This window comes from Oryctolagus cuniculus, chromosome 8 (genome assembly GCF_964237555.1).
Source record: "Oryctolagus cuniculus chromosome 8, mOryCun1.1, whole genome shotgun sequence".
NCBI classification, from domain to species: Eukaryota; Metazoa; Chordata; class Mammalia; order Lagomorpha; family Leporidae; genus Oryctolagus; species Oryctolagus cuniculus.
In genome coordinates, this window is record NC_091439.1 from 66,543,906 (window position 1) to 66,688,084 (window position 144,179).

Here is a 144,179-nt window from a genome sequence, read left to right on the forward strand (position 1 = left end):
TCAAGACAGAGCCTTCTAAAACAAATGTTTGAAGGTGATACAGCTGCTGGTAATGACCATATCTAGTGATGATCATGAGTGGAGTCAGGATGGCAAAAGGGGAAGGATTCTGTGAGTGCTTGGTTTACAGAGGACAGGTAATGATGACAACTCAACAACACTGCTTTGGTGATAGCTAGCTGCCTATTTTAATGACTAATTTCATTTATGTACTGACTCTATGGGAGTCCCAGACTGACATGGAACCCTGCTGTAAGTAAGGTGGCCGAAGAGAAAAAAAGCAAACCACCTAAATATATGTCACTCTAAGTAACAGAAGCCACTAAATATCTTTAGAGGATGCATCAACAGATAACTGGTGAATAAAATGTGGCATATCCATAAAATGGACTTAATAGCCATAAAATAGAATAAAGTGCTAATGCATGCTACAGTAAAGATGAACCTTGAAAACATTATGCTAAGTGAGAGGAGCCAGTTATAAAAGGCCACACAATGTTTAATTTCACTGATACCCAAGGTCTAGAAAAAGCAAGTCTATAGAGACCATACAGGTTGGTGATTTTCTAGGGCTGAGAGGTTGGGTAGAAATGTAGAATGACTACTAATGGGTATAGTTAATGAAAATATTCTAAAATTGATTGTGGTGGAGAGCTGTGTGCCAATGGTAGAAACCCTTTAACTGTACACATTCAATCAGTGAATTGTATGGTATATGAGTTATGTTTCAATAAGATGCCTAATTTGAAATAATCCCAGTTGAGTAAGATCTCTGAGAAGACTGAGGTTTAAAGGGGGTCAAGATTTGCTTAGGCTCCACTACTATAGTCAAGATTTAAACTGAGTTTTATGGGGTCTGGGTCAAAATCACGAACTTGACAATGTGCTGCTATACTGGCACTATTATTGTAATCTTTCATCTACTTTTCCTATTTACTGTCTTTTCCTATGTTATGAATAGATTCTTTCAAGGGTCGTGGGAGGATAAGTTTATGAGGCAAATTGACTCTCATTAGCAGTAATACACTGGCACAATGTTGAGGGGGAGTTGGCAGTGGGACAAGAGGAGCAGTTCTGTAAATATGGACCAGTCTCTTCTCATTTGTAATTGCAATGAATGCTTTGTGGGTTTGAGGTCATCGTGTTCACTGTATTGTATCCTTTCCCTTATAAATTGAGCAAAAAAGTTTTGGGCACTTACAATGTGTCAGCTGCTTTTGAGACATTACAAGTGTCTATCTAATCCTTCCTCCTAAAGGTTCTGAGAGAACAGAGCCTGAACTTCTGAGAGAACAGAGCCTGAACCTGTGGATTACTGTGCTTGAATAAGCAGTTCATGGTCTTGAGCTTTATTCATTATGATCAATTCTCTAAGCCTGTAAGGAATGTCTTCTCTAATATTCTTTTTTTTTTTTTGACAGGCAGAGTGGACAGTGAGAGAGAGAGACAGAGAGAAAGGTCTTCCTTTGCCGTTGGTTCACCCTCCAATGGCCGCTGCGGCCAGCGGGCTGCGGCCGGCGCACCGCGCTGATCCCATGGCAGGAGCCAGGAGCCAGGTGCTTCTCCTGGTCTCCCATGGGGTGCAGGGCCCAAGCACTTGGGCCATCCTCCACTGCACTCCCTGGCCACAGCAGAGAGCTGGCCTGGAAGAGGGGCAACCGGGACAGCATCTGGCGCCCCGACCAGGACTAGAACCTGGTGTGCTGGCGCCGCAAGGTGGAGGATTAGCCTAGTGAGCTGCGGCGCCAGCCGTCTTCTCTAATATTCTTTTCAAAAAAGTTTCTAACATGCCAGGAAATTCCAATTCAATCCCATCAAGGTGGCATGTACCAATGCCATCTCACTAGTCCAAGTGATCAGTTTCAGTTCACAATTGATCATAATAAAAGGATTAAGAGTCAAAGGGGCTGGCACCGCGGCTCACTAGGCTAATCCTCTGCCTTGCAGCACCGGCACACCGGATTCTAGTCCCGGTCGGGGCACTGGATTCTGTCCCCTCTTCCAGGCCAGCTCTCTGCTGTGGCCAGGGAGTGCAGTGGAGGATGGCCCAAGTCCTTGGGCCCTGCACCCCATGGGAGACCAGGATAAGTACCTGGCTCCTGCCATCGGATCAGCGTGGTGCGCCGGCCACATCGGCCATTGGAGAGTGAACCAACAGCAAAGGAAGACCTTTCTCTCTGTCTCTCTCTCTCACTGTCCACTCTGCCTGTCAAAAAATAAAATAAAATAAAATAAAAACATAAAAAAACAGTCAAAGGGATCATATAAAGAAGACTAGTGTCTGCTAATACTAACTGATAGAATCAAAAGGGAGAGAAGGATCCAACATGGGAAGCGAGATACACAGCAGACTCATAGAATGACAGATGTCCTAAACAGCACTCTGGCCTCAGAATCAGCCATTAAGGCATTTGGATCTGGCTGAAGAGCCCATGAAAGTATTATAGGCATGGAAAGCCAAGACACTCTGGCAAAAAAAAAAAAAAAAAAAAAACCCTAAATGAAAGATCCCAGTAGAAAGAATGGGCCATCAAAGAAGGAGGTACGTTTCTCTGAAGGGAGGAGAGAACTTCCACTTTGACTATGACCTTGTCTAAATAAGATCAGAGTCAGTGAACTCAAAAGGCTTCCATAGCCTTGGCAACCCATGGCAAGAGCCTAGTGATTACCCATGCCATAAACAAAAGTGTCAATTGTTAAGTCAACAACAGGAGTCATTGTGCACTTACTCCTCATGTAGGATCTCTGTCATTAATGTTTTGTACTATGTGAATCAATGGTATAACTAGTACTCAAACAGTACTTTACACTTTGTGTTTCTGTGTGGGTGCAAACTGTTGAAATCTTTACTTAATATATGCTACATTGATCTTCTGTATTTAAAGATAATTGAAAATGAATGTTGATCTGAATGGAATGGGAGAGGGAGTCGGAGATGGGAGGGTTGTGGGTGGGAGGGAAGTTTTGGGGGGGAAAGCCACTGTAATCCAAAAGCTGTGCTTTGGAAATTTATATTTATTGAATAAAAGTTAAAAAAAAATTTCTAGTAAACAGGATATTTTAAACGTTAGATTTTTTTATTGTAGTCAGTTGGTTATTTCAGTATTTTGGATGATTTTTATGGAAACGCTATGAGTTTTAACATCCAGTAGCATTGTTAAATATAATACAATCTACTTGTGTATCTGTGTAAAAGACATAGGAATATCTATCTCTTTTTTTAAAAAAATTTTTTAAGCTTTTATCCAGTGAGAGAAATGCGCAGGAGAGTGAGGGCTTTATTTAGGGGCAGAAGAGAAGTCTAGAAGCTAAGTTGGTCCATACCTGCCAAGCAGAGAGCAGGCCCCGTGCCACATGGAGCAAGCAAAAAGGCAGGAAAGCAGAGAGCGGGTGGCCCAAAGGCGCAAGGCAACAAGGGCAACAAGCACAGAAGGGCAATAAGCAAGTGGCTCACCGTGTCCAGGCCTTTCATCCACCTGCAAAGGGGAGTGGTTATGTAGTCTGATTGGCAGGTGGGTGTCCAGATCACCCACCTCTTTTCTTAAAAAAATTTTTTATTGAGACACAGTATACATGCTAAGTATACATGTAAGTGTACAGATATATGAGATTTTGGTCTTCCAATCACACTCATAATCAACAACCAAATTAACCATAAAACACTACTAGTAACCTCACTATTTCCCCCTGCCTTGTTTTTTTTTTTTTTAATGTGGGAAAGAAGGGTATGATTTGGTGAAGCAATATTTATACTACGTACCAAATGAAATAACATCCACACAATTTTTATACCCTCTCTCTATTAACTACCACAAATAATAGAAAACATGATATTTGTTTTGTTGGTTATGATTTATTTCACTTAGCATAATGATTTCTAGTTGCATCCATTTTGTTGCAAATGTCAGGATCTTATTCTTGCTTATGGCTAATATTCCATCATGTGCATAGTACATTTTCTTTGTCCAGTCATCAGCTGAAGAAGATCTTAGTTGATTCCATGTCTTAGCTATTGTGAATTGAGATGCTATAAACATGGGAGTACAGGTATCTCTTTTATATGTTGATTTCATTTACTTTGGATATATTCTCAGGAATGGAAATTTCAATTGTCATTCAATTTCACTTATGTTTTCCTGAAGTGATTTTATGGTTTCAGGTCTTGAGTTTAGACCCATGATCTTCTGTGAGTTGATTTTTTTTTTTTTTTTTTGACAGGCAGAGTTAGACAGTGAGAGAGAGAGACAGAAAGGTCTTCCTTCCGTTGATTCACCCCCCAAATGGCTGCCACAGCCAGGGCCCTGCGCTGATCTGAAGCCAGGAGCCAGGTGCTTCTCCTGGTTTCCCATGCGGGTGCAGGGCCCAAGCACTTGGGCCATCCTCCACTGCCTTTCCGGGCCACAGCAGAGAGCTGGCCTGGAAGAGGAGCAACTGGGACAGAATCTGGCACCCCAACCGGGACTAGAACCCAGGGTGTTGGCGCTGCAGGAGGAGGATTAGCTTAGTGAGCCGTGGCACCGGCGTGAGTTGGTTTTTGTATAGGGTTTAAAGTAGGGGTCTTGCTTCAAACTTCAGCACGTGGAAGTCCAATTTTTCCAATACCACTTGTTGAAGAGACTGTCCTTTCTCTAAGGAATGATTTTAATTCATTTGTCAAGGATTCGTTGGTTGTAGATGTGTGGGTTAATTTTAGGGGTTTCTATTCTGTTCCATTGGTCTACATGTCTATTTTTGTCAGTACCCAGCTGTTTGGATTATAACAGCCCTGTAGTGTGTCTTGAAATCTGGCATTGTGATGCCTCCTGCTTTATCTTTATTGTTTAGGATTGCTTTGGCTATTCCAGCTCTTTTGTGTTTTCATATGAATTTTAGGATTGATTTTTTCTAGATCCATAAAAAATATCCTTCGTGGTTTTTTTTTTAAATTGGGATAGCATTGAATCTGTGAATTGTTTGGAGATAGCATTGGTATTTTGATGATATTAATTCTTCCAACCCATGAACGTGGAGATTTTTTCCATTTTTTTGTGTCACCTATTTCTTTCTTTCTCTCTCTCTCTCTCTTTCTTTCTTTCTTTTCTTTCTTTTCTTTCTTTCTCTCTCTCTCTCTCTTTCATATTTATTTATTTATTTGAAAAGCATAATTACAAAGAGACAGAGGCAGAGAGCGAGAGAGCAGAGAGAGAGAGAGAGAGAGAGAGAGAGAGAGGGCTTCCATCTGCTGGGTCATTTCCCAAATGGCCATAACGGCCAGAGCTGCACCAGTCTGAAGCTGGGAGCTAGGGCCTTCTTCCTGGTCTCCCATGCTGGTGCAGGTGCCCAAGGACTTGGGCCATCTTCCACCACTTTCCCAGGCCACAGTAGAGAGCTGGATTGGCAGTGGAGCAGCTGGACTCGAACCTATGCCCATATGGGATGCCAGCACTGCAGGGGGCAGCCTCATCCGCTTCTTCACAGTACTGGCCCCTCTTCTATTTCTTTCACTAATGTTTTGTGATTTTCATTGTAGAGATCTTTCACATCCTTGGTTAAATTTATCCCAAAATATTCACATTCTTTTGTTTTTGTTGGGAATGAGACTGACCTTACAAGTTCTTAGTGAGAGCATTGTTGTATATATGAATGCAATTGATTTTTGTGTGTTGGTTTTACATGCAGCAAATTTGCCAAATTATCTTATGAGTTCTAATAGTTTTTTTCATGGTGTGTTTTGGTTCCTGTATATAATGGACCATGTCATCTGCAAATAGGGATGATCTGACTTTATTCTTTTAAATATGTATATTTTATTTCTTTTTCTTGCCTAATGGCTCTGGCTAAAACTTTCAGAACTATATTGAATAGCAGTGATGAGAGTAGACATCCTTGTCTGGTTCCAGATATTAGTGGAAGTGCTCGTAGCTTTTCCCAATTCAATATGATGCTGGCTGTGAGTTTATAATCTGTTGCCTTAATTGTGTTGAAAAATGTTCCTTGCATACCCAACTTTTAAAAGTTTTTTAAAATTTTACATCAATACAGAAATGGAAGTTTATTGAATCTTTTGAATTTATTTATATAAAGAAAACATTTCATATTTATAACTTAAAGTACATGATGATATTTCTCATCCTCCTTCTTTCCCTCCCTCTCCTTTCTATTTTTTTTTTTTTTAGTTTTTGTGATAACATGTTTTCAATTTACTTTATAATTACAAGCTTAATCCTGTGAAAGGACAAGTTACAGAGAGGAGAGAGAGAGAAAGAGATGGAGGGAGAGAGAGAGAGAGATTGATCTTCCATACACTGGTTCACTACCCAGATGGTCAAATGGCCAGGACTTAGCTAGACCAAAGTCAGGAACTGTGACTCCATCCAGTTCTCCCACATAGGATGGCAGGGGCCCAAGTATCTGGGTCATATTCTGCTGCTTTGCCAGGTACATTAGCAGGGAATTGGATTGAAAGTAGAGCAGCCAGGACTTGAACTGGAGCCCATATGGGATGTCAGCATTGTCGGTGGTAGCTTACTTCACTACTCTGGCTCTAGGATGTTTTAGTTTATAAAATTCTTTGCATCTGTTGAGGTAATCATATAGATTTTTATACTCCTTTTTGTTTGTGTGATATATCACATTTATTGATGTTGAACCATCCCTGCCTCCCTGGGATAAATCCCACTTAGTCAAGGTAGATGATATTTTTGATTTGTTGTTGGATTCTATTTGCTAGTATTTTATTGAGGATTTTGCATCTATGCTCATCAAGGTTATGGTCTATAGTTTTGTTTATATGGCTGTATCTTTCTCTAGTTTTGGAATGAAAATAATGCTGGCCTCATAGAATGAGTTTGGAAGAGTTCTCTCTCTTTCAATCGTTTTGAATAGTTAAGAGAAATTGCTATTAATTCTTCCTTAAACGTTTGGTGGAATTCAGCAGTGAAGCCATCCAGTCTGGGCTTTTTGTTGTTGTTTTTGGGAGGCACTTATTACTGATTCAATCTCAATCTTGATTATTGGTTTCTCAAGGCTTTATGTGTCTTCTTGCCTCAATGTTTGGTAAATTATATGTGTGCAAAAATCTATCCATTTCTTCTAGATTTTCCAATTTGTTGGCACATTGCTGTTTGTATTAATTCTTATGATTCTTTGTATTTCTGTGGTAACAGTTGTAACATCTCCTTTTTCATCTCTTATTTTATTAATTTGGGTTCTCACCCTCTTTTGATTACTTGGCCAATGGTTTATCAATTTTGTTTATTTTTCCTAAAAATCAACCCTTCCTTTTAATGATCTTTCATATATTTTTAAAATTTCTATCTTGTTTATTTCTTCCCTAATTTTTATTATTTCTTTCCTTCTACTAATTTTGGGTTTGGTTTATTCTTATTTTTCTAAGTTTTTGAGATGAATTGTTAGATCATTCCAATTTTTTGATATAGGCCTTTACTGCTATAAACCTTCCTGTTAACACTGCTTTTGCTGTGTCCTGTAAATTTTTATATGTTGTCTTTTCATTTTCACTCATTTCAGGGAATTTGTTGATTTCCCATTTGATTTCTCTTATATATGCTGTTCATTAGGAAGATGTTCAGGCTCCATGTGTTTGCATATTTTCTAGAGTTAATTTTCGGCTTCATTCCATCATGGACAGAAAAGATACAAAATGATTTCAATATTTTTAAATTGTTGAGAGTGATTTTATGGCCTGGATTATGGTCTATCCTAGAGATTTTTCCATGCGCTGATGGAAAAAATGTGTATTCTGCAGCTGTGGGATGGAATGTCCTGTAAATAACTATTAGGTTTATTGAGCTATGGTGTAGATTATCTCTGTTGTTGATATTTTTTGTCTAACCATATATGTCCATTGATGAAAGTGGAATGTTAAAGTCCTCCATTATTATGTGGTATTAGAACTGATGTTGCCTTTTAGATCCATTAACATTTGTCTTATAAAACTGGGTGCACTAGCACTGGGTGCATATACTTTTAGTATAGTCATATCTTCTTGTTGAATTGATCCCTTAATCATTATATGACCTTCTTTGTTTCTTTTAACAGCTCTTGTCTTAAAGTCTATAGTGTCTGATATGAGTATAGCTATTCCTGCTCACTTTTGATTTTCATTTGCATGAAATATCTTTTTCTATACTTTCACTTTCAGTCTAATATGTGTTTCTTGTAGGCAGCATATAGATAGGTCTTTTTTTTAATCCATTTAGCCAATCTGTATCTTCTTTTTTTTTAAGATTTATTTATTTATTTGAAAGTCAGAGTTACACAGAGAGAGAAGGAGAGGTAGAGGTAGAGGTAGACAGAGAGGGAGAGAAAGAGAGAGAGAGAGAGGCTCTCCATCTGCTGGTTCACTCCCCAGTTGGCCACGATGGCTGGAGCTAGGCCAATCCAAAGCCAGGAATCAGGAGCTTCCTCCAGGTCTCCCATGTGGGTGCAGGGACCCAAGGACCTGGGCCATCCTCCACTGCTTTCCCGGGCCACAGCAGAGAGCTGGATCGGAAGTGGAGCAGCCAGGACTCGAACCGGCACCCACATGGGACATGGTGGTGGCTTTACCTGCTACGCCACAGTGCCGCCAGCCCCAGTCTGTATCTTCTAATTGGAGAATATAGTCTATTTACATTCCAGGTTGTTATTGATAAGTAATGACTTGCTCCTGCCATTTTTCCATACATATCCATATTGTTTGTTTTGAATATCCTTTATTCTTTTACTAGGTGGTTTTCTGCCTTCACGTTCTTTCATGATTTTGCTTGTCTTTCTCTGTTCTGTGAGTAGTACATCCTTAAGTATCATTTGTGAGGCTGACTAGCCAGGTGGTGACAAATTCTTTCAATTTCTGCTTTTCTTGGAAGGTCTTTATTTTACCTTCATTTATACATGAGATCTTCATTCAGTCAAGTATTCTAGGTTGGCAGCTTTTTTTTCTTTTAGGACTTGGGCTGTATCTCTCCATTCTCTCCTGACCTGTAGGGTTTCTGTTGAGAAATCTGCTATCAATGTGATGGGATTTCCTTTAAGGGAGATTGGGAATCTCTCTTTTGCAAATTTTAGGATATTCTCTTTGTTTTGCTATTGAAAGTTTGACTCTAACGCAGTGGTGATATTTTCTGATCATACCTATTTGTGGTTCTGTGCACTTCTTATATTTGGACATCCATATCTTTCTCCAAATTGGGGAAAGTTTTTGATATTATTTCACTGAATAGATTTCCTAAGTCATTCTTTTTTTCCATACCTTCAAGAACTCTTAAGACTCATATACTTTGCTTGATGATATCCCGTAGATTCTGAACACCGTTTTCAGTGTTTCTGGTTTTTTTCTTCTATTTTGTTTTTGTCTGACTGAGATATTTCAAAGACTTGTCTTTCTGATTTAATATTCTTTCTTCTGCCTCCCCAATCTGTTGTTAAGGTTTTTCACTGTGTTTTTTTTTTTTTTTACTTTTATTTGACTTACTGAATGCTTCATTTCTAATATTTCTGTTTGACATTTTAAAATATGTTTATCTCTTTGCAGAATTTCTTAGCCATGTCATGTACTGACTTCCTATGTTTCTCTGTGTTTTTGTGTAACCTTACAATAATTCTTTTGAATTATTTTTTAGGCATTTTGTCAATCTTTCCTTCTTCACAGCCCAATGTTAATGTATTATTGTGTTCCTTTTGGGGAGTCAAATTCCCTTCCTTGTTCATGTTTTTTGATTTTTGTACATTTGGGATATCTCTTCTTACTATCTCCTCTGGAGGATTTTTTTTTTTTTTTAATTTGAAGGCTTTATTCCTGGGGCTCAGTGGAGTGCCTAAAGCTTTCATTTGAGTTCCAGGGCTGTGTGCTGGGTTGGGCCAGGGATCTCTGGCCACCATTTGTGGGTGGGGCAAGACTCTAGAGTGACATCCAAGATTGGCATGGTGGAGCACCTTTGGCTACAGTTGGTGGGGAAGGGATGTTGGAGCTGGTTAGCCTGTTCACAGTCCTAGACCGTCTCTGGGCCAGGGTGAACCAGCTGATTCACAGCCTAGAATGAGCGTATGGTGCCGGCATACCTCGCCCACCCAGATACACACACCACCCAGAGCACTGACCCACTCTGCAGTGTATCCCCTCACCCCTTCACAAGATCCATCCATAGCATGCAGGAAGCTCTCAGTCTCCACAGAGAGACTGGGCAGATACAGGGAACCCAACTGCAACCCACGAACCTCTCATCTATGTGGCCCATGCCCCAGACTCCCATAATTGCAGGGTACAGGTGATCTGCTCTTGACCCTGCAAGTTGCCCTGTTCCCTGTGGCCTCTGGCAGCAGTGGGACCACCCGCTGTTCTTCGAGTCATAACAGAGTTCACTTGTTACTGCACCATAGGAAACTGAGTTTGGCACTTTGGTGTGGGTAGGGGAGGGAAACAACCTCACATCCTTTCAAGGAACGGAGTAGTTACCTAGACCTCTTCCAGCTCAAAGCTGGACTTGAAGCCAGTGGCGACCATGGAATTCTCTGAGTCAAAGCTACCACTGGGGTCTGGGGTTGTGGCAAAGTAGGTTTTGCTGCCACCTATCATGGGCACTGGTTCGAGTCCCAGCAGCTCTGCCTCTGATCCAGTTCCTTGCTAATGTGGCTAGGAAAACAGGGGAAGATGGCCCAAGAGCTTGGGCCCCTGATACCTACTTGGGAGACCCAAAAAAGCTCCTGGCTCCTGGCTTTGGCCCAGTCCAGCCTTGGTCATTGCAGCCATTTAGGGGAGTGAACCAGCAGCTAGAAGATCTCTCCCTGTCTCTTCCTCTTTCTCTGTAACTCCGACTTTCAAACAAATAAATCTTAAAAAGCTACCAATGGCAGGGGCTATGGCAGCCTCCTCTTATTGTCAGCCAGGAACTGGCTATGTGGATGCAGGAGTGGCTGGCAGGGAACCAGGCAGTGACATGTCTATCTTTTTCCCTTGCTGCCATGTGGTGTCTGTTTTGTCCTGTCCATTCTCCACTGATAGTTTCTCCCCAGCAGTCCCTGGGAACGTGGTCCTTCCTTTGTTTTCCAGCATCTTTCTTTGGCTGAGGTCAGGGCAAGCTTCTCAATATTCAGCCACCTTGGATCCCCTCATCCATTGTTGATTCTATCGTCTTTTAACCCTTTTAATCTCCTCTAATTATTATACAGTTATCAGGATGATAGAATAATAGGCACTTGATAGTATGCTAGAGATGTTCTGGTCTAGTTCTTCCATATCTTAGTTGAGGAAACTCGACTTGGAGACGTTGGAATGTGCTGTGAACATCTGTTCTCTGTGAGTCTATTGTCCTCACCTATCTTTATTTTTCAACAGCATAGTATTTTAAGGGCTTTGTGGTGAGTGCTTCCAGATTTTCTACTAAGAGAAACTTAAGTGAGGAAACTAGGTGGCCATGGGAGATTGGAAGATGCATTTTTTCTCCACCTTTCTAGATTTTGATAAAATATTTGTAATAACTAGCAAAGAAAATGACTGAAGCTAAAGATATTTAAGCTTACTTCTTGGTGCAGCCTTTAGAATTTAGTATTGTTATTCATTTTTAAAGGTTTTGTTAATCATATGCACAATCTCTACATTTATTTTACTGTTTTCCTATTATAAAAGTAATAATATACATTATAGGAAAATTAGGCAAGCAAAAAAGAAAGAACTTTGAGAATCTCATACAATTAGAAAGATCCACTTTTAACCTGTTTCATATATTTTGGTATATAAATTTATGCATATACATTTTTTTCCAAAGATAGGATTATATTGTAAATTACTTTTTAAAAACTTTGAGAATATTTGTGTGCTATGTTCCTCTTGTTAATTTTTATCTTTTATTTTTTGTTTAGAAAATTACCTGTTGGGGCCGGCACCGCGGCTCACTAGGCTAATCCTCCGCCTAGCGGCGCCGGCACACCGGGTTCTAGTCCCGGTCGGGGCGCTGGATTCTGTCCCGGTTGCCCCTCTTCCAGGCCAGCCCTCTGCTGTGGCCAGGGAGTGCAGTGGAGGATGGCCCAGGTGCTTGGGCCCTGCACCCCATGGGAGACCAGGAAAAGCACCTGGCTCCTGGCTCCTGCCATCGGATCAGCGCGCCGGCCGCGGCGGCCATTGGAGGGTGAACCAACGGCAAAAGGAAGACCTTTCTCTCTGTCTCTCCCTCTCACTGTCCACTCTGCCTGTCAAAAAAAAAAAAAAAGAAAATTACCTGTTGGGGCTGGTGCCATGGGTAGTGGGTAAAGCTGCCACCTGTAGTGCCAGCCTCCCATTTGGGGAGCTGGTTCAAGTCCCATCTGCTCCACTTCTGATCCAGCTGTCTGCTGTGGCCTGGGAAAATTACCTGCAAAGGTGAAAACTGACCCATGAATAAATTGTATTCTTACATTCAGCAGATATTGATTAAGCACCTACTATGTGTTACCTGCTAATCTTGCTTGAGAAGAGTTCTAGATAAGTAGGCCAGATGTAGTCTTTTTTTTTTTTTAAGATTTATTTATTTATTTGAAATTCAGAGTTACACAGAGAGAGAAGGAGAGGCGGGGGGGGGGGGGTCTTCTATCCGAAGGTTCACTCCCCCAATTGGCTGCAATGGCCGGAGCTGTGCTGATCCGAAGCCAGGAGCCAGGAGCCAGGAGCTTCTTCCAGGTCTCCCACACAGATACAGGGACCCAAGGACTTGGGCCATCCTCTACTGCTTTCCCAGGCCATAGCAGAGAGCTGGATTGGAAGTGGAGCAGCTGGGACTCAAACCAGCACCCACCTGGGATTCCAGCACTGCAGGCAGCTGGCCCCAGATGTAGTCTTTATATTCTAGTGGGGGGACAAAGAACACATAAGTAAGCATGTAAAATGTGATGTTCATTTCTATAAAATAAGTGTACATATAATTATTAAACATAATTATATATGTACACATATAATTATATGTATAATTATTAAACATGTTACATTTTAATTTAACACATGTTAAATAAAACATTCATTTTATATAAATTATTTTATAGTAATTTTATAGTAATTATTATATTAATTTTTTTTGACAGGCAGAGTGGACAGTGAGAGAGAGAGACAGAGAGAAAGGTCTTCCTTTGCCGTTGGTTCACCCTCCAATGGCCGCCGCGGCCAGCGCGCTGCGGCCGGCGCACCGTGCTGATCCGATGGCAGGAGCCAGGAGCCAGGTGCTTTTCCTGGTCTCCCATGGGGTGCAGGGCCCAAGTAATTATTATATTAATTAACGTATATGAAATTATTAAAAAGGAAGCTTCAACAGAGAACCATAGGGCACAACTTGAGAAAGAGTGATTGGGAGAAATGTCACACTGAGGGGTGGAGGATGAGAAGTTTTCAGTTGTGTGATAAGCATTCTAGGAAGATATTTAATTTCCATGGCCACGAGTGGCAGAAAGAGCACCAAGTTCAATCATGGGAAAAGCATATGGATTGAAAGAATTGACAGAGAATCCTGTGCATTCATTTCATGGATCTCGGCAATATTATTTGGATAATTTCAACTGTGACAGTACAAGTTACACAGTAAGGAAGTGTCCTTTTAGGGCTAAGATGGGACAGAACCAGTGCTGGAACTTGGAACTCAGCCTGAGATGCTTCGTACTATGTTAGTTGGATTGTTGATACACTTATGGCCTTGGTCCCATGGATTTACCTTTACCTCTCATCAATGAAATACTCATAGAGTGGAGAGTGGATATGGTGGAATCTGGCCTGGATTCAGTTATTCACTCCATACCTGTGTCATTTGGACAAAAAAAATATATTTTGAATCTCAGCTCTCAAAAAGTTGCAAAATGCTCCCCGACTCCTGGGGCCTGTGTGAAGATTCAGGAAGATGAGGCAGGTGCACAATGCCTGGCCCGTGGCATACCCTCCAGACCTGGTGTCAAATTCATAAGAGAATTTAATCTCAGACTAAACATATTTATAATCTATTAAATAATTTTTATATGCATTCATTCTACCCCCAAGAGTATTGAGGTTGTAAGAAGGAAGTTAACATTCTCACATGATTATGCTTGGAGATACAGGGTATTCTAATTTTCATGGTGTTTGGAAGTTGAACAGTTGCCATGTTTTAGAAGTTGACTCCCTACTTCACAGGCAGCTCACAGAGAGCACCTGCTCCATGTTTTTTTTTTTTTTTTCTCTAGTGGATCCTCTGTTCTGTATTATCTTTAGCAAACAAAATATTTTGCCATAAAGAACCACAACCAAGGCACAACAGTATGAGGAGGAGAACAGACCTAGTCCTGGCGAGGTGGTAAGAGGACCTGACATGCCCTAAAAACCTGCGTCTTCTTGTGCCAGCTTCTGTGAAGATTACCAAGCAGCAGCTAACCCGACCAGCTTGCAATCTGGTTTGGCATGCAGTGCTGGGCCTTCTTCTTCCTCACTGCCTTTTTTCTTTTTTTTAAACAACAATATATACCCTGCTGGTTGTTTATTCTGGCCTAACATTAAAATGATTTACATTCTCTGAAAAAGGGTGAAATATGGCAACAGACAAGACAAAGCCTGTCTCATGTGAACAGCAATATCAGGCCAGATGCACACAGGCACAAGGAAGTGGGTTATCTGGCCATTTCTTGTACATACCACCCTCTTCTACCCTGTCTGCAGGGAGAGACAGGCTCCATTCACTTTCTTCCTTTCTGGCTTGGACACTCAGCCAGCTAACAAGGCTGACAACTTGGGAGCAGTCACTTGGTAATATTCTTTCAGGCCAGAGCTTTGGGCAGAAACCTTTGTGTTTTTTTCTAGCCCCTGACTCCTTTCCCAGGTCCTTTGGGTAGACAGTGGAAGGGTAGATGTGTCTTTCAGGCTCTCTTCCAACTTGCATCTGGAGAGGGGTGAGGGGAATGACTTCTTGGACACCCCCACCATACGGATGCCGGATGCCATCAGTAAGTCGGCTCTCCGGACAGCTGCTCCTTCTCCCTGCATTTCTTCTATGGGCAATCATCCTCACAATGGCAGCTTCACCCCAGGAACAGAAGACCAAAGACATTCCCCTGCCTTCCATTAGTCTTTAGAAGCATGGTTTTTAAAAGCCTCCTTCTCTGATCTTCCTTCTTACCTTCTTGATGCCCAGTCTCTGCCCTCAGAAAAACTCAACTTCTTGACTCATGAGAGCAACTGTCCATCTTTCTTCAATGTAGAGGCACATGGAGCTCTGTGGTTTTCCCTATGCTGGGTTGCAGAACCACTGGAAGGATACCCAGGAGCTTCTGTTCTTCCTGTAGTACGAGCAACTTGAAGTCTCCCACCGACTTTTGTTTCTGGAAAAGCCTCTCCTTCATTCCCACCCTGTCCCTGTGCAACAGAGAATCTGGTGGACTCTTTGTGAGATATCCCCTGGGAACCAGCTCTCCAGTCTGACAGTGAGAAGGGAGACACAGCTGTGCTGCCTTGCAGCTCCAGTCCTGCCTACTCCTGCATACAAACCATCTAGAAACCAAAATGTTTCTCTGAGATGATTGAGAACCGGAACCAGGCAGATGTGAAGATGTTCCCACAGGATGCCAGAAGGAAAGCCCATACTCTTGACCCCGCGTCACTCCAGTGATTCCCGCATCCCAGCCTGTCACTCCCATCTGTGGGAGCCTGGTGGTAAGTGGTGCAGCATTCTTTTGATCAGCTTGGATGCCTGGGTAGAAGAGGGGCCAAAGTTTCTATGTGAAAGCATCAGTGAAGGTGTAGATATGAAAACAGTCCTCATAGTCTAGGAATGTGCCCACCTGCTGGGGTTTCACCTCGATATGCAAAGAGGCAAAAAATGTGGTGCTGGCTCTACATTCGTCCTGGTTCCACAGATGTACCTGCCCAGTGGGTCTTGTTGCCCATCTCCCCTCCTGGTAGTGTCGACCTCAGATGAAACCTTCAGTAGCCGAGACAGGGGGCTGAAGGCGAAATGCTGTGGTGTATTAGGGAGATCCTGGAGTCTCACCTCCGTGTACCTGATGCTCTTAAGGATCTTATTATAGAACTAGGTTAGGGATGAGTGGTCTCAGACTCCAGGGTCACAGTTGCAATTGAAGGGCTTTCCTCAGGGCAAAGTACTGTTGGGAAAAATTGCTCTATAGAGACTGAAGTCACCTCCATAGTCACCACCTTCTCACATTTTTCCAGTTACATCCTTGTGCATCTTGAAGCCTGACTGCCATGACCTGCCCACCATCTTGGCAACGAAGTGGGCCAGGTCCTGGTGCTCCCAAGGTGAGCTCTATTTTTCTGCTTGGCTCAAAAGTATTTTTTTTTTTTTGTATCTTGTGCCTTTTCTAATTTCCCCTCCTGAACCTAATCTCTTTCTTTCCCAAAACAGTATATCTTAGAATTACAAAACAAAACAAATTGTAGTGCTGACCATATTTGAAAGGAGAGGAGTGCTTATCACATTTAGCATCGTGTCCTCTGAAGTCTTACCTTCCAGGGCCTTGGATTGTTGGAGATAATTGTCCCCAAGGGAGCAGTCAGAGCAGGGGAGCTGCATACACCTGTTGTCACTCTTTGAAAAACATAGATGTTTTTCTTTTTCTTTTGCAAAGTGAGCAAGCACATATGATCACGATGTGTTCCTTTGTTGGTCGTTCTTGTCTGCTTTCTCAATGTTTTGACTAAGGGAGTCGATCTTTGAATCTCCCACTTCTTGGAAAATCAATATAGTTATAGGAAATTTAGAACAACTAGCTCCCATTCAGAGAATGTCTTGAAATAGTAATAGGGACAAAGGAGATTTTTTTCTTCCCTGTAAAGAATGCTTCAGTAACTTCTTGCATTTTTTTCCCTCATTCACCCAAATCACCTGTGCTTTATTTTGGGTTGGGGAGGGGACTGATATTTAAGGGACACTTGTAGCTTCTGTTGTCTCCAGTCAACCAGAGAATCGTGTAGAACTAGCATTTGCTTTTGCTTTTTTTCTTTTCAGATACACATGCACACACACACACGGACAACATGGGCTTAGAAAACATCAATTTTGAGAGATGAGTTGTGAAGAGATTGGAGACGAATGTTTGAAATGGGAGTGTCAGGGAGAGACAGTGAGGTCTTAGTATTTTGGGGAGTGAAAGAGAGAGGGAAGGGGAGGAAAGAGGACAGTGGAGTGGGAATGGGAGAGAGAGTCATATCAAAGCAGGAGAAAATGCAGAGATGGAAGAATGCAGAAGAAGAGAAAATAGAAACACAGGGAGAGAAAATAGAAGAAAAGCACCTGACTTGATTTTGATTCACTGGCATGGCTCAGGAGACTCCTTTCTCATTCGGGGAGACTCCTAGCTTCAATACAGGTTATCTAAGGTCCTACATGCATGTCTGTGGTTAGCCATTTCTACTACTGTCCTAATTCTTAACTCTGTAAATCTGAACAGCTCCCTAGAATAGAAAATAACTTTCTTAAAAGATTTATTTTTTATTTGAAAGGCAGACTTAAGGTGGGGGCGGGGAGGGAGAGGGAGAGAGAGAATGAGAGAGAAATCTTCCGTTTGCCAGTTCACTCTTCAAATGGCCGCTACAACCAGAGTTAGGCTAATCCAAAGCCAGGAGCCAGGAGCTTTCTCCAGGTCTCCCACATGGGTGCAGGGGCCCAAGCACTTGGGGCATCTTCCGCTACTTTCCCAGGCACATTAGCAGGAAGCTGGATCAGAAGTGGAGGAGCCGGGACTCAAAATGGCTCCCATATGGGATGCCAGCGGTGCAGCTGGTGGCTTAATCTGCCTGCTATGCCACAGTGCTGGCCCCAGAAATTATCCTTTTTAAAAGATTTATTTATGGGGCTGATGCTGTGGCACAGTGGTTTAAAGCCCCAGTCTGCCACACCGATAGCCTATATTGGTGCCCATTTGAGTCCCAGCTGCTCCTCTTCCCACCCAGCTCTCTGCTGATGCACCTGGGAAAGCAGCAGAGAACGGTCCAAGTCCTTGGGCCCCTGCACCCACGTGGGAGACCCAGGAAGCCCACCTCTGGCTGTTGCAGCCATTTGGGGAGTGAACCAGATGATGGAAGACTCCTCTTTCTCTCTGTCTCTACCTCTCGCTTTAAATAAATCTTTAAAAAAATATTTATTTATATATTTGAAATGCAGAGTTATAAATGGAGGGGAAGAATTATATATACACACACACAAAGAGAGAGAGAGAGAGAGAGAGAGAGAGAGATCTGCTAGTTCATTTCCCAAATGGCCACGACATCTAGAGTTGAGTCAGGCCAAAGCCAAACGCCCAGTTTTGCCGTCAGAAGCCCCATCTGGGTTTCTCATATAGATGGTAGGGGCCCAAGTTGTCGGGCCATCTTCTGCTGCTTTCTTAAGCACATTAGCAGGGAGCTGGATTGGAAGTAGAGTAACCAGTCTAAAACTAATGCCCATATGGAACACTGGTATCACAGGCGGCCGCTTAACCTGCTGTGCCACAAGGCCAGCCCTGGAAATTATCTTTAGTCTACACCATTAGTATAGTGTTGTCTTGATCTGATCTTTTGTACTTTGAACTCCAAGGGTCTTGCTCCTTCTACTTAAGATGGAGGTCAATTTATCTCATCTGGACTCTCAGGCTGGCCTGATTTCTGCTCTTTCCCCACATCCCTGCAAAAGCCAGCTCCTTCAGTAAGGCCGGGCTGTTCTTTCTCCTCCCACCTCAGTGCCATGCTTTCTGAAATGTGCTTGCTCTCCACTTTCCTGCTCTTCTGGGGTCTTGTCCCAGACTCACCTCTTCAATGTTCTTCTTTGATCACTCCAGACTATGGCAATATTTTCTCCACTGAAGCCCTGAAATATTCATGATTTTTGCTATGAATTTGGCATATCACCACCTGTGACATTACCTTTTGTTGCTAGTGCTAATTGGTTTATAGCTCCTTCAAGGCAGAGTTGGGTCCTTTTTTTTTATTAGAATCTTGCAAAGTATTCTGTCAGAGGTTGAGACCATCCTAACCTCAATTCTTTCATCTGTGAAATGGGAATAGTAATAGTTCCCCTCCTAAGGTGAGATTTACATATAATTATGAATGCTAGAGAAACTCACACAGTACCAGCACATAATATCTGGTTCCTAAATACTGATTTTTAACATAATAAAATAGTATTTGTTAATACTACTAGTATAGTAGTAATGTCAATACTTCAACAATTGATTAACCTTTAATTTACTGAATTCCTACCAAAACCCCTGTCATTGATCAATTCAGAACAAACAAGAGCTTTTTCTCTTTTTAAATTCTAGCCCTTTGAGCCGGCGCCGTGGCTCAATAGGCTAATCCTCCACCTTGCGGCGCCGGCACACCGGGTTCTAGTCCCGGTCGGGGCGCCGGATTCTGTCCCGGTTGCCCCTCTTCCAGGCCAGCTCTCTGCTATGGCCAGGGAGTGCAGTGAAGGATGGCCCAGGTGCTTGGGCCCTGCACCTCATGGGAGACCAGGAAAAGCACCTGGATCCTGGCTCCTGCCATCGGATCAGCGCGGTGCGCCGGCTGCAGCGGCGGCCATTGGAGGGTGAACCAACGGCAAAGGAAGACCTTTCTCTCTCTGTCTCTCTCTCACTGTCCACTCTGCCTGTCCAAAAAAAAAAAAAAATTCTAGCCCTTAACTTCATCATTTTTTTAGATTTGAAATGCCTTCTCAAGGCCACTTGCTTGTCAGTCAATAGGCTTTGACAGGTTCATTTTGCATATTGGAGATGTCTATAACTAATCACCTGTCAAAAATTTTAGCAAGAATTGTGACCCAATCTATCCACTATGTTGATAAGCTCTTTTATTTCACAGAGACAGAAAATTAACTTAATCTTCTTTAAAAAAAAGTTATAGATTTTATACTTATTTGAAAAGCAGGGAGAGAAAGACAAAGAGAAAGACATCATCTTCTGCCCACTGATTGACTCCTCAGATGGCCTAAAGAGCTGGGGCTGGGCCAGGCTGAAGCCAGGAACCAGGAACTTGATCTGGGTGTCCAACATGGGTGGCAGGAACTCTAGTCCTTGAGCCATTAGGTGCATTAGCAGGGAGCTGAATCAGAAGTAGACTATACAGGACCTGAGCCAGCACTGGGATATGCAGCTGTGCCACAATGCCTGCCCCCCCCCCCCAGTTTGGTTTAAATAAACAACAATCTATAGTTTCTTGAACTGGGACACCTTCAGGCAACTGACTTCAGGTACAGGTGAATCAAGAGTCAAATGATGTCAGTACTTTCATATGTGTGTGTGTGTGTGTGTGTATACATGCATGCATACATATATTTGGCAAAGTGATAGGGTTTTATTAGGGACAGGGAATCCATCAGAATGGAAGGGATGGAGAGAGAGTGCCCAGTCACTCAGTCTGGGGGAGAGCGAAGTTGCATGGTTGAAAAGAGAGAATACACCTGGGCAGGCCAGCAGGCAGCTCAGCAGAGAGCAGAGAGCTAAGTGTGCACAGTCTTTGTTTAGACAGGGGCTTATAAAGGAAAAGGGGGCCAGGTTCCTCCTTCCCCTCCTCCTCCTCTATGTCAAAGGGTTTGTGGAGGGTAAATTAGCAAAGTCCTCCCCAGGTTTGTTGGCACCAGCTGAGCTGGGCAGAAGAGGTGTCTGTGAAAGTTTTATTGCCCCAGGTTATCAGGTCAGGTAACATATTTGGTTCTGAGGAGAGAGAATTCTCCTGGGAGCTTTCCTTGGAGGAAGGGCTGGGACCACCTGGAAGGTTACCAGGGTCTGGACAGGACTTTGAAGTACAAAATGCTGGACTTCTGGGGCTTCCACAGTAGGTGCTGGTCTTCAGGCCCCTCTCACACACACATAGGCTAATTTCTAACTTCCTCCCTAACGTTTCCCCTTCCCAAGAGAGAAACACCCATAAGCATATGAGGATAAATGGCCACAGGTCCATTTTCTGTAGCTACTTCAGAAGCTGACAAATGGGCAGAGAGGTGGATATGGGTATTTTTCTCTTGCTATCTGTCCTATGGTATTTGAGAGTGGCCCCAGGAAACATTGTCCTGTTTGGTCCAGAGGGCTGGTCATCTTGTTTGATGACGTAGGCTGGAGGTCTTGTCTTAGAAGCACCTAGAGCCAGTTGGCTTGTCTTCTGTTAGAGACAGAACAAATAAGGACATTAAAGCACAATAGTCCACAGAGAAGCAGAAAGAATGTGGATATCATGTCACCAAGGAAAAGAAATGGCCAGGATTCCCATGATCAGATGTGATGTTAGGCCAGATAATTCAGGCATGTCTGCCTGGTCCTGGAGTTGTCTGGCCTTGTCCAAGAAAGCAAGAACATGATTTTGTACCCCTTTAGTTTGATCCTAGTTTGGGGCACTTTCTTGGGCAGCAGGTAGCAGGTCTAGGGCCTGCCTGTTTGAAGGACTGAATTAGCAATCCCTTTGTGAGAGCCTTAGTCATGGCAGTTTTTCAATGGATGAAAGCTGTGCTTTGTTTATTTTTCTCAAAAGTGGGGGCTCTGCTTTGGCTCCCTGTTGAGAGCCTGGTTTAGGAACTGTGCTATTTCCCTGTATCTAGGAATCCATAACCTGTTAGGGAAATGCTGGGGCTGCCTGAAGTTTGCAGAAGCTGGAATTTGCTGCATGTCCCATATCCTCTCTGGGGCTGGCTTTCTCTCCGCAGGGGTGAGGACAAGGGTTAAATAATGAACTCTCCAGTGGACTAGCTATGTTTTTCCCCTCTGGATGCCTAGTAGCTACGTTTTGCTAGGAAGTTAAGCTAATGTACAAGACCAGAGTCCCAGGCCAGGAAAGGAAAAAGACTAATAAACCATTTACATTTAACCATCTACATTTTGGATTATTTGGCACCCCGCTCAAGAGATAGGCCCTTTAAGTCCTCAGTGAGGACTTGTCCAAATAGGCGTTAGCTGTTACTCTAAACCCTGTTTTAGGAACTGACAGGAAGGGCTTTTTAAACTTAATAATATTTGCATAGGCTTTAAGACCTGGCCAGTTATGTGTGAGGCCTAGATATATCCATGGGGTGCAGGAATAGAATTACAAGAGAGATGTGAATCTCCTTAAGGGAGGCACCCTGTTGACTCCCACTGCGTGGCTGGACTAGAAGAGCGGAATAGGAGGCTAGTACAAATAGGCAACTTACATTTCACTGACCCTAGGCCATCCCCTCAATAGCAGTGGTTAGAGTTGGAAGCTGGGCAGAGGTTTGGCAGAGCTAGAAGGGCCACAAGGTCTGTGGTTCTGAACCAGGAATCCTTTGACACCCAGGGCAGTTCTGTGTCCAGCGGCCTTGCTCTTGGCAGAGCTGACAGAAGCCGGTTTTTGTCACGATAGCTGCTTGCCCAATGCCCTAGCTCCTCATATCAGAAACAGGTGCCATCTGGGGTGGACTGGCCTTGTTGGGTCTCCTTGATGGCAAATCACCATGCAAAGTAGCCATTAATTGGCCTGCTGCCTATCCTTACATTGCTCCTTCTGCCTAGCTTGCTCCTCGTTCTCCTGGTCTCTAATAAAGTAGACCATGGAGGCAGCCTCTGTGATGTCAGTCAAGGGGGTGCTCAACCCAACTCTAATTTTTTGAAGATTTTTTTTAGTATCACTAGGGTCAGCTAGAAAGCTATGGTCATGGGCAAATTCTGACCCATAGTATTTCCCTGTGAGTTAAAACCGTGCCCATGAGGAGAACTATGATCTTTTAGGTAAGATCAACTGTGGTGACCTGTTTACATATTTTGAGGTCATTGGTATAACTTCCCATCACCCCTAAATTTGGTTTAAAAGGGGATTTTTGCCCATTCACTGTGCACACGGAAAGATCAATCTAGCTGCAAAATCATTTCATAGTTTAATCTCTCATTTAGCCCTCTAGACTATGGCTATGCATTAGTACAGAAAAGGTCAGTCATCCCTTTTATGAAGTTTGGGGATCAAACCATACATCACAGTGGAGAGTCCTGTGGAACAGTCAACTTCCCTTCTGGAAGAGAAAAGAGGAGAAATGAGTCAGAGAGCCGGGTCTCTGATTGCTTAGCCTGACTACCTGGGCTTTCAGATTTGACTGGCGTTTCACCAGTGTTTACTACATAGCCTGGCTTAGAGGAGAAGTAGCAGACATCTTTGCCATCCTTAGGCTTCCGGATTTTCACTGTGTAGCCAGTGGGTTGTCAGGTTTAACTACTATTATTGTGTAACCCGTAAGTTTAGACTAGAACTTACCATGTAATTCAAAATTGAGTTTTTGGATTTATGTAGTAAATTTTGGGCTTCTAGATTTTCACTGTGTAGCCTGTGGGTACTAGAGCTTTCCTGGACTCCTGGGACACAGTCCTATAGTATCTTCCCCATAGCTACCTCCAATCATCTCCAAGTCTCTTTTGGGACACTTTCTCCCTTTTGGCTGGACCTCCGTTTGATCCACATTTTGAACTAGCAATGCCTGCGTATTCAGTGTTAGCTGGATGGAGACTTTGTCAGTCCCCATTTAAGAATCTGGCTTTTGAGCCAGAAGTTGGAGCAGCTGGAAAGAAACATAATTGAAGTTTAGCATCATTTCACATCTTGGCAACACTTTTAATCCAAATAGCCCAATGGGCTACTTTCTCTGCAAGATGGGAGCTATATCCTTTGACATTTTCAGGGGCCTCTCTGGAAATATCAAAGTCCAGAGAATTAGAACTGATTTTCAGAAAGTCTGTGGAAGACGCCAAGAGAACTTAAAGTATCTGGTCAAAACAGAATTTCTTAACATTGTAAATGATATCCATACATTTAAGTCAGGGCGATTTTAACAACTTTAGACCAAATTTAATCATAATGATAAAGTGACCAAATATTTTTAAATAAATACATATTTAAAAATAATTTAAACTTTTAAAACTCAATGTTTTTTATCAATCGGAACTTATCAGAGACAGTAGAGAATACAATAGATTGCTTTAACCAGACACAAAATCTATGTCTCTTGTCATCAAATAAACCATAAATAAAAGCCTTGAATATATGAGTTAGCACATGAAATCACCACATAACTTGGAGCAATTTAAGAGTCAGAAAAGAGCTTACAGGACCTAACTAAAAAAAAAAGGTACAGAGTAACGAATTAAACAGGAACTGTTAAAAGGAGATGTTACAGTTTTTGTAAAAACAGATTTTAAGATTTATGATTGAGACCATTTCCAGATATTTACTAACATTAATATGCATTTTTCTGTTCTTTTTTTATTTAAAAAAATTTTTTTGACAGGCAGAGTAGACAGTGAGAGAGAGAGAGAGAGAGACAGAGAGAAAGGTCTTCCTTTTCCATTGGTTCACCCCCCAATGGCCACTGCGGCCGGTGCATCGCGCTGATCCAAAGCCAGGAGCCAGGTGCTTCTCCTGGTCTCCCATGCAGGTGCAGGGCCCAAGCACTTGGGCCATCCTCCACTGCACTCCCTGGCCACAGCAGAGAGCTGGCCTGGAAGAGGGGCAACCGGGACAGAGTCCGGCGCTCTGACCGGAACTAGAACCCGGTGTGCTGGTGCTGCAGGCAGAGGATTAGCCTAGTGAGCGTGGCACCGGCCAATATGCATTTTTCAAAAACCTTGTTGCTATAACAGAAGTTTGGACTTTAATCTTCGGTCAGTGCAACTGACTGAACACCAAAAAGGAAACCTGTTGAAGTGAAATGGACACTATGGGAAACGGTGACTTGATCAGCATAGCCCTGACTGTTAATGAACAACTTAATACATTATCCCTCTTAGTAGTTTTTTTGTCTGTTCTACTTAATATGACTGGTTTAATTCTGTAATTAATATACAGTTATTCTTAAGTGTTGAAATTTAACTGAAATGTGATCCCTGTTAAACATAAGAGTGGGAATAAGAGAGGGAAGAGATGTATAATTTGGGGCATGCTCGGGCTGACTTGCCCCAAATGGTAGAGTTAGAAACATACCAGGGGATTCCAATTCAATCCCATCAAGGTGGCATGTACCAATGCCATCTCACTATTCCAAATGATCAATTTCAGTTCATAATTGATCATAATGAAAGGACTAAGAGTCAAAGGGAGCACATAAACATGTCTAGTACCTGCTAACACTAACCGATAGAATAAATAAAGGGGAGAGTGATCCAACATGGGAAGTGAGATACTCAGCAGACTCATAGAATGGCAGATGTCCTAAATAGCACTCTGGCCTCAGAATCAGCCCTAAAGGCATTCGGATCTGGCTGAAAAGCCCATGAGAGTATTTCAGGCATGGAAAGCCAAGACACTCTGGCAAAAGATCTCTGCGAGTGAGATCCCAGTGGAAAGAACAGGTCTTCAAAGAAGGAGGTACCTTTCTCTGAAGGGAGGAGAGAACCTCCACTTTGACTTTGACCTTGTCTAAACAAGATAAGAGTCGGAGAACTCAGAGGGCTTCCATAGCCTTGGAAACTCATGACTGGAGCATAGGGAGATTACTGATGCCATAGACAGGAGTGTCAATTGGTAAAGTCAACAACTGGAGTCACTGTGCACTTACTCCTCATGTAGGATCTCTGTCCTTAATGTGCTGTGCATTGAGATTTAATGCTATAACGAGTACTCAAACAGTATATTTCACTTTGTGTTTCTATGGGGGTGCAAACTCTTGAAATCTTTACTTAATGCATACTAAACTGATCCTCTGTAAAAAAAAAAAATTATCAACTCCCAACTTGACTCTCACTGGGATTAAACATGACAATAGGTCTGATCTGATTTCATCATCATTTTAAAAAAATCATCTATTATTTTTCACTTTATGTTTCTGTGTGGGAGCAAACTGTTGAAATCCTTACTTAATGTATACTAAGCTGATCTTCTGTATATTAAGATAATCGAAAATGAATCTTGATGTGAATGGAAGGGGAGAGGGAGTGGGAAAGGGGAGGGTTGTGGGTGGGAGGGACGGTATGGGGGGGAAGCCATTGTAATCCATAAATCGTACTTTGGAAATTTATATTCATTAAATAAAAGTTTAAAAAAAAAATCTTCGGTCAGTGTAACATTGGCATTAACACTGAACTTGTATAAACTCTAAATAATATTGTAAAATCATAAACTTTTAAGATTTCTCTCAAACTTTATGTGACTTGCTCACACCTTATGAAACTTAAACCTTTAGTTACTTTTAAGTAGTCTGGAATTGTCATGTATGGACAGTCTATGAGAATACATGCTAACAAACCTGGACAGTCTCCCTTACAGAATTTGGGATGCTAAAAGTACACATAATACATTTTCCCAAGTTTTACTTAGCAACGATGCCCCATTCACTTAAGACACTGAGATACTAATGAATACCACGCCATTATCTGAATTATTTTTAAGGTCAAAATTACACTTCCATATTTTTATTTAACTGACAAGGATAACACCACCTGAACAGTAAACACAGATACTAGTGTGTGTTAACAACTTTGGAAATATCTTCATCATTTTAAGAGAACAAGTTTAAAGCATATCATCAAAGACAAAAGTAAACCAAGTGAATCAAGCGAACTGAAGGGCGTTTGGATTAACCCAATTTTTGAACCAATCTGTATTGGTTTGTTTTAGTTAACAACATAAAGGCTTGTATACATAGAATTTATTCTCATTTTTTATAAAACCACTCTAGCTGGAAAGCAGTAACATGAATACAGTATCATTTAAAACCTTTTAATATACTTTACATAATCTGAATTGACTCAAATAACTGTTATTTTAAGAAATTGAGGGTCTCATCCTTGAGAATTCTAGGGATCAGATTGGAAGCCTCAAAGTCATAAGACTCAGTTTAGAACTTAAATTGTCAGAGAGTCAAACTGTTTAGCCAAAATAGTGTGTTTAACCTGAGCATTTTTACCAAGGCCGTGGGCTAGATCTGATCAGAGTTACAGTAAACAGCTTGGAGACGCAGTACTGGCCACAAAAAAACCACGAAATCTTCAAGACACGTGAAAACTCTCATTAGCTAAGTCAGTACAGCAGCACAGAAAAAAACTGATCATCAGCATGTGAGCCCATTACTCAGGACAGTGAGACACATCACAAATCAGAGAGGCAGGGAATCAGAGACTCCTGCAGGGCTGAAGGGAAAAGTTTCCATGAACTGCAGAAAAGAGAAAAACCCATTCATGGGATTGGAAAGGGTTAATGGATTAAGGCTCCTCTCTTGCTTAGGTGGGGAAACCTGTAGGGCCAGCCATAGCCCCTTTCCTAGTGAGGAGGGGAATTGAATTGGAAACGGAGAGGAGAAAAAGCCCTGTGCCTATGTGGGTGTGGCAAGCCATTTTGACTGAAAGAGAGTGCAGGGAAAGGCCATGGTGCCCAGTCTAAAGGGAAGACTGGGCACGCTTGGGCCTAGCAGGACTGGCCATGGGGTTGGGTAGGCGCGCTGTTTCACTGAATGCTCGCAACCTCCTATCGGTCGTGATCGCCTGATATCTCTACTTGTCCGTGTTTACCTGGAGGGCCAATATTAGCCTCAACTGAAGGTAAGCCCCGCTCATGTAGCAGTAGGCAGCGTGACCAGACGTCCCTCCAGGAGAGAGGCAGGGTCCTCAGGTCGCAGTCCAGCTACCAGAAAGCCAGAGTGAACTGGGGGTGGGGGGGCTCCAAACACTCAGACAACTACCCTGCCTAGTTGCCCTCCCTGTTACAACCTCTAGAGTTGGGCCATGGATAAGCTGCAGCGGGGGGACTCCACATTCTTGGAGAGCTGTGGAATTCAGGGATATCAACAGTCGTTCCCACAGATCTGACCCCGCCTGAGGGAGGGTATACAGACTTGGATGGAGTTTTCTTTCAATCCCTTCCTGACCCCTTTGTGAATTCCCTCGTGGGTTTCTTCATGGGTCGGTCCCTTTGTGGTTATCAAATGTCACTGGAGAAAAGAGCTGTGGAAGCTGTGGGGTTCTTGTCCTCATGCAAGAAAGAATTCAGGTGTGAGACAGAGAACAAAGTGATCAGGTTTTATTGGGGATAGGGCATCCATCAGAATGGAGGGACAGATAGGGAGTGCCCAGTCACTTTGTTACACGAGTAGCCTTCTATATTTCTACCCCGTGGTAGCTTTCCCATATGGTTTGGAATATGGAAAGGGTCTCATTTAGGGTTTTTTGCAGAGGAGGGTTCTGGTTATTGTCTGGTATATTGTCAACAAAACCAGAAGCAAAAAGACCTTTTTCTTGAGTCTCTGTTTTCTACTGTCTCCTTACAGCAGCCAGGCAAAAGGAGACCGGAGAGTGTGGAGCCATGGGTGGAAAGGAGGTGCACCTGGCCTGGGCTTTAGCTGCAGGCCTCTGCTCCCCTCATTATTCTTCCCATCTCTGTGTTCTCAAAAGAAAGCAGCTGACAGTTTCCATGGCAAACACCAGCCTGGGTGACCTCATTAACCAGGTGTGGGATGCTGGGTCCTCTTCCCATATTCTGACACACACTCACAACTACGTCAGGAGTTCTTGCCTTGGTTGGATGTTGGTCAGATTTCTTCATCATTATTATGCACTCTGCAAGCTCTCTCCAGCCTGCACCCTATAGTCATCCCTTTTCACAAACAATGCTGTTGCCCTAGATGGAGCTCTTTCTCCTCCGGCACCTGCGAATGCAGGTTAACCACATACGGTCTCTTCCTGTGCTGCAAGAGGAGCTCCGTGCTGACAGCAGGTGCATCTTCATGGCGTTCTGATGCAGCTTTTATGTTTTCTGCCCCTGTTTTCTAATCATATTGCTTCCCACAAGATTGAGAAATCAGGTAGTCTCCTTTCTTTGCTCACAGAAAAAAAAAATGTAACCTTGAAGCTTTGGTTCTTTGTCCTTGACAAGACTAAAAGGAGTCACTTATAGTTGGTCTTTGTTGCTCCAGTCTGGCTTCTGGAAGCTATGGAAATGGCGAGCCTGGAGTAATCCAGTGTTTTCAGCTGTGTCCACGGCCGATGCTAACAAATCTGCAGTTTTCTAAATCAGTAATCAAAGTTAGCCCAACTTCCAAAGTTGCTTCAACAGAAATGACCTCTGTGGTCATCTTGGGTCTCCCACTGAAATCAAGGAGAGAAATGTTCTTAGCCTTTTTCTACATTACTCTCTGCAGGAACAAGGTTTGCACTTCACCTTCCTAAACCTGCAGCCCAACGATTGTCAATAAAGGTGATGGCAACTTGGTTGTTACCTGTGCCTTGCTTCTCTATAGATAGCCTAAGTGTGATATGGCCTGTGTCTGCTCCCTTTCTTTGGGAGAAAATGGTGAGATTTGTCACGTGAGTTGAATCTTATTAATTTTGAAGTGTAGAATTCAGTGGGTTTTGGTATTGTCATAAAGTTTCTCCACTAATTCCAGAAAGTTCTCATCACCACAAAACAATCTCTATACCTCTCTATTCTCCCTTCCTACTGTCTGTCTCTCTGGATTTGCCAACTCTGGGTATTTCATGTAAATGTGATCATGTAATATGTAGCTTTCCCCCTCTGATTTCTTTTATTTAGCTTTTGTTCAAGATTCATCCATATATTAACATGCATCAGTTCTTCATTCCTTTTTATGATTGAATAATATCCCATTTTATGGACATACTACATGTAAGCATTTTAAATGAACAATATTTATGCATATTTGTAGGGTATACTATTATATTTCATGTATACATGTATACAAGTTGTACTAATCAAAGCAGGGTACTCACCATTTCCCCTTGTTGACGTTACTTTGTAGTTGGAGGCTTGGAAAGTCCTTCTATTTGTTAATACTGTGTATATGAGGCTATTGTGAACTTCAGTCTCCCCACTGTTCTATGTAACACTGGGAACTTACTCCTTCCATCTGACTCTAGTTTGGTACTCATTACCCAGACTCCTTCTATCCCTCCTACAGAATGGCCATTCTGTGTTCAGGTTAAGTGAGTTTAGTTTTGTTTTGTTTTCTTTTTGTTTTTTAGCTCCCACATATGACAGAGGACTTGTGGTATTTGTCTTTATATGTGTCTGGTTTACTCCATTTAGCATAATTTCCTAAAGTTCCACCAATTTTTCATCAAATGACAGTATTTCATACTTCTTTATGGCTGAATAGTATTTCATTGTGTGTTCTTGGCACTTTTGTCAAATCACTTGGCTTTGTACATGTGAATCAATTTCTGTGCTCTCTATTCTGTTCCATTGATCTATGTGTAGCATTTAAAAAACATTTATTTCTTTGAAAGGCAGAATGATGGAGGGAATACTGGAGAGGGAAGTAGAGAGATAACGAGAGAGAGAGAGATGGGGAGAGAGAGAGATGGGGAGAGAGAGAGAGATGGGGAGAGAGAGAGAGATGGGGAGAGAGAGAGATGGGGAGAGAGAGAGAGATGGGGAGAGAGAGATGGGGGGAGAGAGATGGGGGGGAGAGATGGGGAGAGAGATGGGGAGAGAGAGAGATGGGGAGAGAGAGAGATGGGGAGAGAGAGAGATGGAGAGAGAGAGAGATGGAGAGAGAGAGAAAGAGATGGAGATGGGGGGAGAGAGAGAGAGAGAGAGAGAGAGAGAGAGATGGGGAGAGAGAGAGAGATGGAGAGAGTTCATCCTCTGGTTCACTCACCAGATGCCCTTACCACCATAACAGGCTAAAACCAGGAGCTTGTACCTCCACCTGGATCTTCCATGTGGGTGGCAGAAACCCAAGTTCAAGTTCTTAGGCCATCATCTGCAGCCTCCCAGGTGCATAAGGTGGAAGCTGGATCAGAATTATGGAATTGCTGGGATTCAAACCAGCACTCTGCTGTGGGGTGTTGGTATTCCAAGTGGTGGCTTAACATGCTGTGCCACAACTCTCACCTCCATGGGACAGTATTTATGCCAGTACCATGCTGTTTTTTTTTTTAATTTATTTTATTTATTTGAAAGACAGAGTTACAGAGAGAGGTATAGACACAGAGAGAGGTCTTCCATCCAATGGTTCACTCCCCAGATGGCCGCAACAGCCGGAGCTGTGCTGATCCGAAGCCAGGAGTCAGGAGCTTTTTCCGGGTCTCTCACGTGAGTACAGGGGCCAAAGGACCTGGGCCATCTTCCGCTGCTATCCCAGGCCATAGCAGAGAGCTAGATTGGAATTGGAGCAGCTGGGACTAGAACCGGTGCCCATATGGGATGCCGGTGCTTCAGGCCAGGGCGTTAACCCACTGTGCCACAGCACCGGTCCCTACCACACTGTTTTTAAATTACTACAACTAGGGGCCAGTTCTGTGGCATAGCAGGTAAAGCTGCTGCCTGCAGTGCCAGCATCCCATATGGGCACCGATTTGAGTCCTGGCTGCTCCACTTCTGAAACAGCTCTCTGCTGTGGTCTGGGAAAGCAGTAGAAGATAGCCTAAGTCCTTGGGCTCCTGTACCCACGTGGGAGACCGTGAAGAAGCTCCTGGCTCCTGGCTTTGGATCTGCGCAGCTCCAGCCATTGTGGCCAACTGGGGAGTGAACCAGCAGATGGAATACCTCTCTCTCTTTCTGCCTCTCCTTTTCTCTAACTATGACTTTCAAATAAATAAATGAATTTTTAAAATAAATAAATAAATTACTACAGCTTTGTAGTATGCTTTGAAATCAGGTTGTGGTGCCTACAACTTTATTATCAACAATATTACTATTTTTGCTCAGGATTGCTTTGGCTTTTCTCGGCCTTTTGGGGTTCCATATGATTTTAGGATTGTTTTCTTCTAATGCAGTAAAGAATGTCATTGATATTTTCATTGGTATTGCATTAATCTCTAGATTTCTTTAGGTGGAATGACACTTTTTTAAAGATGTATTTATTTATTTGACAGTCAGAGTTACAACACAGAGAAGGAGAGACAAAAAGAGAGAGAGAAAGAGAAAAAGAGAGCTCTTCCCTCCACAAGTTCACTCCCCAACTGGCCACAATAGCTGGAGTTGCACTGATTTGAAGCCAGGAGCCAGGAGCTTCTTCCAGGTTTCCCACACAGGTGCAGAGGACCAAGGACTTGGGCTGTCTTGTATTGCTTTCCCACGCTATAGCAGAGAGCTGGATTGGAAGTGGAGCATCCGGGACTCGAACTGGTGACCATATGGGATGCTGGCACTGCAGGCAGTGGCTTTAAACCCTACACCACAATGCCAGCCCCAAATGACATTTTAACAATAAACAAGGAGTATTTTTTCCATTTTTTGCTTCTTTGATTGGTTTCATCAGTGTTCTATAACTTTCACTTCTTTGATTCTATTTATTCCTAAATATTTAATTTTTTGGTAGCTATTGTGAATGTGATTTCTTTCTTGATTTACCTTTCTTTTTTTTTTGTCTTTTTTTTTTAACTTTTATTTAATGAATATAGATTTCCAAAGTACAGCTTATGGATTACATTGGCTTCCCCCCCAACCCCCGATGACTTCCCTCCCACCCGCAACCCTCCCCTTTCCCGCTCTCTCTCCCCTTCCATTCATATCACGATTCATTTTCAATTTTCTCTATATATACAGAAGATCAGTTTAGTACACATTAAGTAAAGATTTCAGCAGTTTGAACCCACATAGAAACACAAAGTGAAAAATATTGTTTGAGTACTCGTTATAGCATTAAATCTCTTGGTTTACCTTTCAACAAAATCATTAATGGTGTATAAAAATGCTGCTGTGTTTTACATGTTGATTTTTGCATGCTACAACTTTACTGAATTGATTTATCAGTTCTAACAGCTTTTTGGTGGAATGTATAACATCATGTCATCTACAAATATGGATAATTTGAATCCCTGTTTTTCAATTTTTATTACCTTTCTTTAAGATTTTTATTTATTTATTGAAAGTTAGAGATACATAGAGACAGAAGGATAGGCAGAAAGAGAGAGAGAGAGGGAAGGAGAGAGAGACATATCTTCTGTCTCCTGGTTCACTCTCCAATTGATCGCATCGGCTGGAGCTGCGCCAATCTGAAGCCAGGAGCCAGGAGCTTCTTCCCCTGGGAGTGCAGGGAGTGCAGGGGCCCAAGGACTTGGGCCATCTTCTACTGCTTTCCCAAGCCATAGCAGAGAGCTGAATCAGAAGTGGAGCAGCTGGGACTCGAACCAGCGCCCATATGGGATGCTGGCACTGCAGGCGGTGGCTTTACCCGCTACGCCACAGCGTCGGCCCCTATTCCCTTTCTTCTCTTTCCTAATTGCTATTGCTAATACTTCTAGTATTATATGGAATAACAGTGGCAAAAGTGGGCATTCTTGAATTTTCCCAGATCTAAGGGAAAATGCTTTCAGCTTCTCGCCATTCAGTATAATATTGGCTGTGGGTTTGCCACAGGTAGCTTTTATAATTTTGGGGTATGTTCCTTCTATACCTAAATTGTTGAGAGTTTCTAATCCCAAAACGGTGTTGAATTGTATTAAGTGCTTTATTTGCTTCTGTTGAGATGGTCATATGATTTTTATTCTTCATTCTATTAATGTGATTTATGGTGTTTATTGATTTGTAAGTGTTGAGCCACACTTGAATACCTGGGATAAATCCCACTTTTTGATGTAGTGTTGGATTTGATTTTCTAATATTTCATTGAGGATTTTGGCATCTATATTAATCAAGGATATTGATTTATAGTTTTCCTTTTGTTGTATCATTTGTTTCAATATCACAGTAATTCTGGTCTCAAAAAGAATTTGGCAGAGCTCTATCCTTTTCAATATTTTGGAGTAGTTGGAAAAGCATTAGAACTAGTTCCTCTTAAAGGGTTTTGTAGAATACTGTTGCAAAGCCATGGACTTTTTGATGAGAGACTTTTAAGTACTGCTTTGATCTTGTTATTTGTTATGGATCTGTTTAAATTTTCTATAACTTCTTGATTTAATCTTGGTAGGTTGAATGTATCCAGGAATTTATAGATTTCTTCAAGGTTTTCCAAGTTCTTGGCGTGTAGTAATTTTTAAAAAGATTTATTTATTTTTTATTTGAAAGGCAGAGTTACAGACAGGGAGTGAGAGAGAGAGAGGGGGATCTTTCGTCTGCTGATTCATTCCCCAAATGCCTGCAATGGCTGCAGCCGGGCTGATCAAGAGCCAGGAGCTTCTTCCAGGTCTCCTATGTAGATGCAGGGCTACAAGCACTTTAACCATCTTCTTTCCCAGACACATTAACAGGGAGCTGGACTGGAATTTGTACTCGAACTATATTGGATGCACCACAGCACTGACCCCGTTAATAGTAATTTCTTATGATCATTTGTATTTCTAAAATTTCTTAATTTTTTTTATTTTTTAAAAGATTTATTTATTTATATGAAAGTCAGAGTTAGAGAAGGAGAGGTAGAAAGAGAAAGAGGTCTTCCATCCACTGGTTCACTCCCCAATTGGCCACAATGGCTGGAGCTGTGCCGATCCAAAGCCAGGAGCCAGGAGCTTCTTCCAGGTTTCCCACATAGGTGTACTCTCCAAATGGCTGAAACTGGCCAAAGCCAGGTGGATGTAACTTCATCCAGGTTTCCCATGTGTATTCCAGGGCTCAAGCAGTTGGGCCATTTTCTGCTACTTTCCCAGATGTATTAGCAAGGAGCTAGATAAAAAATGGAGTAGTTGTGACATGACCTGGGAATCCAACATGGGTTGCTAGCATCATAGATGGTGGCTTAACCTGCTGTGCCACAATGTTGGTCCCACTTTCTGGCATTGTAAGATACTCCAGGGTCATCTGGTCATTCTTGCATCCATCCTAAATCTAGCCATTTCTCTAAGGAGCTCTGTTGTTTTTATTGATACTGTTACAGAATGGTATTATAAGCCAAGATCTGGTTTGCAGGGTTATTTTTATTTTGCTGAATTGTAAGACTTTTTTATATATCCAAGATTCAAGCTTATAATCATAAATATTGTTTAAAAATATTTTCTTCTATTTACTGTGTTATCTTTTCACTAGCTTGATAGTTTCTTTTGAAGTCCAAAAGCTTCAAATTTGAAATTCAATGATCTTTTCTTCTTTTGTTGCTTGTGCTTTTGTTTTCATATCTAAGAAACCATTGCTTAATTCAAGGTGATGGACATGTTTGCCTATATTTTCTTTTTAACCTTTTATAGTCTTAGTTTTTATCTTGAGGTACTTGGACGACTTTGTTTGAATTTTTTGTATGTAGTGTGAGATAATGGTCCCACCTCATTTTTTTACATGTGGATACACAGTTATCCCACCACCATTTATTAAAAAGTCTGTTCCTTCCCCATTGAATTGTCTTCAACAAAAATGTAAGGGTTTACTTCTGTATTCTCAGTTCTATTCCCATGATCTATATGTCTGTTATCAAGCTGGTATCTTACTGTCTGGATTGCTGCAGTTTTGTCATGGCTTGACTCTTACCATGTTATAATTCATATGATGCATTCGTATCGTCCTATTTGTGATGTGCAAGAGGCTGTCCATGTGACTTTACCGGAGCTGTCTAGATTGTGCTCCAAATCTGGACTGAACATTTATTCACTCATCACAGTAGGAAGGGAAAGGAATGTAGCGAGTGTGCAATTCCTTTGGGGCATTATGACCTGATGCAACATTGGCCAGACCTGGAAACTGAGCTTCTCTAACTAGATACACAGGCATCGGCCATATGAAGGGAGGATTCTTGGGTCAGAGACATAAGGTCCCTGCTGGTTTGTTGTTTGTGAGATGCTCTAAGCGTTGCTCTCCCTAGAGGCAAGGAGTAGAGGGACTCCAGGGAAGTCACCTTTCCTTCAGCCACTCTGCCTCCCAGATTACTTCTCCTTGGCGCTCTGCTCCCACCACTGGGTTCTGTGAGGTCTTCTGTAGGAGTAAAATGGCAGCATGCGCTTGGTGTCCATGGAAATAAATGCATCTTAAAGGGATACTTCATGGAAATTTCCTAGACAGGGTGCTTATGCCACAGTTATGTATCTGAAAAAAATTCTTTTAGATAGATGTGTTGATTCATAACTTGCTTGGCCAAGACTTCCACTGATATTGGTCAGTTTAAACATTGTGGAATTAAATAGTAATTTTGAATGAATTTCTGGGGTTTGAATGTGAGCTAGAGTGAGAGTGAGAAATCCTGGGGGCCGTTGTCTTAGTGGGGGGAGTTCCTACAGTATTGTGGTCTTTAGGAATCTAAGAAGTTTTCAGGGTGAAAGTCTGAAGGTGAATAGTATAAAGACACCAATAAAAGACAGAGGTTGTCAGTAGGTGTTACAAAGAAGCTATATGTTGCCTACAAAAACCATTTTATAAATAAAGATGTGGATAGATTTTAAGTAAAGGATGGAGAAGGGTATACTATTCCAATGTTAATCTAAAGAAAGCTGGAGTATCTATATTAATTTCAGACAAAGCCCACTTCTAAATAAAGAAGATTATCAGGAATAAAATGGGGCATTATGTGATGAATAAAGAGGTTAATTCTCCAAACACAGAAAAAATCTTAACAACCTGAAACGAATATGTTCCTAACAACAAGTTCAAAATACATGAGCAAAAATAAGTAAAGCTGAAAGGAACAGTAGGCAAATCCATCATTATGGTTGGAGAGTTCAACATACCTGTTAATAATTGATGTGTCAACCAGGCAGTTTATCAGTAAGGATATAGCTGACCTAACTAATACCGTCGATCAACTGGATCTAATTGACGTCTGCGGAATGTCCTATCTAATAACAGAATACACATTCTTTTCAAGCTTGTATGGGACATTCACCAGGATAGAGTATACTCTGGGCCATAAAACACAACTTAACAAATTTAAAAGTATAACAACATACAAATAATGTTCCTTAACACAGTGAAATTAAATGAAATCAACAATATAAGATAGCCAGAAAATCCCCTAATATTTGGATATTAATTCATATACTTCTTTTTTTTTTAAACTTTTATTTAATGAATATAAATTTCCAAAGTACGACTTATGGATTACAATGGCTTCCCCCCCATACCGTCCCTCCCACCCACAACCCTCCCCTTTCCCACTCCCTCTCCCCTTCCATTCACATCAAGATTCATTTTCGATTATCTTAATATACAGAATATCAGCTTAGTATACATTAGGTAAGGATTTCAACAGTTTGCTCCCACACATAAACATAAAGTGAAAAATAATAGATGATTTTTTTAAAATGATGATGAAATCAGATCAGACCTATTGTCATGTTTAATCCCAGTGAGAGTCAAGTTGGGAGTTGATAATTTCTTTTTTTTTTTTTTTAAACTTTTATTTAATGCATATAAATTTCCAAAGTACGACTTATGGATTACAATGTCTTCCCCCCCATACCGTCCCTCCCACCCACAACCCTCCCCTTTCCCACTCCCTCTCCCCTTCCATTCACATCAAGATTCATTTTCGATTATCTTAATATACAGAAGATCAGCTTAGTATATATTAAGTATGGATTTCAACAGTTTGCTCCCACACAGAAACATAAAGTGAAAAATAATAGATGATTTTTTTAAGTGATGATGAAATCAGATCAGACCTATTGTCATGTTTAATCCCAGTGAGAGTCAAGTTGGGAATTGATAATTTCTTTTTTTTTTTTTTTTTTTTTTTTTTTTTTTTTTTTTTTACAGAGGATCAGTTTAGCATGCATTAAGTAAGGATTTCAAGAGTTTGCACCCCCATAGAAACACAAAGTGAAATATATTGTTTGAGTACTCGTTATAGCATTAAATCTCAATGTACAGCACATTAAGGATAGAGATCCTACATGAGGAGTAAGTGCACAGTGACTCCTGTTGTTGACTTTACCAATTGACACTCCTGTCTATGGCATCAGTAATCTCCCTATGCTCCAGTCATGAGTTTCCAAGGCTATGGAAGCCCTCTGAGTTCTCCGATTCTTATCTTGTTTAGACAAGGTCATAGTCAAAGTGGAGGTTCTCTCCTCCCTTCAGAGAAAGGTACCTCCTTCTTTGAAGACCTGTTCTTTCCACTGGGATCTCACTCGCAGAGATCTTTTGCCAGAGTGTCTTGGCTTTCCATGCCTGAAATACTCTCATGAGCTTTTCAGCCAGCTCCGAATGCCTTTAGGGCTGATTCTGAGGCCAGAGTGCTATTTAGGACATCTGCCATTCTATGAGTCTGCTGAGTATCTCACTTCCCATGTTGGATCACTCTCCCCTTTATTTACTCCATCAGTTAGCGTTAGCAGGTACTAGACTTGTCTATGTGCTCCCTTTGACTCCCAGTCCCTTCACCATGACCAACTGTGAACTGAAACTGATCACCTGGAACAGTGAGATGGCATTGGTACATGCCACCTCGATGGGATTGAATTGGAATCCCCTGGTATGCTTCCAACTCCACCACTTGGGGCAAGTCAGCCTGAGCATGTCCCAAATTATACATCTCTTCCCTCTCCCATTCCCACCACCATGTTCAACAGGGATCACATTTCAGTTAATTTTTAACACTTAAGAATAACTGTGCATCAATTACAGATCTAAACCAGTCATATTAAGTAGAACAGATAAAAAAAACTACTAAGAGGGATAATGTATTTAGTTGTTCATTAACAGTCAGGGCTATGCTGATCAAGTCACCGTTTCCCATAGTGTCCATTTCACTTCAACAGGTTTCCTTTTTGGTGTTCAGTCAGTTGTCACCGATCAGGGAGAACATATGGTATTTGTCCCTTTGGGATTGGCTTATTTCACTCAGCATGATGTGTTCCAGATTCCTCCATTTTGTTGCAAATGACTGGATTTCGTTGTTTCTTACTGCAGTATAGTATTCTAAAGAGTACATATCCCATAATTTCTTTATCCAGTCTACTGTTTTTTTTTTTTTTTTTTTTTTTTTTTTTTTTTTTTTTTTTGACAGGCAGAGTGGACAGTGAGAGAGAGAGACAGAGAGAAAGGTCTTCCTTTGCCGTTGGTTCACCCTCCAATGGCCGCCGCGGCCGGCGCGCTGCGGCCGGCGCACCGCGCTGATCCGATGGCAGGAGCCAGGAGCCAGGTGCTTTTCCTGGTCTCCCATGGGGTGCAGGGCCCAAGCACCTGGGCCATCCTCCACTGCACTCCCTGGCCACAGCAGAGGGCTGGCCTGGAAGAGGGGCAACCGGGACAGAATCCGGCGCCCCAACCGGGACTAGAACCCGGTGTGCCGGCGCCGCTAGGCGGAGGATTAGCCTAGTGAGCCGCGGCGCCGGCCTATCCAGTCTACTGTTGATGGGCATTTAGGTCGGTTCCAGGTCTTAGCTATTGTGAATTGAGCTGCAATAAACATTAGGCTGCAGACCGCTTTTTTGTTTGCCAATTTAAATTCCTTTGGATAAATTCCAAGGAGTGGGATGGCTGGGTCGAACGGTAGGGTTATCTTCAGGTTTCTGAGGAATCTCCAGCCTGACTTCCATAGTGGCTTGACCAGTTTGCATTCCCACCAACAGTGGGTTAGTGTCCCTTTTTCCCCACATCCTCGCCAGCATCTGTTGTTGGTAGATTTCTGCATGTGAGCCATTCTAACAGGGGTGAGGTGAAACCTCATTGTGGTTTTGATTTGCATTTCCCTGATTGCTAATGACCTTGAACATTTTTTCATGTGCCTGTTGGCCATTTGGATTTCCTCTTTTGAAAAATGTCTATTGAGGTCCTTGGCCCATCTCTTAAGTGGGTTGTTGGTTTTGTTTTTGTGGAGTTTCTTGATCTCTTTGTAGATTCTGGTTATTAACCCTTTATCTGTTGCATAGTTTGCAAATATTTTTTCCCATTCTGTCGGTTGTCTCTTCACTCTCCTGACTGTTTCTTCTGCAGTACAGAAACTTCTCAATTTGATGCAATCCCAATAGTTGATTTTGGCTTTGACTGCCTGTGCCTCCTGGGTCTTTTCCAGAAACTCTTTGCCTGTGCCAATATCTTGAAGGGTTTCTCCAATGTTCTCTAGTAACTTGATGGTGTCAGGTCGTAGATTTAGGTCTTTAATCCATGTTGAGTGGATTTTTGTGTAAGGTGTAAGGTAGGGGTCTTGCTTCATGATTCTGCACGTGGAAATCCAATTTTCCCAGCACCATTTATTGAATAGACTGTCCTTGCTCCAGGAATTGGTTTTAGATCCTTGATCAAATATAAGTTGGCTGTAGATGTTTGGGTTGATTTCTGGTATTTCAATTCTGTTCCATTGGTCTATCCATCTGTTTCTGTACCAGTACCATGCTGTTTTGATTACAACTGCCCTGTAGTATGTCCTGAAATCTGGTATTGTGATGCCTCCGGCTTTGTTTTTGTTGTACAAGATTGCTTTAGCTATTCAAGGTCTCTTGTGCCTCCATATAAATTTCAGCACCATTTTTTCCAGATCTGAGAAGAAGGTCTTCGGTATCTTGATTGGTATTGCATTGAATCTATAAATTGCTTTTGGGAGAATGGACATTTTGACGATATTGATTCTTCCAATCCATGAGCATGGAAGATTTTTCCATTTCTTGGTATCCTCTTCTATTTGTTTCTTTAAGGTTTTGTAATTTTCATCGTAGAGATCTTTAACGTCCTTGGTTAAGTTTATTCCAAGGTATTTGATTGTTTTTGTAGCTATTGTGAATGGGATTGATCTTAGAAGTTCTTCTTCAGCCATGGCATTGTCTGTGTATACAAAGGCTGTTGATTTTTGTGCATTGATTTTATACCCTGCTACTTTGCCAAAATCTTCTATGAGTTCCAATAGTCTCTTAGTAGAGTTCTTTGGGTCCCCTAAAAAAAAAAATCATGTCATCTGCAAAGAGGGATAGTTTGAGTTCTTCCTTCCCAATTTGTATCCCTTTAATTTCTTTTTCTTGCCTAATAGCTCTGGCTAGAACCTCCAGAACTATATTGAATAGCAGTGGTGAGAGTGGACATCCCTGTCTGGTCCCAGATCTCAGTGGAAATGCTTCCAACTTTTCCCCATTCAATAGGATGTTGGCTGTGGGCTTTTCATAGATTGCTTTGATTGTATTGAGGAATGTTCCTTAGATACCCAGTTTGCTTAGAGTTTTCATCATGAAAGGGTGTTGTATTTTATCAAATGCTTTCTCGGCGTCTATTGAGATAATCATATGGTTTTTCTTCTGCAGTCTGTTAATGTGGTGTATCACATTGATTGTTTTGCGCACATTAAACCATCCCTGCATACCAGGGATAAATCCCACTTGGTCTGGGTGGATGATCTTTCTGATGTGTTGTTGCATTCTATTGGCGAGAATTTTATTGAGGATTTTTGCATCTATGTTCATCAGGGATATTGGTCTGTAATTCTCTTTCAGTGCTGCATCTTTTTCCGGCTTAGGAATTAAGGTGATGCTGGCTTCATAGAATTTGGGAGGATTCCCTCTTCTTCGATTGTTCTGAATAGTTTGAGAAGAATTGGAGTCAGTTCTTCTTTAAATGACTGGTAGAATTCCGCAGTGAATCCATCTGGTCCTGGGCTTTTCTTTGCTGGGAGGGCCTTTATTACTGTTTCAATTTCTGTCTCAGTTATGGGTCTGTTTAGGTTTTCTATGTCTTCCTGGTTCAATTTAGGTAGGTTGCATGTGTCCAGGAATCTATCCATTTCTGATAGGTTTCCCTGTTTGCTGGCATACAAGTCCTTGTAGTAATTTCTGATGATTCTTTTTATTTCTGTGGTGTCTGTTGTTACATTTCCTTTTTCATCTCTGATTTTATTGATTTGGGTCTTTTTTTAGTTAGTTGGGCCAATGGGGTGTCAATTTTGTTTATTTTTTCAAAAAACCAGCTCCTCGTTTGGCTGATTTTTTGTAATGTTTTTCTTGATTCAATCCTGTTGATTTCTTCTCTGATTTTAATTATTTCTCTTCTCCTACTAGATTTGTGTCTGGTTTGCTGCAGTTTTTCTAGATCCTTGAGGTGAATTGAAAGCTCATCTATTTGGTGCCTTTCCAATTTCTTGATGTAGGCACCTATTGATATAAACTTTCCTCTTAACACTGCTTTTGCTGCGTCCCATAAGTTTTGGTATGTTGTGCTGTTATCCTCATTTACTTCCAGAAAGTTTTTGATTTCTCTTTTGATTTCTTCTATGACCCATTGTTCATTCAGGAGCATGTTGTTTAATCTCCATGTGTTTGCGTATGCTCTAGGGATTCCTGAGTTGCTAATTTCCAACTTCATTCCTTTATGGTCTGAGAAGCTGCATGGTATGATTCTAATTCTTTTGAATTTGCTGAGACTTGCTTTATGGCCTAGTATGTGGTCAATCCTAGAGAAGGTTCCAAGTACTGCTGAGAAGAATGTAAAATCTTTAGCTGTAGGCTTGAAAGTTCTGTATATATCTGTTAGATCCATTTGGGCTATAGTGTCGTTTAAATCTACTGTATCTTTGTTGATCTTCTGTCCTGTTGATCTGTCTATTTCTGAGAGTGGAGTATTGAAGTCCCCCAGTACTATTTTATTGGGGTCTAAGTCTCCCTTTAAGTCCGTTAATAAATCTTTTAGATAAACTGGTGCCCTGTAGTTAGGTGTATATACATTGATAATTGTTATATCTTCTTGTTGTATTGATCCCTTAATCATTATATAGTGCCCCTCTTTGTCTCTCTTAACAGTTTATGTGGTAAAGTTTATGTTGTCCGATATTAAGATGGCCACGCCCGCTCTTTTTTCATTTCTGTTGGCATGGTATATCTTTTTCCAGCCTTTCACTTTCAGTCGGTATGGATCTTTGTTGGAAAGATGTGTTTCTTGTAAGCAGCAAATAGATGGGTTTTGTTCCTTAACCCAATCAGCCAATCGGTGTCTTTTAACTGGACAGTTCAGGCCATTCACGTTCAATGTGACTAATGATAAGTGGTAACTTTGCCCTGCCATTAGCCAAAGATAAGTTCTAATATATGCTTTGAATTCCCTGTGATCTTTTGCTGTGAGGTTTCCTTCCTTGGTTTCCTTTCTTTATCTTCTTTCATATTGATGACCGTGTTTCTTTGTTTCTGTGTGTAACACATCTTTAAGCATCTTTTGCAGGGCTGGACGAGTGGCAACAAATTCTTTCAATTTCTGTTTGCTATGAAAAGTCTTTATTTCACCTTCATTCACAAATGATAGCTTTGCAGGATATAATATTCTGGGCTGGCAGTTTTTCTCTCTTAGTACCTGGGCTATATCTCGCCATTCCCTCCTAGCTTGTAGAGTTTCTGATGAGAAGTCAGCTGTGAGTCTGATTGGAGATCCCCTGAGAGTAATCTGACGTTTCTCTCTTGCACATTTTAGGATCTTTTCTTTATGTTTCACTGTGGAGAGTTTGATTACAACGTGTCGTGGTGAGGATCTCTTTTGGTCGTGTTTATTAGGGGTTCTGTGAGCTTCCTGTACTAGGATGTCTCTGTCCTTCTCCAAACCTGGGAAATTTTCTGCTAATATCTCACTAAAAAGGCCTTCCAATCCTTTCTCCCTCTCCATGCCTTCAGGAACTCCTAGAACCCGAATGTTGGGTTTTTTAATAGTATCCTGAAGATTCCCGACAATATGTTTTAGATTTGTAATTTCCTCTTCTTTTCTTTGGTCTGACTGTATCCTTTCCTGTTCTCTGTCTTCTAAGTCCAATATTCTCTCTTCTGCTTCACCCATTCTGTTTGTAAGGCTCTCTATTGTGTTTTTCATTTGATCTATTGAATTCTTCACTTCAGTCACTATCACAGTTTCCTGTTGTACTAGTTGTTTCATTTCATTTTGATTCCTCCTTAATATTTCATTTTCACGAGAGAGATTTTCTATCTTGTCCATTAAGGATTTCTGTAGTTCAAGAATTTGTTTTTGAGAACTTCTTAATGTTCTTATCAATTTTTTGAGATCTGCTTCTTGCATTTCTTCTATGTCATCATCTTCATAATCTTGAATTGGGGTGTCTTTTTCATTTGGGGGCGTCATGGTGACTTCCTTGTTTTTATTACCTCGGTTTTTGCGTTTGTTATTTGGCATATTGGAAATATTTGGTTTCTTCACTGTGGTGCTTTTTCTTGTTATACTATGACTCTAGATTAAGTGGACTGTCTGTTTTTGATGGAGCCTTAGGGCTTGAGATGGGTGTGGCCTGAGAGCTCTGTTTGGTGTGCCAAAGGTGACACTCCCAGGTTAGGCGTGGTAGATCTCTCTCTCTCTCTCTCTTTCTTTCTTTGATTCAAAAGGAAGTAATTCCACACAGCTGAACGAAGTTGGAGGTAGTTAGCAGGCAAATGATATACCCACAGGAGCCAGAGATCAGAAGCTCTTTCCCAAGGACTACACAGGGAATCTGTTCTGCCCTCAGAGTGGGCTCAAATTCTCCTTCAGTCTTCCACTGGGTTGCCAAAGTTACGGAATTGTAGCATCTCTGGAGAGTGCTCACGTGAATTCTGTGAGTTCTCTCCCCCACCATCTCTTTTTTCACAGTCTCAGTTCAGTAGCACCACAAATTTACTAGGTCCTAATCTCCTGTTAATTCGCCCCACCCAGAGTCAGGTTTTTCTGCTATGCTCAGGGCCGGTGCAGACCTGAGGTCACTCTGCTTATGACGTATGTCCAAGATGGCGCCTGCTCTTTGTCTTGCTCGCCCTTGAGAGGTGAGCGGAGAGAGAGAAACCCGTGTCCGTACCAGTCACCTTTTTTTTTTTTTCTCTCTCTCTCTTCCAGTTAGCCTGGTGAACTTTCCCCCCCTGGGGGTCGTTCCCTCTAGTCTCCTCTCTCTGCTTGCCTGCCGGTGTCTCGGGCTATTGAGGTTCGGCTCACCTCGCATTCCAGCGCTGGTGTGTTGAGTCTGCTGCTGGTGTCCCGAACTGTGTGCTCCCACGCTCTCCACGCAGGTCCGCTGTGAATCACGCATTCTGGAAGAGTTTCTTCTGCTGTTTCCTCCCCTACTCTTCCTTGAACCTGCAGTGTCGCTCCCCCTCTTCGTGGAGGAACGACACAGGACCCTGCGCTGTTCTTTCGTCTGCTCGGCCCTCCCCGGGTTTGCTGCTGGTTCTTCCCGGGTTGGCTACTATCCCTTCCACCTCCGTGGAAGGGCAGTTCCCCCTGGCCGCATTCCCCACTTCCGCAGGGGAGCGGCACACCGCCGGCCGGTTCTCTCTGGGGGGCTGCACAGGTGTTCCTTCAGCTAGATGTTCCCCTTAGATGTTCCCCATAGATGTTCCCGGTGCATGCCGTCTCTCTCCTCCTTTATAGTCCTCCTCCGCCAATCCCAACTCGGCTGCCCACACGCCGAGTACGCTGCTCTCCTCCAATCAGGAGCAAGTCCTACAGTTTATTGGTTGAACTGGAGGCAGCTGTGTGGAAGCTGTTTACTTCTCTCCCAGCGCCATATTGCGGGAGAGCAGATGCATAGAATAAGTCTTAATTCCAGTAACTCAGTCTAGTCCGGGTTGCTCCCCACACTGCAGTATCTCCACTTTTATTAAACTATCTCTCCCCGGACTATCAGTGTGCTCCCTTCCTATTCCGCCATCTTGCCTCGATAGAACTAATTCATATACTTCTAAACAGTTTATAAATCGAAGAAGTCTGAAAACATTTAAAAATATTTTGAAACCTATTAGCCGGCGCCATGGCTCACTAGGCTAATCGTCCGCCTTGCGGCGCCAGCACACCGGGTTCTGTCCCGGTTGCCCCTCTTCCAGGCCAGCTCTCTGCTGTGGCCAGGGAGTGCAGTGGAGGATGGCCCAAGTGCTTGGGCCCTGCACCCCTTGGGAGACCAGGAGAAGTACCTGGCTCCTGCCATCGGATCAGTGCGGTGCGCCGGCCGCAGCGCGCCGGCCGCAGCAGCCATTGGAGGGTGAACCAACGGCAAAGGAAGACCTTTCTCTCTGTCTCTCTCTCTGTCACTGTCCACTCTGCCTGTCCAAAAAAAAAAAAAATCTGTTTTTAAAAATTCTATGCAGTGTTGATGAGGGGTTAGTTAAAAAGACACTAGGGATAATTTATGATAATTTAAATTACTGCAGCCTTTGTAGAAAGCAATTTGGATAGTATCAAAAGTGTTAATAATGTTCCTATACTATTAAGCCAGGATTTGGGCTTATAAAATATAACAAAAAAAAATTTACTCAGAAAGACATCCTTTATATAACCGAATGTTTGCAGCCAAAAAAATGCTAGCCAAAAAAATGCTAAAAAAGATTAATGTTTACATACATTATGATAAATTTATTTAATGAGGCATTGAGAAGCTATGAATATTGATTTACCAAGTTATGTAATAATAGAATATTTTTGAAAATAAATAATATGCAAAATTATAAATACAGTATAGATACAGTTCTTTATTAAAATATCTATAAAAAGAAAATAAGGACTTATGGCAAAATGTTAATTATTACTATAGTATTGCCCTTGTATATTGAGCTATGGGTCTTATGTATGTATGTATGTATTTATTGAGTGAATCATTGTTCTGTTGCTTTTTTTTTTTGGTAGTTTCCATTATTTTTAAAGTAAATATTACTACTTTAATAATTGGAAAAACAATAAGTGAATAAGCGAAAACAAGCTCCAAGTCTCTGGAGCCCTCCGCTCCCTGGTACTCCCTGTGCTCATAGGCATCTTCCAAGGTGCAGGTCAAATGTCACCTCTGTGAAACCCTCTCTGGTCCTCAGTGTTAGTCTCTCCTGTGTGTGTGTGTGGTTGACTGTGTCTGTCCCACTTTATGTATCACAATGACTCTTGCATTTGTCTGTCCCCCTAGCCAAGTACCAAGGGGCCATGTTTTACCTTTATATTCCTGGGGCCCAGGATAGCACCTGGTGCAAAGCAGTGTTTAATGCGTGATTATCATGGCATTGATGATTCAGTTTGTGGTTCTCCAATTCCCTGCTTGAGATGAGCAGATACTCCTCAGAAACCAAAGCACTAGGAAGCCAGGAGGTCAAAGACATTTCTCAACCCCAGCAAGTAGCTGGGGACACCTGGGTCACATCAAGATATGAGGGTTGTATCCCAGCAGAAGAAACAGCATCATTTTCTAAAACAGAGTAAGTTCTTTGTGATTGATATTTTTGCCACAACTGAACTCTCTTTTATAATGAATAGACTCACTGTCCTAAATAAACTTAGGTGAAAATATCCCCACAAACCCTAGGTCCCATCTCTAGCTCCCTTAAGATCTGGTCCTGACACTGGTGTTTCTTGAGTCAGGTCTGCAGAATCAGATGAGCCTGGGTTTTTGTTTGTTTGTTTTAAGATTTATTTATTTATGTGAGAGACAGAGTTACAGACAGAGATGGAGAGACAGAACAAGAGGTCTTCCATCCACAGGCTCATTCCCCAAATTGGTACAATGGCTGGAGTTTGGCCTATCTGAAGCCAGGAGCTTCTTCTGGGTCTCCCACATGGGCACAGGGGCCCAAGCACTTAGGCCATCCTCGACTGCTTTCCCAGGCCACCAGCAGACAGCTGGATGGGAAGAGGAACAGCCACGATGAGAACCGGCACACATATGGGATGCCAGCACTGCAGGCAGAGGCTTAACCTACTATGCCACAGCACTGGCCCTGAGCCTGGATTTTTTGCTACATGAAATTCCAGTAAGAAACTTCCTTGTGTTCCTTTAGCCTAATGTGGGTGTTACAAATACAGTAGCCATAGTGGTAAAATGAGCTCCAAATTTTGATGATGCTCAGGGCTGCCTTTCCTCCTGGAAATAAAAACTAGATTAAAAAGCATGAGAGTAAAAAGATACCTATCACTAAACGACATGGTACCAAAAGTGATTAAGGTTGAATCCAAAGATATGAACTCTAATTCTACCTGTACCCAATGACAGTGGTTCTCTTTCCCCTAACCGCAAATGAATTGTATGGTCAAGGTATGCCCCTATGGCATCTTACTACCGGGGAATCAATTAAATAAAGTTTTGTAAAATCCATTCAAGCTGCAGATGAAAGGTTAGTACAATCCTTACTTACTAATAAGGATACCCATCTCTTCAGGAATATTAAGTATTATACTGTTAACTTTCTTTTTGACGATGAAGCCACTTTAACTGAGAGTTAGGTCTGTGGTTTTCCTTGGACCTTCAAGCATAATGTCTTAGTCTGTACTTGGTAGTTTACAGTCAACAAAAATTTATTCTCACCATTTTGGAAGCTGGGATGGCCATGACGGTGGTGCTGGCAGATTTGGTGTCAGACAAGGACCTACTTTCTCACGGGTGGTGTTGTCTCCTTGCTGAGTCTCCTGTGGTAGAAGGGCTTTGGAATCTTCCCTTATGATCCAATTACCTTCCAAATGGCCCCACCTCTCATTACCATCAGCTTGGGAGTTCTAACTTTTCAACATATGAATTTTGGAGGGGATACAAGCATTCATACTGCAGCATATGGTTGTATAGCAACTGTTGAATACCCTCAACACTGCTTAAATTTGTTGATAATGAAAAGTAAAGCAGATTAAGTTTTTGGTAAGCCACCATCACATAACTTGAACCCAACAGAACAAAGTTCATTGTAATAGTCTCGCTTCTCTTATAGTGAGAAACATGGCTCCCAGTATCCACAGCACATTTATGTTTTGGTTATGTCTCATACTGCTCTGGGTCACCTCACTGCTTTTCAGATCTTCACCACACACCTGCCTTCCTTGATCCTCATGGTGGCTGCACTGAATTATTCAGAAAGAAAAAGGAAGGGAAAGGAAAGAGGAAGAGAAAACGTCTATGCAGTCAATTTTTTTATGGCTGTATATATTTCATTTTGAGCAAAACTGCTATTTGGAAAAAAAGGAGAGAAAAAGGAGATGCATTGGAGTGTATAGACCATGGCAGACGAGTCAGACCCTAGACTGGGCAAGGCTGTGTTGCAGTAACAAACGACGCCCAAATCTCAGAGGATTAGGGCCACAGGGGTTTATTTCTCACTCCCATTGACATTCTTCGTATCTTTGTTCAATGTTGTCTTTATGCCAGGACCCAGGCTGAAGGAACAAATTCCTTCTGGGATATGCTAGTCTTGGGAATGGTCTTGCAGCAGAGGAGAGAGCATGATGGTAGAAGCACATGATGGGTTTTGGAACTTATGATTGGAAGTGGCTCATGACACCTCACATTTCACTGACCCAAACATATTACCCAACCTAACTCGACACCATCAAGACGAAGAAGTATAGCCTTCCTACAAAAAGAGGAAGTGAATCTTGGGATCAAATGCCATCACACAGATCTGTGGAGGAAGTATGCTTAACTAACTGGTAGACAGTGTGATAGAGGAAAATGCGTTCTCCATTTGATCACTCCTACATTAAGATGGGAAGGAAAAACATGACAAATTGAAAGTGTGATCCTTATGCTAGCAGATATTTTGTGGTTCTGGAGAGAGGAAATTTTAGGAGAAAGGGAGGAGCATATTAAAGGAACAATGAGGACTCTTGCCTGGGCAGGACCAACAGAGGAAATAAGGAAAGTGCTGAGTTCTTTATGATCTAGAGAAGGAACATGGTATAAATCATAACACTCCTGAGGAGTGGGTGTCTAGGCTAATAATTAAGGTTTACTGATAGCTCTAAAGGATTTATCAAAGCTTTATCAGACTCATTTCCCAACTGTGGACTCCAATGGTGGCATTTCTCAGGTTAACAATTCATTTGTAACAGGTTTAAAAAAATAAACCCACCACTATCACTGGAGTGGATATGTAGATAGAACAAAAAATTGTATTTTGGATTTTCTGCAATATCATAGTTGAAAAATTGTATCTTAGCATAGTGTTAATTCTCATTTCACTTATTAGGAGTGAAGATGGGCATGTCTGTGCTTTCAGATGTCCTTATTTCTATTCCAGTGAGCTGGTTTTGATTATATCCTATGTCTATTTTTCCACTGGGGTTTTGACCTCTTTCTAATTGGTTTCCAGGAAAGGTTGAGAAAGATTTTGTCAGTCAGGGCTGAGATGAACTCTGCCAAAATGCTACCAGGCACTGGGAACAAATGAGATGTTGTCCTTAGACTGAGTATACCCCAGTGCATGGGGAAGACATCTGGTCTACCATATGGGAACGACCCATCCGCCTCAAGTATTTGGGAAATGGCAATCCACTTATTTGAAAGAACTTAGGGTTCACGGTGGGGCTTGGCTGGAGCACAGTCGCCCCCTAAGTATAGAGGAGTTCTTGCTGTCTTAGCTCAGGCTCCCTATAAGCAGACTCTGAGATGGGGATCATTTCTCAAGTGTTTTTTTTTTCCTTCTCAGGTGAAGGTGAAAGAACCGGGCAAGGCTGGAGGAAAGAACATGGACTCCCTGGGAGACTCCCTTCAGCCTGGGGGAAGCTCTGGAGCATGAGCTACACCACATTGCTCTGCTCATCTCTCCCTTGAGAGAGGGAGCCTGCGCTGTGTACTCCAAGTCAGTAAGTCTCTGGCTGAGGTTGAGGGACTTGTAGGGAGGGCATAGCTTCCAGGTCAAGATAACTCCCATTTGTCCAAGGGCATGTCTCTGGAGAAGGAGGCAGCTGAATAGTTAGGAGACAATCCTCAGCAGTTCAGGGCAGGTGCAACTACTTCAAAGAGAATCTGGAAGGGAGACCAATAACTTTCTTTTGTTACATTTAGTAGAAATCAAGGGCTCCCCGAGAATCCTGCAGAATCTTCCAATGTACAGATCCAACTGTGTACAGATTCTCCTTGACTTACAAATGGATTATGTCCTGATGAGCCCATGATAAATTGAACTATCTTAAGTTTAAACTGTTTAACATGAGAACTCCTAACATACCAAACATCATGGCTTTATGGTATTGGTGTTCCCTTCTCCCCACCTCCCTGCTCCATGATCATGTGGTTTTCTGGGGCACTGTAGCCCAATGCCACTGCCCAGCATCAGGAGAGAGGAGAGTAACACATATTGCTCACTCAGGAAAAAACCAGAACTCAGAATTTAAACTACAGTTTCTACTGAATGCATATTGCTTTTGCACCATTGTAAAGTCAAAAAGTTGTAAATTGAACTCTTGTATGTGAAGGACTGTCTGTATTTGTATTTGATTGCCCCTAAAAGTTTCCCAAAATAGCAATTGGAAAGGCTTTTAACAAAAGCTAATGGGTATAGCCCAGAAGCATCATTATGAAACTCATGAATCAGAGTTTGACTTGTAGTTGCATTGTGTAGGGTAATCATTAGTTATCTGGAGTAAGACACTCTGCTGGGACTCGAGTGTTAGTTTATGAACATTTTGATTATTCTTGGGTCCCAGCTGCAAAATGCCAGAGGCTTGACTCTTCAAATATATCACTCTGTTACAGGCAGTAATGGCTTCAATGATGGTGGCAGAGTTTAACCCAAGCAAATATTTATAATTGACAATGAATGTGTGAGCAGGATGCTAATGAGTGGATGTGCTGATTATTTTCTCCTGCCACAAACATTAGCTCTTGTTTGGTTTAACTGTCAAGCTGACACTAAAGATTAGAAATGACAGAATGCTGGTGAAGAGCCACAGTGGGGAGGAATATTAAGAAAGCTGGTGAATTGTGTAATTTTGATTCTTCCATTTCTAAGTATAAATGTTTGTGGGTGTTTGCAGGAGGTTATGGCTTAATTATAGGCCCAGATGAAGCAGATTTAGATTTACCAGCGTATTTGGATTTCTGAAGTCTTTCATTTTAGAGCAGGAAGCCCAGCTGATGACATTTTCTTGGATGCAGGTGGATGTCTTTGAGCCATGGACTTGGAGATTAGATGAGTACATGAAACAAACATTTTGTCCTTTCCAGTTTTTCTTGTGTGTTCAGAATTTTGTGATAACATATGATTTGCTTCTCTACATGAGGGTATTTCAAAGCATTTTTAGAAAAATGGAATGCATATTTTTCATAAGCTATCTTTTCAATGGATTTTTTGAAGACCCTTCATTCTTGCATATAATTATGTGGCTAATTGATAATACTGTTCTTTGTATTCCTGGAGATATTGGCTTGTGAATATCTATCCTTTCCAGCCCATTTTTCTTGGTGGTTTTACTTTGTCATGCCTTTTGTCCCTGAACCTGGCTGCTGCTGCTGAGGCAGCATTGCCATTCGATGTTACGCATTAACTTTTTAATGGTAAGGCCCCAAATACCCAAACGTGGTGTACTGTCCAAGCTGGGGTGTGCCCCACAGCTGTGGTGTGACAGACCCTGGGCTTAGCCTACACCTTGCAGATGTCCGGGTGGGCGCTTGGTCCTGCAGTGACTCAGCAACATCTTGACCTGCCTCTCCTGTGGGTTGTCTCTCTGTGTATCAGTAGGTCACAAAGCAGAGTGAAGCTGCTGGCGAAGCAGATGTGGTGACACTGTGTGCATGGAGTGGTCGGAAGGCGTGCCACTCTGTAGAGCATTGTTCCTCCCATGAATTGGCCCTGTCCCCACTTGGGTCTCAGCTCAGCAGCAAAGCTCTTCTTTAAGGCATTTTAAAGGCTCCCTTATCAAGGGTGGGAAGAGAGCCGAGGGAACCAGCAGCTGTGTTCATTGATGGAGTAAAGTAGGCTTTTGATGGCAGCTTTTCCTAGAAAAATCACTGTGCAGGGATGTGTGTACCTCTCTGTTTGTAACCTCTGACATAGTAGTGGGCTCTGCTTAGAGACCAAGAGCAACAGTGGAGCTGGAATTCCCACCTTGATCTTCCTGACATCGAAACCCATCGGTCTTAATCTCAAGGTTAACTTGCTTCCAGGACAGATGCTTGCATGCCTGGTGACAGCCTGTGGTGCATGATGAGTCCCTGTGCTTACAGTAATCTGGTGACCCATCCTGGAGACAGGAGCATGACAGAGTACAGCTTTCTAAGGATCTTTAACTCCTGCCCCTGGGAACACACTGTTTATTCCGATGAATTTTTCAGATTAACTTCAACCAAACAAAAGTGTTTCTGTCTTAACCTCTGTAGGATCCTGCTGTTGCCACATCCTGTCGCTTTCCCCTTCCAGGCATACTTGCATCGGCTTCTTAACTCCTGCCACGTGGTCGTAGCTTTGGCCCAGGCCAGGTCTTTCGCTCAGTCTTCTTGTCCTCACACCTTTCCATAGGAGCCAGCATCAAGATTTTTCTAGAGCCACCATCTGCATCCATGACTGCAAACAGTCCCACTGTGGGGCCCGCTGGTCAACTTACCCTGAGTGGGAACCAGGGCTGTGGTTTGTGCTTTCCTTCCCCAGGTCTCAAAGAGCAGGCCACTCCCTCCTCACCTCTGCCTGACCCACCCAGTCCACTTCTCACTGCTTCCACCATTCCTACCTATCCCAAGTCATTGCCTGCCGGTTAGCACACTGGTCTTTAATCTTTCTGCTTCTGCTCTTATTCCCTGTATTAGTTATTTATTGCTGGAGAACATATTATCCCAAAATAGAATGGCTGAAAAACAACATATTACACAGTGTCAGTGAGTCAGGAAACTTGGAGCTGCTTAGCTGGGGGCTTGGTGTCTCCCATGAAGCTGCTTGCAGCCCAGGCTGACATTATCTCAGGATCTGACAGGAGTGGATGGATCTGCTTCCAGCACCACTCATGTCCTATCCAGGCTTCAGCTCCTTGGAGGCTTTGGGAAGTGTCAGTTCCTTGTTGACTTCTGCACTGGGCAGCTCCAAATATGGCAGCAGCTGTCTTTACCCAGAGTAAGTGATGAGAGAGAGACAGGGAGGTAGAGAGACAGGGAGACAGGGAGAGGGGGAGACAGGGAGAGGGGCAGAGAGAGAGGGAGGGAAGAGGGGAGGGAGGAAGAGAGGAGAGAACAGCTGAGTTGGAAGCCACAGTTTTTTGTTGTTGTTTTGTTGTTGTTGCCCAACCTCAAAAGTGACCTCTTATTACTTCTGTCATACTTTATTCATTGTGAGTTGGTGAATCTACTATGTACGCAAGAGAAAGCAATCCAAAGAGCAGGTGCATCAGAAGCAGTGGTCATTGGGGGCATCTTAGAGTTTGCCTGCCATATCTATGACCTATACTCTGTACCCAGCAGCCAGTTGTTTTCTTTGAACTTTTTATTGTGAGGTTATCATAGATTCCAAAGATGTCATTTTACAGTGAGATCAGATCATGCCACTCATCTGCTCAAAACCTTTCAAGGGTTTCCCAGTGTCAGATTCTTTGTTATGACCCACAAGGTCTGCCAGGGATTGCAGCTACTTTGGCTGACCCCATGTTCTTCCATTTTCACTTTCACTTCCTTCACAGGTCTCTGCTATTTCTGCCAAACCCGATCCCTTCTTGGGGGCCTTGAACTTGGCTCTTCCCCTGCATGCATTCAGGCCTCTGGGGGGTGGTACCTCCTCAGGTATGCCTTCCCTGACCACCTTCACTGAAATGTACCCCTTATTAGTTCTATCTCTGTTTTTCATGTCACATACCACTTATCTAACAATTTACATGTAATTATATGTGCATTTCTTTTCTTTTTAAATATTTTATTTATTGGAAAGGCAGAATTTTATAGAGACAGAGAAAGAGAGGGAGAGGGAGAGACAGAGGAAGACAGAGATCTTCTATCTGTGGGTTCATTCCCCAGATGACCTCAACAGCCGGGGCTGGGGCACGCTGACCCATCCAGGTCTCCCACATGGGTGATTAGGCCCAAGTACTTGGGCATCTTCTACTACCTTCCCAGAAGCATTAGCAGGGAGTTGGAATGGATGTGGCCAGCTGGGACTGGAACCAGCACTCGTATAGGATGCCAATGCCACAGGCAACAGATTAACCCATTGGGCCATGATGCAGGTCCCTACATTATTCTGCATCACCAAGTAGACTATCAACCCTCTTGAGGACAGGCACTTAGTTCTGGTTTTGCCTGTATTCTCAGTGCCTAGAACAATGCCTTGCCATAAATAAGTAAAATCAGATTGTATGATGTTCCAGTGGATTGAATTGTATGGAAGCAATAAAGAAAATCATCCACTACAGCTGGAAGGAGAAATCAGTTTTGTGTTGTCTTCACCCTGTGCTCCATACACCACCTTCTGCCCTTGGTAGCGGTTTAGTGGCTCTCATTCTCCAATATCAACACTGAGGTTCTTTGGTTGTTTTTGTTCCATTGTATTTTTAATCAAATGGTCTGAATTCTATCACAAACCTCATGGCATTTAGAGCTAAAAGGAATTTAGAGCTAAAATGGCAATTTTTGGGAAAACTGTTGACTGTTGTCAGTCTCCTTCATTTTTGGAAGAGGGCACAGTAGCCCTTCTCTTGGGAGCTGCTCAGTGAGGTCAGACACACCTCTTTGTGGCAGAGAGAATGGGTGGAAAATTGGATTGATGAAGCTATGAGCTGGACAACAGGGAACTGAGGCCAGTTTGTTAGCACTTCTGGCAAGCACAATCACCTTCTTTTTTTGAAAAGATTTATTTATTTATTTGAAAGTCAGAGTTACACAAAGAGAGGAGAGGCAGAGAGAGAGAGAGAGAGAGAGAGAGAGAGAGGTCTTCCATCCGATGGTTCACTCCTCAATTGGCTGCAATGGACTGAGCTGTGCCAATCTGAAGCCAGGAGCCAGGAGCTTCTTCTGGGTCTCCCACACAGTTGCAGGGGCCCAAGGACTTGGGCCATCTTCCACAGCTTTCCCAGGCCATAGCAGAGAGCTGGATAGGAAGTGGAGCAGCTGGGGCTCGAACCGGCGCCCATATGGGATGCCAGCACTTCAGGCCAGGGCGTTAATCCACTGTGCCACAGTGCTAGCCCCAATCACTTCCTTCCTTCCTTCCTTCCTTCCTTCCTTCCTTCCTTCCTTCCTTCCTTCCTTCCTTCCTTCCTTTCTTTTTTTTTATCACTTCCTTTCAAGCCTCCTGAACAGTGACAGAAAGGAGGCGCGAGACAGAGCAGTTGGTTTTGTTGTCCTTGCTTCAGCACTAACATACAGAGGATATTGTAGTGGACAGGGCCTGCCAGGCCCTCCAGTGTGGAAGCAGGCTTGCACCCTGCACCCAGTCACTGCTGAGAAATGCTGAGGCTGTTGCGAGGACTGGGGAAGGGGGTTTACTACATGACTTTTATCATTTAAGGTAAGGAAAGGATTTCACACTCTTCGTAGTGAAAGCAGAGGACTTGCTTTGTATACACTGAGCTGGAGGAATGATGGAACAGGCAGAGGAGTGGGGGGGCCTTCTAGTTTGATGCAATTTTTTTCCTCCCTGAACATATTTGAATCTCATATCACCCAAGAGCTATTTTTTCTGAGTAAGACTTGAATGTGAGACAAGTCCTTTAGAATACTCTCTGTGGGGTAGATTTTGTGTCGACATCTTTATTTTCTGGGTTGACTGTGGGCTGTTAAAGACTTCCCCTCCTCTTTTTGTTTTTAAATTTCTCTTTCCTCTCAAAACCATCCATGTTAGGAAACAGTTGCTTCATACTATCTAGAAACCAATCAAAATAGAGAATACAAATTTCTATAAATCGCTCTTTTTTCACCTTTAAAATGGGTCTGTTGTTTCTACTGTATAACATCATTGTGTGGATTAAATGAGACAATAGAACCACAGCTCCAAGTGCACAGCGTACCGAATAGCAGACTTCCTATGCATAGTTGCCATCATTGTTATATATATTATGATGAGAAGGAAGAAAAGAGCTCAGTTCATAGCCCTAACAATGACTGAATGTGGAAGGAGTTCCAAAGACATGAATGACCAGAGAAGGCTGGCTGGTGGTAATTGCAATCAAGTTGCACAATGTTCAGTTTCACAGAAGAAGAGTATCATATCCTCTTTCTTGTTAAAAGACAGAATTGCAACAAATTTAGTTACAAATCTAATTAGCTTTTATTCACAACTCATGAATCAAAGCAATCTTCATTCTACAACATAGCATGAAAACTCTCACTGGGAAATAGCAGATTGGTAGATTTTGTAAGATGGGAACAAGGAAACACAATAGTAGGAAAACAACATTAATTATTTAGAAGCCATTTTTGTAAAGGCTGAAGCAGAGAGCACACTCAGGTAGACTGGAATCTTCATGTTTTCTGGGAAACCTGGTCTGTTTTGGGATCTACCTCTTCCTTAAAGGTTCAGCGATTTTATGGTGCTTAGCATGGGTAACTCCATTTTGTTTTGATCTGGTCTGTTGGAGCCTAGTGCAGTTCAGTCCAAAATAAGGGCTTCCCATAATTTTTAACATTCTATTGTTCAGTAGTTCAACATTGCGTTGTTAAATCCAGAGAATTGATTGGTATCTGTTTTAATTTCTACATTTAAAGATTAGATTATACATTTTCAAGACTCTAAATTCAAATGACACAAAGGTTATATGTGTGTATACACACATTCCTGCTTAGAGGCAACCAGGGTTAATAATTTCTAGTTACATGCAAACACTTGTGTGTATTTTTCCTTCATACAAAAGAAACACGTGACTATTGCTGTCCTGCATATTCCCTTTTTCACTTAAATGGTGATAATTCTTTTTAATGATTGTGCATGATTCTTTGTATAGGTGACCATCCATTTTAAGCATCCTAATGAACACCTTTGCTATTACAAACAGTGTTGCAATGAATAATCTTACACATTTATCATTTCTCACAAATGCAAGTATAGCTGAAGTATAAAACCATAGAAGGGTAATTTTGATAGAAATTGCCAAATTGCCCTGTGGACCAGTTGCATTAATCTTTACTCTAACCAGCAACCTATAAGAGCAAACCTGTGTTCCACACTCTCACCAACATAGTGTGGTACCAAATGTTCTTCATTTCTGCTATTTTGAGAGGTGAAGTTTTAATCTGCATTTGTCCTATTATGAGTATGATTAAATATCTAAAAATATGTTTAAGAACCATTTGTATTTCCTTTTCTGTGAACAGTCAGTTCTCTTGTATTAGTCAGCTTCTTCTAATTTTCACCAAAATACCCATGAGGAACAACTTAGGAGGGAAGAAGGCTTATTTTTGGCTTACAGTTTGGAAAGTCACCACGCAAGATCCGGCAGCCCCATTAGTCTGGCTTCTGGTGGAGACTGGCAGTAGTGAAGCGTGTTCAGAGGTGCCATCAGATGGTGAACCAGCAAGCTGAGAGGCATAGGAACAACACTCTTCCTTTACGCTCTATGTGGTCTCTCCTTATAAAGCCATCATAGTTTGATCCTGGGGCTGTACCCTACCAACCTAATATAATCCAATCACTCCCAAAGGCCCCATGTTTAGATGCTATATGAGTAAGCCTCCACCTGAATCCATCAACCTTTAAGGATTAATCCATTAATCATTAACATAAGACTCTGGGATTTGAACATCTGCATGATTTTGAGGGTGTCAAATACCATTCAATTAATCACCTTGCCCATTTCTCTGATGGTTCTTTGTAAATTGGGTTAGTAAGAGATAAAGAGCATTGGTTACTGGAAAGGTCTGGGTCTTATAGTTGGTGGGCCAATGTTCAAATTCTGGTTTAGCATTTTATGGGTTACAGAAATACTTGCAGGCTTTTGTTTCCTTATCTTTGAACTGATGATGGCAATACTTGTATCTATGTGGGGCTGTAAGGAAGATTAAAATTTATGTCGTATACCAAGTACAATACCTAGCCTTTAGCAGGGACTCAGTAAATTAGAATGTACTTTGTTTCTTCTCCCATGATCCATGGTTTTATAAAGATTACAGTATTTTCCATATTCCTAAGAAGTCATATATAATTTCTTAAAAAAAAGAAAAAACACACATGAAGAAGAAACAGAGGGTGGGAAAAGAAGTCGTGTTTTATCTTTAGAAGATCAGGGAATATTAATCTTATTGTATGATTCTCCACACTTGGCCATCTTAGTGCTTTTCTGAGTTCTTGCCTAGCATACGTCTACAGTCCGTCTTCCGTGGAAGTGATCAGGGAATACCAGCTGATTGTAATATTAGCATTAGCAAACATCATGCCGAAGTAAATCTGCTGTGCCCAGATGCACATTACTCATTACCAAGTCAATATGTGATGTGACTTTAATAAGTCATTTCCTGCTGGGCATTGTTTGAAGGTTTATCAGGGCTTTGCATAGGATCCTATAGTCAGCTCTCCAGAAAGTTGAACTGACTGGGTGCATCATTTCTTTTTGCTAGTAAGGCAGCAAAAATATCATCTGCTAGACTCTTCTCTGGGCAGACTTGTGCTACTCCTCTCTATAGCACCAGTGCCTGGCTAGGTGTGAGGCATGTTGAAAAGCCTGGATCAAAATGAATCATTGGCGGCCAGTGTTCCCATGCAGTGGGTTAAGCCACTGTTTGCAATGCTGCAATCCAATCTAAGAGAACTTGTTAGAGTCCCAGCTGCTCTGCTTCTGATCCAGCTTCCTGCTAATGCACTTGGGAAGGTAGTAGAAGATGGCTGAAGTGCTTGAGCTCCTGTTACTCACATGGTAGCCCGGAGTGTGGCAGGCATTTGGGGAATGAAACAATGGATGGTTCTCTGTCTCTTATTTCTCTCTGATGCTCTACCTTAAAAAAAAAAAAAGAATCATTGATTGAGATATGTACTTTTGAAATTGCATGTGAATCAAGGCTGAATCCTTGGAGAACTGGAAATACCACTGACTTTTCAAAAGAAGCTTAATGCACTCACTCTTGGCTCTGCACCCATTTATTTTGCTGGAGGTATCTATGGAGTTTTGGTTTCTAAGTTTCTTTTAGTTCCCAACATACTATTTTGATTTTTATTTCAAAGTTCCTTTTTCTTGACAGACCAAATGTGATATGCTGTATATCCATTTCAAATAAAAGTAAGTGTAAGTCTGTTTTTGAGTTCCTTACTATCTCGTGAGATGAATTGCTGAGAGACTGGAGAGCACTGTGAAACCGTGCTAGGCAAGCCACACTCTGGAGATTCCAGGATGTACTGTTTTAATAGTTTCCAGGACAGGTGAATGCTGAGGGAATGTCCTCATCTTTTTCCCTCTTTCTGACCTTGCAAATCTCAGTTGTGTTCTCCACAGGCCCAGGTTGCAGTTCACTGTGAGTCAACATGGCATATGCTTCAGCATGGAGTTCTTTCAGAATGAGAAATTCTCACAAGCCCTCACTTTGGCTTGCTGAAATCGGGGGGTCTCACCTTGGCAATTCACTTCAGAGAAAGCGTACAGATTACCAGCAGGGTCTGCATTTTGGCCTCTGGCCATTTGTCTCTTTGCCTATGGAGAAGCTCTCTCCCACTGCTTGGAAAGCCATTAAAAATCACTCCCACTTTGCTCACTCCCAGTGCCCTGCTGCCAAGCCTGTGTGAGCCCTGCCGTGTCTCCTCTTGGAGGCTGTCACCCTCAGCTTTCCCATGTCTGGGATGGCTATGAGAACAAACACTCCAGTATCCTCGTATGTGTGAACATATTTTAGCCTTAGGGATTTTCTTTCAAACATGGAAAAAAGGTCGACTATGTATAATACATCGCTGCGAGGGCTCGGAACCTGGAGAGGGGCCCTGAGGTGTCAGGTGAGACTGCAGACTGCGTGTTGCTCCTGAGACTCGCTATTCACTTGGCAGACCCACTCCCCCACCTTACTCCTGCACCATTTTTGTCCTGATGTCTTCTTCAGGGATTATGCAATGATGGGAGCAAAGGCAACCCATCCTGATTCGATCTGTCACTTGCTAATGGATCTGGTAAAGGCAGCAACCAGTTTGTGGTTCAGCAACAAGACTCACCTGTTCCTGAGACTTGTAAGCCTGGTGGTTGAGAGTTAACAATATGCAATGCTGCAAATTTAAACACCAAGGAGACACTTAGTATTGCTTCTGGGCTTGAACATACCCTTAGGGATGGGAACCAGCTAACATAGCAGAAACTCACACAGGTAAAAGCTTGCCAAGAATGGGGAGAGTGACTCAGCAGTGGCCCAGAAGCCAGATGCCAAACCACAGAGGCCTGGATTATTAGTCTCAGAGAGGATTATTTGAGGGGGTTCTGGAAGCTACAGAGACTGAGGTAAGGATGAGACGATTCAGGTTGACAACAAGCGCTCCACTATGTCCCTCCTGCTAACTGCAGTTTCAGAATCAGACACAGCTCCCTGACATGTGCACGTATTTGCATGTTGTATGTGTAGCACTCAACTGCTACACAGCTAAAACTGTTCTGTTCCTTTGTGGAACTTGTTGGCTGAATGATCTGAATTAGGTAGAATGCAATGAAGTAAGAGCTCCAGCTTTCCTGCTGCTGCCTATAAACTCTTGGGGAGACCTTGACGCAGAGCCTCTTGACTGCATCTAGGATAGACATAGTTCTTTGGTCTCTTGTCACCATACTGAAATCTCTCATTACTTACAGTAGCTTTTCAACATTTTCTCTTGTGTTTTCCAAATATTCCTCATATCAGTGAAAATAGAGGTTTATGTTTTTCCTGTGTAACTTTCATACTTTTAATCTCATTTTCTTTTCAAAGTGTCAACTTTGGGATGATGTAAAAATATGAATAGCAACAGTGGGTTTCCTTGTGATTTTTAAAAGCATGGCAGACACTATCATGAAGTTTTTTTTCTAAAGATTTTATTTTACTTGAGGGGTAGAATTACAGACAGTGAGAGGGAGAGAAAAAAAGGTTTTCTGTCCGTTGGTTCACTCCCCAGATGGCTGCAATGGCCAGAGCTATGCCCATCCAAAGCCAGGAGCCAGGTGCTTCTTCTCAGGCTACCATGCTGGTGCAGGGGCCCAACTTTTTGGGCCATCTTCTACTTTCCCAGGCCATAGCAGAGAATTGGATTGGAAGAGGAGCAGCTGGGACTAGAACTGATGCCCATATGGGATGCTGGCACCGCAGGCAGAGGATTAACCTACTGTGCCACAGTGCCGGCCCTTATCATGAGGTTTTGGTCAAGATGTTGGCCAGGGCTGTGGTCAACTGAAGGCTTTACTGGCCCTAGAGGATGGATCTGCTTCCAAAGTGGCTCACACCCCCGGCTCAGTGAGTTGGTGTTGGCTGTTGGCACGAAGTCTCATTCCTCACTGCACCGACCTCGTCACGGGACTGCTTGAGTGTCGTCTGGATTCAGCAACTGGCTTCTGCCATGGTGGGAATACAAGACAATGCAAAGTGGAAACTGCACTGTCTTTTATGAAGTCACACGTACTTTTACAGCATCCTTTCGGTGGCATGGATGAGGCCTAGTCATGGGTGGGGGCTAAATAGGGATGACTACCAGAAGGCAAGAATTATGGGGCGTGATCAGGGAGGCTGGTTACTGCAGTCTGTGCTCTGGTCCTCCGTGACTCACATCCCTCGCACTTGTGAAACAGACTTACTCATTCACAAAGCTGCCCCGAAATTTCATCTCATTACAGCATCAGCTTTAAGTCCAGGGTCTCCCCACCCAATTCAGATCCAGGGGCAGATGAGGCTCTTCAGGTATAGGTCCTTCAGTGTATCTTTTCAAGTACGGCTCCTCCCAATCTGCAGGCCCACTCAGTAAAGGGGAAATTTATCCGCCCTTCCCATACCTGACACATGATGATGGGAGAGGCATTAAATGACTGCTACAGATTTCCCAATTCAAAAGTGGGGGAAAGAGGAGGCATCACTTCACAGCAATTCTAAAACCCAGCCAGGTAAATGTCAGAATCTCCTTAATGAGGACTCAGATCTACTCTTTCCTAGAATGACTCTCCATGTGTTTTGGAAAAACCTGGTGTACAAGAACTGGCTGCCAAAGCTGGAAGAGATGCAGAGACCAAAAAAGGAGGACAAATGTAAGATTACAAAGAATGTGTTTTTTTGGAGGGACTCATGGGGGGAAGCTTGATCTTGGGTGAACCTCTGCATTGTGAGGCGAGAGCAGAAGAATTTTATAGACAAAAATGGCTAATCAGAATGCCCCTGGAATTTTTAAAGAAACATTAACATTTCAGGCACTAGATAAGGGATATTCCAGGGCTTGCTTGGCAAGACAAGCCTAGCAGGTTATCTTAATGGCATTGTTTACTCTTTCATAGGGATTGGAATGCTGTCAGGGTTACCTAATGGGCAAGATGGCTGCTGCATCCAAGATGGGTGCATTTGTGTTAAGCTGAATCCCATACACCATGCTTCTTGGATCCACCCTCTGAGGTTTTGATTTTACCTTCAGATCCTTCCTTCCTGTTGCATTAAAAGAAACTCATGTTTTACAGGTGATACAGCCTTTCTGCCTATGAAAATTTTGGTATCTGAAGGCGTCTTTCCATTTTGCACAGTTCCAATGCATTCAATCCAACCTGATAAGAGTTTCTGCCTATAATATATATTTTTATTTTAAACTTTGTAGGTTATATGAAAATGCATTGTAGGTGAGGTTTGCTTCAACAGACAAAAGCCGTGCTAATAAATTTCTCTAAAATAAACCATTTTCCACTTTGGGCTTTTGTTGAAACTGCTAAAGGACAATGCCCTTAAGCTTCTTATAAGCTGTGTAGTTTTATGAAATATTTTCTTAATCATGAAAATAGGATTTTGCAGTGATTACCACGGCTTACTTTAGACGGTATTTTCCTGGAAGAGCCCTGGATTCAGTCTTTGCCTGGAAGCCATTTTACAATTTCAGCATTGCCTGTCATCTGGAAAATTTCAGAACCAGAAAGTCTGGACTCTTTCTTTGTTTTACAGTCCTTCCCTGAGCTTATCTTTCCTCAAACATATTGCTATAAGCAGCAAGAACACAAGCAGCTCTTTCATCAGTGCCTGGAAATCCCCTTGGTCAGATTCCCCCAATTCATTATATATACACAGACCCTTTTTTCCATATTTGTTCCATGTGACCATGTTGCTAAATCCTCTATCACCATCTCACAAGGTCTCGTATCTTCTGGTTCCTGAAACTGTTTTCCAGATATTCCACTGAGCCCTCTCCAGCAGCATCCCTGAAGGTCATCAGGTTTCACTAACATTTTCTTCAGCACGGTTTGTATTTTTACATCTCAAAGTCATTCCTTTTCCAGGTTGTGAAATCCCTCCCACATATAAGGCTTATGCTAGGATAGCACCCCACTTCTGGTACCAAATTAATTATTAGTTTTCTACGTACAACAAGAAGTTTTGCACAGACTAAAATGTTTAAAGCAATATGCACGCATTCCTCCCACCCCTGCCATGGGCAAATAGTTTAGTGATTTTGTCAGTCTCTCTGAGGTTACAGTCAAGATGTTAGCTAAGGTTGTAGTCATCTAAAAAATTTGTCCAAGTTGAGAGGATTCACTTCCACAGTGACAAACTCAAACACCTGGCAAAGTAGTGCTCTTCATTGGCAAAAGGTCTCCATTCCTCACTGTGGCCCTCCCTGTAGGTTTGCTTGAGTCCTTGTGACAAACCAGCTGTCTTCTCTCATAATGAATATTCCAAAGAGCAAAGTAGACACTGCAATGTCTCTATGATGGACCTCTCCAAGCAAGTTCTACTCTATTATTTCTCATGCATCTTATTGGTTACACAGGTCAGCTCTGTTTATGGTGTGAGGGGACAGCACAGGGCCATGAATATCAAGAGGCAAATCACCGGGGGGGGGGGGTCATCCTAGAGGCTGGTTGCCACAATGACCAGAACCAGAAAGATAAATATGATAGCTCCCTGAACTAATGTGTTTGATCTTTAATGGTAAGCTGAATGAGAGAAAAGATTCAAAAACTGTTACTGCAATAAACTTTAGTTATTTTAAGATTTATTTTATTTATTTGAAAGAGTTCCAGAGAGAGGTAGACAGAGAGAAAGGTCTTCCATCTTCTGGTTCACTCCCCAGATGGCCTCAATGGCCATAACTGCACCACCACCTGTGACACCAGCATCTGGTTCGTTTCCCAGCTGCTCCACTTCTGATCCAGCTCCCTGTTAATGGTCTGGGAAAGCAGTGGAAGATGACCCAAATGCTTGGGCTCCTGCACTCACATGAAAGATCCAGATGAAGCTCCTGGCTCAGCCCTGGCCATTGTGGCCATCTGGGGAGTGAACCAGCAGATGGAACATCTCTCTTTCTCTGTCACTATCTCTCTATAACTCTGCCTTTCAAAGAAATAAATAGGGGCCAGTGCTGTTGTGCAGCGGGTTAAGCCATTGTTTATAGTGTTGGCCTCCCATATGGGTACAGTTTCAAGTCTTGGCTGCTCTACTTCTGATCCAGTTCCCTGTTAACTTGCCTGGGAAAGTATTGGAAGATAGTCCAAGTCCCTGGGCCCTGCCCCATCATGGGAGACCCTGAGGAAGCACCTCACTCCTGGCTTCTGCCTGGACTAGCCCCAGCTGTTGTGACAATTTGGGGAGTGAACCAGTGGATGGAAGATTTCTTTCTGTCTCTCCTTCTCTCTCTAACTCTCCTTTAAAACAAAGCAAACAACAAATAAATCCTTATTTTAAAAATATGTAGATCTTGTAATTTCCTCTTAGTTAAAAATTAAAGTGAAAGCATGGACATTTGTTGTGACAGTTAAGATGTGCCTTGGGACACCTGCATCCCATTTTTGGTGCCTGGGTTCAAGTCCTGGCTCTGCTTCAGATTCCAGTTTCCTGCTAATGTGCACCTGAGAGTCAACAAGTGATGGCTCAAATACTTGGTCCCTAAGACCTGGGTTAAGTTTCTGGCTCTTGGCTTTAGTCTGGCCCAGCCCTGGCTTCTGGGGAGTAAACTTGTAGATGAAAAATCTTTCTCTCTCTAATTTTCAAATTAAAAAGCAAAATGAATTCGTTAATTAAAAAATTGAAATGAGATTTCTATAGCCTTCAAACAATCTAATCAGAATTTTAAATCCAATTTGGCAACTGATGACTTATCTCACCTTTTAAGATAATCATATTGCCAAATTTTCTAAGAGTCGGAGAACTCAAGGGGCTTCCATAGCCTTGGAAACTCATGACTGGTGCATAGGGAGATTACTGATGCCATAAACAGGAGTGTCAATTTGTAAAGTCAACAACAGGAGTCACTGTGCACTTACTCCTCATGTAGGATCTCTGTCCTTAATGTGCTGTACACTGAGGCTTAATGCTATAACGAGTACTCAAACAGTATATTTCACTTTGTGTTTCTATGGGGGTGCAAACTGTTGAAATCTTTACTTAATGTACACTAAACTGATCTTCTGTTAAAAAAAAAAAAAAAAAAGAAACTATCAATTCCCAACTTGACTCTCACTGGGATTAAACATGACAATAGGTCTGATCTGATTTCATCATCATTTAAAAAAAATCATCTATTATTTTTCACTTTATGTTTCTGTGTGGGAACAAACTGTTGAAATCCTTACTTAAGGTATACTAAGCTGATCTTCTGTATACTAAGATAATCGAAAATGAATCTTGATGTGAATGGAAGGGGAGAGGGAGTGGGAAAGGGGAGGGTGGTGGGTGGGAGGGACGGTATGGGGGGGAAAGCCATTGTAACCCATGAGACGTACTTTGGAAATTTATATTCATTAAATAAAAGATAAAAAAAAAATAAAAAAAAAAAACAGTCTTGAATCTATGCAACAATTTGAGAAAAAAAAAAAAAGATAATCATATTGCCAAATTTTAAATTGTATAGCACAGATGGAATATGTGTGCGTGCATACATGAATGCATTTGATGGGAAAGGGAGAAAAGACTCCTTTTAAGATCCTTCTGGAGAATTATTACTTAGTAACATATTTGGGGCCATTCAATATTCAATACTAACAAGTACAAATTTTCTCTTTTATTCCAACATATGACTCCATAATTTTTTCTAAGAAGATGAAATTTAAAAAGAAATATAAGGTTGTTTGGAACAGAAAAACAAAGTTTAGTCAAGCTGGATATGAAAATTCCAAAAATGTACCAGTGTTAAAATACTTTGGAGTTCTTTCTGAAAATTAACTCAGAGGTTCATGATGAGGAAGTAGCTCCATGCATAACTGGAGGTCCTGGAAGTCTTTCCCAGCTACCTCTTCATCCACCAGATGGGAACTGCTGTGGATGTTCAGAGTCATTGCCAAGAAGGTCCCAGCTGAGGGCCAGTGGGGTTGAAATGCAGCTCTCACACACTTGTCCAGGCATCAACCATGAAAAGAAACCTGGTTTTTCCTCTCCTTGTGCATAAAGCATCTCCAGATGGGTGGGCATTGTCTTCTCTCACTGCTTTGCATTATGAACTCCAGGAAAAATTAGGCATTTTGTGTGTTCTCGTGATTTCCCACTCATTACTTTGCAATTCCTGCTAAGGAATTTCAGTGTTGTACATTTTTGCTTTCTTCTAAGCTCCTTTTAAGTTCTTTGAGGTCAAACATCATGCCTTTCATTGCTTCTGTTCTTTGGTTGGCCACTAACAGCAGATGGCAAACTTATGGAATGATAAAAAGTTCAATGTCAGCTCAAAGTGTTGGACACTAGAAATTGGAGTCTTTAAGAGGTGACATCTATTTCACTCTTATTTTTGTAGTGTATTTTAGCTGTATTTGGGGTACTTTAAAATGTTCATGGAAAATGGAATTAACAGTTATGTTTATTTTAGGACAAAAATTTCTGAGATCAATACACAGTTGTAAAATGGATGCAACTGGAAGCCATTATGCTTAGTGAAATAAGCCAGTCCCCAAAGCACAAATACCGTATGTTCTCCCTATCTGTGGGAACCAATAGAGCGCCTAAAAGGTACTCTATAGGAGTGAGGTTGATATTTTGAGACTCGATGATTGTTTATGGCCTTTGTCTTGAATGTTGAAGAACAGTGTTTTTTTTTTCTTCATACTCTGTTGAACTCCTTACTAAGGGCAGAGTTAATCTTCTGAGTATAAAGTAAACTGAAAATAGATCTTTGTAAAAAAAAAAAAAAAAAAGAATGGAAATAGGGGAGGGAGGAGGAAGAAGGGTGGGCAGGAAATATCACTATGTTCCTGAATCTGTATATGTTAAATACATGACATTTTTATACCTTAAATAAAATTAAAAAGAAAACAAAACAGATTTTTGCCACTTAAAATAGAATTAAAACATTTTTTAAAAAAGAGAAAAACAAATACAGTTTTTCCATATTAGGCATTTTCTATGAATTTTTTGAAGATGCCATATATGTAATTCAAGATTAACTTCCCCCTCTTTAGCACCTTAAAGATGTCTCTGACTTCCATGGTTTCTGATGAGAAGTCAGATATCATTTTTAAAGCTGCTTCTCTGTAATGTAAATTATTTTCCTGGCTGCTTTAAATTTTATCTTCAGTTTGTAGACAGTTTGGCTTTGTATTGATCCTGCTTGTGATTTGCTGAGCTTCTTGGAACTGTGAGTTGATATTTTCCTAAATTATGTATTTATTTTATTTGAGAGGCAGAGAGAGGGAGAAGGAGAGAGAGGAAGGGAGAGGGGAGAATGGGAGAGAGAGGGAAAGCAGAGAAAGCTCCTATCTGTTGGTTCAATTCTCAAATGTCCACAATGGCTGGGGCTGGGCTACAGCAAATTGAGGAGCTGAAACCTTAATCCAGATCTCCCCTGTAGGTGGCAGGGACCCAGCTACTTAAACTATCACCTGCTGCCTCCCAAAGAACACATTAGCAGGAAGCTGGAATTGGGAGTAGAGACAGGACTCTAACCCGGGCACTCTGATGTGGATGCGTGTGTCCCAAAGGGTGCATAACTACTACATCAAATGCCTGCTGGTTGATATTTCTCAGAAAATGTGGGAAATATGTGTCCATTACTTTTTTTTTTCCTATTGATTGTTTGTCAGGTGTTCATGGCTTCAAATAAAATACCTGAGAGGAGGTGCTCCTGAAGGAAGGTGTATTTGGCTCACAGTTTTAGGGATTCACCGTCTGAGATCAGGCGGCCCATTGGTTTAGGCACAACACGAGGCTGGAGGACATTGAGGGGTGGATCTCACTGAGGGCAGGAAGCAGAGAGGGACACAGGAAGTGCGTTCTTCCTCACATCAGCTGTCTCCTTATGTAGCCACAGTGATTTGATCATGGGGGTTCTACTGTAAGGACCCATTGCTATCTAATAACACACATCCTTAATCCACCAACAGAGACTCTGAGCACCAAGACTTTAACCCATGAGCCTTTAGGAATACACAACTTGTTTTCTTCCTCCTCCTCCTCTCTCCTCTCCTCCTCCCCCTCCTCTTTCTCCACCTCTGCCTCCTTCTTCTTCTTTTAAGAGTTTATTTAAGAGGTAGAGTTACAGACAGACAGGGAGAGACAGAGAGGTCTTCTGGTTCACTTAAATGGCTACAATGGCTGGAGCTGGGCTGATCCAAAGCCAGGAGCCAGGAGTGTTTTTCAGGTCTCCCACGTGGATGCAAGGGTCCAAGTACTTGGGCCATCTTCTACTGCTTTCCCAGGCCATAGCAGAGAGTTGGATCAGAAGAGCAGCAGGGATACAAACTGGCACCCATATGGGATGCCGCTGACATAGGTGGAGGCCTAGTCCACTACACCACAGGGTTGGCCCCTCTTCTTTCTAGAAAGCAAAGAGAGGCACCAGTGTTGCGGTGTAAAGAGTGGACCCACAACTTGCAGTGCCAGTATCCAGTGTGGTTGCTGGTTCAAGTCCCAGCTGCTCATTTACAATCTAGTTCCCTGCTGGTGGCCTGAGAAAAGCGGCAGGAGATGGCCAAGTGCTTGGGCTGCTGCTATCCTTGTGGGAGACCTGGAGGAGGCTCTGGGTTCCTAGGTTTGGACTGGCCCAGCATTGCCCGTTTGGGGAATGGATTAGCAGTTGCTTCTTTCTTTCTCTTGCTCTCGCTCTGGCTTTTATATGGATGGATAAATCTTAGAAAAAAAGAATAAGCATAAAGACCCTAGTTTAGTGGGACTATAGACAATGGCCGTAAACAATAATTGAATGGAAAAATGACCATTTCATCCATATACAGTAAACTTTTTTTTTTTACAAAGTTATTTTATTCAACTTGGAAAATGATACAAATCCCTGGATATTTTGCTCTGGGGACGGGGGAGAGGAGTGGGCAGGAAGGAGGAGGAGGGCGCAGAGGCAAAGAAAGAGGTCACAGTGGCTGCCTGAGTCCTTGCCCGGGGGTGGGGGGGTGGGGGGGTGGGGCTCAGGTCCAGAGAAACACCACGGTGAGGAGGCCCAGGACGTAGGCTGCCACCAGCTTCTGTCCCAGGGACACGTGCAGGACCTGGGGCAGCTGGCTGCCCACTTCGTCCTGGAGCGGGAGCAGCAAGAAGGCCACAGACACCATGCCGGTCAGCAAGAAGAGCAGGAAGGAGCTGGTGGCCAGCTGCTGGCGGGGGGTCTCTTGGAAGGGTCTGGCCGTGGGGGCTGCTGTCCCGGCAGGGGGCCCCAGGGTGGGCAGTGGGTTGGGCTGTCCCTGCAGCTCAAGGGGGTGTGCTGGGGCTCTGAGAACCGAGGTGATGTCCTTGCGGCCCACCACTCGGCCATTGGCTCCCTCCTCCGACAGTTCAATGCGGAATCGGTCCCGGACGTCGTAGTGGCTGGGGATGGGGGCCACATGGCGAATCACTATGTCAATGCAGGACTGCGCCTTCACATAGCCCTCGGCCTCAAACACCGTGTATTTCGCAGGTGCTGTACACAGGACTCGGAAGCAAAGCGCAGTTCCTGTGGGGTTGTAGAGGGTCAGCAGCTGTCGGAGGCCGCTCCGCTGGTCCGCTCTGAATACTAGATCCAGGGGTAAGACGAGGACCGGGACAACCGGTCCCGAGGGAGGAGGGGCGCTCCGGGACCCCCGCCCAGGGGCCCCCGGACCCATCAGCTCCTGGTCCTGGGGCGCCCCTCGGCGCATGCAGGCTCTGGGCGGTCGGACATCCGAGGGCAGAACTAGGACAGGGCCTGGAGTCTAGGGCTGGGGACAAGATGCGACCGTGGGGCAGGGCCTGGACTTATGATGCCACCGCCGCCGCCTCGGAGCCCCGCTCGAGGGGGCCCCCGCTGACCCAGGCCCAGGTCCCACACACCTGTCCCCTTCCCAGTTTTGCCCCAGGTCCCCCTTCAGATCCTGCCCCAAACCCAACCTCGATGGCCACGCCCACCCCACTAAACCTGCCCCTCGGTGCTCCCAATCCCGGCCTTCTCGTCAGGCTGGGTGCGCGGGCCCAACAAGTCCCGCCCACCTCAGAAGGTCCCGCCCCTTCCGGGCGTTCCGAGGCTCCCGCCCCCCTCCTTCCGGCCAGACTCAGCCCGCTGTACAACTCTCCGGAGCTGCCTTTCACGCTCCCTGCCTTCCGACTCGCCTGTGTGCTCCCGACCCCTCCTCCCTGAGCTCGGCCCGCGTCTCGTCGGGCTTCCGGCTCCGAACGGCCGTTGGTGTTATGAGGCTCATCTGGTGGTCAAAACCCCTGCCAATCAGCTGGTAGCCCGACCAAGGTGGCCATATTCCCGCGGGTCCCTGTGTCTGCACTTCCGCCGTCCATATACAGTAAACTTTAATCACAGATCATCAAAACTATCGTAATATAGTATTCTAACCATTGGTTTCACAAAAGTATAATACAGTTTCACAAAATCATATTTGCAGTGATACTGATACACACAGGTATTTCATCTTTCTTTTCTTTTTAGTTCCCACATATTATGGAGAACATGCGGTATTTGTTTTTCTGTGTCCAGCTTATTTCAATCAACATGATGTCCTCCAGTTGCATCTATTTTGCTGTAAGTGGTAGAAATTCATTCTTTTCTATAGCTGAATAATCTTCCATTGTGCATGTATATATACACCACATTGTCTTTATCCATTCATCAGATGATGGACAGCTTTGTTGATTACAATTTTTGGCTACTGTGAACAGTGCTGCTATAAACATGGTGGTTCAGGTATCTCTTTGATACATTGTGTCCAAGTCTTTTGAGTTTATACTCAGTAGTGGAATTGCTAGATCATATGGCAAGAATATTTTTAGATTTTTTTAAAGATTTATTTTATTTATTTGAAGGTCAGAGTTACACAGAGAGAGAGAAGGAGGGGCAGAGAGAGAGAGAGAGAGGTCTTCCATCTGCTGGTTCACTCACAATTGGCTGCAAAGGTCGGAGCTGCACTAATCTGTGTCTCCCACATGGGTACAGAGGCCCAAGCACTTGGGCCATCTTCTATTCCTTTCCTAGGCCATAGCAGAGAGCTGGATTGGAAATGGAACAGCTGGGTCTCGAACTGGTGCCCATATGGGATGCTGGCACTGTAGGCAGCGGCTTTACCCGCTATGCCACAGCGTCGGCCCCATCTCTCTAGATTTTTAAAAAATCTCTAAAATGTGGCTGCACAGTGTACAGTGGCTGCACTAATGTACATTCCCACCAACAGTGTATAAGTATCCCCTTTGTGCACATCCTCGTTGGCATTTGTTATTCTCTGTGTTTTGGATTTTAGCCATTCTGACTAAATGAATGAAGTGATAGCTCATTGTGGTTTTGATTTGCATTTCCCTGATGGCTAGTGATATTGCTACATTTTTTATCATACATTTGTTGGCCTTACTCTTTTTGAGAACTGTCTTTAAAGTCCTTTACTCATTTTTGAACTGGATTGATTTTTTTTGTTTTTGAGTTTTTTTAAGCTGCTGGTATACTCGGGATATTAATCTTATACCAGATAAGGGATTTGCAAATATTTTTTCCCATTCTGTTGGATGTCTCTTCACTCTATTGTTTCCTTTTCTGTGCAAAAGCTTCTGAGTTTGATGTAGTCCCATTTGTTTGTTTTGCTTTTGTTGCCTGTGCTTTGGGGGCCTTGTCTAAGAAGTCACCCACTACACCAATGTCTTGCAGTGTTCCTCCCAAGTTTTCTTGCAAAAACTTCATAGTCTTTGATCCATCTTGAGTTGATTTTTGTATATGATGAGAGGTGTGTATCTAATTTCATTCTACCTATATAAATCCAGTTTCGCCCATACCATTTCTTGAAGAAACTATCCTTACTCCACTGTACCATCTGAGCACTTTTGTCAAAAATCAGTTAGCTGCATGTATATGAATTACTTTCTGGGCTCTCTATTCTGTTCCATTGATCTATGTATCAGGTTTTATGCCAGCACCATGCTGTTTTAATCACTATAGCTTTGTAGTATGCTTTGAAGTCAGATATTGTGATGCCCACAGATTGATTTTTCTTGTTCAGGATTGCTTTGGCTATTTTGGGTCTTTTGTGATTCTACAGTGATTTTAAGATTGATTTTTCTAGTTTTGTAAAAAATGTCATTGGTATTGTGATAGGGATTGCATTGAATCTATAGATTGCTGTAGGTAGTATAGACATTTTAATGATATTGCTTCTTCTAATCCATGAGCAAAGACTATCTTTCCAATTTTTGCATGTGCTTAATGAGTTCTTTCATCAATGTTTGATAATTTTCATTATAGAGATCTTTTACTTCTTTGATTAAATTTGTTCCTAAATATTTGATTTTTTTGTGGCTATTGTAAATGGGATTTCTTTCTTGATTTCTCTTTCTATGAATTTGTCATTAGCCTACAAAAAAGTTACTGTTTTTTGCTTGTTTATTTTGTAACTGGCAACTTAACTGAATTGGTTTATCAATTCTAACAGCTCTTTGGAGGACTGTTTAGGTTTTTCGATTTACAAGATCATGTTTTCTGCAAACATGGTTAATCTGACTTTCTCTTTCCCAATTCTGTTGCCCTTTATTTCTTTCTCTTCCCTAATTGTTCTCACTAAAACTTCTAATACTATATGGGATAAGAGTGGAGAAAGTGGACATCTTTGTCTTTTTCCAGATCTAAATGGAAATGCTTTCAGTTTTTTCTCATTCAGTATGATATTGGATATTGGTTTGTGATATATAGCCTTTATAATTTTCAGTAATATTTCTTCTTTACCTAATTTGTGTAAAGTTTTTTTTATTATGAAGGTGTTTTGAATCTTATCAAATATTTTCTCTGCATCTATTCATATGACCATATGGCTTTTGTCTTTCAGTCTGTTGATGTGATTTACATTCATTGATTTATATTTATTGATCTATGAATGTTGAACCACCCTTGCACTTCTGGGATAAATTCCACTTAATTGTGCTATATGATCCTTTTGATATGATTTTCAGTTCAATTTGCTAGTATTTTGTTGATCTTTGTATCTACATTCACTAAGAATGTAGATATGTAGTTTTCTTTTGGTGCGGTGTCTTTGTTTGGTTTTGGTACCAAAGTAATGCTGGCTTCATAAAAAGTTTGGCAGAATTCTGTCCTGTTTGATATTTTGGAATAGTTTAAAGAGTATTGGAGAATTCAATAGTAAAACCTTTAGGCTCCAGACTTTTCATTGATGAAAGACTTTTGATTACTGCTTCAATCTCGTTGCTTGTTATGGGTCTATTTAGGTCATCTGTATCTTGTTTTTTACTTTTTAAAGTTTTTATTTAATGAATGCAAATTTCATAGGTACAACTTTAGGAATATAGTGTTTCTTCCCGCCCTACTTTTGTCCCACCTCCTACTCCCTCTCCCATCCCATTCTTCATTAAGATTAATTTTTAATTAACTTCATATACAGAAGAAGAACTCTATACCAAGTAATGATTTCAACAGTTCACACACACAAACACACACACACACAAAACGTAAAAAGTATTGTTCGAGAAAAAATTTTGCAGTTAATTCTCATAGTACAACTCATTAAGGATAGAGGTCCTACATGGGGAGTAAGTGCACAGTGACTTCTGTTATTAATTTAACAATTAACACTTATTTATTATGTCAGTGATCACCCAAGGCTCTTGCTATGAGCTGTCAAGGCTATGGAAGACTTTTGTGACCACAAAGTCTGTCAGTATTTAGACGAGGCCATAAGCAAAGTAGAAGTTCTCTCCTCCCTTCAGAGAAAAGTACATCTTTCTGTGATGGCCCCTTCTTTCCACTGGGGTCTCACTCAAAGAGACCCTTCATGTAGAATATTTTTTGCCACCATCTGTATCTTGATTTAATCTTGATAGGTTGTATGAATCCAGGAATTTATCCATTTCTTCAGGGTTGTCCAGTTTAATTAGCATTTAGTTCTTCATAGTAGTTTCTTATGATCCTTTCTATTTCAGTGGGGTCAGTTGTGATGTCTCCTTTTTCATCTCTAATTTTATTTATTCAAGGTTTTTCTCTTTTTTTTCTTTGTTAATTTGGCTAAAGGTTTACCTATATTGTTTGTCTTCTCAAAAAACCAATTTTTGGTTTTGCTGGGGTTTGTTTTTAGTTTTGATTTCACTTATATCTGCTCTGATCCTTATTATTTTCTCACCTCCTGCTGATTTTGGGCTTGGCTTTTTCTTGCCTGCTGTAGCTCATAGGGATAGAAGTGTGGTTTTGATATTAACAAGGGTTTCCTTAGGTGTGTATCTTTGGCCCACAGGGAGTTCGGTGTCATTCTTCCTGGTGAGTGTGTTAGAGAAGGCCTTATTCTCTTTGCTTATGGAGGTAAGGGTGGCTGCCCCCTTGTTCTGTCGACAAGCCTGAGTGATGCTGGGGCTGTGGCATCAATTAGTGTGGCTCCAGGGCTGTGTGATATGGATGGCCCCTTCCTCAGGTCCTGGTAGGAGTGTTCAGCCAATGTTGTGCTTTATAACATTGACAGTGCTAGTCCTAGAGACTAGAAGATGTGCACTAAGGCCTGTTCCAGCCTTACGGAGTGTCTGCAAGATACACAGGAGATTTTAACTCTGGAGGGTATGAGTCCAGAGAAGTCAAACTCAGGTAGGTCCTTTTCTATGTCCACCAGGTAGATTCCATGGGCCCCAAGGAATTTAGAATAGATTGTTACTGTCCTGGTGTTGCAGGATATATTGGGATCATTACCCAGATCTCCTAGGTGAGAGCAGATTTTTTTTATGGGCTGTTTTTGGTGTTAGGCTCCAGAGCTAAGGTGAATCCCCTTGTTTCACATGCAGTGCTTGAGTGTGGCTCTGGGGATAAAGCTCAGGAACTTCCACAGCTGCAGGACGCAGGAGATCTGTCCTTTGCCCCACATGTTGCCCTGAAACTGACTATGATGTTGATGGGAGAGCAGAGAGCTGGTGTGTGACTTTTTGCTGCATAGTACAGCCCTCAGAGAGTGGGGGAGGGAAAGGAAGAATTATGGCTTCCCTGCTCCAAACCTGGCAGTTGCTCAGACTCCAGTTAGCTTCCAGGCTGAAGTAAAAGTCAGTGGGTTAACTGTGGAATTCCCTCTCAGCTAAATCTGCAATTGGCAGGCTGTGTAGCAACTTTTTCGTACCTGCATGTTGTAAGATGGTGGCTCACAGCTGGTTGCCCCATGTGGCTGGCTGCAACATTGCCTCTGTCTTCTCTTGCCCCATGGTGTGTGTGTGTGTGTGTGTTTGTGTGTGTGTGTGTGTGTGTGTGTGTGTGACTTCTTCACCAAAGTTCCCACCAGCCAGATCTCTGGAAGCATAGTTATTAACTTTGTTCTTTTCATATCCCAGAGCAACTTAGATTAGTGTGGCTACACACTAATCCAACATCTTGGATGATTTTTTTGTCTTTCATGCTAGGAAAGTTCCCAAATTATTTTCTAAACTATAACATACTCTTATTTTCTCTTTCTTTTCTCCATTTGAAACTCCAAATACACGTACATTAAACCACTAGATATTGTCTAAGAAGTGACTAAGTTGCTATTCATTTTTTAAGCCTTTTCCTCTTTTTTTATTCAGTTGAAACAATTCCTATTGATTTGTCTTCAAATTCACTTACCTTTTTGATGTAGCATCTTCTATTGAACATATCCAGAGAATTTTTGTTATCACATTTTGTAAGTTCAAGAATTTGCAGTTATTTCCTTTTCTTTTGTAGTTTCATTTCTCTGTTGAGAATCCCATTTGTTTACTTATTGTTTATCTCTTCTTTGGATTCTTAAACATATCTGTAATGGTTGTTTTGAAGTCCTTATCTGACAAATCTAACTTCTGGGTCATCTTGTAGTTTCTGTTTGCTACCTTTTTTCTCCTCTCTTTCTGTCTCTCTCTTTAAGGTTTGTTTATTTATTTGAAAAGCAAAGCAACAGAGAGAGAGGGAGGGACACAGAGAAGAAAAGGAAGAGAGGAGAGGGAAAGGAAAAGGGGGAGGGGGGGAAGAGGGAGGGAATGAAAGCCATCATTTGATGGTATATACCCCACAAGTGGCTACAATAGCAGGTGTGGGCAAGGCCAAAGCCAGGAGAAAGGAATTCCACCTGTGTCTTCCATATGGCTAGAGGGGACCCAAGCATTTGGGCCATCATCTGATGCTGTCCCAGGTGTATTATCAGGATGCTGAATCAGAAGCAGAGCAGCTAGGAGGACTCCAAGCAGGCTCTGAAGTGGGCTGTGGTGTTGCAAGAGGCAGCCTCACTCACCGTGCCACAATGCTGCCCCTTGTCTTGTTGATGGACCACCTTTTCTTGCTTTTCTGTATCTCTAAAATTTTAGACTATATATTGAGCATTGTAGGGGAGTTTACATTTTACTTTCTCATTTGAAAGGATTTGAGTTTTGTTCTGTTAGGTAGGTGGATTATTGGAGGATCCTCTAAATCCTTTTAACCTTGATTTTAAGCTGGTTAAATGGCCTGTTTTGGTGCTCTCCTTATTCCCAAGGTGTGATCTTTCTGTAGTAGCAGCTGAATGGCTAAGGTGCTAGTATGGTTCTTTCCTCAATGCAGAAGCAGACTTCCAGTGTCTTCTAGGGCTGTCCAACCCCTGATATCCCTGTTCAGCTCTCAGTCCCCAGTATCACTTTCTGCCAGGCCTCTAAATCTCACACTGCCCATGCGCAGCAGGGACCTAGGGTGAATGCCCACGCAGATTTCCATGAACCCCTCTTTGTATGGCTTCTCTTGTTTAGTACCTTACTTGGCAAGTTATAGCCACACTGGCAGAATTGCCATTTTTAAAACTTTTTATTTATTTGAAAGGTAGAGTGACACAGAAATAAGGAGAGACAAACAGACACAGAGAAATCTTTCATCTACTAATTCACTCCCCAAATGCCTGCAACAGGGCTGGACCAAGGTGAAGCTAGGAGCCTGGAACTTCAACCAAGTATCCCACATGGGTAGCAGGGACCCAGGTACCTGAGCCATCATCTGCTGCCTCCCAGTGTGTACCTTAGAAGGGAAGCTGAATCAGAAGTGGACAAAAGGCACTCCGATATGGGATGCGGACAACCTATGTGGTGGCTTAACCTGCTGTGCCACAATGCCTGCCTCCAGATTTGTATTCTTATCTCTGCCTTCTCAGCTCCTCAAGGCTACCTGCTATGAGCAAGAGTGAACATGAGCCTTACTTCTTTATATGCACCCTTAATTCAAGGATATCCATCCCTTGCTGTTCTTTCCTCCTGTCTAAAACAGTTGTATCATACATTTTTTTTCTAGTGTTGTGGCTGATAACAATGGGAGATTAAATCTAATGTCAGTTTCTCCATCATTGCCAAAAGCAGAACACATCCAAGTCTAGAATAAAAGCTGTAATAAGTACTACTGTGTCATTTATTGAATGAGTGAAAGATGCAGTCCTTGCAGTTCATTATTAAAAACAATGTGAATGATTTTCGGGAAGGCGCAAGAAATTGTGCAACAGGAAGAGATGATTGTTTCAGGCTTGTTAAGCCTTTCTGCCAAATTTTGAACAATCTGGAGACAGGAATAACTCCCCAGTCTTCATTGTTAAAGCAAGCTTTACTATAAAAAAACAACTGAAACAAAACTTCACAAAGACAGAATATTCATAATCCTGTTACTCTTGTATCTCCTCTGTCATGAATAACCTTTTATAAACCCATTCTACTCTCAAAAGATGCATGTGGCTGGGGCCAGCGCCGTGGCTCACTTGGCTAATCCTCCGCCTGCAGCGCTGGCATCCCATATAGACACACTGGGTTCTAGTCCCAGCTGCCCCTCTTCCAGTCCAGCTCTCTGCCGTGGCCCGGGAAGGCAGTGGAGGATGGCTCAAGTGCTTGGGCCCCTGCACTTGCATGGGAGACCAGCAAGAAGCACCTGGCTGCTGGCTTTGGGTCTTTGCAGCACGCTGGCCGAAGCGGCCATTTGGTGGGTGAACCACTGGAAGGAAGACCTTTCTCTCTGTCCCTCTCTCTGTCTCACGGTCTACAACTCTACCTGTCAAATTAAAAAAAAATGCGTGTGGGAGAAAGAGCAACTCAACTTGAGTCAGAATACCCTGGTTCAAGTCACTGCCCTACCACTTATTGTTTCTATAACCTCTGGCAGTTTTCAGAGCCTTGGTTTCCCTATTTTCTTTCTTTCTTTTTTTTTTTTTAAGATTTATTTATTTTTACTTGAAAGTCAGAGTTACACAGAGAAAGGAGGAGAGGCAGAGAGAGACAGAGGTCTTCCATCCACTGGTTCACTCCCCAATTGGCTGCAACGGCCGTAGCTGAGCCGATCCAAAGCCAAGAGCCAGGAGCTTCTTCCAGGTCTCCCACGTGGGTACAGGGGCCCAAGGGCTTGGGCCATCTTCTACTGCTTTCCCAGGACATAGCAGAGAGCTAGATCGGAAATGGAGCAGCCAGGACTTGGCGCCCATATGGGATGCTGGTGCTGCAGGCATCAGCTTTACCCACTACTCCACAGTCCCCCCCCCCCCATTTTCAAAATAGGGAAAATAACATCTCTATCCATAGCACAGGATATTTGTAATGGTAAGGGTGTGTGAAAATCATTTTGGAGATTTATACCTCAGCCTTTAAATGCTATATTTAAAAATGGAGTTTGTAATAGTATATCAAAGTTGCTATAAGATTCCACTAAGAGATTATTAGGATTTACAACTAAACTCAGTTCAAGGATACAACAGCAACCCTCAAAAATCAGTAGCAGAGTTACGCATTTGGCACAAGGGTTAAGTCACTGCTTGGGATGTCTGCATGCCAGATAGGAGTGCGTGGTTCAAGTCCCAGCTACTCCATGCTTCCACCAGCCCTCTGCTAATGTGTCTGGGAGGCAGCAGGTAACAGTTCAGCTACTTGGGTTTCTGCCATCTTTCTGAGACCTGAAAGACTGGATGGAGTTTTGGGCTTTTGGCTTCAGACTGGCCCAGTCCCTGCTGTTGCAGCCATGTGCGTAGTGAACCAGCAGATAGAATGTTGATCTGTCTCTCTCTCTCTCTCTCTCTCTCTCACTTTCGCTCTCATTACTCTACCTTTAAAATAAATAAATCTGGGCCGGTGCTGTGGCTCACTTGGCTAATCCTCCGCCTGTGGCGCTGGCACCCCAAGTTCTAGTCCCGGTTGGGGTGCTGGGTACAAGTCCCGGTTGCTCCTCTTCCAGTCCAGCTCTCTGCTGTGGCCCGGGAAGGCAGTGGAGGATGACCCAAGTGCTTGGGCCCTGCACCCGCATGGGAGACCGGGAGGAAGCACCTGGCTCCTGGCTTCAGATCAACGCAGCGTGCTGGCCGTAGTGGCCATTAGGGGAGTGAACCAATGGAAGGAAGACCTTTGTCTCTGTCTCTCTCTCACTGTCTATAACTCTGTCTCTCTCTCTCACTGTCTAACTCTGCCTGGCAAAAAATTAAAAAAAAAAATCTTTTTTAAAAACATGGCATTTTTATATACCAAGAATGATCTTGCTGAGAAAGAACTTAAAGAACAATCCCATTCATAATAGCTACAAAAAATGAGTAACGGGATAAATTTAACTAGGGGTGTGAAAGACTTGTACTACAAAAATTACAAAACACTAATGAGGGACCAGCAGTGTGGCATAATGGGTAAAGCTACCACCTGTGATGCCAACATGCCATATGGGTGCCAGTTCAGGTCCCAGCTGCTCCACTTCAGATTCAGCTCCCTGCTAATGGCCTGGGAAAAGCAGCAGAGGATAGCCCAAGTACTTGAGCCCCTGCCACCAACATGGTAAACCCAAAGCTATTGACCTGGGTTTGGCATGATGCAGCCTTGGCCATTGTAACCATCTGGGGAAGGGAGCCAGCAGCTGAAAGGCCTCCTTCTTTCCATCTCTTCATCATTTTCTGTAGTTCTGATAAATAAATAAATAAATCTAAAAAAAGAGGAATTGAAGAAAGCACAAAAGTGGAATGGCCTTCCATATTCATTAATTAGAAGAATTAATATCAAAATGTCCATATTATCCAAAGTAATTTACAGATTCAGTACAATCCCCATCAAAATGCCAATGAAATTCTGCACAAAATTATAAAAAAAGTTCTAAAATTCACATGGAAACACTAAAGCTCTTAAATAGCCAAAGAATCTTAAACAAGAACAATGTCAGAGTTATCAGAATACCAGGTTTCCTGACATAATATATAAAATCTGTATACAAAAATATCAAGTTTTGTGACATAGTATACAAAAATCACATAAATGTGACTTTTGCTATTAGAGGAAAACAGGGAAAGCATTCCAAGACACTGGCAACAATTATTTGGCTAAGACCCTCAAAGCACAGTTGATAAAAGGGAAAATAGACAAATGAAATTAAACCTAGAAGCTTCTATATAGCAAAGGCAACACTCAGAAATATGGAGAGACAATTGACAGAATGGAAGAAAATACTTGCAAGCCACGTATATATTTAATATCCAGAATATATAAGGAGTTAAGAAGTTCAACAACAGAATAAACAATACATTTAAGACATGGGCAAAGGATCTGGGTAGATATTTTTTCAGAAGAAGAAATACAAATGCCCAAGAAATACATGGAGAAATGTACAGTATCACTAACCATCATGGAAGTGCAAATAAAAACAGCAATGAGGTAATGCCTTACTTCAGTTAGAATGGCTACTTTTTTTTTATTTTTTTATTTTTGACAGGCAGAGTGGACAGTGAGAGAGAGAGACAGAGAGAAAGGTCTTCCTTTTGCCGTTGGTTCACCCTCCAATGGCCGCCGCAGCTGGCGCGCTGCGGCCGGCGCACTGCGCTGATCCGATGGCAGGAGCCAGGAGCCAGGAGCCAGGAGCCAGGTGTTTTTCCTGGTCTCCCATGGGGTGCAGGGCCCAAGCACCTGGGCCATCCTCCACTGCACTCCCTGGCCACAGCAGAGGGCTGGCCTGGAAGAGGGGCAACCGGGACAGAATCTGGCGCCCCGACCGGGACTAGAACCCGGTGTGCCGGCGCCGCAAGGCGGAGGATTAGCCTAGTGGCGCCGGCCGGCTACTTTCTTTTTTTAAAACATTTATATATTTGCAAGTCACAGTTATACAGAGAGAGGAGAGGCAGGGTGAGAGAAGGAGAGGGATAGGGAGAGAGAGGTCTTCTATCCGATGGTTCATTCCCAGTTGGCCACAACGGCTGGAACTGTGCCCTAAAGCCAGGAGCTTCCTCTGGGTCTCCCACGTGGGTGCAGGGGCCCAAGGACTTGGGCCATCCTCTACTGCTTTCCCAGGCCATAGCAGAGAGCCAGATCGAAGTGGAGTAGCTGGGACTCCAACCAGTGCCCATGTGGGAACCTGGTGTTTCAGGCCAGGGTGTTAACTTGCTGTGCCACAGCACCAGCCCCTAGAATGGGTACTTTCAAAAAGACAAAAAACAAGGGCAGATATTTGGCATGGCAGTTAAGTCATATATTCTTTATATATGAAGTGAATACAGCAAAATAGTTAAGTCTGTGTGGGCTCATTGGCCTCTTCCTTGTGCTTTTCTGCAATATTTGAGGTATTCTAAAGTATAAAGACAAAATATAAAAAATTATAAAGACCAAATGACCGAAGAAAGAAGCATAAAGCAGTGCCTGGTATATATAGCAAAAGCCCAATATGTTATTATAGTTACCTGTATCAGTCAGCTAACGAGTCTCTGTGTTACATGGCAGCTCTTCAGGTTAGGACCAGGCTCATCTGTTCTCACTCATGTGTGCAGGACCATCTAACTGTCCCCTAACCTCTGATGGCCTCTGCCAGGAGGGCTGGGTCCCAGACAGGCTCTCCTGATGATGACAGAGCATGAGGATTGTAAAACATGATTTCTTTCATTTTTTTAAGTTGACAAAATAAAATTGCATGTAATTATGGCATTCGACGTGATGTTGTGATACACATGTACACTATGGGGTGACACAGTCAAGCCATTCAGCACATCCATTACCTCACATACCTTTTTTTGTGTGTGGTGAAAACACTTGGAACCTACTCTCTCCGTGATTTTCAAGTATATAATGCACTGTTGTTAACCATAGTCAACATATTGTACCATAGATTTCTTGAACTTATTCCTTTGGTTTAAAAGAAATTTTGTGTCCTTTGATCAATACTTCTGCTATTCTTCCATCTGCTGGTTGGCTCCCATGCACTGTTTCATTCTTCAAATATCTACAAAAGTTGGAACTAGAGTAGATTGGAGCCAGGAGCAAGGAACTCAATTCAGGTTTCCTGCACAGGAGGCAGGGATCCAACTAGCGGAGCTGCTGCTTGCTGCCTCCCAGCGTACATATTAACAGGAAGCTGGGATTGGGAGCACAGCCAGGGCTGATCCCAGGCACTCTCATATGGGACATGTGCATCCCATTGGCATGCTTTGAAGTCCTTGCTTCTGTCAACATTGCCACCTCCCCACTAGCCAAAGCAAGTTATAAAATCAAGTATAAAGCCACTGTGGAGGTCACCAAGGAGCATAGAGCTGGGAAGACATGACAGGTCGGCTCACCAGGGCAACTCAATATACATTACCCTGGATTAGCACTACTACTTTCATTCAATTCTGCAAATAACTCACCAGTGAATTGCACTTATTTTCAGGGCATGTCAGTCATCTTAGAGCAAGAAGATCTAGGGATGACAGAGAGGAAACTGTCGCATTTAATTTTTTACTGAAGGAACTGGGGCTTCTAATGAGTGAGGCAGATAGCAGCTTATCAAAGGGAGGGGGGAGGCCTGTGCTTTGCTTTCTCTCCACCACCTTCCTTCTCCACCTAGCACTCAGTAGCCAGAGACAACCTCAGGATAGCATTCAGTGTGGCTGAGAAGTTTGGGAGGGTATTGTCCCATATTATTTACCTACATCGGTGCCTGCATCACTGTGCCATGTAGTGTTTCCAGGTAGTAAGGAAACTAGAAAAAATTTCAAGAACCAGAGCATGGTGGGGAGATTAGGGGAAAAAATAGGTATAAAAAACAGGGAGTAAGTAGAAATTGAAAAAAAATAAAAAGTTAATATTCTGGTAATCAATTATTACAGGTTTATAAACTTACATGGACTATGAAAAAAAATTCAAAATTTTCAGTGTCATTTTGTGTGGTTTTATTTTCCACTGCCACCCACCCTTTAAATAGAATATACCAGCAGAATAGGATGGGACACTTTCTCTTTTAGCTTCAACCAGAGTTCAGCAACGCAGAAACAGATGGAAGGAAAGTTTTGGAAGAGATGGGATTTTAAAACCACCAATCTGTTAGGAGGCAGCCTTGTTCCCTCATTCCCATGGAAACAGGGGCTTGGGAATCCCCTGCTCCTCTGCAGCTGCTGCCCTCTGTCTGTGTCCAAAGAAATGGATTTCAGGTCTTGCTGTGATTTGATAGAGGAAGTACATCTGGCTACCTCTTCCCAGGCCTTCTTGTTCAGGTTCGTTTTCTGTTCTTGATATTACATCACACCGTGCAACTTTCTTTCAGGAGTCACATTCCCCTTAGGGGCAGAGGACATTGTAACTGGAAGGTACACAGAAATCATCCAACCCCAACCAGTTCCAAAGCAAATGAGAGATGGGGAGCCTGGAGAAGTAAAGTCTAGGTAAAGATAGTTAAGGCTGAGGTTTGCAGCTTCTGGTCCTGAATGCTTTCCTATCAGTGTTGCTCTCTCCTTGCAGGTCATCCATTTCACTAAACAACTGTGTCATTAGAATTTCTCACATCTCACCAGCTATTCAGGGCCCCGACATCATGCTGGCTTCCGTGCCTGGTCTGCCTCAACAAGCAATTGTGTCTCAACTACTTCTTTCACTCCTTCAGCCCCAAACTACGGTTCTGATGTAAATCATTATCCCCATGATATATCTACCTTTTAACAGATAAATCTCACTTGAGATACCATCTAAAGTATTCTGCCATGGTAGTACTCTATCAGTTTGGAAATCTTACTGAGGAATCTCTGGGCCTTCCTTGCCACAACCTTTCCCTCACTTCAACTCAACTTTAATGTGTTTCTATTGAAATGAAAATCTCCCTGGCTGCATTCAGCAATAATGTTTTCTTCCCCAGTTAAAAGTCAGACAGAAATCATTATGATTCAATTGATATTCAAAGTTTGTGATTAGGGTCTTTAGGGTGGTCTTAAAAATTTGAATTCATGTTTTAGGATGTTTCCTGTAACTGTCCGTAAAACATAGGCAGCACAGCAACTATTTGATTTGATAATGATACCATGCAAAGGAAGTTGGAGTTTCTTTCATTTCGGGATTTCAAAGCTGCACAGTCTTCTGACCACACTCTGTTTAGGAAGTAACAAGATTTCATGAGCCTAGGACACTCAGGGGATAGAGTGCAAGTGGATTTTTCATTTAGACTCTGTTTTTAAGAATAAAACCTCATATTCCGATCTTGGAAAGCATAGCACTCTAAACAGGATTTCATCCAGGAAGCTGTGAGCTCTCGGGGAGCCTCCGAGATGTTACAGGACTAGAGCCTGCCGGATGCTCATGTGCACAGGGGAGACTTGCCTAGGTTTCAAGAGATCCCAGGCTGCAGCCAGTTGATTGTTTTGTCTTTATAGACAAAGCCTTAGTATCAAATTATTTTTCTTATTTATCTCGCTCTAAACACCCACATCCAAAGCAGCCTGTCTTGGGTAGATACACCGACCTATAGTTATGGTGGCTCTGGGCCTCCTGCTGCGTGTAGGGGCCATACACGGCCTGTGAAAGAAACCACAAGTGGGAATCAAACTTCAATAAATCTATAGCAGGGTGATTTTAAAGCTGATAATTGTATATGGCCTGCCAATGGTGTTACAAATATCCACATGGCCCTTGGTGAAAAAACAGGCTCTCCACCCCTGCAAAACCATTCTAAAAGGATTGGGGGAGAGCCAGAGTGGGCCAGCCCTGAAATTGGACAAGGCGAGTTCTACTCAGACCTCCTTCTGTATCAGCAGTTCTATAAGATTTGTTCCTTTTGATTTCTCGGATTTCTAAAATGCATGAAACTCTCCCTCCCCTTCACCAAGATCAGATTCTAAGCGCAATCTGCTCTGGTCCATGGAAAGCTAGTGAGCAGATGCTCACCCTGCAGATGCCATTTGGAAATAAGCAGACTTTGTAACTTGCTTTTGGATCAAATATTGGCCAACTTTATCCTTGCACTTATTCATTCAATCATTTGCTGAATGAATGAACCATTCATTCAATAAACACTCAGTGAGTGCGTACTTCAGTGATTCTTTGTCAAAGGACCTCATCTCTGTGCTGAATTTTGGCCATTTATTCTGATAGAGGTGAGAGCATCTGTGATGACAGTGATGTCTGGTCCCTAAAGTTGAACGGGTCCTATAGGAGGGTGTAGAGTGGGATACAACTTACCGAAGGATCATAAGGAAGAATGATAGAGAATAGTAAAAGCACCTAAGAGAGACCATTTACCTTGGACCTTGGAGCAAATGAAAGAGTGTGACCAGGGCTGTTAACAGTTTCCTTCAGCAGCAATCCTGTTCTGCAGAGTGACCAAGTGAGGACTGCAATAACTGGAAGTTTTATGGACACTATAAAAGTTGTTAAACTGCAGGAGTGATTTTCGTAATTTATTGCCGGCTCCTTCTTCAGCTCACAGCCAAAGCTATACACAGATAATTATAAAAAAAAAAAAGTTTGAGTTGTGGAACAGAGAACATTTATTTTTACGAAGTCACAAAGGGCAAGGAGGGAAGATCAGGAAAGCAGTCAAGGTGAGCAAAATCCATTCCAGGTCAAGGAAATAGACAGGTGGCAGAAAATTCTCATTATATGCCACTTCATGAAGACTATGCACTTGGGTAGAGTGCATGGCCACCTACTGGAGCTTTCCAGACTCCTTGCAGCTAGGCATGGCCAGGCAATGAGGTTCTGAGTTATTGCCTGAGAGGCCAGGTTCCTTACCCTGGGTTCTGACTTCATCAGACATGAAGGCAAGCCCACTTCAAGCCTGGGAGTGATGGCAACAGCCAATGAGATGGTGAGGTAGCAAGGTGTTAGGTAACTTGGGTCCCTGAATGACCACCTGGAGCCAGGATGTCTTGTGTGCTCTGTACCTTCATCTCTGGACTATTCAGAACAGAAATACAAACTGTAATAAGGCCTTCTATTTTTGTAGTCTCTTTGTTACAGTAATTCATGTGAAGTCCATTACAGCATTCAAAGGCACAGTGATATGAAACAGCTCAACACACTCAGGGAAATCGTTGTGAGTGGAGCCTCAAGAAATGAGTTGGGGAATGGTGGAGGGCAGGTCTGGAAAAGTTGAGAAGGCAGGAATCAGTGTGGCTCCTGTGCAGGAAGCTAATGGTTAGGATTCATTTCTCACAACAAAGGCATTCATAGACTGTGTAGACAGCTTCAGCTTTTAATTTTTTAAATTACAATTCCATTTGCTTTGCTGTTTGAAGGCTTCTAGTTTTTTTTTTTTTTTTTTTTTTTTTTTTTTTTTTTTTTTTTTGACAGGTAGAGTGGACAGTGAGAGAGAGAGACAGAGAGAAAAGTCTTCCTTTGCCGTTGGTTCACCCTCCAATGGCCGCTGCGGCCGGCGCACCACGCCTATCCGAAGGCAGGAGCCAGGTGCTTCTGGTCTCCCATGGGGTGCAGGGCCCAAGCACTTGGGCCATCCTCCACTGCACTCCCTGGCCACAGCAGAGAGCTGGCCTGGAAGAGGGGCAACTGGGACAGAATCCAGCGCCCCGACTGGGACTAGAACCTGGTGTGCCGGCGCCGCAAGGCGGAGGATTAGCCTAGAGAGCCGCGACGCTGGCCTGAAGGCTTCTAGTTCTAACAGTATTACAACTTGTATGTTGGTGAACCAGAGTTTTGCTAGTTCAACTGGAGAAAGATGCTGTTTCCCATCATGATAGATGCATTAGGAAAGTCTTCCTTGTAGGTGGAACTCAGTCTCTGTGTCTGCTGGGCACTTCAATTTTCTTTTCCTTTTTAAAGATTTATTTATTTGCTGGCGCTGTGGCTCACTAGGCTAATCCTCCACCTAGCGGCGCCGGCACACCAGGTTCTAGTCCCGGTCGGGGCAATGGATTCTGTGCCGGTTGCCCCTCTTCCAGGCCAGCTCTCTGCTGTGGCCAGGGAGTGCAGTGGAGGATGGCCCAAGTGCTTGGGCCCTGCACCCCATGGGAGACCAGGAGAAGCACCTGGCTCCTGCCATCGGATCAGCGCAGTGTGCTGGCCGCGGCGGCCATTGGAGGGTGAACCAATGGCAAAAGGAAGACCTTTCTCTCTCTCTCTCTCTCTCTCTCACTGTCCACTCTGCCTGTAAAAAAAAATTATTTATTTGAAAGGCATAGTTAGCACAAAGAGAGATCTTCCATCCTCTGTTTCATTCCCCAAATGGCCACAAAGGCCAGAACTGGGCTGGTGTGAAGCTAGGAATTTCTTCTGGGTCTCCCACATGGATGGCAGGGCCCAGGACTTGGGCTATCTTCTATTCCCATGCACGTTAGATGGGAGCTGGATTGGAAGTGGAGCAGCTGGGACCTGAATCGGTGCCCATATGAGATGCTGGCTGGCATCTCAGGTAGTGGCTTTGCTTGCTATGTGCTGGGCATTTTTTAAACCTCCCCGGAACCTAGGTTGAAACTCTCTCCTTGTTGGTTGGCTTATAAAGCAGCTTGCCTTTTTTTTTTTTTTTTTTTTTGACCTCTCACAGTGATTGAGTGCCAATGACTATGGAAAACAGACTTCCACTTCTAAAAGTTGTCCTAGGAACCCAGAGAGGATCACAGAGGCAATTGCGGCACCATGGGCTGGGTGTGGGAAGGCTACTGGGACACAGTCTATGTATAAAGAGTCTGGCCTTGAGGCCTTCAAAATGTGCATTGATTTCCAGAGAGGAGGTCACTTTCTAGGCTTAAAGAGACATTCTTGAGAAAGAGTGGTCACACTCAACCCTGTAGGTTGCTACTCATGTGTGACTCCTGCAACTTGAAGTTTCTGTCCAGCCTCAGTTTTCATAGGTCTGGAATGAGGTCCCTCCTCATCTAAATAGTCATCCCTGCTGCCAAAGAAACAACCAATAGCACTTGAAGCTTGCCTCTGAGAGCTGTGATCCTGAATCACTGGTTGTGCATTGTCTTGCACAGTGCCTTGGCTCTACCGCCAACCCTCTAACTCTGCATTTTGTGATGTACCTTCTGGTCTCAGCCTCAGCTTGCCCTGGGCTTTGCTTTCTGACCCAGCTGTGCTCAGTCACCTTCCGCCTGTCCTTGCTGCCCTCGGCATACTCTGGCCCAGCCCAGAGCTGGGGAGTACTCCCTCTGTGTTGCCACAGACCCTGGACTACAATTTAGTGGAGCACTCCAGAAACTTACAGCCTTTTGGTCAAATCTAAGATTTTATCCTTACAGGAAAAACTAATGGGGGAATTTTTCCATCGATACTGTGTTTTAAATTATGTTGTCAATAAACTTTTAATGAAGCTGTTTAACTTTCTATTGGCTGTGGATGACAATTTGGAAAACAACTTATTTAAAGAAAATAATGTCTTTTAGGATTCCTTTCTGATAAACAAGAAAGCAGCTCCTCTGTATTTTCCTACTAAACTCTTCAACCACCCCAATATCATGAATCTTCGAAGTGTGGTTGGCATGTTTTCCTTGGTGGTGAACACCAGCTCTCTGTGCTTCCACAAAGCTGGGATTGCTGACTCCATCTTCCCTTGCAGGTTGTTGTCCTGGCTTTCTCCACTGTGCTCTGGAGCCCGGGAGGCTGACCTGTGCACTGCCTCAGTAGGTTCCTTGCTCTCCAGCTTCTAGGCAGCTTCAGCCCATAGGAGGCCCTGGCAGGAGAGGAGATGGTGGAAGGAATGATCAGAGATTGCTTCCCCTGGCTCCCTGACTGCTGGGTTGCTCAGGCTGGGCTGCAGGGGATGCCTCGTCCTATCAACCACAGCTCCTAGAAAGGCACAGCACGGGTTTCCACACAGCTCATCACTGGGCTCAGGTTCTGGCTACTTGTCCCCGCCTCCAACCTTGCCTTTCTCTTACAACACAGCCTCCCCCCTGCTGCACCTTCCCTTCTGGTTTGCCCCCCCCCCCCCATCCCTGTTTTGTAAACAGCCCCTTTTTGCAGCTGTCCTCAGTGATCTGGTGTCAGTGTGCTGTTCCTGTGTCCTGCTGGAGAACTGACAGGCACAGCCACGAAGTTAGAATTGGCTAGAAGTCTCAGCGATGTTGAGAGGCAAATCCATTGCTCTGAGTGGCCTGATAGCAACCAGCTCCTCAACATCACGTCATCTATCAATTTATTTGAGAGGCAGAGACAGAGAGACAGACAGACAGAGCTTCCATGTGTTTGTTTAGTCCCCAAACTCCCGTGATGGCCAGGGTCGGCCTGGAGCTGAAGCAGGGAGCTGAGAATTCAATCCAGGTCTCCCATGTGTGTGGCAGGAACCCAGTTACTTGAGCTGCCACCTGCTGCCTCCCAGGTTCCATGTTCACAGGAAGCTGGAGCTAAAAGACAGAGCCAGGTGTCAACCCCAGACACTGCCATGTGGGATGTGGGCTTCTAAGCTGAGTGGCCCCTCCTACCTCATGTATTTTTAGTCATTTCTAACCGTGGACAGAGGACGAGTTAGTCTGACCTTAACGTGGGCCTGGCCCTGGATTGGGTGCTGCTGGAGGCCCCGGAAACACGTCTCCCTTCTCACAGTGCTCTTTTCCCCAGTTTTGGTCTCTGTCCCCCTCCCTCCCTCCCTCCCTCTCTCTCTCTGGTGTGTGTGTGTGTGTGTGTGTGTGTGTGCAGTCACTTACATATTAAAACAGGATTCCTTTTTTTCTGAAGCAACTTGAGGTTACGTCACACCCACACTTGACCTTTAAACACTGCAGTGTGTATTTCCTACTAACAGGAATATTCTCTTACGTAAGCATGGGACTGTTATCAACTCCATGTTTATACTGACATAACATGTAATGCTTTTATCTAACCCAGCACCCACTCTCCAGCCTTGTCAGTAGATGTAATCATCGTGGGTTCTATGGCGTTTCTCTCTCCTCCGGTACAGGATTCAGGATTCAGGGTAGGGTCAGGGATCGCATCTAACTGTCATGCTCTTCTAGGCTCCTTTCATCTGAGACATTCCAGCAGCCTTCCCTTGCTCTTATCACATGGACTTTTTTTTTTTTTTAATGACTATTTCTTTAGAGCTGTTCTAAGTTCATGGGAAAGTTGAGAGGTGCAGAGATATCCCATATATCCCACCCTTCCCCCGCCGCCACATGCAAAGCCTCCCCCATTATCACATCCCCCACAAGAATGAAGACTAGAGCATCCCTTGCCCCACCCCCACACACATAGGCACCACCCTTTCTAAAAACCCACAGTCCGAGTTTCTAGTTCAGCTGAGTTTTTTTTCGTGCTGAGGTTGGGGCTATGTGTTTCCAGCCCAGGAAGCCACAGAGGTGAGGCGGTGTCCTTCCCGGGGCACCACGTCTGTCATCACTGGTGGAGGTCATTTGGATCCTCGCTGGATAATTACTGTTTGTTTTTTCCTCCCTTGAACTAATGAGGAGATACTTGACAGCCATACAAGCATCCTACTCCTCATTAAGCTCTCCCCGTGGATGGAGCATCTGCGGGGTTTCTTGCTGACCAATCCTTGTTCTGTGGCTGACGGCTTTGCCTCTCCAGGACCGGCTCCACGTGGAGCATTCAGCCCTCTGCCTGCTCCTCTCAGCACAGTGCTCCCTGCTCCCCTTTTCACTGATGCATTTTGAAAACTCATCCATGTGAGTTCATCTATGCCTGTCCCCCACGGTTTATAATCGATTATTGTACTTTATATTTTGGTGCTCCAGTTATTCCCAGTTTGGCCAGTGGAACCCCTCCGAGCTCCCTCCCAAGCGTGGGGAGCATGTTCCAGTGTTGTTTCTGGCCTGACAAGCTGCTCCAGGCTCCTCTTGCAGCCGCGCTGCCCGGGCCTGGAACCAGTCACTCCTCTGAGTCGTCCTGGGCCCTCCTTCTGGGCGATATAGAGACAGCAACCCTGGACTGGCGTGTCTGTTCTTCCCGAGCCCTCAGCAGGGAGAATGAGGAAATGCGGGCGTGTATGTAAACACGTACTCACGCATGTAAACGTGGGCACAGAAACACAGGCACACACTTTACAAACTGCGACTTTGCATAATACCTCCAACTCCCACCCGTTGCCACGGAGCTCTTTCTTGCCCCACCCCATTCTGTATTTTCGTGGCCCTTCTCGTGGCTGGGAGCACAGCACTGACATATTTGTTTGGCTTAATTCTGTATGGCATCGAGAACTGTCTCCACGTGGCCTCACTCACACCTCTGCATTTAACACACCCACTTTGTCAGTCAGGGTTCTCCAGAAAAGCAGAATAAACGTGTGTGTGTTTCTATGTATGAGAGCTCTTCAGGGAAACTGTGCATTACCTTTCAATTCCACTTTTCCATTAACTTCTTGAAGTCCTTTGTGTGTGTGTGTGTGTGTGTGTGTGTATGGGTATGTGTGTCACACGTGTGAATATATGTCTGGCACATTCCCATACACATATGAATAAATAGGTGTGTGTGTGTGTGCACACATATGTGTGTAAATATAAGGAGAGAGAGAGAGTCTTACTTTATGGAGCTGGCTCAGTTGATTTTGGAAGCAGTTAACTCCGTACTCTGCAGGCCAGTTGAGGCCATGCCAGCAGGCAGGAGAACGCGGGCAGAGCTGATGTTGCCTCTTGAGTGGGGAGGCAGCCTGGAGACAGAATCCCTCTTCCTCGGGGCGGCTCTGTTAAGGCTTTAGGTGGGTTGGGTGAGGCCCACCCACGCTGTGGAGGGTGACCTGCTTAACTCAACAACACTGATCTCCAGTTCATCTCATCTGAAAACAGAGCCTGCCCAGTAGCATCTAGATTGATGGGTGACCAAGCATGGCCAGACTGTGGCCTAGCCATGCTGATTCATAAAACTAGCCACCACACCTGCTAAGAAGAAAAATCTTTCACAGGAGAAGTCCCAGAGGGAAGCCTGATGTGGGACAGCGAAGCATTGGGAGCATCCCTGTTTAAAGATGAGGAGAAAGGGTACAACTGCCCCTACACCCTTGCTCGTCCTAGTGCTTCTACAGTTCTGTGCAACCCGGACTGAAAACTGCTTTGGCCGAAAGAAGTCATTAGGGAGGCAATATCCCTGGGGAAGGGATTCCTTTTTGGGGACTATTAGGGTCTTCAAGTCATCCCTCACCAATGTCTACCCACTGTGAGACAATTCCCATCCAAACCCCTCATTGTTTCTCCTCTTCCCTTGCTCTGGGATAGAGCGAGACACATTCGAACAAGCTTTTCTCAAATCCCCACCTACCCCTGCCCCTGCCCAGCACTCATGCACTGTCTCTTAGCCACTTAAGGCACAGAAATGAGTACTGAATGCTTTTTTTTTAAGTCCGGGGGTGGAGAGCCAGTGCTGATATCAGAGATTCCTAGGAAATTCCGCTATCTGAAAGCGCATGGGTACAGCCCTCCTCAGATAACCAGGAACAGCACTGCAGATAACCGAGCCTCCCACCAGCTCCCAGCTCATGCTTATCTGTCTTGTGTGGCTGTGTGAGTGTTGCTTCAGGAGAAGCACTTTCTTCTGCTGAGATGGCAGGCAGCAGCTGTTTGGTCGCTGGCCAGAGATAACCCAGGCGAAGTTCTTTCTTACAGAGTGAGGAATCAAGTCCACAGGACCCTCACAGAGAGCAAGGCCTTGGTTTCAAGCCAAAGAAGGACATCATGGAAATCCACACACCCAACTCGCTGGCAAGATTCTTGTGTGTGTGTGGTGTGCCAGTGGAGCTGTTGAGTTGGTGCAGGGAGACCCAAGAATATCCCTCCAGGCACACTTTGAAAGGGGTCACACCCCAGGCTGCAGCTGTTGATATCTGGGCGGCATCAATGTGACTGGTGACAGGCGGTTGGAGCCAGGGCATTCCTCAGGGGCCAAGGGCACTGTTGGCATGCTTGCCTTCATCCTAGGCAGAGACTTGTTTGGAAAGGGGAATTGCCAGAGTGGAGGAGAGGAAGAAGCCAAGGAAAGTCCCTCAAGCCGTGGAGAAGGGGAAGGGGAGAGTGACGATGAACCATGTTTGCCAAGGACTGGCGTGCTGTTCCCAGGGGCATCCCCTGCTGCCTCACAGCTCTGCGTATGAGCAGCTCGATCCGTGTCTACAACCTGGATCAGAACTCTTTAGGTTACAGCCCAGACTCACTTCCTCAGGGCTGCCCAGCCTGACCCTGGGTGCCTTTCTTGCCTCTTCTCGTATCTGCAAACAGATGGCTCTCTGTCCCCAGAGCAGACCCCATTCCCCCATGGTGTCCTGTCTGTGCCTTGTAGTCCTTCCCCAGAATGCCCTTCTGGACTGCTATCTGGCAAATGTTCTTTCTCAACCCCATATAAACCTCACCTCCTCCGCTCCGCCTTCCTGATTTCCCGTCCATAATTCCATCTCTGTGTTCCCATGGTAATGCAGGCTCCATTCCCACACAGCTGTGATTACTCACTATGGCATCTGGCCAGTTCCCATGTGCACACATATTTGTCACGTGAGACTCCTGAGGCTTCGAGCCTGTTGGTTAGCCTCGGGCCACTCAGCGGAACTCTATACTCCACCTGCATTCCCAGCTGAGGTCCTACCGCCCTTCTCAATGCATGCTGTTGGTCTCCTGCTGTGGACCTTTGCAGCTCCTGCCTTCACGTGCCCTTCGCCCATGTCTGGCCCTCTCCTAGATCTGTTGCTGGGTAACTTTCCTCCAACATTAAGCACAAAGTTTGTGTCCCCTGTGCCAGTTACTCACGCATTGATCATGACTGCATTTGGCTCCTCCTGGTAACAATCGTGTTGTTCCAGTGTGGCCCTAGCCTCAGCCTCCTTTTTCCTCTTGGAAGCCAAGCACTGTGAGTCTGACAGCCATAAGGTTCACAACATCTCTTTCCTTAAATGCCAGTTGCTAGCACAATGTCTGGCCCACAGATGTCAGTCAATCCATGTTGAATAGTAGATGAGTGAACAGACTGCTCTCATGTGATCGGATTTAATAAGAAACACTGTTGCTATGGTTGGGATGTCGTTTGTTCCCCAGAAGTTCATGTGCTGGGAAACTTGGTCCCTTGTGTGGTACTATTGAGGTGGTAAAATCTGTGGAAACAGGCCCAGAGGAAAGTGATCAGCTCTCGGAGACTCCAGCCCCATGGATGGGTTAACACTGTCTCACAGAAGTGGGTCAGAGTTTGGCAGCAGTGGACTAGGTCTCGGGCGAGAGGATTGTTACGAAAAGATCAATCTCTTCATTCCTGTCTTGCCAGGTGAGCTCCCACCACTGTGATGCCACAGCCAGAAGTGGGCCCTCACCAGAGCTGAGCAGATGCTGGTGTCTTGTTCTTGAACTTCCAGAATCGTGAGCTACATAAACCTCTTTTCTTTCTGAAGTACCCAGCTTTGGGTATTTTGTTATAGCAATACCAAATGAACTAAGACACCTGTTACAGTACTTACCTCAGGGGAATGATGATGGAGGGTGTTAGAAGGATTTTTGAAAACCATAAACATGTTTTACTTACATTAACAGCAACAACTAAAGACATTCAGACAACCAAGTTATCAACATGGTACCTCTACTTTCTGCGTTAATTTTGTTGGGGCTACCATAACGATGTGGGGGCTTCTTTTGAAACACTTATTTATTTCCATCTACTTGAAAGAATGAGGAGCAGAGAGAGAGAGAGAGAGATTGAGCTTGAGCTTGAGCTTGATTTCACCCGCTTGTTTACTCCTCAAATGCCTGCAACAATGAGGGCTGGGCCAGGATAAAGCTCGGAACCTGGAACTGAATCCGGGTCATCCACATGGACGAGGATATAGGGCAACTGGAACATTTATACACTGCTGCTGGGGATGCAAAATGGTGGCCAATAGGCTACTTTAATTTCTGAACTATGTTCTTGTATAATTCTGATAAAAAGCTATTGCTTTAATGAACAATATTAACATTTTATGAGATAAACCAGTTACATCACCTCAATATCTAATTTTAAAGGCATTAGATAAAATTGAGCATACTCTCATGATAAAAATCACTTAGAAAACTTATGATAGCAGAAACTTTATTAATCTGGTAAAGAGTTTCTACCAACTTACTAAAAACATTGTAATGTGATCATTCCTTGGCAATTAGGAAGACAAAACATTCACTGTTACTGTTTATCTATAATATAGTAGAGAGCCTATGAATATACTAAGCTTAAAAATGTTAAATAAAAAATAAATGAATTGCCAAGGAAGAAGCAAAAAAATGCTGTTATTCATGAGTTATAGTAGTTTACAAAGAAAATCCAAGGGAATCTACAGTCTAATTAGTAAAACTAATCAGTAAGCTTGTCAAGACTGCTGGATGTGAGTACAAAAAGTTCCATTGCATTTCTATACACTAGTAACAAACATGTAAAAAAGGTAATTAACAAAGATACTGTTTTAAATAGTAAAAAATAGAAAAACAGAATAAATCTTTTGAAAGATACAGAAAACTACTTTGGGCATGTTATAAAATGTAAAGTCAATCTAAGTAAAAGCATATTATGTTTTTGGATGGGAACACTCAATATCTTAAAACTATCAAATTATCCCCAAATTTGTAGAATAAATGAATGTAATTCCAATCTAAATCTTCATGGGGTAAGTGGCAGGGGGTTTAGACAGGGGTGGTTGTTTCAGGCATCTGAGGAGTGAACAAGCAGCTGTTTAACCCAGTCATTAAGATGCTGGTTAAGATGCCTATGACCCACATTGGAGTACCTGGGTTTGATTCTTGGTTCTAGCTCCTAACTCTAGTCTATTGCTAATGCCGATCTTGGGAGGCAGTGTGTTATGGCTCAAGTAATTGAGTTTCTGGCACCCATGTGGGGGACCTGGATTAAATTCCCAGCTCCCGGCTTCAGCCCCAGCCCAGTCCCAGCTGTTGTAGGCATTTGGGGACTGAACTGGAATATTGGAGCTCTATCTCTCTCCATTTAAAATCAATCAATAACAAATTTAAAAATCTGAACAGGGCTTCCTCCCCTTTATTAGAAAATTATTTCTAAAATGTTTGTGGCAGCATAAACAAAACTAGAAGAATCAATAAAATTTTGGCAAGAAAAAAAGGTTAGGGACTCACTTTACTAGGAAGCTTATTAAAAAGCTATACTAATGCAGATAGGGTAGTGCAGATGCAGGTAGAGATGAAAAGACCAATAGAACAGAATAGAAAGCCCAGCAGATTTATGACTATGGACATTGGATAGAAGACAGAAGTGGTTGTAGATGATGTTTTCAAAACATTCTCATGTCTTGTCTTTTCCTGTCACTTTAAGAGCAGTTTGAGCACAAGATAAACACACACTACAAAGACCTGCCTTCCTGAAAGTCTACCGCCTAACTCCCTGGCACATTTGAAGAATGATTCCCTCTTATCCTGCTCTACCACCCAATACCCACCAACAAGTCTCCTCTTGCCATTACTTACATTTTATGTATAAACTCATTATACTTATTTTCAAAATGGTGCTATTACATTTATAAACATGTTTCATTATCATTGAAATGTCTATCTGTCCAACTTGCTGAAGTGTCCATAGTTACCTACACAGTGTATCTTTTCCCATAAAGAAGTAGTAGAATTATTTTATTCATTCAATAGCCTTTCCCTTAGCAGCAGGGCTTTCAGGAATGACCTCACTGTCCAGATCAAGGTGGAAAAGTACATGGTAGCCTTGATATTTTTCTTTATATAGCAAGGAAGTCCTGTCACATTTGGAAGGCAGGAAACAAAGGAAACAAAATAAAGGAGAACAACCAGAGGAAGTGGAAAATCTGGGACAAGAACACAGAAGACCAGCATCTTGCGACGATGAAGAGGAAGCAGGTCTTTGTTATAGTTCCATCATCCAGCAGGGGTGGGCAAGCTTTTTTTCTGCAAAGGTCCATTTGGATATTTACAACAGTATTCACATGCCATACAAAATTATCAATTTAAAAATTAACCTGCTATAGATTTGTTGAATTTCTCTTTTTTTAATTTTTTTTCTTTTTTTAATATTTATTTATTTGAGAGGTCGAGTTACAGAGAGTGAGAGAGAGAGAGAGACAGAGAGAAAGGTCTTCCTTCCATTGGTTCATCCTCCCAAATGGCTGCAACAGCCAGAGCTACGTCGAGCCAAAGCCAGGAACCAGGAGCCAGGAGCCTCCCCCCAGTCTCCCACAATGAGTACAGGGGTGCCAGGACCCAAGCCATCCTCCACTGCTTTCTCAGGCCATAGTAGAGAGCTGGATTGGAAGAGGAGTAGCTGGGACTAGGACCAGTGCCCACATGGGATGCCAGTGCCACAGGCAGAGGATTAACCTACTGTGCCATGGCGCCGGCCCCTAGATTTGTTGAATTTAAACCCCGACCTAGCCTTGGTAGGTTCAAAGCAAATGATTCCATGGGACTTAGGCAGCCTACAAGCTGAACATTCCCCACCCAGGACTTAAAGGATCATTGTGTTGATCAAGTCCTTTGCTTGGATATGCATTTATTGAGAAGAGTGGTATTTTATCATCACAGTCCAGGCACTGGGCCAACTTTATAAGCAGGGATTAAAACAAAGCATAAAGAGGAATTATCTTTGTTGAATCCTCCTTAGTTTGGTGACTTGTGATTTTCAACAGAGTCCAACAGGATAATCTCCTGTCCTCCAACCCAATGTAAAAGATGCATATGCTTCATACAAAACAATTACCCAATAGGTCCAGCTGGATAGTACCTAGCATTACTAATAATGAATAGTTGCTTATGATTGAGTTCTCACTCCAAGTATATGTTAGGTACCCCACCTGCATTCTCCCACTGAATCCTCACCACACCACCCCAGGCCCAGTACTATTTTTACCTCATTTTATAACTGAAGTTCCTACACCATATGAAGTGACATGGGCACATCTCAGACTTAGCACATGGCATGGATTCCATCCAGGGTTTCAGATTCCACTATGATTCAGAGCTGATTCTTGGGAAGAAAGAAGGGATGACCCAAGGAGCCCACCAGGCATTTCTGGGTGAACATTCCCATGGCCAGAGGAGAGGCAATAACAGGGAAAGAATCTGCCGTCTCTGGAGCGTGGTAAAACCTCACTGTATGGTGTGGTTAGATGAGGTCGTCTGGTTCTGTGTAGGGATGCTCATGTTCCTGATGACAACAGCTGGCACAAGAGAGGCAGGGAGGCAGGAGAGCCAAAAATAACTCCATAAGCTCCGGTGGGCTGGGTTGGACAGGTATTTGCTCTAAAGACATAAGTCAGTGCCAGCACCACAGTGACCTAGAGATGTGAATCTCTCTACCTTCTTGTAACTGGCCCCCTGCTGTTCCACCAGGGAACTGCAGTTCAGGGTCAACTGCCCATGTTCTGATCAAAGTAGTGCTGCCACCTGGGTGGTGAACTTTGGGTGAGCCCTTTCACCTCTCGGCATCTCAATTTCCGCCTTAATAAAATGAGGATGTTAGACTAAATAAACTTGAAAGTGTCTAGTAGCCCGAATTTTTGGTTAAACTTATTATTTCCATATATCCAGTGATTTTGAAATTGGAAAAGACCCCCTAAAATTTACCCTGAAATGTGGTCCTTAAAGTTCCCTAGGAATGCTATCCGGGGTGCCACATGTGCTACCGGAATTTGGGGTGCCTTATGATTTCACCACGGGCTTATTACTAAATCCCTGATATTAATAAGCCCAAGAGGGTTCTTGCCTAATATTTAGAGAAGAATTCTAAATACCGGCACAGATAAACGAGGCAGCATGGTACGTTTTAAGCTTTTATTTAGTGAGAAAGATGCATCGGAGAGTGAGAGCTTTATTTAGGGGAGAGAGGTGAATGGGGGTTCATACCAAGCACCAGGAACCAGCCACGTGGATGAACATCTAGGCCAGGAAGCCTAGAGCACATGGCCCGAAGGCCATGCGCCCTGGAGGGGCAGGGCTACAGCAAGCCCTGTCCTGGCAAGAGGCCAGGGAAGAAGAGCAGGGGGCCCGGGCACACTGTGCCCCAGGCTTTTAACCCATTCCAAAGGGGAGTGGTTAATTAACCTGATTGGCTGGTGGGTACCCAGGTGTGGCCAGGTAGGGGAATGAGGCCACACAGGGGTGTGGCAAAGGCATCAGGTAGGAGCATGAGGTCACACAGGGGCGTGGTCTTCCAGTTCACAAATCTGACCAATTTTAACCTGTATTCCTGCCTACTTCAATTTTAGTAGTAATTTGCAAACAGGGATTCATGGAGGTGATTTGGAAGTTCTGCAGAGAATAAAGCACTTACTAATAAGGAAGGAACCCATGGAGAATGTCTATTTATATACAATTTTTTGAAATGAGATTTTAGTTGAAAACAGAGTTCTACTGCAGTTTAATGTGAAAATCATGCAATAGAAACTTTCGAAGACAAGATGAACTCTTAAGTACTAAAGGAATGACTTTATAATGCAAGAATTTCAGGCCACACAGGATGCTTGGAGGGCCCTCCCTTTTAGAAACCCCACAATCACAGGACTTCACTTCTCCCACCCACTCCAAAGTCAGGGCTCCAAGGTCACCCAGCTCTGTAGGCTCCCAGAGGGAGGCTTTTCACAAGCAAATGGTCTCTTGTTGCAAAAGTGGTTGGCTGGCCAGCATGCTTATCACCCCAGGGGAGAGGGGCTCTGGCCATGGTTCTCAAGCACTTCAGCTGAAATAAGTCAACTGAAAAGATAGACTGTCACACCCCATGTTATGTATCAGTTGTGAGATGCATCACAATTTCAGAAGATTCAAATGTGAAGAAAGATGAGTCACAGAAATGAAAAGCGGTCTGTGCTAGAACCCCTGCTGTGCTGTCACAGACAGGAATCCATTTTCTAGGGAGTGTTTTCCCTGGCCTCCGTCATCGATCTGAGCCCATGTCAGAGCTCACAGGCTCTCACCCAGTTTCTTGTGTTTGTGTGGGAGTGAGCCTCGCTTGCTGGTGGAATGCTCCAAATTCGCTGTGTCACCCAATTAGAGGAAACATGGCTCACAATGGCCCTGTGTGACATTTTCATCCTACTCGTTGTGAAAAGATTGGCCCTGCATTAAATGATGACTCTTTACCACTTCTTATCCACAGAACAGGTGCTCCCAGCACTCCTGTGAACAGGGAGGAGAGAGATTTTCAATCCTTCAATAGGTCAAGCACTCAAGGGTGGGGAAAATAGTGAATATTTTACTTTCTGCCCACCACTCTGTCTACCTCCATAGAGCAGCCTCCCTAATAGGTAATTGATTCATTATTAATCAGTAAGGAAATGGAGGAAGAACCCAAAGAGATGTAGCCAGTGGTCATGTCTGTTTCTCTCCTTATTTCTAAACATTTGTTATCCCCATTACGAAAAGAGGTCTTGGTTACAGGATTTCATCTGATGCAATTAGCAGTCAACACAGCTCAAAATGGCTAAAACTTTGAAGAAACTCTGCGCACATAGGAATCTCCAAGGTAGAGTGGTTCTTGGTGAATTCAGAGGCTCGTTGATAATACACCAAGCATCCACATTCCTTTCATCATTTTCTTCAGCCATCCTCAGCCTTTCTAAAACCCTGCAATAGAAAATTCACAAAGACAGATGAGCTCCTCTCTATTTAATTTTTTGACAGGCAGAGTTAGAGAGAGGAGAGACAGGGAAATCTTTCATCCACTGGATCACTCCCAAAATGGCTACAAAGGCCGGAGCTGGTCCAATGTGAAGCCAGGAACAAGGAGCTTCTTCCAGGTCTCCCACATGGGTACAGGGGCCCAAGGACTTGGGCCATCTTCTACTGCTTTCCCAGGCCATAGCAGAGAGCTGGATTGGAAGAGGTGCACAAGAGACTCTAACCAGCACCCATATGGGATGCCAGTACTGCAGGCAGAGGCTTAGCCTGCTGAACCACAGTGCTTACTAAACACTCTTAATCCCAAAAAAGCTACAGGACTAGTGGGAATCACATAATGATAGTAGAAAACAGAACCATTTTTTCTTGTGTCTCTTTCAAAGAGGTAAGAAATTTTTCCCAGAATCCCACATTTATTCATTTCACTTACCTGAATTAGGTCATGCATGTAAAGTAAACCAATCACTTTGAGACACAAGGATACCATTGTGTTTGGCTTAGACCAGCCAAGATTTATCCAATCACCTGGGGAAAGCGGTTACCTGAACCAAATAGAGACATGAAGGGCCAGCACTGTGGCATAGTGGGTGAGACTGCCACCTGCAATGCCAGCATCCCATATGGGTGGTGGTTTGAGTCCTGGCTGCTCTACTTCTGATCCAGCTCTCTATTATGGCTGGGAAAGCAGTGGAAGATGGCCCAAGTCCTTGGGCCCAGACCCAGAAGAAGCTCCTGGCTCCTGGCTTTGGATCAGCCCAGCTCAGGCCATTGTGGCCATTTGGGGAGTGAACCAGAGGATGGGTAACTTCTCTTTTCCTGCCTCTGCCTCTCTGTAACTCTGCCTTTCAAATAAATAAAAAACAAAATAGAGACACAAAAATGATAGCTGTTTTGTTACGTCTGCTCACAGAGCGCTAACGTCAGTATGACACTCAGAAATTGGCCTGGTTCCTGAAGACACCTGCTGACAGTAGTTATGAAAGTCTTGGCCTGCCTGCCATTGTTCTGGTCAAATATCCTGGCATTCAAGGAATTCCTATGGAAACACTACAGGTACTGTGGTATGACTAGACAAGGGTACTTTCCTAAAAGGACTTGGCACCTGAATATCCTTCACTCTAGTTTCCTTTTTCTAAAATGTAGACCCAATCATGTCACTCACTCCCCAGCTCAAAACACCAAGTGGGATTTGAACCTGTTCCCAAGTCACCATTTTTTTTCATATCCCATTGCTTTTATATATGTATGGCCAGAGTGTGTCTTTCATGTTTTCATTTCCCTTGTCTACTTATCCCCCCACCACCCTATTTTATTTGAAAAGCACAGAGACACACACAGAGTGAAAGAGACAGAGAGGGGAAGTAAGAAACCTTCCATCTTCTGATTCACTTCCCAAATACACACAACACAGACTGGGTGAAGCTGAAGCCAGGAGCTAGGAACTCCATTTGGGTTTCCTGTGTGGGTGACAAGGACCCAAGTGCTTGAGCTGTCACCCGATGTCTCCCAGAGCATTCACATTACCAGAACTGGATTGGAAGTGGAGTAGTCAGGAGTGGAGCCAGACATTGAAATATAAGGACATCCCAAGGGGCAATTTTAACCACTCTGCCAAACACCTGACTCTGTCTGTTTATCTTGAATGTTTCCTAACTTGTCTGCCTGGTAAAATTCTGCTTATCCTTCAAGATCCAAATCAAATACCAAAAGTCACTCCTACCTCCTGATTTCCCTTTAATTTGCATCTTATAACTATTGCTGTCGTTGCTCTTGAATCGTTCCATGGCTATTACAGCTTCCTAACAAATCTCCCTTTCTCTTCTTGCCTCCCTCCAATGCATTGTCACACTTCAGAATGTTATTTCCAAAGCTCTAATCTAACCACACTACTCTGACACTATTCCTTGTCAATTATCCAGTGTTGTCAGGATGAAGCTTTGTACCAGAACTCACAGTTCACCTATAATGTAACCATGTTGGTCAGGGCTCCCCTTCCTCACACGTTGGATGCTCTGCAGCTTATGAATGCAGTCTGCTCCTTCTCGCCACCCTGATATTTACGAATTGTGTTTCCTATGCCTCAGTCCTCACCCTCAGCATCCTTTCAGCCCTTGGGGCTTAGCTACCTGATTTGATTGCATTAAGGCTTGGTTGCTGCTCTCTTTAAGTTATTTTTAGAAAGCCTTAGGTTTTCTCTAAAGTAACACTTAAACCTCTAAGATTTTATAAATTCTCTCAAATTCCTTCAGGACAGCGACTGTTTTTTGCACATGGTTGTAACTCTGATGCACAGAAAGGATTCAAATATTTGCAAAAGATGACACCTGAATTGATTTTTGCAGAAATTGGGTCAACGTAGGCCCTAAACATACCTATTCTCTCACTTATTTGCCATCTTGGTTCACTCTTAGGCACAGTGGTGAAAACTGTAGGCCTGGGCTTTTGCATAGAACATTATGAATTGACATTTTACATTTGTGGAACCATTTACTTTTTGTCTGCATCACACAAATTACCAACAATGGTAAACATTTTCAAGATTCATCACAATTAAAAAATAAAATTATAGCATGACATTAATTCATCATTGTTATCATTATCATTAATAGTTGTATCAGTAAGAAGGATAACATTTATTTACTATTTTTTAAAGATTTTATTTATTTATTAGAGAAGTAGAGTTACAGAGAGAGGAAGAGACACAGGTCTTCCATCAGCTGGTTCACTCTCCAAATGGCCACTATGGTTGGAGCTGGGCCAATCTGAAGCCAGGAGCCAGGAGCTTCTGCCAGATCTCCCATGTGGGTGCAGGAGCCCAAGCACTTTGGCCATCTTCTACCCAAATGGAATGCTGGTGCCACAGGCGGAGGTTTAGCCTACTACACCATAGCTCCAGCCCCATTCTCTACTATTTTTTACTAAGGAATCTACAGATACGTGGAGCTATTGGCCAGATTTCTCTTTGAAATTATCACACTTTAACTTGCAGTGAAGGGCTTAGGAGATAACCATCAATGTTTGGCGAATCTTCCAATTGAGGAAATTGTAGTGAGATTTTTCACTAAGATGTCTCTGTCTACCCTGTAAGCAATAAACTAGGCACTTGAGGTTGGAGGTTTCAATTAGAAAAACAGTGATTAATGGATCACTAGAACTAATCTGAGTAACCTCAGCTTCAAAAAAAAAATTTGTTTTTTGTAGCTTGTTCTTAAGTTTTAAAATGAGTTCATTATGTTTTATTTCCCATGAGTGAAGAAAACCATCACATCAGATTGAAAAAAATGGAAATGATCAGAAGTCAAGTCATTAATGTCAAACTTTTCAAAGAGATCTTAATAATTTATCCTCAAGATTAAAAATCATTATACTTCCATCCTGACGTGATAGTTTTTCTTTTTTTAAGATTAATTTATATATTTGAAAGGCAGCATTATAGGGAAGAAAGAGAGCTGTTCCATCCACTGATTCACTCCCATTTTGCTGCAATGGCCAGAGTTGGACCAATCTGAATCCAGGAGCCCAGAGCTTTGAATAGGTCTCTGATGTGCATGACAGAGACCCAAGGACTTGGATCATCTGCTGTTTCCCCAGGCACATTAGCAGGGAGCTAGATCAGAAGTGGAGCAGTAGGTTCTCGAACTGGTGTACATTAAGAGATTCTGGCATCACAGGCAGCAGCTTTACCTGCTACACAATGCCAGCCCCCTGAAGTGATAGTTTTATACTATTCAATATGTGGATATTATATATATATATATATATGCATACATATGTATATACACACATACAGAGAGAGAGAGTATTTGAACAAGTCACTTAAAATCATAGAAATACTCCTTACAAAGGGTAGTCACACATCTCTGGAACAATCCCTATTTATGTATGTTGTCCCAACAAAATGAATAAAAGTGCCCCCTTTCACTCTCAAAAGTATCCTTGATCAGATGATAGATGAGACAGCCCACCACAGTTCAAGCACAAGTAGTGTTGTGTAATGTAGAAATGTTGCTAAGTATGGGCTCATGTGAGTACTACTGAATAAAATTGAGTTTCTATATATGATCTCATGGGTGTTTTTTCTAAGTGTGAAAATGTAGCAATTTTAAAGTTATTTCTCATTTTCCTCTCACAAAGCATGGATGTCAAGGGTGTACTCATCACATCAATGTTTCCATCCAACTGAAAAGAATACACAAAGACCACACAACATGAACGCGTGGCAGTGCTTCCATGACATATGCCATTGTCACTGTATGACAATCAGTGGTTCCATTTGATGAAGGAATTTCATCCAATAGTTCAATCTGTTTTCTCTCCAATCCTGTATTTTAGTAATAAAATAAATAAATAAATAAAATAATAAAATAAAATAAGTTTTATGACTTTTAAGCAATATCTAATGTATTTAATTTTATGATGAAGAATAAGATTATAAATGATATCTCAGTAGTAATGGCCTTTGCCTTTAGTGATAAAATACAAGAGATCCCTCATGAAATGCATTATTTAGGCCTTATGCTGGAGAAAATTCATTAGTTTATTAGAAAGTCACTTTGCTTTATTTGAAAATTATGTGGGAACTTGGCTGGTTTCATACTACTCTTTGACAAAATTTCCCAAAATGGTATCAAGGAACAGAGTTTAATGGGCTATTGGTCCAGTAAAATTCAGTGCAATAATAATTTATTAATTTTATTGCTGCATATTTTCTTTTTGCACTTTCTGTTTGAGTCATATGTCTGAAATTATCTAATCTGCAGGTCACCTTGAAACAGAACATACAGATTCACAGGTGATATTTGTTTTAGTCTGTTTCTTTCAGAGGCAGAAAAGCAGAGAGAGAGAGAGAGAGAGTGAGTTCCTGTCCCCTGGGTCACTCCCCAGATGCCCACGAAGGCCAGGGCTGGGCTGTGGGGTTCAATCCAGGTTTCCCCAATATGGGTGGAAGGAGCTCAGCTATTGAAGTCATCACTACTGCTTCCAAGGGTCTGCATTGTCAGGAAGCCGGGATTGGGAGCCTGGGTTAGGAATCAAGCCCAGGCACTCTGGGAGTATCCCAGCTCACATTTCAGCCACGAGGCCCAACACCTGCCCCTGCACTTAGTTTCTGATCACTACTTAGAATTATGACAGTTTTCTGAGTTCATGTGTATAACTTTTCATTCCAGAAAGCCATTTTGAGACTCTGGTCCATCAGTTGAAGAAGTAAAAGAACTAATCACAATACTAGATATGGACTGACTCTCCTGGTAAAGCATGGTATAAACTTTAAGAATGGCTTGATTAGGGCAGGCGTTGTGGTGTAGTAGGTTAAGTGGCCTCTGGCATCCCATATGGGAGCACTGGTTTGAGTCCCAGCTGCTATGCTTCTGATCCAGTTTCCTACTAACACATCTGGGAAAGAAGAGGAAGATGACCCAAGTCCTTAGGCCCCTGCCACCCACATGGGAGACCCAGATGGAGTTCCAGGCATCTGGCTTTGACCTGACCCAGCCCTAGCCGTTGCAGCCACTTGACAAGTGAACCAGCAGATGGAAGACCTCTCTTATCCTCTCTTTTTCTCTGCCTCTCCCTCTCTGTCTGTGACTCTCCTTTTCAAACAAATAAATAATGAAACAAATAAAGAAAAACAAATAAATAAAAAAGGATGACTTGGTTGTAAAGGCTATAATGTCATTCCTATGAGAACTATAATCTTATATTTCAAATTTGTGAAACGTACATTGAACCAATCTCATTACTTTTCCTTGTGAACCTGCCAGAGACTGGCAGTATTCTGAGAGCACATTTTAAGAACAACAAAGTGTTGGGTCTACCAATTTCCTACATTCTGATCCCTAGTTGCCAAAAAGACATCATTTTTTCTTAAAACTGAAGGTCCCAAAGTCATTCTCCTGGTGTCATGCTAAAATACCAATTTAGCACAGAGAAAACCACGTTCTGCAGTGTGTTCCAGAAAAGAAGCTTGTCTCAGTTTCCTTGGTTGCCACAGTGATGTTTCCAATCCTAGCTGCATGGAAGCTCTCTCTATGTTGCGAGAACAGAGAACGCTCTGCCAGATAGACAATGATATTAGTCGCCAATAGCGACTGAGAATAAGAGGAAGCTCAGAATTCTGTTGAGAATGACTACAGAATAACGACCTGGTTTCACAAAGCTACACGTGGAAACCAGTGATGTCAGCCTAGGCATTGATTCACTCACATCCTGATCTTTCAATGAACACTTCTTGAATGACTATTTTTCTTTACTCAAAGTTACTAAAACCTTTGCATTTATGGATCCCGCCTTATTTACCCCATCAATTCAAGTTTTGCACTAGGTTCTGAGTCTTGGCTTTTAATCTCCCCCTTTTTAAGTTGAGTTATGACTTACATACAGTGTGTGTACAGATTTTATGTGTAGTATTTACATAGTTTTGACATGTGTACAAGGAAGCAGAACCTTTCTATAAAATGAGCTTAACATTTTAGTTATTTAATATAAAGGGGTCTTTCTTGCATCATTTAACAGGTATCCAGTCATATTTTGAGATCTTTAAAATAGGTAAAGAATTACTGAACTGGAAAATTGACTTGGAAAAAATTATCTGGATTTATACATGAAGAAATGGCCAATATAGAAGAGAAATTAAGGGGCCGGCACTGTGGCACAGTGGGTTAGGTTGTTGCTCCTGATGCTGGCCTTGAGACCCAGCTGCTCTGCTTCCAATCCAGCTCCCCGATAATGTGTCTGGGAAAGCAGCAGAAGATGATTCTAGTACTTGAGCCCCTGCCATCCATGTGGGAGACAAGTATGGAATTCTTGTCTCCTGGCTTTGGCCTGGTCCAGCTCTGGCTGTTGCAGCCATCTGGGGAATGAATCAGCATGTAGAATATAGCTCTGTCTCTCCCTCTCTGTCATTCTGCCTTTCAAATAAACAAATAAATAAATCCTAAAAAAAGAGAAAGAAAACTATAGGTCAATATCTCTTATGAAAAAGATTAAGAAGTATTGAGGCTGTGTATTCCAATATATGAAGAACCCTTATAGCTCAATAATAAAAAGACCAGGAAAAAAAATCCCAATTTAAAAATGGACAAAGGATTTAAATGAATATTTCCTCAAAGGAGATATCCAAATTCCCAATAAACTACATGAAAACATGATCAACAGCATTTAGTAGCTAGGGAAATTTAACTGAAATCACAGTGAGACACAAATTACCATCAACCAGCATAGCAATATTTTTGTTTTTGTTTTTTTAAAGATGGAGATAACAAGTATTGGGAAGGATTGGGGGAAATTGAAAACTTCATATATTGCTGTTGTAATGAAAATGGTGCAGCTGCAGTATAAAAAATCTTGACACTTCTTCCAAAAGTTATACATGGAGTTACCGCAAGCCATAAGACTCATTGTTTATGGAGCAGTCTTCCTGGTTTCTCTTTCCATGGTTCCAGTTCCAACTACAGTTCAAACATATTAAATGGAAAATTCAGAGAGAAGCAATTTATAAGTTTCAAGTTGTGTGCCATTCTGAGTAGTGTGATGAAATCTCATGCCTTCCAGCTCTGTCCTGCTTGGGTTGTATGGCATCATCCATAGGCCCGCCTATCCAGGCTTTATATGCTGCCTGTCTATTAGTTGCTTAATAGCCATCTTGGTTATCAGATCAACTTTCACAACATCAACAGAGCTTATAGTAAAACAACTTTTACAGAGTAGCTTAATGTTATACTGCAGTGCCTATGTTATTCACCTTACTTCATCTAATTACACAGTCATTGTACTATCTCACATCATAAGAAAAGTACAATACAGTAAGATATTTTGAAAGAGATATCATATTCACACAATTTTTATAATAGCGTATTGTTATGTATTATCAGTTATTGTTCTTATCCTCTTACTATGTCTAATTTACAAATAAAACTTTATTATACATTATGTATTCATGGAGCAACATAGTAAATATACAATCCATTGTTTTAGGCATCTACTGGGGTCTTGGAAGGTATCCCTCCTGGATAAAATGGGACTACTCTACTCCTATATATATCCACAAAAAATGGAAACACAAATCCTGGAAAAAATGTATTTAAATGTTGATAGCAGCATTATTTGTAGCAACCAAACAATGGAAATAAATGTTCATCAATGATGAATGTATAAATAAGATGTCATTTATTCATAAAACAGAATATTATTTGACTATCAAAAGGCATGAAGTATTGATACATGCTACACCATGGGTAAACCTCAAAAACATTATGCTAAGTGAAAGAAATCAGTCACAAATATCATATACTTTATGATTCCTTTTATACAAAGTGTCCAGGATAGGTAAAGCTTTGGAGTCAGAAAGTAAGTTAGTGTTTGCCCAGGGCTGTGCTGAGGGAAGATTGGGGAATGACTGCTAATGAGTATAAGATTTCTTTTTGGAGGCCGGCGCCGCGGCTCACTAGTCTAATCCTCCACCTTGCAGCGCCAGCACACCGGGTTCTAGTCCTGGTCGGGGCGCCGGATTCTGTCCCGGTTGCCCCTCTTCCAGGCCAGCTCTCTGCTGTGGCCAGGGAGTGCAGTGGAGGATGGCCCAGGTGCTTGGGCCCTGCACCCCATGGGAGACCAGGTGAAGTACCTGGCTCCTGCCATTGGATCAACGTGGTGTGCTGGCCGCAGCGCGCTGGCTGCGGCGGCCACTGGAGGGTGAACCAACGGCAAAAGGAAGACCTTTCCCTCTGTCTCTCTCTCTCACTGTCCACTCTGCCTGTCAAAAAAATAAAAAAATAAAATAAAATAAATAGGCTTTGCAGACACCGTTGTCGCCCGCAGCTGCTTTCCGTCAGCCATGGTCAACCCTACCGTGTTCTTCGACATTGCCGTCGACGGCGAGCCTTTGGGCCGCGTCTCCTTCGAGCTATTTGCAGACAAAGTTCCAAAGACAGCAGAAAACTTCCGTGCTCTGAGCACCGGAGAGAAAGGATTTGGTTATAAGGGTTCCTGCTTTCACAGGATTATTCCAGGGTTTATGTGCCAGGGTGGTGACTTCACACGCCACAATGGCACCGGCGGCAAGTCCATCTATGGAGAGAAGTTCGAGGATGAAAACTTCCTGCTGAAGCACACAGGTCCTGGCATCTTGTCCATGGCAAACGCTGGGCCCAAGACAAACGGCTCCCAGTTCTTCATCTGCACTGCCAAGACTGAATGGTTGGATGGCAAGCATGTGGTCTTTGGCAGAGTGAAAGAGGGCATGAGCATTGTGGAAGCCATGGAGCACTTTGGGTCCGAGAACGGCAAGACCAGCAAGAAGATCACCATTGCCAACTGTGGACAACTCTAATGCGTCTGTTTTATCTCACCCACCTGACCATTCCTCTAGCTCAGGAGAGCGCCCTCCGCCCCATCTGCTCGTGACGCCCTGAATTGTGCTCTCCCTGCAGGTCTTTGGTTCCGTGTTTTCCTTACTTCCCCTCCAAGTCTAGCGGAATTGCAGAGTTAAAAGTTATGATTATGAAATAAAAACATAAACAACAACAGCAACAAAAAATAAATAAATAAATAAAGATTTCTTTTTGGGTGATACAAATGTTCTAAAATTAGATTCTTGGGATAGTTACACAACTCTTTGAATATAGTAAAATCATTGGGTTACAAATTTTTTAAAGATTTATTTATTTAATTGAAAGAGTTACACAGAGAGAGAAGGAGAGGCAGAGAGAGAGAGAGGTCTTCCATCTGCTGGTTCATTCCCCAGTTGGCTGCAATGGCCGGAGCTGTGCCGATCCGAAGCCAGGAGCCAGGAGCTTCTTCAGGGTCTCCCACGTAAGTGCAGGGACCCGAGGACTTGGGCCATCTTCTGCTTTCCCAGGCCATAGCAGAGAGCTGGATTGGAAGTGGAACAGCTGGGACTCAAACTAGTGCTCATATGGGATGCTGGCACTGCAGGCGGTGGCCTTACCTGCTATGCAACAGCTCCGGCTCCTGGATTATAAATTTTAAATGAATGAATCTCATATATATATATATATATATATCAATAAAGCTGTTTAGAAAATAAATGAAAAATGTCGGAAGAAATCTAGAAAGGATATTTTTCTCCATTAAGGTATGAAACAATATCTCAGAGAAGATACCCCAAGTTGCAAACTATTAAGGAAATGATTAATAAAATTATCTGCATTGATAATTCTGAAATGTTAACTTCTATTTATCAAAATATACCAGAAAGAAAGTGAAAAGACAACCATATTCACAACTAAGTTCTTTATACGTCTGTGTATTAAGTTGTTGTGGTAGCATTAAAATGTGTAATCACTTTTGAAAGTAATTTGGTGTTTATTTACTTATTTTAAAGATTTATTTAATTTATTTAAAAGGTAGAGTTACAGAGTGAGAGAGACAGAGAGATAGAGATCTTCCATCTGCTGGTTCATTCTCTGAATGGCTAAAATGGTCAGGGTTGGGCCAGACCAAAGCCAGGAGCCTGGAACTCCATCAGGAGTGGAGGATGCAGGGACCCAAGCACATGGGCCATTGTCCATTGCTGTCTCAGGTGTATTAGAGGGAGCTGGATCAGAAGTGAAACAACCAAGATGTGAACTGGCACCCACATAGGATGCTGGCAATATAGACAGCAGCTTAACTTGTTGTACCCTGATGCCAGCCCTGTAATTTGGTGTTTATAGTCAATCTGATGGTGCATTTCTAGATCATCCACCTCAGGCCTGGGGTTGATTTTTTTCTTTTGGTCCATCTGGTCCCTGTCATTGAATTGCATTGAAACTACACAGATGTGTCAAAGAAGGTGTTGGAGCATAGTAAGAAATAGTATTTGGAACCCACATGTTAGATCTAGGCAACTTGGATGGCTACAGGATATTTTCACTCAGCCCTGAGGCTCTCATGGCCTCAGGGACCTTACCATAGACTAGCAGATGGCTCTTGCCACCAGCCTGAGTGTGACTCTTGTAAGGGGGTAGGAGACCCTAACAGCATGTTCACTCAACAGGTGAATATGCTCTGGAATTTCTTATTTTTATTTATTTATTTATTTGACAGGTAGAGATATAGATAGTGAGAGAGAGACAGAGAGAAAGGTCTTCCTTCCTTTGGTTCACTCCCCAAATGGCCGCTACAGCTGGCGCTGCGCCAATCCGGAGCCAAGAGCCAGGTGCTTCTTCCCGGTCTCCCACATGGGTGCAGGGGTCCAAGGACTTGGGCCATCCTCCACTGCCCTCCCCGGCCACAGCAGAGAACTGGACTGGAAGAGGAGCAACCAGGACTAGAACCCAGTGCCCATATGGGATGCCGGTGCCACAGGCGGAGGATTAACCAAGTGAACCACAGCTGGCACCTGGAATTTCTTATTAACAATGTATTATTTCGAGCCGGCGCCGTGGCTCAATAGGCTAATCCTCCACCTTGCGGCGCCGGCACACCGGGTTCTAGTCCCGGTTGGGGCGCCGGATTCTGTCCCGGTTGCCCCTCTTCCAGGCCAGCTCTCTGCTATGGCCAGGGAGTGCAGTGGAGGATGGCCCAGGTGCTTGGGCCCTGCACCCCATGGGAGACCAGGAAAAGCACCTGGCTCCTGGCTCCTGCCAGGATCAGCGCGGTGCGCCGGCTGCAGCGGCGGCCATTGGAGGGTGAACCAACGGCAAAGGAAGACCTTTCTCTCTCTGTCTCTCTCTCTCACTGTCCACTCTGCCTGTCAAAAAAAAAAAAAAAAAAAAAAAAAAAAAAAAAAAAAAAACAATGTATTATTTCAGCCTGTGGCAGTGAAATGTTAATCACATAAGATTTGTGAATTAAACTGCCCAGCTTCTCCAAGCCTCTATCATTTGGGATAGTTATACCATCTTATACACTTACCAGTTCTGTGAAAGAGGTCTGATCGCTTCATGTCCTAACCAAGACTTGGCATTGTCAAAGCTTGATACTTTTGACAATCTGTGAGAATACTTGGTGAACATCTATCCTTGACAGACCTCCCTGATAGATGTCCATCCTTGGCATAAACTCAAGAAAATCTTAGACATGTGAACCAAGAGACAAGAATATTGATAACAGCATTGTTTGTAAAACACTGCAAAACACCAACATATTCAATGAATGGAGCAGAGAATAACTACTTTTTAAAATCTGTTTACACAATTGAAAACTATACAGTAGTGAAGACTGAATAATAGCTATAAATTTCAACATGGGTTTATTTGATAAATAAACAGTGTTAGTGAATAAAATGTATGTCACAGAAGAATAACTACAGCATGATTACCTATATCCAAATATCAGAATGAATAAGCTGTTATTTATAGGTACATACATATGTGGTAAAACTAAACAAATATAAACAGTGCAAATATCAGGATAGCAGGATAATAAGTTCCTTTTGGAAGATGGAAGGCAAGCATCAAAACTATTGATTGTGTTTTATATCTTAAATTGAGTGATTAATTTAATTATCACTTATACTATTTGTGTGTGTGTGTGTGTGTGTGTGTGTGTGTGTGTTAGACTCATCTGTATGCATGCCTCAGTGTCCGAATTTCCCCTTTTCATAAGTTCACCAGTCCTATTGGAGTAGGCTCCCACACTGATGACCTCCATTTTAAGCTGATTACTTCTGTAAAGTCCCCATCTAAATAAAGTCACATTCTGAACTCCTGGAGGTTAGAATTCCCATATGTCTTTTGGAGGGGAACATAATGAAACAATAGTTGGATAGCTTATTCTGAACATTGAACTTGAGATTCCTTTGAGGTACTCAACAAGGAAGTTGAATGCATGATCCTGGAATTTAGAGGAGTGGTGTGGAGGACCAGAAAAGGTACATTTGACAGTAAGGGGAGGCCAGTAATGACAGGCCATGGAACAGGTGAGGTTCTTTAAGAGGACAGCACTGGATAAGAGCAGCCATCTTAGAACTGAAAGGGTTAGGAGCAGGATGCACCACCCTGCTGGCTGGGAAGAAGCTGCAGCAATAGAAGAATGCAGACATACCTAAGATCTGAACGAGGCTGTTTCTAGAAGGAGGAAGGGATCAGTTGTGGGAAAAGCAATCCAAAGACCATGAAGTTGAAGAGTGAAAGGGCTTCTTCTTCTGCAGTTTTTGGGTGGTGTGACAGAGAGGGAAGCCAGATCGGTGTAGGAGACATGGTGAGTGGGAAGTGAGGAAGTGCCCAAGACACCATGACTCTTCTAGAAAGAGGCCAGCTGCACCAGGTGGAGGCCAAAGTGGAGTGGGGGGAAAGTTGTTGTTTGGTTGGTTTTAAGGTTGCGGAGTTTTTGGAATGTTTAAGAGCTGATTGGAAGGACTAGTGTAGATGACAGATGGAAGTATGAAAAAGGATTAGCCCATTGCTTATGGTTCTGTGAAAATAAGAGAATAAAATGTAGAGTATGGCAGGATGGAGCCTCTCCTGTCTGGCAAGAGGCAGAGGACAGAGAGTACAGATCAGGAAGCACCTTGTTGGTGACAGGAAGTTAAGAGTGTTTCCTTCTTCTGGCTTCTATTTTCTCTATGTGGCTAGAAACAAAAGTGACTTGCTGAAAGTGAGTGGCAGGGCCATGGGCTTAAGGACAGTGGCAAAAGTGTGATGTAAACATTCTAATAGGTGAACTCCTGAGCTGTTTACAAAAGCAGATTATGGATCCTGTACATCTTGAAGACCTAGTGGAGGATGACAGAAATGAATGCTCAGTGTGCCAAGCCTTAGTGTTATATGATCCTCTCCCATGGCATGAAATAGACCATCGGCTATTATAAATAGCAACCCCCAAGTCTTGGCAGCTTAATGCAATAGCTTTCTTTTTTACTCATGTCTTGCTCTAGTGTGAGTGGATGTGCAGTGGGCCAGGGGATGCTGTACTCCTAAAAGCCATTCAGGGGTCCAGGATCCTTCCAGCTAGGGACTCTGCCATCTCTAGAGCAAAAAAAGTCTCCCTCGGGATTCAGCCAAATGATGAAGGAGAAATCACACGGAGGACCTTGTGGGAAGTTATAGGGCTCAAGCCTGGAAATGGCTCACATCATTTTTGCCCATACACCCGTGGCCACAGTTCTGTTACATGGCCCACACTAAGTGTAAGTCTGCTCAGAAATGTAGCCTGGTACAGTGTCAAAACAGATGAGGGCACACACGCTGTAAATAATCAGCAAGCATCTATCACAGAAGGGTACTATTATAATTCCCAGTTTATATTTGGGGAACTTATGGCTAAGTAATTTGCCTAAAACCACATATGTGGCAAGCAACTGGGCTGGCATTTGGACCCATGTCTCAAATACCAGTGCCTCAGCTGTTACCATGTGTGAGCACATGCACTTTTATCAGCTCCTAGTAGGCAAAGTAAGAGATGCAAACCTCTCTATGGGGGTTTAAAGAACCAGGTGCTTACGTTCAATCCGAAGGCTAAGAGCCAGGAGGTTCCTTCAGGAATAGAAATGCAGCACAGCCTGGACTTTGGAGCCAGGTTGCCTGGATTTGAGTCCCAGTGCCATCTATAATGAGTTATATGCCTTTGTGAAAGTTATTTACCTCCTAGTGTCTCAGTCTTTCCCATCGGTAAAATGAAGTTAATAATACTTACCAGATACAGGGTGGCACAAGGATTGTATATGTTAGTTGTTGTATATATGTAACATATATATGTTAGTTAACATATGAATATATGCTGTTGTTTTTAAAAAAGATTTATTTACTTAATTGAAAGTTACACAGAGTTACACAGAGAGAGGAGAGGCAGAGAGAGAGAGAGAGATCTTCCATCCGATGGTTCACTCCCCAGTTGGCTGCAATGGCCGGAGCTGCGCCACTCCGAAGCCAGGAGCCAGGAGCTTCTTCTGGGTCTCCCACGTGGGTGCAGGGGCCCAAGGACTTGGGCCATCTTCCACTGCTTTCCCAGGCTATAGCAGAGAGCTGGATCAGAAGAGGAGCAGCTGGGACTAGAACTGGTGCTCATATGGGATGCCAGCACTTCACGCCAGGGCATTAACCCGCTGTGCCACAGCTCTGCCCCCTATAGTCTGTTATTAATACAAGATGATTTTTGGTGACCGACATGTAAGTAGTATGAGTATGTTGGGATGTATATAACTGGAGAAGAAGCATTTAAATATTAAAATATATATTTATTTATTAGAGAGAGCGAGCGAGTGCACTCCCCATTGGTGGTTCTCTCCCCAAATACCTGGAACAGATAAGGATGGTCAAAGTTGAATCTCGGGGCTAAAAACACAATCAGGTCTCCCATATGGGTGGTTGGGATCCAACCACTTAAACCTCAGGAACTCCAGCAGAGGATAATGGCATCCAAACCTGGAGTCTTCACTGCTATAGGCCAAATATGCCTCTCCCCCAGCCCCAGGAGCAGCATTAAAGGATGGGGCTGGCATTGCAGTGTAGTGGGTAAAATCTCTGCCTGTGACGCTGGCATCCCATATGGGTACCATTTCCTGTACCAGATGCTCCACTTGTGATCCAGCTCCCTGCTAATGGCCTGGAAAAGCAGTAGAAGATGGCCCAAGTGTTTAGGCCCCTACCACCCACATGGGAGACCTGGATGAAGCTCCTGGCTACTGGCTTTGGCACTAGCCATTACAGCTGTCTGGGGAGTGAACCAGCAGGTGGAAGATTCTCTCTCTCTCTCTCTCTCTCGCCCTCTAACTCTACCTCTACCTCTTCTCTCTCCTTTTTCTGTAACTCTGATGTTCAAAATAAATGAATAAATCTTCAATCTTTTGGAAAAAAATATGGGAAAGTGAAGAATGTTCATAAAACTACTGGCTTTCCGGTTTGGATGAAGCAGAGGGTTTATGTTTGGAACAAAAGGTACAGAAACTGGAATGCTTGCTTGGTACCATATGCTCAGGTGAGGAATATCTGCTAATATGAAAGAAAAACTGTAACTTATGAAGGTTTTTCAGCGGGGATAATATAAGACTAGAACTGTATTTTGGGAAAAGTAATCTGGCAGCTGTGTAGTGTGAATTACAGTGGGAAAGACTGACTCTATACTCACTATGTAATCTTCTTGATTGAATTTTTTTTACTAAACAGGCTCTCATACTGGCAAGCAAATGTATTGAGTAACTGACAAAATATTCTAGTCTGTTTGGCAGTCATATTCTTAGGGTAAGTTAATCATATATTCTTATGGCTCATAAATCAATACATCTATCCATCCATCTATCCATCAACTGAGTCCTTTATTACTTTAAAACCAACTTCCTTTTATATAGATCTAAAAAGACATAAATATACACAAATATGGTAGTTAAATAAGTCATAAATGAAAATAAAAAATCATGTAGGAGAAATGATGGGGTAATTCTCTATGGTAGAGATCTAGAAAAAGATGATGCATCGGACTGCTAATTACATTAGCTCTAGCTTTCTGAAAATCCAAAGATAAAGGGAATCTGAATTATGTAATCCTATTGCTAATAAAAGAAAATGTATTAATTTTTCAGGTAACATTAGATTTTTTTCCTTCCTGGAGCCTAATGGAGAATTAGCATACATTTTCAATGGAGTCCGGTTTTTAAACAATAAAAAAAATCAATCTTAGTGTAGTCATCCCTAATGATCAGTTTTTATGAACAGTCCCTCAAAGACTGAAAATTCAGCTGCATTGTTAGAGAAGACTTTCTTAATGTACACAACCAAGGACGTGGAATGAAGGGTCGTGGGTGTTTTGTCACATGTATATTTAGCCCCCCAGTGTATGGTAGCAGTGAGAAGGCTATATTTTGTCTGTAATAGAGGATAAAATCCAGGAAGAGTTCTCACCATAAAAACAGCATAATGTTCCATTAGAAATATAGGTTGTTTCATATTTTAAAATATGTCATATTTTAACATATAGAAAAGTGCAAAATATAATAATGAATATTGATGTTTCAACTGCCAATTTTAGCCTTTGTTCCTATATTTTCATATGTAAATACATTTTTTTTTTGATAGGGAGAGTTAGACAGTGAGAGAGAGGTAGAGAGAGGGTTGTAGACAGTGAGAGAGAGACAGAGAGAAAGGTCTTCCTTTCGTTGGTTCACTCCCCTAATGGCCGCAAAGGCAGGAACTGTGCCGATCTGAAGCCAGGAGCCGGGTGCTTCCTCCCGGTCTCCCATGCGGATGCAAGGACCCAAGTACTTGGGCCATCCTCCACTGCACTCCTGGGCCACAGCAGAGAGCTGGACTGGAAGAGGAGCAACCGGGACTAGTACCTGGTGCCCCAACCAGGACTAGAACCCGGGGTGCTGGCGCCGCAGGTGGTGGATTAGCCAGTTGAGCCATGGTGCTGGGCCATATGTAAATACATTTTTAAAATCAGTTCATTATATTAATCTATATATGTTCCTTATTTACCCCAAAAATAAAAAGCTGTTTTTGAAACCATCAAAATATACATGTAAAATTTAACAAGTGATTTTGAAAAGAGAAGCTTAAAGGGATATTAATATTCAGATGGTAGAATTTCACCAAAATTGATACAATGTGGTATAATTGGCATATTACAACAAAGAGACCAATATTATGGAATAAGGAAATTCTGAAATAGACTCAGGTGCTGAAAATAATATAAAATAAATCTTTATAATTACAAATAACTCAAAATTACAAAAAGACCCTACTTTTTATAATCTTATGTCAGAATCAATCTCTTTAAACTCCTAGTACAATAATAAGAGACTAATTTTATCAATGTGTTCCTATTTAGTGAAATATAGTAATTTAAAATTTTTTAAAATTTATATAAAGAGGACAAATTTCATAGACACAGTTTTAAGAGCTTAATGGTACTTCCTACTCTATCCTCCTTTTATTCCCTCCCACCTTTCCTCCTCCTTCCTTTCTTATTTACCTTTTAATTTTTATAATGACATGTTTTCAGTTTACTTTATAATCACAAGCTTAGTCCCCTACTAAATAAAGAATTCAACAGGAATTAAGTAGAAAAACCACAGTCCCTTGAGTATAGACAAAGGTTATAAACAATAATCAAATCTAAAAATGTCAATTTCAATCATATACATTACTTTTTGTACTCTGTGTGTTAGTAACCACAAATCACAAAAACATGATATTTGTATCTTTCTGGCTTATTTCAGTAAGCATAATGGTCTCCAGTTGCATTAACTTTGTTATGAAAGACAGGATTTCATGCCTTTTATGGCTGAGTACTATTCCATTGTCTGTGTGTGTGTGTGTGTGTGTGTGTGACATCTTTATCCAGTTATCAGCTAGTTGACATCTGTGTTGTTTCCATATCTTAGCTATTGTGAATTGAGAGCTGCCATAAACATGAGGGTACACATAACTTTAATTTGCTGACCTCATTTCTGTTGGATAAATTCCCAGGGCTGGAATGGCTTGGTCATATAGTAGATCTGTTTTTAGATTACTGAGAAATCTCCATACTATTTCTCATAATGGTTGTACTCATTTACATTCCTATCAACAATGGATTAGGGTACCAACAGTGTATTAGGGTAACTTTTTTCCTCCATATCCTTGCCAGCATTGGCTATTTGTTGATTTTTGGATGATAGCCATTCTAACTTGGGTGAGGTAAAATTTCATCATTGTTTTATTTTCATTATTTTATTTTCATCATGTTTTATTTTCATTTCATTCATTTATTTTCATTATTTCATTTCCTGATGGCAGTGATTCACAACATCTTTTCATGTGTCTGTTGGCCATTTGTATTTCATCCTTTGAAAAATGCCCGTTCATGCCCTTTGCCCAGTTCTTAACTGGATTGTTTGTTTTGTTGATGTAAAGATGCTGGAACTCATTTTATATTCTGGATATTAATTCTTTATCAGATGTTTAGTTTGCGAATATTTTCTCCCATTCTGTCAGTGGCCTCTTCACTTTGTTAAGTGTTTCTTTTGCAGTAGAGAAACTTCTTAGTTTGATATAATCCCATTTGTCTATTTTTGCTTTTATGTCCTGTGCTACAGGAGTCTTATCCAAGAAGTCTTTGCCTATGCCAATGTCTTACAAAGTTTCTCCTCAGTTGTCCTCTAGTAATTTGGTGGTTTCAGGTCTTAGGCTTAGATCCTTGATCCACTGTGATTTGATTTTTGTATAAGTTGCAAGGTAGGGGTCTTGTTTAATACTTCTGTGTGCAGAGATCACATTTTCCCAACCACTTGTTGAAAATACTGTCCTTTCTCCAGGAAGCAATTTTAGCTCATTTGTCAGAGTAGTTGATTGTTGATGCATGAATTAATTTCTGGGACCTCTAATATGTTCCACCTGACCACTTGTCTATTCTTGTGCAAGTACCAGTTTGTTTTGATTATAACTGCTATGTAGTATGTCTTGAAATTTGGTATTATGTTTCCAGCTTTATTTTTATTGTTTAGGTTTGCTTTAGCTGTTTGATTTCTCTTTTGATTCCATATGAATTTTAAGATCATTTTTTCCAGATCTGAGAATGTCATTGGTATTTTGACTGAGATTGCATTGAATCTGTAAATTGCTTTGGGTGGTATGCACATTTTCATGATTTAATTATTACAATCCATGAACATGGAAGACTTCCATTTTTTGTGTCTTTATTTCTTTCCTTAATGTTTTATAATTTTTATTGTAGAAATCATTTACATCCTTGGTTAAATTTATCCCAAGATATTTAACTTTTTTTGGTAGCTATTTGAGTGGTACTGCTCTCACAAGTTCTTTCTCAGACATGGCATTATCTGTGTATACATAGTTTATTGATTTTTTGTGTTGATTTTATAATCTGCAATGTTGCCAATCTCTCTTTGAATTCCAGTGATCTCTTGGTGGAGTCTTTTGGTTCCCATATTTATAGGATCATATTATCTGTAAATAGGGATAATTTGACTCTCTCCTTTCCATTTTGTATCCCTTTGATTTCTTTTTCTTGTCTAATGGCTTTGGCTAAAAATTCCAGAACTATACTGAATTGTAATGGTGAGAGTGCACAGTCTTATCTGGTTCTGGATCTTAGAAGAAATGCTTCCAGCTTTAGCCCTATTCAATATGATCCTGACTATAGGTTTGTCATGTATTGCCTTAATTGTGTTGAGGTATTTTCCTTCTATAGCTAATTTTCTTAAGTTTTTTTTTTTTTATCATGAAAGGATATGCATTTTGTCAAGTGCTTTCTCTGCATCTATGGAGATAATCATATGGTTTTTATTCTTCAATTAGTTAATGTTGTCGCTCCCTTGCCCGCAAAGGAACAACGCTGCTCGCAGCTAATTGGTCTTCTGTAGACTTTTATTAAGAAAATAACAATGACAGAGAAAGAATGGAGGGAAGAAGAGAGGAGATGAAAAAAAGGCCCCCTCCTTCCTGGGCACACAGCTTATATACAAAGTCCGGCCAATTGCAAGCGGGCTCAAGTCCATGCACGGAACATTCCAATCCGCTGTTTGTTCATGCAGTGTGCACGCATCCTCGGGCCAATCAGATGAGGTGTCACGCAGCAGGCAGGCTCACTGCATGGTCCTCAGCGCCATCTTGTTGTTTACGAGACAGACTCAGCTCCTCTGGAAAGTCCCGACCGTAGGAAAGCATTGCCCTAACCGAAACTAGCAACATCTGCCTTGTGATAAAGACACAGCAGCAGCTATCAGACTGACCTTGACATGGGGGCCCCATGGCTGGCCAGCCCATGGGGCCCCACAAATGTGATGTATGACATTTACTAATTTATGTATGTTGAAGCATCCTGCACACCAGGGATAAATGCTACTTGGTCTGGATGAATGATCTTTCTAATGTGTTGTTGGATTTGATTAGCTAGTATGTTGTTGAGGATTTTTGCATCTATGTTCATCAGGGATAGTGGTCTATTCTATTTTTTGTCTTTTATTTTATTTTACAATTTTATTTATATAAGGTGAACAGATTTCATTTACTTCATATATACAGATTTAGGAACATAATGATACTTCCCACCCTATCCTCCTTTCTTCCCTCTCTCCTACCCTCCTTCCTTCTTTCTTATTGTTTCTTTGAAAATTTTTAAAGATTTATTTTATTTATTTGAAAGACAGAGTTACAGAGAGAGGTATAGCCAGAAAGAGAGAGAGAAGTCTTCCACCTGCCAGTTCACTCCCCTAATGACTACAATGACCAGAGCTGATCTAATCTGGAGCCATGAGCCAGGAGACTCTTTCTGGTCTTCCACATGGGTGCAGGAGCCCAGGGACTTGGGCAATCTTCTAATGCCTTCCCAGGACATAGCAGAGAGCTGTATCGGAAGTGGAGCAGCTGGGACTTGAACCAGCACCCATATGGGATGCTGGCACTGCAGGCCTGGGCTTTAACCCACTGCACTGCAGCACCAGCTCTTGTAAATTTTTACAATGACATACTTTCAGTTTATTTTATAATCCACTAAGTAAAGAATTCAACAAATAGTAAAAAGAAAAAAATGGTGTTCCTCAACAGTAGAGACAAGGGTCGTAAACAATAATCAAATCTCAAAATGTCAACTTTGCTCATATATATTACAGTTTTTTGTACTCTTTTAGTTATCACAGATCAAGGAAATCATATGATATTTGTGGTTTGGAGACTGATGTATCTCAGTGTAATGGTTTCAATTTGCAACCATCTTGTTGCAAAAGACAGGATTTCACTTGTTTTTACTGCTGAGTATTCCATAGTGTGTATATACACTTCCTTTATCCAGTCATTGGTTGATGGTTATATGGGTTGATTTTATATCTTAGCTATTGTGACTTGAGCTGCAATAAACATGGAGGGTACAGATAACTCTTTCATATGCTGATTTCATTTTGGTTGGGTAAATTCCCAGGAGTGGGATGGTTGGGTCATATGGTAGGTCTATTTTCAGATTTCTTAGGAATCTCCGTGCTGTCTTCTCATAATGGCTGTACTAGTTTACTTCACACAAGTAGTATATTAGGGTACCTTTTCTCCCACATCCTCACCAGCATTTATTATTTTTTGATTTCTGTAGGATAGCCAGCCTAACTGGTGTGGGGTGAAAACTATTGTGGTTTTTATTTGCAATTCCCTGATGGCTATTGATCCTGAGGATGTTTTAATGTGTTTGTGGGCCATTTGAATTTGCATGTTCAAGTTCTTTGTCCATTTTTAACTATATTATTTGTTGTATCCTTTTCTAGGTTTGGAATAAGATGATATTGGCCTCATACAAGGAGTTTGGGAGGATTACTTCCCTTTCAATTGCTTTGAATAGATTAGAAGAATAGAAATTAGTATATTAAAAGTTTGGTAGAATTTAGCAGTGAAGCCATCTGGCCCCGGGCTTTTATTTGTTGGGAGGGTCTTTGTTGCTGAGTCAATCTCTGTCTTGGTTATTGGTCTACTTAGGTTTACTATGTCTTCATTATTCAATTTTGTTAGATTGTTTGTGTCCATTTCTTCTAGATCTTCTAGTTTGTTGTTGTACAGCTATTTGTTGTAATTCCTGATGATTCCTTTTATCTGTAGTATCCATTGTAACATCTCCTTTTTCATCTCTGATTTTATTGATTTGAGTCTTCTCTCTCCCCTCCTCTTTTTTAAGTTGGGGCAATGGTATATCAGTTTTGTTTATATCTTATCTAATTTCAACCGTTTCTTTGCTGCTACTGACTTTGGGTTTGGTTTGTTGTTTTCCAGGTCCTCGAAATGCATTGTTAGATCATTTATTTGATGCCTTTCCATTTTCTTGATGCAACTGGCACTAGAACTGGCACCCGTCTGGGATGCTGACTTCAGGTCAGGGCTTCAACTTGCTGTGCCACAGCACTGGCCCCAATTCTACTGTTTCATTGTTGATTTTTTGTCTAGTTGATCTGTCTATTGATGAAAATGTGTTGTTGAATTCACCCACAATTATTGTAGTGAAGCCTATGTCTCCCTTTAGATCCATTAACATTTGCCTTAAATAGCCATGTGCCCTGGCATTGGATGCATATCATTTTAGTCTAATCACAGCTTCCTGTAGAACTGATCCTTTATTATTATTATTATTTTTTGACAGGCAGAGTGGACAGTGAGAGAGAGAGAGAGAGAGAGAGAGAGAGAGAAAGGTCTTCCTTTTGCCATTGGTTCACCCTCCAATGGCTGCCACGGCCAGCGCGCTGTGGCCAGCGCACCACGCTGATCTGAAACCAGGAGCCAGGTGCTTCTCCTGGTCTCCCATGGGGTGCAGGGCCCAAGCACTTGGGCCATCCTCCACTGCACTCCCTGGCCACAGCAGAGAGCTGGCCTGGAAGAGAGGCAACCAGGACAGAATCTGGCGCCCTGACTGGGACTAGAACCCGGTGTGCCGGCACCGCAAGGCAGAGGATTAGCCTATTGAGCCATGGTGCCAGCCAGAACTGATCCTTTAATCATTACACAATGTCCTTGTTTTTCTCTTTTAATATTTTTGTTTTAGAGTTTATTTTGTCTGATACTAGAATCACTAATCTGCTCATTTTTGCTTTGCGTAAGTATGGAATACCTTTTTCCATCCTTTCACTTTCTCTATTTGTGTATCTTGGTGAGTGTGTTTCTTTTAGGCAGAAAATAGATGGGCCTTTGTTTTTTAATCCATTCAGCCAATCTGTATATTTTGATTGGAGGATTTAGGCCATTTATATTCAAGGTTATTATTGATAAGTAATGGCATTGGTCTTGCAATTTTCCATAAATATTCCTATTGTTTGCTTTGGCTTTCCTTTGTACTTTCACTAGGAGAATTTCTTCCTTTAGATTCTTTGATGATGCTATCATTCTCTGTTTCTGTGTGTGCCACATCCTTAAGTATCATTCATAAGGCTGGGAAAGTGGTGACAAATTCTCTCAATTTCTATTTGTTTTGGAGGGTTTTCATTTCACCTTCATTTATAAATGAGAGCTTTGCTGTGTACAGTATTCTGGTTGACAGATTTTTTTTTTCTTTTAGGACTTGGACTGTGTCCTTCCATTCTCTTCTAGAATGTAGGGTTTCTGATGAGAAATTGGTTGTCAATTTAGTTGGAGTTCCTTTCAAGGTGATCTAGCATTTTTCTTGTGCATATTTTAGGATCTAATCTTTATGTTTTACTTTTGAACATTTGACTATAATATGTCATGGTGAAGATTTTTTCTGATCATATATATTAGGAGTTCTTTGTGCTACCCATACTTAGATATTCCTATCTTTCTCCAAATTAGGAAGTTTTCTGCAATTATTACAGAGATTAGGTCTTCTTATCCATTATATCTTTTCACACCTTCAGGAACTTTAAGACATGTATGTTTAATTGTTTGATAGTATCCCATAAATTGTGAACAGTATTTTTGGTTTTTTGAATTTTTTTTCTTTTTCTTTTTTTTTTTTTTTTTGTCAGATTTTTCGAAAGATGTGTCTTCTAGCTCAAATATTCTTTCTTGTACTTCACTGAGTCTGTTGTTACGGCTTTCCACTGTATTTTTTATTTGACATACTGAATTCTTCATTTTTTAAAAAATATTTATGTATTTTAAAGTCAGAGTTATAGAGAGAGAGAAGAAGAGGCAGAGAGAGACAGAGAGAGAGAGAGGTCTTCCATCTGCTGGTTCACTCCCCAACTGGCCACAATGGCCGGAGCTGTGCCTATCCAAAGCCAGGAGCCAGGAGCTTCTTCCGGGTCTCCTACACAGGTGTGGGCCGAAGGACTTGGGCCCTCTTCTCTTGCTTTCTCAGGCTATAGCAGAGAGCAGGATTGGAAGTGGAGCAGCCAGGACTTGAACCGGTACCCATATGTGATGCCGGCTCTGCAAGGGGCAGTTTTACTTCCTGTGCCACAGTGCCGTCCCCAAATTCTTCATTTCTAATACTTCAGTATGAGTTCTCCTCAATATCTCTGTCTCCTAGCAGAATTTCTCACCCATGTCATGTATGGATTTCTTTAACTCATGTATTTACTTGTCTGTGTTTCTTACGTCTTATGATCATTGTTTTGAATTCCTTTTTGGGCATCTAATCAATCTCTTCATCTTCACATTCTAACATTGAAGTGTTGTTATGTTCCTTTTAGGGAATTATGTTGTTTTCCTTGTTTTTTTTTTTTTTTTTTTTTTTTTTTTTTTTTTTTTTTACTTTTTCTTAAAGAGATTTATTTATTTATCTGAAAGAGGTACACAGAAGGAGCAGGAGAAGCAGAGTTTGAGAGAGATCTTCCACCTGCTGGTTCACTCCCCAATTGGCAGCAACAGCCAAAGCTGCGCTGGTCTGTAACCAGGAGCCAGGAGCTTCTTCCACATCTCCTTCAAGGGTGCAGGGGCTCAAGAACTTGAGCTATCTTCCACTGCTTTCCCAGGCCATAGCAGAGAGCTGGACTGGAAGTGGAGCAGCTAGGACTCGAACCAGTTCTGTAATGGGATGGCAGCACAGCAGACCGTGGGTTTTCCTACTATGCCACAGAGCTGGCCCCTTCCCCCCCCCCTTTTTTTTACTTTTATTTAATGAATATAAATTTCCAAAGTACGACTCATGGGTTACAATGGCTTCCCCCCCATACCGTCCCTCCCACCCACAACCCTCCCCTTTCCCATTCCCTCTCCCCTTCCATTCACATCAAGATTCATTTTCGATTATCTTTATATACAGAAGATCAGTTTAGCATACATTAAGTAAAGATTTCAACAGTTTGCTCCCACACAGAAACATAAAGTGAAAAATAATAGATGATTTTTTAAATGATGATGAAATCAGATCAGACCTATTGTCATGTTTAATCCCAGTGAGAGTCAAGTTGGGAATTGATAATTTCTTCTCTTTTTTTTTAACAGAAGATCAGTTTAGTGTACATTAAGTAAAGATTTCAACAGTTTGCACCCCCATAGAAACACAAAGTGAAATATACTGTTTGAGTACTCGTTATAGCATTAAGCCTCAATGTACAGCACATTAAGGATAGAGATCCTACATGAGGAGTAAGTGCACAGTGACTCCTGTTGTTGACTTAACAAATTGACACTCCTGTTTATGGCATCAGTAATCTCCCTATGCACCAGTCATGAGTTTCCAAGGCTATGGAAGCCCCTTGAGTTCTCCGACTCTTATCTTGTTTAGACAAGGTCATAGTCAAAGTGGAGGTTCTCTCCTCCCTTCAGAGAAAGGTACCTCCTTCTTTGAAGACCTGTTCTTTCCACTGGGATGTCAGTCACAGAGATCTTTCATTTAGGGTTTTTTTTTTTTTTTTTTTTTTTTTGCCTGAGTGTCTTGACTTTCCATGCCTGAAATACTCTCATGGGCTTTTCAGCCAGATCCGAATGCCTTTAGGGCTGATTCTGAGGCCAGAGTGCTATTTAGGACATCCGCCATTCTATGAGTCTGCTGAGTACCTTGCTTCCCATGTTGGATCACTCTCCCCTTTATTTATTCTATCGGTTAGTATTAGCAGGTACTAGACTTGTTTATGTGCTCCCTTTGACTCTTAGTCCTTTCATTATGATCAATTGTGAACTGAAATTGATCACTTGGAATAGTGAGATGGCATTGGTACATGCCACCCTGGTGGGATTGAATTGGAATCCCCTGGTATGTTTCTAACTCTACCATTTGGGGCAAGTCAGCTTGAGCATGTCCCAAATTATACATCTCTTCCCTCTCTTATTCCCACTCTTATGTTTAACAGGGATCACATTTCAGTTAAATTTCAACACTTAAAAATAACTGTGTATTAATTACAGAATTAAACCAGTCATATTAAGTAGAACAGCCAAAAAAACTACTAAGAGGGATAATGTCTTAAGTTGTTCATTAACAGTCAGGGCTATGCTGATCCAGTCACCATTTCTCATAGTGTCGATTTCACTTCAACAGGTTTCCTTTTTGGTGTTCAGTCAGTTGTCACCGATCAGGGAGAACATATGGTATTTGTCCCTTTGGGACTGGCTTATTTCACTCAGCATGATGTGTTCCAGATTCCTCCATTTTGTTGCAAATGACTGGATTTCGTTGTTTCTTACTGCGGTATAGTATTCTAAAGAGTACATATCCCATAATTTCTTTATCCAGTCTACCGTTGATGGGCATTTAGGTTGGTTCCAGGTCTTGGCTATTGTGAATTGTTCTGCAATAAACATTAGGCTGCAGACCGCTTTTTTGTTTGCCAATTTAAATTCCTTTGGGTAAATTCCAAGGAGTGGGATGGCTGGGTCGAATGGTAGGGTTATCTTCAGGTTTCTGAGGAATCTCCAGACTGACTTCCATAGTGGCTTGACCAGTTTGCATTCCCACCAACAGTGGGTTAGTGTCCCTTTTTCCCCACATCCTCGCCAGCATCTGTTGTTGGTAGATTTCTGAATGTGAGCCATTCTAACTGGGGTGAGGTGAAACCTCATTGTGGTTTTGATTTACATTTCCCTGATTGCTAATGACCTTGAACATTTTTTCATGTGCCTGTTGGCCATTTGGATTTCCTCTTTTGAAAAATGTCTATTGAGGTCCTTGGCCCATCTCTTAAGTGGGTTGTTTGTTTTGATGTTGTGGAGTTTCTTGATCTCTTTGTAGATTCTGGTTATTAACCCTTTATCTGTTGCATAGTCTGCAAATATTTTTTCCCATTCTGTCGGTTGTCTCTTCACTCTCCTGACTGTTTCTTTTGCAGTACAGAAACTTCTCAATTTGAGGCAATCCCAATAGTTGATTTTGGCTTTGACTGCCTGTGCCTCAGGGGTCTTTTCCAGAAATTCTTTGCCTGTGCCAATATCTTGAAGGGTTTCTCCAATGTTCTCTAATAACTTGATGGTGTCACGTCGTAGATTTAGGTCTTAAATCCATGTTGAGTGGATTTTTGTATAAGGTGTAAGGTAGGGGTCTTGCTTCATGCTTCTGCACGTGGAAATCCAGTTTTCCCAGCACCATTTATTGAATAGACTGTCCTTGCTCCAGGAATTGGTTTTAGATCCTTGATCAAATATAAGTTGGCTGTAGCTGTTTGGGTTGATTTCTGGTGTTTCAATTCTGTTCCATTGGTCTATCCATCTGTTTCTGTACCAGTACCATGCTGTTTTGATTACAACTGCCCTGTAATATGTCCTGAAATCTGGTATTGTGATGCCTCCGGCTTTGTTTTTGTTGTACAAGATTGCTTTAGCTATTCGAGGTCTCTTGTGCCTCCATATAAATTTCAGCACCATCTTTTCCAGATCTGAGAAGTAGGTCTTTGGTATCTTGATTGGGATTGCATTGAATCTATAAATTGTTTTAGGGAGAATGGACATTTTGACGATATTGATTCTTCCAATCCATGAGCATGGAAGATTTTTCCATTTCTTGGTATTCTCTTCTATTTCTTTCTTTAAGGTTTTGTAATTCTCATCGTAGAGATCTTTAACGTCCTTGGTTAAGTTGATTCCAAGGTATTTGATTGTTTTTGTAGCTATTGTGAATGGGATTGATCTTAGAAGTTCTTCCTCAGCCATGGCATTGTCTGTGTATACAAAGGCTGTTGATTTTTGTGCATTGATTTTATACCCTGCTACTTTGCCAAAATCTTCTATGAGTTCCAATAGTCTCTTAGTGGAGTTCTTTGGGTCCCCTAAATAAAGAATCATATCATCTGCAAAGAGGGATAGTTTGAGTTCTTCCTTCCCAATTTGTATCCCTTTAATTTCTTTTTCTTGCCTAATAGCACTGGCTAGAACTTCCAGAACTATATTGAATAGCAGTGGTGAGAGTGGGCATCCCTGTCTGGTACCAGATCTCAGTGGAAATGCTACCTACTTTTCCCCATTCAATAGGATGTTGGCTGTGGGTTTTTCATAGATTGCTTTGATTGTATTGAGGAATGTTCCTTCCAAACCCAGTTTGCTTAGAGTTTTCATCATGAACGGGTGTTGTATTTTATCAAATGCTTTCTCGGCATCTATTGAGATAATCATATGGTTTTTCTTCTGCAGTCTGTTAATTTGGTGTATCACATTGATTGTTTTGCACACATTAAACCATCCCTGCATACCAGGGATAAATCCCACTTGGTCTGGGTGGATGATCTTTCTGATGTGTTGTTGCATTCTATTGGCGAGAATTTTATTGAGGATTTTTGCATCTATGTTCATCAGGGATATTGGTCTGTAATTCTCTTTCAGTGCTGCATCTTTTTCCGGCTTAGGAATTAAGGTGATGCTGGCTTCATAGAAAGAAATTGGGAGGATTCCCTCTTTTTCAATTGTTCTGAATAGTTTGAGAAGAATTGGAGTCGGTTCTTCTTTAAATGTCTGGTAGAATTCAGCAGTGAATCCATCTGGTCCCGGGCTTTTCTTTGTTGGGAGGGCCTTTATTACTGTTTCAATTTCTGTCTCAGTTATGGGTCTGTTTAGGTTTTCGATGTCTTCCTGGTTCAATTTAGGTAGGTTGCATGTGTCCAGGAATCTATCCATTTCTGATAGGTTTCCCTGTTTGCTGGCCTACAAGTCCTTGTAGTAATTTCTGATGATTCTTTTTATTTCTGTGGTGTCTGTTGTTACGTTTCCTTTTTCATCTCTGATTTTATTGATTTGGGTCTTTTCTCCTCTTTTTTTTAGTTAGTTGGGCCAAGGGGGTGTCATTTTTGTTTATTTTTTCAAAAAACCAGCTCCTCGTTTGGCTGATTTTTTGTAATTTTTTTTTTGATTCAATCCTGTTGATTTCTTCTCTGATTTTAATTATTTCTCTTCTCCTACTAGATTTGTGTCTGGTTTGCTGTAGGTTTTCTAGATCCTTGAGGTGAATTGAAAGCTCCTCTATTTGGTGCCTTTCCAATTTCTTGATGTAGGCACCTATTGATATAAACTTTCCTCTTAACACTGCTTTTGCTGTGTCCCATAAGTTTTGGTATGTTGTGCTGTTATCCTCATTTACTTCCAGAAAATTTTTGATTTCTCTTTTAATTTCTTCTATGACCCATTGTTCATTCAGGAGCATATTGTTCAATCTCCATGTGTTTGCGTATGCTCTAGGGATTCCTGAGTTGCTAATTTCCAACTTCATTCCACTATGGTCTGAGAAGCTGCATGGTATGATTCTAATTCTTTTGAATTTGCTGAGACTTGCTTTATGGCCTAGTATGTGATCAATCCTAGAGAAGGTTCCAAGTACTGCTGAGAAGAATGTAAAATCTTTAGCTGTAGGCTTGAAAGTTCTGTATATATCTGTTAGATCCATTTGGGCTATAGTGTCATTTAAATCTACTGTATCCTTGTTGATCTTCTGTCCTGTTGATCTGTCTCTTTCTGAGAGTGGAGTATTGAAGTCCCCCAGTACTATTGTATTGGGGTCTAAGTCTCCCTTTAAGTCCGTTAATAAATCTTTTAGATAAACTGGTGCCCTGTAGTTACGTGCACATACATTGATAATTGTTATATCTTTTTATTGTATCGATCCCTTAATCATTATATAGTGCCCCTCTTTGTCACTCTTAACAGTTTTTGTGGTAAAGTTTATGTTGTCCGATATTAAGATGGCTACGCCCGCTCTTTTTTCATTTCTGTTGGCATGGTATATCTTTTTCCAGCCTTTCACTTTCAGTCTGTATGGATCTTTGTTGGAAAGATGTGTTTCTTGTAAGCAGCAAATAGATGGGTTTTGTTCCTTAACCCAATCAGCCAATCGGTGTCTTTTAACTGGACAGTTCAGGCCATTAACGTTCAATGTGACTAATGATAAGTGGTAACTTTGCCCTGCCATTTGCCAAACATAAGTTCTAATATATGCTTTGAATTCCCTGTGATCTTTTGCTGTGAGGTTTCCTTCCTTTACCTTCTTTCATATTGATGACCGTGTTTCTTTGTTTCTGTGTGTAACACATCTTTAAGCATCTTTTGCAGGGCTGGACGAGTGGCGACAAATTCTTTCAATTTCTGTTTGCTATGAAAAGTCTTTATTTCACCTTCATTCACAAATGAGAGCTTAGCAGGATATAATATTCTGGGCTGGCAGTTGTTCTCTCTTAGTACCTGGGCTATATCTCGCCATTCCCTCCTAGCTTGTAGGGTTTCTGATGAGAAGTCAGCTGTGAGTCTGATTGGAGATCCTCTGAGAGTAATCTGACGTTTCTCTCTTGCACATTTTAGGATCTTTTCTTTATGTTTCACTGTGGAGAGTTTAATTACAACGTGTCGTGGTGAGGATCTCTTTTGGTCGTGTTTATTAGGGGTTCTGTGAGCTTCCTGTACTAGGATTTCTCTGTCCTTCTCCAAACCTGGGAAATTTTCTGCTAATATCTCACTAAAAAGGCCTTCTAATCCTTTCTCCCCCTCCATGCCTTCAGGAACTCCTAGAACCCGAATGTTGGGTTTTTTAATAGTATCCTGAAGATTCCTGACAATATGTTTTAGATTTCTAATTTCCTCTTCTTTTCTTTGGTCTGACTGTATCCTTTCCTGTTCTCTGTCTTCTAAGTCCGATATTCTCTCTTCTGCTTCACCCATTCTGTTTGTAAGGCTCTCTATTGTGTTTTTCATTTGATCTATTGAATTCTTCACTTCAGTCACTATCACAGTTTCCTGTTGTACTGGTTGTTTCGTTTCATTTTGATTCCTCCTTAATATTTCATTTTCATGAGAGAGATTTTCTATCTTGTCCATTAAGGATTTCTGTAGTTCAAGAATTTGTTTTTGAGAACTTCTTAATGTTCTTATCAATTTTTTGAGATCTGCTTCTTGCATTTCTTCTATGTCATCATCTTCATAATCTTGAATTGGGGTGTCTTTTTCATTTGGGGGCGTCATGGTGACTTCCTTGTTTTTATTACCTCGGTTTTTGCGTTTGTTATTTGGCATATTGGAGATATTTGGTTTCTTAACTGTGGTGCTTTTTCTTGTTATACTATGACTCTAGATTAAGTGGACTGTCTGTTTTTGATGGAGCCTTAGAGGCTTGAGATGGGTGTGGCCTGAGAGCTCTGTTTGGTGTGCCAAAGGTGACACTCCCAGTTTAGGCATGATAGATCTCTCTCTCTCTCTTTCTTTCTTTATTTGATTCAAAAGGGAAGTAATTCCGCACAGCTGAACGAAGTTGGAGGTAGTTAGCAGGCAAATGATCTACCCACAGGAGCCAGAGATCGGAAGCTCTTTCCCAAGGACCACACAGGGAATCTGTTCTGCCCTCAGAGTGGGCTCAAATTCTCCTTCAGTCTCCCACTGGGTTGCCAAAGTTATGGAATTGTAGCATCTCTGGAGAGTACTCACGTGAATTCCGTGAGTTCTCTCCCCCACCGTCTCTTTTTTCACAGTCTCAGTTCAGTAGCACCACAAATTTACTAGGTCCTAATCTCCTGTTAATTCGCCCCGCCCAGAGTCAGGTTTTTCTGCTATGCTCAGGGCCGGTGTAGACCTGAGGTCGCTCTGCTTATGACGTATGTCCAAGATGGCGCCTGCTCTTTGTCTTGCTCATCCTCGCGTTCCAGCGCTGATGTGTTGAGTCTGCCGCTGGTGTCCCGAACTGTGGGCTCCCACGCTCTCCACACAGGTCCACCGTGAATCACGCGTTCCGGAAGAGTTTCTTCTGCTGTTTCCTCCCCTACTCTTCCTTGAACCTGCAGTTTCTCCACTTTTATTAAACTGTCTCTCCCCGGACTATCAGTGTGTGCCCTTCCTCTTCCGCCATCTTGCCCGGAAGCCTGTTTTTGTTTTTTTATATCTCTGCATTTACTTTTAGGCATTTGTAGAAACACTTGTTGGTTTTCTCCTCTGAGGGCTTTTTTCTTTGAAATGTGCCTTTGTGGCTTAGTGGAGTGTTTGCTCCTTCTCCTTCTGTGCATATCAAGAGGTGTGTGCTGGGTATGGCCAGGGAGCTCTGACTACTGCTCTGGGAGGGACAAGAGTCCAGAGTGACACCCAAGTTGGGCATGATAGATATGCTACCATCAGCAGGGAGGGTATGATTGGATTGGCTGGCATGTTCAGAGTCTCAGCTCCTATTTGCCAAGGTACACCAACTGCCCAGGCTGAGCCCACAGTGCCTGTGCACTCTGTCCACTGAAGCACACCAACCAAAAATCTGTGCTGTCCTCAGTGTGAACACAGAACCCTCTCTGATGCCCACCTCAGCACTCAGGGAACTCTAAACTTCTGCAGCCAGACCCAGTGATGGCCCAAAGACCTAGCCACACCCCATACCCTATTGCACAATCACATGATCGCCACAGTCAAGGGGACAGGGGATCCACTCTCAGCCCTGTGAGCTTCCCTGTCCATGGACAAAGCCACGGTACTCCCAGAACAAACTCCTGCCCAACAGAGTTTGGTTGGTGCTCTACGTTGCTTGTTGAATCTGGGAAATGATATGTGAAATGGTAACTCATTGTCTTCATTTCCAGTATCACTGGTGAAGAAGTTTGTCTTTTCAAATCTTTATTTGCCATCAGATGTGCTGTTCTATGAAACGCCTGAACATATCCTTTGCCCATTTTTATAACTGGTCCTTGGTTTTTTTCCTACTGATATGTGTAATTGCTAAGTATGGTCTTCTTACAATCTATTTTGGATTATAGGAGCTTTGAATATGTTTTCCTGTCTGCAAGTTGTTTGAAAAAATATGGGTGGGATTGTTGCTCTATGGAAGTTTTAAATGATACCAACCTGAGATCTGAAATAAGATAAAACTCACCAAAATCATGCATATTTCCCACGTTTTTGTTAGATAAGCACAATCCTACTTGTGTTAATTTCTTTTCTCTTGAGAACAACTAAAGTTTAGGATGACCCATTAGGATAGATGGCAAAAAAACTAAAGAACTGAAAAGAACTAAACTTGCCTCCCCAAATATCTTACACCCAACAGCCAGGGGGAGAGACTTAGTGGGGGCTAAACCAGTGAAGACCTCAAGTCCTTTGTCACTAGCAGGAAAAGAAATTGTGAATCTATCCTCAGGCATTGAAGAAGCCCTTATGCTGTAGTGAATATTTTAAAAAATGCCTCCTTGGAAGCCTGTGGACCAGATTGCAAGGACATAATTTTTTTTTAAAGATTTATTTATTTATTTGCAAGTCAGAGTTACACCGAGAGAGGAGAGGCAGAGAGAGAGACAGAGAGAGAGAGAGGTCTTCCATCCGATGGTTCACTCCCTAGGTGGCTGCAATGGCCAGAGCTGTGCTGATTTGAAGCCAGGAGCCAGGAGCTTCTTCCAGGTCTCCCACGCGGGTGCAGGGGCCCTAGGACTTGGGCCATCTTCTACTGCTTTCCCAGGACAAAGCAGAGAGCTGTATCAGAAGAGGAGCAGCCGGGTCTCAAACCGGTGCCCATATGGGATGCTGGCACTTAGGCTAGGACGCTAACCTACTGCACCACAGTGCCAGCCCCTAAGGACATAAATTTTAATTTCCTGTAACTTTGTGTATACCTTCCCCCAACAACAGGATGGACCATGAGGTCAGGCACGTTATGTCCATTCCAATAGGGTACTGGCTCTGTTTAACTTCCATTGACTAATATCCCTGGGTTTCCTACTGTAAAAAAAAAAAAAAAAAAAAAAAAAAAAAAAAAACTTCTGGAGGTGGTGCTGTGGCATAGTGGTCTAAGCCTCCAACTGCGGCACCAGCATCCCATATGGGTGCCAGTTTGCTCCTCTTCTGATCCAGCTCTCTGCTATGTCCTGGGAAGGCAGTAGAAGGCGGCCCAATTGCTTGGGCCCCTGCATCCACATGGGGGACCCAGAGGAAGCCTTGGGCTCCTGGCTTTGGATCAGCCCAGCTATGTCTGTTGTGGCCATTTGAGGAGTGAACCAGTGGATTAGAGACCTCTCTGTCTCTCCAACTCTTTGTAACTCTACCTCTCAAATAAATAAATAAAAATATTTAAAAAACCCAGAACTTCCCACCTCTCCCCACTAGTAACCAGTTAGACATACTGATAGAAAGTAAAATGATCCCAATAATAAAAATTACAGAATTCCCAGATTTAGCAAGAAACATTAAGCTAAGCTCTGTTGAGGAACAAAAGGATTTTAGTTATTGGCAACCAAGGATGTGATCCAAAGTGAGGACAATCATTGTTGAAAAGATGTCAGTTGCTCCAAATTACTATATATGTCTAATAATAACCACAAAAATTCTAAAGCATTTGGCAAAATAATTCTATGGCTCATCTGAAGAATAAACAGAATAGCCAGGAAACTTCTAAAATAGAGATTAATCAACTGTGACTGCCTTGTCAGATCTTTAAATGTGTACAATGGGCACCAAAGTATGAACGCAAAAAGCCCGATAATAAATAACTAAGTGATGAATGTGACTTTGGAAATTGAGAGGGATGGACCATTCAATAGAGATTGTGAAGTATTATTCAACCAATACAAAGGCAGACGACTAGTTCACACCATATGCCAGAATGCATCCCAGATGAGTTAAAGTGCACATTGTTAAAAATTAAACCATAAATTATCAAAAACATGTAGAGTGATTTGAATATATATTAAACTTATGAGGACAGTTGACCTCTCTAAGAAAAACCAGAGAAGGCCTGCGCCGTGGCTCACTAGGCTAATCCTCCGCCTTGCGGTGCCGACACACCGGGTTCTAGTCCCGGTCGGGGTGCCGGATTCTGTCCCAGTTGCCCCTCTTCCAGGCCAGCTCTCTGCTGTGGCCAGGGAGTGCAGTGGAGGATGGCCCAAGTCCTTGGGCCCTGCACCCCATGGGAGACCAGGATAAGTACCTGGCTCCTGCCATCAGATCAGCGCCGTGCGCCGGCCGCAGTGTGCTGGCTGCGGCGGCCATTGGAGGGTGAACCAACGGCAAAGGAAGACTTTTCTCTCTGCCTCTCTCTCTCACTGTCCACTCTGCCTGTCAAAAAAAAAAAAAAAAAAAAAAAAGAAAGAAAGAAAAAAAAAAGAAAAGAAAAGAAAAACTAGAGAACATAATGGAAAAAATCAATATACAAGATTATGAAAATTCTTCATGGTCATAATGATGAGGATAAATGAAGTTGAAAAACAATTACTATCTTATCTTTATCCTTATTATGCAAATAAGCCTCAAGTCTCAAAGGGTGCATAATGAACAACTGAAAGAGTTGTAGCATAGGCAGAGGAGGGGGGAACGGGAAAGCATCCACTTTTTACATTGCTCATTTTATAAATATTTATTTATGACATGTAGAGAGGGAAAGAGACATCTTTTATCTGCTGGTTCACTCCTCAAATGTCCACAGCGCTATGGCTAGGCCAGGCCAAGACCAGGAGCCCAGTACTCAAACTGAGTCTCCCATGTGGGTGGTAGAGAACCAACTATTTGAGCCAACACTTGCTGCCTTCTAGGGCGCATGTTAGTAGGAAGCTGGAATTGGGAGTGGAACCGGGGCTGGAGCCCAGGCATCCAGTACGGCATGCAGGTGTCCCATGTAGAGTCTTGCCCACTGTGCAAAATGCCAGCCCCTACTTTGTGCATCTTAAAGAAGAAAAACTGTGATAGAATTATGGTTAATTTTTATCTTTTTTCTCTTGCTGTGTTTCCCAGTTGTTCTTTTTTTTTTTAAATTTTTCTAATAATAAACACAGACTATCAGGGAAAAAAAATCACTTTTAAAGTAACTCTAGGGCTGGCGCCACGGCTCACTAGGCTAATCCTCCGCCTTGCGGCGCTGGCACACCGGGTTCTAGTCCCGGTTAGGGCGCCGGATTCTGTCCCAGTTGCCTCTCTTCCAGGCCAGCTCTCTGCTGTGGCCAGGGAGTGCAGTGGAGGATGGCCCAAGTCCTTGGGCCCTGCACCCCATGGGAGACCAGGAAAAGCACCTGGCTCCTGCCATCGGATCAGCGCGGTGCGCTGGCCGCAGTGCGCCGGCCGCGGCGGCCATTGGAGGGTGAACAACGGCAAAGGAAGACCTTTCTCTCTGTCTCTCTCTCTCACTGTCCACTCTGCCTGTCAAAAAAAAAAAAAAAAAAAAAAGTAACTCTAGGGCTTTAAATTAGACTTAAGGCTACAGTAACTCTAAGAAAGAAACTTAAAAATGAATTTAAAAGAAACAGTTATCCCAGCTGAAAATAGGTGAAGGGTTGACTATTAAAAAGGCTGTTTATAAGGTAAGGTAAGTAAAATTGGCCTATAGAGATAATAAAATATATTTTATTTTACAAGTAATCAAAAACATCCAAATTAAACTAATCATGAGCTATCACAGTGTTCTGCAAAACTGGCAAAGATGAAATTGAAAGACAAGATTTTGAGTTGGCAGGGCTTTGAGGAAACATGCTCACAGGCAGTGCGACTGGGAACACCAATGTGTACAGTAATTCTAATAGGCAATTTGGCAAATACATCAGAAGCCTCCAAATGTGCTACATGTTGACCCCAACCCTTGTCTTTGGATTTTTTTTCCTAAGAAAATAAACAAGTGCACAAAGACTATCAAGGTATTGTTTGTAACAGTGAAAGTTGAAAATCCTATAAATATTCATCAATAAGGGAAAAGATAAGGAAACAGTGCACAGCTACAGATATTCAATATACTATTCAGTCCTCAAATAATTATGTAGAATCAAATGGAAAGATGTCCATAGAAAAGTGGAAAAGGCAGGCAATAAAACAGAATCTATAATATAACTTTTGGAAAAAAAGAGATTTATTTATTTAAAAAGCACTCTGTGTGGGGGTGGTGAGGGAGGGAGATCCTGCTGGTTTACCTCCCAAATGGCCGCAGTGGCTGGGACTGGGCCAAGCCAAACCCAGGAGCCAAGAACTCCAACCTAGCTTCCCATGGCCCAAGCATTCAGGCCATCTTCGGCTGGCCACTAAGGCTCATTAGCAGGGATCTGGATCAGAAACAGAACAGTTGGTACTGGAACTGGCCCTGGCAACTTGGTTCAATGCACAATGCCAGCCCCAGTGTCACATTTTTGAAAGTGTACAGTGTGTGTGTGTACAAAAGCGAGAAAAATCTCTGGAAAGAAATGTCTCCCCCATCCCTTCCATTTTTAGGGCAGTTCTATCTGGGTGGTGGGTTAAAGGTGATCTTTTGTGTGTGTGTGTGTGTGTGTTTTTAATATTTCCTTTATTTAAAAGTTATTTGAGAGGGAGGAAATGGGGGGGAGGGAGGGAGAGAGGATCTTGCATCTGCTGGTTCACTCACCAAATCCCTATAATATACTAATATACAGAGCTGGGCCTGGTCTCCCACATGAGTGGCAGGGACTCAGTGCTTGAGCCATCACCTGCTGCCTCGCAAGGTGCACATTAGCAAGAAGCTGGATGGGAAGAGTGGAGCTGGGACTCAAACCCAAGCACCCTGCCATGGGAGGAGGGCATCCTAAACAGTGTTGTGATCACCAGGCCAAATGCTTGCCCCTATTTTTAAATACTTAAAGTAAGCATACAGTAGTTTAAATTCAGGTAAAATTAATGCTAAAGAAAAATAACCCCACCATCTCTGACACACATCATCCATTTTGGGGTGTTCAGGTTCTAGTTTTGTTTGTCATTCTTAGGTCTAAGTGTTAAGCATTGCAGCTTCTGATTCAGATACAACTGTGATGGGCCCAGTTGAGAGGGGTGGCTTTGGCCAAGGCTCAATCTCTCTAATGTTCAATTTACTTATATGTGGAATAGAGATATGAAAACTATTTCAGAGGCTTATAGGAATAAATGAGATATTGAAAATATATGGGCACCCCTAACTGCTCTGAGGCCCAGGGAAGAATATATATGGAAGCCATCATCTCCAATGTTAAATGAAAAGGAACTTCGGAAAGTTCTCAGGAAATGGAATTGTAAGTTTATTTTGGTACAAAAATATTTTGTAATGCATGCATATGAATGGTTTTCAAGATGTTCATGAAAATACATATTATAAAAAGATTCTCAGGGCAAGCACTGTGCTGTGACAGGTTAAGCTGCCTCCTGCAACAACAGCATGCCATATGGGCATGGGTTCGAGTCCCAGCTGCTCCACTTCCCATCCAGCTCCTTGCTAATGTGCCTGGAAAAGCAGAGGAAGATGGCTCAAGTGCTTGGGCCCCTGTATCTGTGTGGAAGACCCGGATGAAGCTCCTGGCTCCTGGCTTTGGCCTGGCCCAGACCTAGCCGTTGCAGCCATTTGGGGAGTGAACCAGCAGATGAAAGATCTCTGTCTGTCTGTCTGTCTCTCTCTCTCTCTCTGTAACTCTCCCTTTCAAATAAATGAAATAGTTTTTTTTTTTTAAAAAAGGAAAAGATTCTCTGTGGATCTTAAAAATGTTTACACTAAAATAATCTTAATTTAATTTACTTCCATGAAATTTTTGAAGACTCCTCATAGAATATACCATTTCTCTTCATAGGTATACCTTCATATTCCTAGTATGTTTTCATAACAAAACTGAAACTTTGGTGTAAAGCTGTAGTTTCCCAGGTATCAGAGCTGGCAAAATATCAGCAACCACTGAATTTAATTATAGTTGTACATGTGTGACTATTTTGTTAATGATCTGCTCATGTTTGTAGGAAAAATAAAGAATACATGTAATTAGTAAATAATTATACATTTGTTCCATAACACTTATTTTTCTTGCCTTCATTTCATGCTTATTGCTACACATGAGGACTCCCTCATATTATTCTCATAACAAAATTTTTACCTAATTTATCTTCCATGGCAGTAAATACCTGAATAGAATTAAAATGTAGCTTCAGGGGAGAGTGTTGTGGCCCAGCAGGTTAAGCACTTCTTGGGATGCCCACATCCCATGTTGGAGTGAGTCCCGCCACGCCAGGCTTCTGATCCGTCTTTCTGCTAATGTCTCTGGGAGGCAGCCCCTGAAAGCCCATGTGACCGCATTTCTGCCACCAACATGAGTCCCTCAAGCGGTTCCTGGCTTCTGGCTTTGGCCTGGATTAGCTCTGGCTGTTGCAGGCATTTGGGGAGTGATCCAGTATATGGAGCTCTCCCTCTGTCTCCCTCTCTGTCTACTCTGCCTCTCTTTCTCTCTTTATTTTAAATTTAAGGTATACAAATTCCATGCATCTTATATATACAGATTTAGGAACATAATGATGCTTCCTGGCCTACCCACCCTCCTGCCCATGCTCCCACACTCCCTCCCCCTTCCTCTCTTAGTCCCTGTCTTGATTTTTACAATTATCTACTTCCAGTTAACTTTATATTCATAAGATTGACCCTGCACTAAGTAAAGAGTTAAACAAATAGTAAGAAGAAATAAACACTGTTCCTCAACAGTAGAGACAAGGGCTATAAACCACCACCAAATCTCAGAATGTCAACTTCACTCCTATACATTGTATTTTTGGTACTCTATTAGTTACCACAGATCAGGTACAATTGGAAACCATTATGCTTGGTGAAATAAACCAGTCCCAAAAAGACAAGTGCCGTATGTTTTCCCTGATCTGTAGTACCTACTCTGCTTTTTGACTCCATCAATACATCATTACATCAATACATTCATTCACAGAATCACAATCTACATACATTTCAATTTTAAAAGTGTACTATTGGGAATATTAACATTTTATATTTTTAATTCACTGTCCTCTAGTGCAAACTCTTCTCCCTCTCTTTGGCTCAAAGCTCCTGGTCATGGTGGCTGGGCAAGTGAGGCACCTGTTCTGGCTGTTCACTCCTGCTTTGTGAAAGTCTCCAGTCTTACAGCACAGCCTCAGGATCTGCCCTAGAAACTTCAGAGAGAAAGGTCTTCCTTCCGTTGGTTCACCCCCCAAATGGCCGCTACGGCCAGCGTGCTGCACCCATCCGAAGCCAGGAGCCAGGTGCTTCCTCCTGGTCTCCCATGCAGGTGCAGGGCCCAAGCACTTGGGCCATCCTCCTCTGCCTTCCCGGGCCACAGCAGAGACCTGGATTGGAAGAGGAGAACTGGGACTAGAATCCGGCACCCATATGGGATGCCGGCACAGCAGGCGGAAGATTAACCAAGTGAGCCACGGCGCCGGCCCCTACGTGGTGAAGGTTTTGAGACACTCTGGTCTCCCCACAGCCCTTCCCAGCTCCCTCCTCCTCAACACCTTGCAATTGCTTGGTTCCTCTCCCTAAGGCCTTTTCAAAGGGCCTCTTGTGTGCACATCCTCCCAGCTTTCCACACTGTGGATTCTGTCAAAGCTCAGCAGCCCTGGGAAGGGAAGAATGACCACAAAAGAAATCCCAGCTGGAGGAGGGTTTGCTTTGGCAGCTGTTTCATTGTTCTGTAGGTAGGAGGTGCCTGCTGCATCCTCTGCAGCTCACTGGCCCTCACAGCTCATTACAGATGTTTTCTTTTGGTCTGGTTCCTTCCGGTCCCTTTGGAAGCTCTGGCTCAGGTTTATGTAAATTTCCCAAGGCCTCAGCTGCTCCTGCCTCCACTGATCCTTTATCTGTTGCCAACACAGGATTCTCCTAATCTTGCCTGAGCCACGGAGTCTACACGCAGGAGGGGAGGGCCCAAACACTGAGAAGGTGGGGCCCTTTGCTCCTTAGCTCTGCGATGTATTTCAAAGCAATGGAGGGACCTGCCCATCAGAGAGCTTGTCCCACCACAGTGCTCAGGAAGTACTTGCAGTTCTCTGCCAAAATCCTAAAACCTGACCTTAAATAGTGTTGTTTTGGGTAGGGGCTGCAAATTTTAAAAATTAAAAAAAATATATTGGGTGAACCAAACCAATCTCTGACTGAACTCACCCCACGAACCACCACCAGTTCAGGGTCCTGGCTGAGCTGTCTAAACTGGCAATTCTTTGACGTGCACTGCAGTGTTTATTTAACATGCTTTTGAAAAGGCCTGAGCTATGGAGTCCAAAAATCTGTCTGCTCAGCCCCCAGGGCAAGTGCCTGCTTAGACATCCTTGGGGTGTGTCTCTATCAGCAGAGCCTGGAGATACAACCCAGTTAAATGCTGAACCTTCTGCTGAAGCAATGGGGCCCTTGAAACTCTCCTTTATTTCCTTGCAGACCATTCAAGAATCCACTGCCTAGCTGGGTCTCTTGCTGCCACTACTCTCAAGAGCATTCAGTGGGTTGGGAGGTGACAATGCAGGACACCCATCGCTCTTTTTTTTCTTCTCTGCAGAAGCTTGTATCACTTCCAGGCTGCCGCCTTCCCCTCCCGCTGTCTCACTCACATGGGGGAAATGTCAGAGCAGCTGGAAAAACACCAACTGCCCAAGTTAAAACAACAAAGACCTTTACTGGGGCCTCAAGCTTCTTGATGATGAAGGATTGTTTTCTTTCAGGAAACAATCCCACAGAGCCTATGGCACCTGCTGAAAAACACTTCCTGCCGGTGTGATATAATTTGAGAACAAAAATCCACTGTGGTGCTCCGTCAGTGCTCTGAAATGGTCAGGAGGGAAGTTGTTGTAGGTTTGCATTCTATTTGCACTCAGAAAGAGACAGGGCAGTAAGTGACCTGTGTGAGGCTCTGCCCATGCAAATTAAAGAAAGACCTGGATCAGCTAGACAATTTCCAGGCGTCTCAATCTGGGGTGTATGTGTGCACTAAGAAAGCACTAGAAGTCTACTGGAAAGTGGAAAATGATACTCACCAAACTTCTTGTAGGGAAAGTATTGCATGAAACTCAGAAGAAGATATTCTTGAAGAGCCACTTGGCTGGGAATTAGAACCTCTGAGAGGCAACCTTGAATTAAAATAGTTGGCCAACTACTGTCAATCCAAGGCAGGTGAGTGCAGTTAATCACCAAGTTTTTGTTTTCCTCAGTTACAATCAGGACAGAATTTCTGTGTCAACAGAGGAGACTCTGGGACCTGCCACCAAAGTCCTCCTGGACTTGGCACCTCCATCAAACACTGAATTGAATCTTCTGGAACCTTTAAAAAAATGTCTGAATAAGTGCCAAAACGTTAACTTGCCAAGGAGCTTCT

General features: G+C 42.6%; 1 protein-coding gene, 2 long non-coding RNA genes and 1 pseudogene across 3 annotated transcripts; 2 read left to right on the forward strand and 2 right to left on the reverse strand.

Moving 5' to 3' along the window:
* Positions 1-19,559: 19,559 nt before the first annotated feature.
* Positions 19,560-48,057, reverse strand: LOC138843526 (uncharacterized). Its single transcript, XR_011378339.1, has 2 exons — positions 47,907-48,057; positions 19,560-22,904 (listed from the first exon to the last, which is right to left on the reverse strand). It is a non-coding gene; the product is annotated as an uncharacterized lncRNA (long non-coding RNA).
* Positions 48,058-69,724: 21,667 nt separating this feature from the next.
* On the reverse strand, positions 69,725-70,743 carry LOC100351680 (motile sperm domain-containing protein 3 pseudogene; annotated as a pseudogene).
* LOC138843386 (uncharacterized) lies at positions 69,737-103,974 on the forward strand. Its single transcript, XR_011378048.1, has 4 exons — positions 69,737-69,872; positions 70,213-70,320; positions 71,209-71,301; positions 95,079-103,974. It is a non-coding gene; the product is annotated as an uncharacterized lncRNA (long non-coding RNA).
* A 6,253-nt stretch (positions 103,975-110,227) lies between these two features.
* Positions 110,228-110,991, forward strand: LOC138843527 (peptidyl-prolyl cis-trans isomerase A). The gene has a single exon (XM_070047835.1). It carries the CDS (start codon positions 110,274-110,276, stop codon positions 110,766-110,768), a length of 495 nt encoding a protein of 164 aa, XP_069903936.1. The 5' UTR covers positions 110,228-110,273; the 3' UTR covers positions 110,769-110,991.
* The last annotated feature ends 33,188 nt before the right edge of the window (positions 110,992-144,179 follow it).

Coding starts and splice junctions, on each gene's coding strand:
- LOC138843527 (XM_070047835.1), top strand. CDS start 110,274: ATGGTCAACCCTACCGTGTTCTTCGACATTGCCGTCGACGGCGAGCCT.